The sequence below is a fragment of the Myotis daubentonii genome, chromosome 16 (genome assembly GCF_963259705.1).
Source record: "Myotis daubentonii chromosome 16, mMyoDau2.1, whole genome shotgun sequence".
Lineage (NCBI taxonomy): Eukaryota > Metazoa > Chordata > Mammalia > Chiroptera > Vespertilionidae > Myotis > Myotis daubentonii.
The window spans coordinates 2226091-2347986 of NC_081855.1; the positions used below are offsets into that span (position 1 = coordinate 2226091).

General features: G+C 52.0%; 2 protein-coding genes and 2 pseudogenes across 6 annotated transcripts; 1 reads left to right on the forward strand and 3 right to left on the reverse strand.

Moving 5' to 3' along the window:
* Nucleotides 1-22713: 22713 nt before the first annotated feature.
* LOC132217888 (poly(rC)-binding protein 2-like) lies at nucleotides 22714-24251 on the reverse strand (annotated as a pseudogene).
* A 1671-nt stretch (nucleotides 24252-25922) lies between these two features.
* LOC132217889 (ceramide synthase 3-like) lies at nucleotides 25923-27553 on the reverse strand. Its single transcript, XM_059668310.1, has one exon. It carries the CDS (start codon nucleotides 26940-26942, stop codon nucleotides 26352-26354), a length of 591 nt encoding a protein of 196 aa, XP_059524293.1. The 5' UTR covers nucleotides 26943-27553; the 3' UTR covers nucleotides 25923-26351.
* A 26828-nt stretch (nucleotides 27554-54381) lies between these two features.
* KCNJ12 (potassium inwardly rectifying channel subfamily J member 12) lies at nucleotides 54382-97512 on the reverse strand. Of its 5 annotated transcripts, none has more exons than XM_059668314.1 (4): nucleotides 96981-97512; nucleotides 74418-74577; nucleotides 65800-65919; nucleotides 54382-58751 (listed from the first exon to the last, which is right to left on the reverse strand). In XM_059668314.1, exon 4 carries the CDS (start codon nucleotides 58690-58692, stop codon nucleotides 57409-57411), a length of 1284 nt encoding a protein of 427 aa, XP_059524297.1. In that variant the 5' UTR covers nucleotides 58693-58751; nucleotides 65800-65919; nucleotides 74418-74577; nucleotides 96981-97512; the 3' UTR covers nucleotides 54382-57408. The 5 variants fall into 5 exon arrangements, with proteins under 5 accessions (XP_059524297.1, XP_059524299.1, XP_059524296.1 ...); XM_059668316.1 differs by lacking the exon at nucleotides 74418-74577 and adding an exon at nucleotides 96356-96575; XM_059668313.1 differs by lacking the exon at nucleotides 74418-74577.
* A 6908-nt stretch (nucleotides 97513-104420) lies between these two features.
* On the forward strand, nucleotides 104421-106591 carry LOC132217831 (interleukin-1 receptor-associated kinase 1-like; annotated as a pseudogene).
* The last annotated feature ends 15305 nt before the right edge of the window (nucleotides 106592-121896 follow it).

Genomic DNA, 121896 nt, shown 5'->3' on the forward strand with positions numbered 1-121896 from the left:
TTTAAAAGCACTATCTTCTGAGAACACCAAATTCCGTTGCAGAAATTGTAAACATTATCAGTATTCTCGTCATTTCACAGCTTTCTACCTGTAATCCGGGTGATTGAACATGGCCATAGAGATATTACATCTCTATTTACTTGAATTTCAAGTGATTCTCACAACTTCCTAATCATTTCTCAGGAGTATCATTTGGCATTTTAGGAGTTCTACCATAATTAGACAGTTTCTTAGCAGTATATATGTGAATCTTCAGGATTTAAACTGTTTCATTTAAAAAAATGCCACCAATTCAGCCTCAATTATAAATATAAACAGTATATTGTCATCCTTTATAAACAGTACCATCGTCCTTTAAAGGCTTTATACACAAATTCTGAGCTCTGTAAACAGGAAGCCTTAAAGTTTTAAAGCACTGTTTCCTGAAAACGCCAAATTCCGTTGCCAGATTTGTAAACATTATCAGTATTCTCAGCATTTCACAGCTTTCTACCTGTAATCCGGGTGATTGAATATGGCCATAGAGATATTGCATCTCTATTTACTTGAGCTTCAAGTGTTTCTCACACGTTCCTAATCATTTCTGAGGAGTATCGTTGTGTATTTTAAGAGTTTTATCACAATTGGACAGTTTCTTAGCAGTATATATGTGAATCTTCAGGATTTAAACTGTTTTATTAAAAAATGCCACCAATTCAGCCTCAATTGTAAATATAAACCATATTCTCATCCTTTAAAGGCTTTATACACAAAATCTGACCTCTGTAAACAGGAATTCTTAATGTTTGAAAGCACTTTCTTCTGAAAACGCCAAATTCAGTTGCTGGAATTGTAAACATTATCAGTATTCTCGTCATTTCACAGCTTTCTACCTGTAATCCAGGTGATTGAACATGGCCATAGAGATATTACATCTCTATTTATTTGAATTTCAAATGTTTCTCACACGTTCCTAATCACTTCTAGGGAGTATGATTGTGTATTTTAAGAGTTTTACAAAGATTAGACAGATTCTTAGCAATATATACGTGAATCTTCAGGATTTAAACTCTTTTACTCAAAAAACGCCACCAAGCCCTAACCGGTTTGGCTCAGTGGATAGAGCATCGGCTTGCGGGCTGAAGGGTCCCAGGTTCGATTCCAGTCAAGGGCATGTACCTTGGTTGCGGGCACATCCCCAGTGGGGAGTGTGCAGGAGGTGGCTAATTGATGTTTCTCTCTCACTGATGTTTCTAACTCTCTATCCCTCTCTCTTCCTCTCTGTAAAAAATCAATAAAATATATTTTTAAAAAAACGCCACCAATTCAGCCTCAATTATAAATGTAAACAGTATTGTCATCCTTTAAAGGCTTTATTAACAAATTCTGAACACTGTAAACAGGAATTGCTAAGGTTTGAAGGCACTGTCTTCTGAAAAGGCCAAATTCCTTTGCCGGAATTGTAAACATTATCAGTATTCTCATCATTTCACACATTTCTCCCTGTAATCCAGGTGATTGAACATGGCCATAGCGATATTACATCTCTATTTACTTGAATTTCAAGTGTTTCTCACACTTTCCTAATCATTTCTCGGGAGTATCATTGTGTATTTTAAGAGTTTTACCCCAAATTGACAGTTTTCTTAGCCGTATATTCAAGACTCTTCAGTATTTTAACAGTTTTATTCAATGACTGCCACCAATTCTGCTGCAATTGTAAATATAAACAGTATTCTCGTCATTTAAAGGCTTTGTACACAAATTCTGAGCTCTGTAAACAGGAATTCTTAATGTTTGAAAGCACTTTCTTAGAAACTGCAAAATTCCATTGCCGGAATTATAAACATTATCAGTATTCTCATCATTTCAAAGCTTTCTACCTGTAATCCAGGTGATTGAACACAGCCATAGAGATATTACATGTCTATTTACTTGAATTTCAAGCGTTTATCACACGTTCCTAATCATTTCTCGGGAGTATCATTGTGTATTTTAAGAGTTTTACCCCAAATAGACACTTTTCTTAGCTGTATGTACAAGAATCTTCAGTATTTTAAGAGGTTTATTCAATGAACACCACCAATTCTGCCAAAATTGTAAATAAAAACAGTACTGTGATCCTTAAAGTCTTTATACACAAATTCTGAGCTCTGTAAACAGGAATTATTAATGTTTGAAAGCACTTTCTTCTGAAAACGCCAAATTCCGTTGTAGAAATTGTAAACATCATCAGTATTCTCATCATTTCACAGCTTTCTACCTGTAATCCGGGTGATTGAACAAGGCCATAGAGATATTACATCTCTATATACTTGAATGAAAAAGTGTTTCTCACGTTCCTGATAATTTCTCCGGATTATCATTGTGTATTTTAAGAGTTTTACACCAAATTGACAGTTTTCTTAGCCTTATATTCAATAATCTTCAGTATTTTAACAGTTTTATTCAATGATTGCCACCAATTCTGTCGCAATTGTAAATATAAACAGTATTCTCGTCATTTAAAGGCTTTGTACACAAATTCTGAGCTCTGTAAACAGGAATTCTTAATGTTTGAAAGCACTTTCTTCTGAAAATGCCAAATTCCGTTGCCAGAATTGCAAACATTATCAGTATTCTCATCATTTCACAGCTTTCTACCTGTAATCTGGTGATTGAACACGGCCATAGAGATATTACATCTCTATGTATTTGAATTTCAAGTGTTTCTCACACTTTCCTAATCATTTCTTGGGAGTATCATTGTGTATTTTAAGAGTTTTACCACAATTAGACAGTTTCTTAGCAGTATACACGTGAATCCACAGGATTTAAACTGTGTTATTCAAGAAACGCCACCAAGTCTGCCTCAATTGTAAATATAAACAGTATTCTTGTCATTTAAGGCTTTAATCACTAATTCTGAGCTCTGTAAACAAGAATTATTAATGTTTGGAAGCACTTTCTTCTGAAATGCCAAATTCAGTTGCCGGAATTGTAAACATTATCAGTATTCTCGTCATTTCACAGCTTTCCTCATGTACTCTGGGTGATTGAAGACGGCCATAGAGATATCTCATCTCAATTTACTTGAATTTCAAGTGTTTCTCACAAGTTCCTAATCATTTCTCTTGGGTATCATTGGGCATTTTAGGAGTTTTACCACAATTAGACAGTTTCTTAGCAGTATATACGTGAATCTTCAGTATTTAAACTGTTTTATTCAAGAAATGCCACCAAGTCTGCCTCAATTGTAAATATGAACAGTTTTCTCGTCATTTAAAGGCTTTAATCACTAATTCTGAGATCTGTAAACAGGAAGTCTTAAAGTTTGAAAGCACTTTCTCTGAAAATGCCAAATTCCTTTGCCAGAATTGTAAACATTATCAGTATTCTCATCATTTCACAGCTTTCCTCATGTACTCTGGGTGATTGAAGATGGCCATAGAGATATCTCATCTCAATTTACTTGAATTTCAAGTGTTTCTCACATGTTCAGGGGTTCCCAAAAGTGTGGACAGGGTTGGCGGAGAATGAATGACACGGAGGCAGTGTTCAGGTGATCATCATAGCCAGGTTCCTCCTTTTATTGTCATCTAACATCTGTATTCATACTATTTGGTCCCTATCCTATCCATTCTATACAATAGGCCAGGGGGCTTCCCATGTTCATTCAAAGGTTACTCTATTGTTCCACTAAGCTACAAGGAAGTAACTGAAGGAGGTCACTCTAAGCAAAGATCAAAGGGACCAACCACCCCTCTGGGGAAACAACCTTTCTCAGGGAGGTCATCCTGTTTAAAACACATAGCTGTTAAGAAGGGAGCAAACATATTAAGATCAATATGGCATATATGCCAGGTCCCTTGAAACATCCCTGCAGGGACTGCCTCAAGCAGCCATGGTGGATCGGCTTCCAGCATGTTCCTAATCATTTCTCGGGAGTATCATTGTGTATTATAAGAGTTTTACCACAATTAGATAGTTTTCTTAGCAATATATATGTGAATCTTCAGTATTTAAACTGTTTTATTCAAAAAACGCCACCAATTCAACCTAATTGTAAATATAAACAGTACTGTCATCATTTAAAGGCTTTATACACAAATTCTGAGCACTGTAAACAGGAATCCTTAATGTTTGAAAGCACTTTCTTCTGAAAACGCCAAATTCTGTTGCCAGAATTGTAAACGTTATCAGTATTCTCGTCATTTCACAATTTCTACTTTTAATCCTGTGATTGAACACGGCCATAGAGATATTACATTTCATTTTACTTGTATCTCAAGTGTTCCTTACATGTTCCTAATCATTTCCTGGGACTATCACTGTGTATTTTAATAGATTTACCAAAATTTGACAGGTTTCTTAGCTGTATATACATGAATCTTCTGGATTTAATCTATTTTATTTTTAAAAAAGCAAACCAATTAAGCCTCAATTGCAAATATAAACAGTATTCTCCTCATGAAATCAGAGTTCTATAAATAGGAAATCTTAATGTTTGAAAGCACGTTCTTCTGAAAACGCCAACTAATGTATCTGGAATTGTATATCTTATCTGTATTCTCATCATTTCACAGCTTTCTACCTGTCATCTCGGTGATTGAACTTGGCCATAGAGATATTACCGCTCTATTTACTGTTATTTCAAGTGTTTCTTACATGTCCATAATCATTTCCTGGGACTATCATTGTGTATTTTAAGACTTTTACCACTAATGGACAGATCTCTTAGCTGTATATACATGAATCTTCAGGATTTAACTATTTTATCAAAAAACGCCAAATAGGGGAGAACCAAGATGGCGGCGATATAGGCAGACGCGTCCCAGGTCGTGTCCCGGAGCAAATGGAATGAACAGCTGAAACTAGTAACACCCACACCGAATTGGCGAAATTGCTCAGCTGGTGAGAGGGTTTGCAGCTGGAAAGAGCAGAACTCCCCTGGAAAGGTAAAAAAAAAAACAGGGATTTGGGCAGGAAAGTTTGCCAGACCTCTGAGCCCAGAGAGTCGGAGGGAGACCGAGTGGCAGACAGCCGCGTCCCCTGGGACAGGCACAGCCCCTGACGGGGGAAAGGAGAACCGCGGGATTCCTGGCGCCGCCAGGGAAATTGAGAGCTCGGTTCTGTGACCGCGGAGGACTGAGCCTAAAGGGGGCAGCCTGAAGAGCTGACCTGACCATACAGTCCCGGTAAGAGAAGAAGCTTACAGAAACCAAGCCTTCCCCGTTTCCGAGGCCGGCTTTTGTTTGTCTGTTTTCACTGAATCCTGTTCATGGGACATTTCGGATACAGACACTCACCTGTGCTGAAGAGAGGGAGAGTGTGCGGAGGAGTGGAATCTGGGGAGAGACTGGGGAGAGAGGGGGAGCCGGGAGAGGTGGCAGCGAATTGAGTGCTGAGACACCCCTGAGCCCAAGACTGGGACAGCCATTCTCTCCAGAGAGTGAGGCTCCTCCCCCAGGCCCCCAGGCAAGGAGCACAGCCACACCCAGATTCCACCCTGTACGAGATCAAGGATTAAAATAACCTTATCAGTCCCTGGGAGTTAACAGGGTCTGGCCTATAGAGGGATTTTCAATCCCAGCAACAACATAGCGCCGGTAAACGCAGTCAGCTCTGGGCAGTGAACTTCCACTGGAAAGAGAGGCCCTATAGCCCCAGAGGCCAACCCCAGAACACTGCCACCCAGAGGCTGACCCACAAACTGACTCTTTGCTAAACACAAAATAAGGCAGTCTGGGAAATAAATGCGACCTGCTTTAAAATAAGGACTGTGGTTCACAACACAGAGGAACAGTATATGGCAGGGAAACTCAACACTCTCCTGAATACCTGGAAGGTCTAAGGCGAGCCACACTGAAGAATAGAAGACCCGAAGGACCTTCACTACTGCATTTTTTTTTCCTTTTTTCACTTTTTAACTAAGAAATCAATTTTTTTTTTCTGTTCTTTTTTTTTTTTCTTTTTCCATCACCTGATTTTACCCTTTTAATTACTACCTTCTTATTTTTTAACCAGTATTATTACTGCTACCATTTTACCATTTTTTAAAGTGCCATTTTATTTTCTCTTTATTTTATTTTGGGATTAGTGTTCTCCATTCTATTTTCATTGTTATATTATTGGTTGTTTCTAGTTTGCATTCATATCCAGGGAGCTGTTGCTGGAATTTGTTGGGATTAATGGCTGTTCTATAGGAGTATTCTCCTCATATAAAAAGTCTCTTCCCCTCTTCCACTTCATTCTCTCTTTTCGCTCTTTTTTTTTTCTTTTTTTTCTTTTCTTTTCTCGCTTTTATTTTCCCCCCTCCTTTTTCCCGATTTCATTTTTGCACTCCTTTTTTTGGTCCCTACTTTTCTTTTCTTTTTTTCTTTTATCTTTTTCTCTTCCTTCTTCCTTATCCCCTAATTCTCTTAATTCAGGTGGTCACCTTTATTTGGAGTTATTAATATCGTGAATATATTTGTGTATAGTGCCTGGTACGTGGTGCCTTGTTGTGTTGTATTTTGTGCCTTTAAATCAATGCAGCAGATCCAAGCAACAGCAACCTCCTGAGCACCACATCCTCTGCTGAGGAACAGCAGCTGTACGTGAAACCTTGCCCCACCAGCCAGAAGAGCCACCACAGCTGTGAACAGCACCCACCAGAGGAGCTGCTGCCAACTGAAGAGCAGCAGCTACCGCAACCGCCCGAAGAGCAACCACAGACCAAGGAGTCACTGCCACCCAGGGAGCAACCACTGAACGACTCAACATCTAGATATGTCAGTGAGATCAAACATGGGTAGACAAAGAAACCCCCAAAGGAAAGAGAAGGAGGACTCTCCAGAAAAGCAGCTAAGTAATACAGAGGCATGCAACATGACAGATAAAGAATTCAGAATAAGGGTCCTAGAGTGCATAAACCGGAAGGAGGAAAAAATCGACAACCTCTTCAAGAAGCAAGAAGAAACAGATGAAAAAATCGATAACATATGGAAGAAGCTAGAAGAAACAGATGAAAAAATCAACAACTTAAGTAAGACCCAAGAAGAAATGAAGAGTGATATAGCTGCAATGAAAAACTCCATTGAAAGTATCAACAGTAGACTAGGAGAAGCGGAGGACCGAATTAGTGAATTAGAAGACAAGGAAGCAAAACACACCCAAAATGTACTGCAATTGGAGAAAAAAATTAAAAGACAGGAGGAGAGCCTAAGGGAGCTTTGGGACAACATGAAACGAAACAACATACGAATAATAGGAGTACCAGAACAACAGAAGGATGAACAAGGATTAGAAAACCTACTTGAAGAAATAATATCGGAAAACTTTCCTGAGGTGGGGAAGAAAAAAGTCACACAAGCCCAGAGAGTCCCAAACAAGGTGAACCCGAAAAGACCCACACCAAGACACATCATAATCACCATGGCAAATGTTCAGGACAAAGAGAGAATCTTACAGGCTGCAAGAGAGAGACGGAAAGTTACATACAAGGGATCTCCCATTAGACTGTCAAATGATTTCTCAACAGAAACACATCAGGCCAGAAAAGAATGGACTGAAATTTACAAAGTGATGCAAAGCAAAGGACTGAATCCAAGAATACTCTATCCAGCAAGGCTATCATTCAAACTTGAAGGGGAAATAAGAAGCTTCACAGACAAAAAAAGGCTAAGGGAGTTTGTCACCACCAAGCCAGCAATGCAAGGAATGCTAAAGGGACTGGTATAAAAAGAAGAAATAAAAAGCTCAGAAAGAAAACATCCACACACACACACAAAAAGAAATGGCTACAAACAAGTACCTTTCAATAATAACTTTAAACGTAAACGGACTAAATGCTCCAACCAAAAGACATCGAGTGGCTGAATGGATAAAAAAACATGACCCATACATCTGCTGTCTACAAGAAACCCACCTCATTAGAAGGGACTCACACAGACTGAAAGTGAAAGGATGGAAAAATATCTTTCAGGCAAATGGAAAGGAAAAGAAAGCTGGGGTAGCAATACTTATATCGGACAAAATAGACCTCAAAGTGAAGGCCTTAACAAGAGATAAGGAAGGCCACTTCATAATACTAAAGGGATCAATACAACAAGAAGATATAACCCTGGTAAACATATATGCACCCAATGTAGGAGCACCCAAATTCATAAAAAAAACTCCTGGAAGATATCAAAGGAGAGATCGACAAAAATACAATCATAGTAAGGGACTTTAATACACCATTGACAGCACTGGATAAGTCCTATAGACAAACAATCCGCAAAGATACAGCAATCCTAAATGACTCACTAGATCAGATGGACTTAATAGACATCTTCAGAACACTTCACCCCAAGGCCAGGGAATATATGTTCTTCTCAGGTGCTCATGGTACATCTTCAAAAATAGACCACATATTTGGTCACAAGCAAAGTATCCCCAAATTCAAGAAGATTGAAATCATAAAAAGCATCTTCGCAGACCACGATGGCATAATATTAGAAATAAACTACAATAAAAACAACCCAAAATACTCAAACACCTGGAAGCTGAATAGCATGTTATTAAATATTGATTGGGTTAACAATGAGATCAAAGAAGAAATTAAAAACATCCTGGAAACTAATGACAATGAAAACACAACAATCCAAAACCTATGGGACACAATGAAAGCAGTCCTGAGAGGGAAGTTTATAGCTCTACAGGCCTATCTCAAAAAACAAGAAAAAATGGTAGTAAATCATCTAACTCTACAACTCAAAGAATTAGAAAGAGAGCAACAGGAAAACCCCAGAGTGAGCAGAAGGAAGGAGATAATAAAGATTAGAGCAGAAATAAATGACATAGAGACCAAAAAAACAATACAGAAAATCAATGAAACCAAGAGCTGGTTCTTTGAAAGGATAAACAAGATTGATAAACCTCTAGCCAGACTCACCAAGAAGCAGAGAGAGAGGACCCAAATAAATAAAATCAGAAACGATAGAGGCGAAATAACAACAGACCCCACAGAAATACAAATGATTGTTAAAAATTACTATGGACAGCTCTACTCCAACAAACTAGACAACCTGGAGGAAATGGACAAATTCCTAGAAAAATACATTCCAAAACTCAATCAGGAAGAATCTAAAAATCTCAACAGGCCAATAACTATGGAAGAAATTGAAGCAGTCATCAAAAAGCTTCCATCAAACAAAAGCCCAGGACCAGACGGCTTCACAGGGGAGTTTTACCAAACAGTCAAGGAAGAACTAAAACCTGTCCTCCTCAGACTACTACAAAAGATTCAAGAGGAAGGAACACTTCCAAGCTCATTCTATGAAGCCAGCATCACCCTAATACCAAAACCAGGTAAAGACAACACAATGAAAGAGAATTACAGGCCAATATCCCTCATGAACATAGATGCCAAAATCCTCAACAAAATCTTAGCAAATCGGATCCAGCAGTACATCAGAAAGATCATACACCATGACCAAGTAGGATTTATCCCAGGGATGCAAGGATGGTACAATATCCGCAAATCAATAAACGTGATACATCACATAAACAAATTGAAAGAAAAAAACCACATGGTCATATCAATTGATGCAGAAAAAGCATTTGACAAAATTCAACACCCATTTTTGATAAAAACTCTCAGCAAGGTGGGAGTAGAAGGATCATACCTCAACATAATAAAAGCCATATATGACAGGCCCACAGCCAACATCATACTCAATGGACAAAAACTAACACCATTTCCCCTAAGAACAGGAACAAGACAAGGATGCCCCCTCTCACCACTCCTGTTCAACATAGTACTGGAAGTGTTAGCCATTGCAATTCGGCAAGAAGAAGAAATAAAAGGCATCCAAATTGGAAAAGAGGAAGTAAAACTGTCCTTATTTGCAGACGACATGATATTATACATACAAAACCCTAGAGATTCCATCAAAAAGCTACTAGACTTAATACATGAATTTGGCAATGTAGCAGGATACAAAATTAACCCCAAGAAATCTGAGGCATTTCTATACACCAATAGTGAACTTTCAGAAAGAGAGATTATAAAAACAATCCCGTTTACCATTGCACCAAAAAAATTAAGCTACCTAGGAATAAACTTAACTAAAGAGGTAAAAGACCTCTACTCAGAAAACTAAAGGACGTTGAAAAAAGATATAGAGGAAGACATAAACAGATGGAAGAACATACCGTGTTCATGGATTGGGAGAATCAACATCATTAAAATGTCCATACTACCCAAAGCAATCTATAAATTCAATGCACTTCCCATTAAAATACCAACGGCATACTTCAGAGATCTAGAACGAACTCTCCAAAAATTCATCTGGAATAAAAAAAGACCCCGAATAGCTGCAGCAATCCTGAAAAAGAACAAAGTAGGTGGGATCTCAATACCAGATATCAAGTTGTATTACAAAGCCACTGTTCTCAAAACTGCCTGGTACTGGCACAAGAATAGGCATATAGATCAATGGAATAGAATAGAGACCCCAGAAATCGGCCCGAACCAATATGATCAATTAATATTTGACAAAGGAGGCAAGAACATACAATGGAGCCAAGATAGTCTCTTCAATAAATGGTGCTGGGAAAATTGGACAGATATATGCAAGAAAATGAAACTAGACCACCAACTTACACCATACACAAAAATAAACTCAAAATGGATAAAGGACTTAAATGTACGACGGGAAACCATAAAAATTCTAGAAGAATCCAAAGGCAACAAAATCTCAGACATATGCCGAAGCAATTTCTTCACTGATACAGCTCCTAGGGCACTTGAAACTAAAGAAAAAATGAACAAATGGGACTACTTCAAAATAAAAAGCTTCTGCACAGCAAAAGAAACCATCAACAAAACAACGAGAAAACCCACTGTGTGGGAAAACATATTTGCCAATGACATATCTGATAAGGGCCTAATCTCCAAAATTTATAGGGAACTCATACAACTTAACAAAAGGAAGATAAACAATCCAATCAAAAAATGGGCAAAGGACCTAAATAGACACCTTTCAAAAGAGGACATCCAGAAAGCCAAGAGACATATGAAAACATGCTCAAAGTCACTAATCATCCGAGAGATGCAAATCAAAACAGCAATGAGGTACCATCTCACACCTGTCAGACTGGCTATCATCAACAAATCAACAAACGACAAGTGCTGGAGAGGATGTGGAGAAAAAGGAACACTTGTGCACTGCTGGTGGGAATGCAGACTGGTGCAGCCACTATGGAAGACAGTATGGAGTTTCCTTAAAAAACTGAAAATGGAACTCCCATTTGACCCTGTGATCCCACTTCTAGGAATATATCCCAAGAAACCAGAAACACCAATCAGAAAGGATATATGCACCCCTATGTTCATAGCAGCACAATTCACCATAGCTAAGATCTGGAAACAGCCTAAGTGCCCATCAGTAGATGAATGGATTAGAAAACTGTGGTACATCTACACGATGGAATACTATGCTGCTGTAAAAAGGAAGGAACTCTTACCATTTGCAACGGCATGGATGGAACTGGAGAGCATTATGCTAAGTGAAATAAGCCAGTCAATAAAGGAAAAATTCCACATGATCTCACTCATTCATGGACAATAGAGACCATTATAAACTTTTGAACAATAATAGATACAGAGGCAGAGCTGCCTCAAACAGATTGTCAAACTGCAGCGGGAAGGCCGGGGAGGGTTGGTGGGCAGGAGGTAGGGGGGTAAGAGATCAACTAAAGGACTTGTATGCATGCATACAAGCATAACCAATGGACATAAGACACTGGGTGATAGGGGAGGCTAGGGGACTGTCTAGGGCGAGGGGATAAAATGGATACATATGTAATACCCCTTGTAATACTTTAAGCAATAAAAAAAATAAATAAATAAATAAATAAATAAAAGAAAAAAAATAAAAAAATAAAATACTAAAAAAAAAAAAAAAACGCCAAATAATTAAGTCTCAAGTGTAAACAGTATTATCGTCATTTAAATGCTTAATACATGAATCCTGAGCTCTATAAACAGGAATTCTTAATGTTTGTAGGCACGTTCTTCTGAAACGCCAACTAATGTAGCCAGAATTGTAAATATTATCTGTATTATTGTCATTTCACAGCTTTCTACCTGTAATCTCAGTGATTGAACACGGCCATAGAAATATTACCGCTCTATTTACTGGTATTTCCAGTGTTTCTTACACATTCCTAATCATGTCCCAGGACTATCATTGTGTATTTTAAGAGTTTTACCGCAATTAGATAGTTTTTTTAGCTGTATATATATGAATCTTTAGGATTTAAACTATTTTATTCAAAAAATGCCAACCACTTAAGCCTCAATTGTAAATATAAAAAGTATTCTCGTCATGTAAAGGTTTTGTACATGAATTCTGAGCTCTATAAACAGTAATTCTTAATGTTTGAAAGCACTTTCTTCTGAATACGCCAACTAATGTAGCTGGAATTATAAATATTATCTATAGGGGCCCGGTGCACGAAATTCGTGCACTGGGTGTGTGTGGGGGGGGGTGTCCCTCAGCCTAGCCTGCCCCCTCTCACATACTGGGAGCCCTCAGGCGTTGACCCCCATCACCCTCCAATCACAGGATCGGCCCCTTGCCCAGGCCGGACGCCTCTGGCCTAGGCGTCCGGCCCGGGCAGCGGGGACCTGCAGTGGCAGCGGGGGCAGGGGGGCCGCGATCGCGTGGGCTCCACCCCTGCCTCTGCAGGATGCCTCTGGCTAAGGCGTCCGGCCCAGGCAGCGGGGACCCGCAGCTGCAGTGGCCCCGGGATCGTGGGCTTCGCTTTAGGCCCAGGCAAGGGGCCCCTAGCTCCTGGGACTGCAAGCTTCGACCGTGCCCAGCTCCCATCGCTGGCTCCACCCCTACTTCCTGCTATCACTGGCCAGGGCGGAAAAGGCACCTGATTCTCCGATCATGGCTGGGGGGCAGGGCAAAGGCAGCCCCAGGGCCACCTTTGCCCTGCCCCCCAGCTCTTAGCTCCCCCCTGGGTTTCCGATCACTGTCAGTGGCAGGGGGCTTCTTCCTGCTTTCCCTTTCGCCTCCCGGCATTGTACCTACATATGCAAATTAACCGCCATCTTGTTGGCAGTTAACTGCCAATCTTAGTTGGCAGTTAACTGCCAATCTTAGTTGGCAGTTAATTTGCATATAGCCCTGATTAGCCAATGAAAAGGGTATCCTCGTACGCCAATTACCATTTTTCTCTTTTATTAGTGTAGATGTTATTTTCATTTCACAGTTTTCTACCTGTAATCTCAGTTATTGAGCACAGGGATAGAGATATTACTGCTCTATTTACTGGTATTTCAAGTGTTTTTTACACGTTCATAATCATTTCCCGGGACTATCATTCTGTATTTTAAGAGTTTTACCGAGAGAGAAAAAATGGAGGAGGTATAGACGGGCATGTCCTGTGCATTGTCCCAGGGCTGTTAGGGTGAGCAGCTGAAGTGGGTAATATACAGCCCGAATAAGCAGAGGATATTCAGCTGAGAGAGTTTCCAGCCGGGAACTGTGGAGGAATCCTTGAAAAAGTGGATTGAAAGTTGGAGACTGTGGCTGAAATCTCTCTGGGAGCACCGGCTCAGCTGTGGAGACCATGCCATCTTGAGTGGCTGTTTTTTTTGGAAATGTATCCTGTACACCCAAAGACCCGGCATCCAGAGATCGGCTGTGAACCTAGAGACTCCGGATCTGGGACAGCACGACTATGTGGAGTCCTGCTCCTCACGGAAATCAGATCCAAGCAACAGCAGACTCCTGATCACCACACCCTCTTTCTGAGGAACAGAAGTTGTACGTGAAGCCTCCCCCAACCAGCCAGAAGAGCAACCACAGGTGTGAACAGCACCCACCAGAGGACCAGCTGCTACCACAACCGCCTGAGGAGCAACCACAGCCAGAGGAGCCACTGCTACCCAAGGAGCAGCCACTGAATGACTCAACATCTAGATATGACAGTGAGATCAAACATGTATAGACAAAGAAACCCCCAAAGGAAAGAATAGGAGGACTCACCAGAAAAGCAGCTAAGTGCTACAGATGCATGCAACATGACAGAAAAAGAATTCAGAATAAGGGTCCTAGAGTGCATAAACCGGATGGAGGAAAAAATCAACAACTTATGCAAGAAGCAAGAAGAAACAGATGAAAAAATCAATAAATTATGTAAGACCCAAGAAGAAATGAAGAGCAATATAGCTGCAATAAGAAACACCATTGAAAGTCTCAACAGTAGACTAGGAGAAGCGGAGGACCCAATTAATGAATTAGAAGACAAGGAAGCAAAACACACCCAAACTGTACTGTAATTGGAGAAAAAAATTAAAAGACAGGAGGAGAGCCTAAGGGATCTTTGGGACAACATGAACTGAAACAACATACAAATAATAGGGGTGCCAGAACAACAGAAAGAGGTACAAGAATTAGAAAACCTAGTCGAAGAAATAATATCAGAAAACTTCCCTGAGGTGGGGAAGAAAAAAGTCACACAAGCACAGAGAGTCCCAAACAAGGTGAACCCAAAAGACCAACAACAAGACACATCTTAATTAACATGTCAAATGTTCAGGACAAAGAGAGAATCTTACAGGATGCAAGAGAGAGATGGAAAGTTACATACAAGGGTTCTCCGATTAGATTATCAATTGATTTCTCAACAGAAACACATCAGGCCAGAAAAGAATGGACGGAAATTTACAAAGTGATACAAAGCAAAGGACTGAATCCAAGAATACTCTGTCCAGCAAGGCTACCATTCAAAATTAAGGGGAAATAAGAAGCTTCACAGACAAATAAAGGCTAAGAGAGTTTATCACCACCAAGCCAGCAATGCAAGAAATGCTAAAGGGACTGGTGTAAAAAGAAGAAATAAAAAGCTCAGAAAGAAAACAGCCACACAAAAAAAGAAATGGCTACAAACGAGTACCTTTCAATAATAACTTAAAAGGTAAATGGACCAAATGCTGTAACCGAAAGACATCGAGTGGCTGAATGGATAAAAAACATGACCCATACATTTGCTGTCTACAAGAGGCCCACCTCATTAGAAGGGACTCACACAGACTGAAAGTGAAGGGATGGAAAAATATCTTTCAGGCAAATGGAAAGGAAAAGAAAGCTGGGGTAGCAATACTTATATCGGACAAAATAGACCTCAAAGTGAAGGCCATAACAAGAGATAAGGAAGGCCACTTCATAATACTAAAGGGATCAATACAAGAAGAAGATATAACCCTGATAAACATATATGCACCCAATGCAGGAGCACCCAAATACATAAAAAAAACTCCCGGAAGATATCAAAGGAGAGATCAACAACAATACAATCATAGTAGGGGACTTTAATACACCACTGACATCACTGGATAAATCCTCTAGACAAACAATCAGCAAAGAAACAGCAATCCTAAATGACTCACTAGATGAAATGGACTTAATGGACATCTTCAGAACACTTCACCCTAAAGCCACGGAATATACATTCTACTCAAGTGCTCATAAGACACATTCAAAAATAGACCACATATTGGGTCACAAACAAAGTCTCCCCAAATTCAAGAAGATTGAATTCATACCAAGCATCTTCTCAGACCATGATGGCTAATATTAGAAATAAACTACAATAAAAACAACCCAAAATACTCAAACACTTGGAAGCTGAATAGCATGTTATTAAATATTGATTGGGTTAACAATGAGATCAAAGAAGAAATTAAAAACATCCTGGAAACTAATGTCAATGAAAACACAACAATCCAAAACCTATGGGACGCAATGAAAGCAGTCCTGAGAGGGAAGTTTATAGCTCTATAGGCCTATCTCAACAAATAAGAAAAAATGGTAGTAAGTCATCTAACTCTACATCTCAAAGAAATAGAAAGGGAGCAACAAGAAAACCCCAGGGTGAGCAGAAGGAAGGAGATAATAAAGATTCGAGCAGAAATAAATGACATAGAGACCAAAAACACAATACAGAAAATCAATGAAACCAAGAGCTGGTTCTTTGAAAGGATAAATAAGATTGATAAACCTCTAGCCAGACTCACCAAGAAGCAAAGAGAGAGGACCCAAATAAACAAAATCAGAAATGATAGAGGCGAAATAACAACAGACCCCACAGAAATACAAATGATTGTTAAAAAATACTATGGACAACTCTACACCAACAAACTAGACAACCTGGAAGAAATGGACAAATTCCTAGAAAAATACAACATTCCAAAACTCAATCAGGAAGAAACTAAAAATCTTAATAGGCGAATAACTATGGAAGAAATTGAAACAGTCATCAAAAAGCTTCCATCAAACAAAAGCCCAGGACCAGACGGCTTCACAGGGGAGTTTTACCAAACAGTCAAGGAAGAACTAAAACCTATCCTCCTCAGACTACTACAAAAGATTCAAGAGGAAGGAACACTTCCAAGCTCATTCTATGAAGCCAGCATCACCCTAATACCAAAACCAGGTAAAGACAACACAATGAAAGAGAATTACAGGCCAATATCCCTCATGAACATAGATGCCCAAATCCTCAACAAAATCTTAGCAAATCGGATCCAGCAGTACATCAGAAAGATCATACATCATGACCAAGTAGGATTTATCCCAGGGATGCAAGGATGGTACAATATCCGCAAATCAATAAACGTGATACATCACATAAACAAATTGAAAGAAAAAAACCACATGGTCATATCAATTGATGCAGAAAAAGCATTTGACAAAATTCAACACCCATTTTTGATAAAAACTCTCAGCAAGGTGGGAGTAGAAGGATCATACCTCAACATAATGAAAGCCATATATGACAAGCCCACAGCCAACATCATACTCAATGGACAAAAACTAACACCATATCCCCTAAGAACAGGAACAAGACAGGGATGCCCCCTCTCACCACTCCTGTTCAACATAGTACTGGAAGTATTAGCCATTGCAATTAGACAAGAAGAAGAAATAAAAGGCATCCATATTGGAAGAGAGGAAGTAAAACTGTCCTTTTTCACAAATGACATGATATTATACATAAAAAACCCTAAAGACTCAATCAAAAAACTACTAGACTTAATACATGAATTTGGCAATGTAGCAGGATACAAAATTAACCTCAAGAAATCTATGGCGTTTCTATACACCAATAGTGAACGTTCAGAAAGAGAGACTAAAAAAAAAATCCCATTTACCATCGCACCAAAAAAATTAAGCTACCTAGAAATAAACTTAACTAAAGAGGTAAAAGACCTCTACTCAGAAAACTAAAGGACGTTGAAAAAAGATATAGAGGAAGACATAAACAGATGGAAGAACATACCGTGTTCATGGATTGGGAGAATCAACATCATTAAAATGTCCATACTACCCAAAGCAATCTATAAATTTAACGCACTTCCCATTAAAATACCAACGGCATATTTCACAGATCTAGAATGAACTCTCCAAAAATTCATCTGGAATAAAAAAAGACCTCGAATAGCTTCAGCAATCTTGAGAAAGAATAAATTCGGTGGGATCTCAATACCAGATATCAAGCTGTATTACAAAGCCACTGTTCTCAAAACTGCCTGGTACTGGCACAAGAACAGACATATACAGTAATGGAATACAATGGAGAGCCCAGAAATCTGCCCGAACCAATATGCTCAATTAATATTTGACAAAGGAGACAAGAACATACCATGGAGTCAAGTCTCTTCAATAAATGGTGTTGGGAAAATTGGACAGATATATGCAAGAAAATGAAACTAGACCGCCAACTTACCCCATACACAAAAATAAACTCAAAATGGATAAAGGACTTAAATGTACGATGAGAAACCATAAAAATTCTAGAAGAATCCAAAGGCAACAAAATCTCAGACATATGCCGAAGCAATTTCTTCACTGATACAGCTCCTAGGGCACTTGAAACTAAAGAGAAAATGAACAAATGGGACTACATCAAAATAAAAAGCTTCTGCACAGCAAAAGAAACCATCAACAAAACAACAAGAAAACCCACTCCATGGGAAAACATATTTGCCAATGTCATATCTGATAAGGGCCTAATCTCCAAAATTTATAGGGAACTCATACAACTTAACAAAAGGAAGATAAACAAACCAATCAAAAAATGGGCAAAGGATCTAAATAGACACCTTTCAAAAGAGAACATTCAGAAAGCCAAGAGACATATGAAAACATGCTCAAAGTCACTAATCATCCGAGAGATGCAAATCAAAACAACAATGAGGTACCATCAAACACCTGTAAGAATGGCTATCATCAACAAATCAACAAACGACAAGTGCTGGAGAGGATGTGGAGAAAAAGGAACCCTCCTGCACTGCTGGTGGGAATGCAGACTGGTGCAGCCACTATGGAAGACAGTATGGAGCTTCCTCAAAAAACTAAAAATGGAACTCCCATTTGACCCTGTGATCCCACTTCTAGGAATATATCCCAAGAAACCAGAAACATCAATCAGAAAGGATATATCCACCCATATGTTCATAGCAGCACAATTCACCATAGCTAAGATCTGGAAACGGCCTAAGTGCCCATCAATAGATGCATGGATTAGAAAACCATGGTACATCTACACAATGGAATACTATGTTGCTGTAAAAAATATGGAACTCTTACCATTTGCAATGGCATGGATGGAACTGGAGAGCCTTATGCTAAGTGAAATAAGCCAGTCAATGAATGAAAAATACCACATGATCTCACTCATTTATGGATAATAAAGACCATTATAAACTTATGAACAAAAATAGATACAGAGGCAGAGCTGCCTCAAACAGACTGTCAAACTGCAGCATGAAGGCCAGGGAGGGCAGGGGGTCAGAAGAGGGGGGGGGGTAAGAGATCAACTGAAGAACTTATATGCATGCATATAAGCATAACCAATGGACATAAGACACTGGGAGGTATGGGAGGCCAGGGGATTGTCAAGGGTGAGGGAAAAAAGGAGACATATGTAATACCCTTTGTAATACTTTAAAAAATAAAAAAATAAAAAAGAGTTTTACCACAATTAGACAGATTTCTTAGCTATATATACATGAATCTTCAGGACTTAAACTATTTTATTCAAAAAATGCCAACCACTTAAGCCTCAATTGTAAATATAAAAAGTATTCTCATCATGTAAAGGTTTTGTACACGAATTTTGAGCTCTATAAACAGGAATTCTTAATGTTTGAAAGCACGTTCTTCTGAAATCGCCAACTAATATAGCAGGAATTGTAAATATTATCTGTATTCTCATCATTTCAGAGCTTTCTACCTGTAATCTCGGTGACTGAGCATGGCCATAGAGATATCACCACTCTATTTACTGGTATTTCAAGTGTTTCTTACACGTTCTTAATCATTTCCCGGGGCTATCATTCTGTATTTTAAGAGTTATACCACACTTAGACAGATTTCTTAGCTGTGTATACATGAATCTTTAGGATTTAAACTATTCTATCAAAAAACGCCAACCAATTAAATCTCAAGTGTGTAAACAGTATTCTCGTCATTTAAAGGCGTAATACACGAAATTGGAGCTCTATAAACAGGAATTCTTAATGTTTGAATGCACATTCTTCTGAAAATGCCAACTAATGTATCTGGGATTGTATATCTTATCTGTATTCTTGTCATTTCACAGCTTTCTACTTGAAATCTTGGTGATTGAACATGGCCTTAGAGATATTACCACTCTATTTACTTGTATTTCATGTGTTTCTTACACATTCCTAATTATGTCCTGGGACTTTCATTGTGTATTGTAAGAGTTTTACCAAATTAGACATGTGTCTTATCTGTATATATATGAATCTTCAGGATTTAAACTATTTTATTCAAAAAACGCCAACCAATTAAGCCTAAATTGTAAATATAAAAAGTATTCTTGTCATGTAAAGGCTTTGTACATGAATTCTGAGCTCTATAAACAGTTATTCTTAATATTTGAAAGCATGTTCTTTTGAAATTGCCAACTAATATAGCTGGAATTGTAAATATTATCTGTATTCTCGTCATTTCACAGCTTCCTACTTGTAATCTCAGAGAATGAACACAGCCATAGAGGTATTACAGCTCTAGTTACTTGTATCTCAAGTGTTTCTTACACGTTCCTAATCATTTCCCAGGACCAGCATTGTGTATTTTTAGAGTTTTACCACAATTAGACAGCTTTCTTAGCTGTATATACATGAATTTTCAGGATTTTATTCAAAAAACGTCAACCTATTAAGCCTCAATTGTAAATATAAACTGTATTCTTGTCATTATAGGCTTTATACACAAATTCTGAGCTCTATAAAAAAAGCATTCTTAATGTTTGAAAGCACTTTCTTCAGACAACGTCAAATATAGTAGCCAGAATTGTAATTATCAGTGTTCTCTTCATTTCACAAATTTCTACCTGTAGTCTCGGTGATTGAACACAGCCATAGAGATATTACCGCTCAATTTACTTGTATTTCAAGTGTTTCTTACACGTTTGTTATAATTTCCCAGGGCCAGCATTATGTATTTTTATAGTTTTCCCACAATTAGACAGTTTTCTTAGCTGTATATACATGAATTTTCAGGATTTGAACTATTTTATTCAAAAAATGCCAACCAATTAAGCCTCAATTTTAAATATATACAGAGGGGCCTTTACTTATGAGATTAATTCGTTCCGAGACCGAGCTCGTTAAGGAGCTCGGTAACTCAAATTATTCTGTCAACTCAATGCAAAAAATTGACCGAGAGACAGCTGGTATCTCAAAAAACTCTTTTGTCAGGACACTCATAAGTCAATGCCCCACTGTACAGTATTCTCATCATTTAAAGGCTTTATACACAAATTCTGAGCTCTATAAACAGGAATTCTTAATGTTTGAAAGCATGTTCTTCTGAAAACGCCAACTAATGTAGCCGGAATTGTAAATATTATCAGTATTCTCATTATTTCACAGCTTTCTAACTGTAATCTAGGTGTTTGAACACAGCCATAGATATATTATGGCTCTATTTACTTGTATTTCAAGCGTTTTTTACACGTTCCTAGTCATTTCCAGGGACTATCATTGTGTATTTTAAGAGTTTTACCACAATTAGACAATTTTCTTTGCAGTATATACTTGAATCTTCAGAATTTAAACTATTTTTTTCAAAAAACGACAACCAATTAAGCCTCAATTTTACATATAAAAAGTATTCTCATCATTTAAAGCCTTTATAGGAGAAACCAAGTTGGTGGCATAGGTAAACACCAGAAATTGCTGCCTCCCACAACTACTTCAGAAATACAACTAAAATACAATGCGGACATGATCCAGAACTACAGGAAGGTGGCTGAGTGTAAATTCTACATCTAGAAGGAAAGACAACTAATACATTCCTATACAATTTCAGGTTCTATCTTTTTGACTTCTAGTTAACATAGTGTTCTGAGCTCTATAGACTTGATTTCTTACAGCTTTTATGGGGGGTCCTTTAAAAATGCCAACTCATTGGACCAAAATAGAAATGTACTCAGTGTCCTCATCACTTCAAAGCAGTTTCAACGTGAGTTTTGAGTGTTTGAACACAGATCCACAGACAGTAAGGCTCTAATTACATGTATTCCTAGCGTTTCTGATACGTTCCTATACAATTACAGGTTCTATCATTTTGACTTCTAAGAGTTTCAATGTAACTAACATAGTGTTCTCAGGTCTATAGACTTGAATTATTAAGGGTATTAAGTAGGTTCATTTTAAAAAGCCAACTGATAGAACCGGAATTATATATGTAAACAATACTCGTCATTTCCCAGCTGTTTGAATGTCAGTTGTCAGTGTTTGAACATGGCCCCACAAAGATTAAGCCTCTACTTACATATATTCCTAGCTTTTCAGATACATACAATTCCCATACAATTCCAGGTTTTATCATTTTGACTTCTAAGAGTTTTAATCTAACTAACATAGTGTTCTGAGCTCTATGGACTGGAATTCTTATGGCTTTTATGCAGGGTTTTTTAAAAACGCCAACTCCTTGAACCAGAAAAAGAAATGTATTCAGTATCCTCATCACTTCACATCTGTTTCAACCTGAGTTTTCCGTGTTTGAACACGGCCTCCTCATACAGTAACGCTCTATATACATGTATTCCTAGCGTTTCTGATACGTTCCTCTACAATTCCAGGTTCTATCATTTTGACTTGGAGAAGTTTTAATCTAACTGTTATAGTGTTATGAGCTCTATAGACTTGAATTTTTATGTGTTTTAAGTAGGTTCCTTTAATAAAGCCAACTGATTGAACCAGAATTATACATCTAAACAGTATACTCACCATTTCACAGCTGTTTGAAAGTCAGTTTTCAGTGTTTGAACACGGCCCCACAGAGAGTAAGCCACTATTTACATGTATTCCTACCGTTTCAGATACGTTCCTTTATAATTCCAGGTTCTATCATTTTGACTTCAAAGAGTTTTAATCTAACTAACATAGTGTTCTGAATTCTATACACTTGAATTCTTAAGGCTTTTATGCAGGGTTTTTTAAAAAATGCCAACTCCTTGAACCGGAAATAGAAATGTATTCAGTATCCTCATCACTTCACAGCTGTTTCAACCTGAGTTTTCAGTGTTTGAACACAGCCCACAGACAGTAAGGCTCTATATACATGTATTCCTAGCGTTTCTGATACATTCCCATACAATTCCAGGTTCTATCATTTAGTTCTAAGAGTTTTAATCTAACTAACGTAGTGTTCTCAGCTCTATAGACTTGAATTCTTTTTTTTTTTTCTATTCACAAAGGAAAAGCTCCAGTCCATCTTTTAATTTTTTTTTGAAAAATTCCTGACAGTACAGAAGTAAACTGAAATGTATTAATATTCCACTATTACATTTCCATGACAAACAAACAAAAATTCATGAGCCAAAGAAAACACACAAAAAAACAGGGAGAAGCTTATAAAACTAAATATGGATCTCAGCATTAACACCTGAACAGAGAAAGGAATTAAAACGCTTTAATTAAAAAATCACAAGTGGATGATAAAGTGTGTAGAAACTGAAAATTTTTCAAACTATTTAAAACCTGGAATCGCTGATTGTTCAGAAACTACACAGATGGATCATGGGTGGTGGTGAACAGCAGAAAGGGATTATGGATGAATCTGCATTGTTCTAGCTGCTCCCCATGCCACCCGTCTCCAAAGAAAGCTGACATTGATTAGATATTGAGCCAGGCTAATGCTGGCAGCAGATCCTGTGATGGTAACCTGCCTATCAGTAGATCCTTCCACTGGGTTCGCAATTTTGATGTGCGCCCCAGACATCTGTCAGATCTCATTGATTTTGGCGCCTTGACGCCAGATTATGATTCCAATCAAATCATTTGGAATGGTGAGTTCATGAGAAGTAGTCTGAGCAGATGCATCCAAACCTGCACTGAATCCGGTGTTGCCATGCATCATGGGAAAATGAGACTGTTGCATTGCCAACTGGTGCAGCTTGATCAAATCTGGCTGTGGAATGGCATACTGTCCTTGAATGGTATAGGCCTCCAGAGGTGGTCTCTCCAGGTCAGGGTTGAGGCACATGGACAGGGTGGTGTGGGGAAAGCTCGCACTGTCGCTGCCTGTGCTGTACCTGTCCTGACCACCTGCAAAGATGACTGGTGAACTGGATGGCTTGGGCCGGTATGGGATGGTCACGCCCTTTGGGGGGACTCCAACATGAACACGCAGATCTGTTTCACACACTCAATGAGGGATTGCGGAATGCCAGCAATAGTGATGGCCCGCTCAGTTGAGTTTGGGGAGCATATCCCCTGCCACCTGGACTTGAGCTCCTGTACTCTCTCTTATTTCCTTGATCTTGCAACCACCTTTCCCAATGAGAAAGCCACACTGACTAGCAGGTGCCACCAGCTGCAGGGTGATTGAGGGTATACTGGCAGCTGTGCTATTGGTCATAGAGCTGCTGATGTCCTCTTCCAGTTTGTCAATGATCATAGCACAAGCTTTGAAGATGGCATTAGTAGGTCCAACCAAAGTGATAATTCGCTCAGGACAATTCCCTTCTGAGATGTTGATATGTGCACCACTCTCCTCATGCATCTTCTTAACTGATTCTCCTTTATTTCCGATGATACTGCCAACTTCCTTTCCATGCATAAGTAGCCTGATGGTGAGAGTGACGTTTAATCCACCTTCAATCACACCGGTGTCCATGTCGAGCAGTATTCTGGGGAGCTGTACTTTGAGTGGTCAAGTCTTTGGTCACTGAAGGCTCCAGGCGACTGAGGGGGAAAGGGGAGCAGGCGGGAAGGGGAAGGCGAAGGGCGGGAGGCCGGGGTCGGAACAATAGGGGCGGGCAGGAAGGCAAGTGTGGGTGGAGGAGGAAGGGGGAAAGAGACCCCGGAGCAGGTGGAGGGCAGCAGAGGGCAGGCAGGCAGGTGGGCGGGAGAGGGCGCAGGCTGCAGCTGCTCCAGCTGCTGCCTCTGCTGGTCTTTTTTTTTTTTTTTTGAGGGCGGCCAGTAAACAATTTTTTACCATAAGCAAGGAGATACTTGGTATAGAGACAACACCAAAATAAAACAAAGAAAAAGTACTCTGCCAGCTAGAAACATTAAAAAACAATATCTCAGCAAGCTCTTCTTCCACCAAAACAATAATAATATAATAGTAATAATAGTTCCCCAGCTGTGCCTGTAAGGGAGTGTGGGCACTTTGGATTATAATATAACATTATACAGACAATACATGGTACTCATAGTGGCAAACATGACTGTGCAGAGAACACGTGCCCCATGCTTTTCTATTGTCCTAATGAGTTCTCAAAAGGAGATTCCATTGGGGGAAGAATTCTGAATGGTTTTGGTTTTGGTTTAACCTGAAGGTTTTTAAAACATCTTTTTAGTTAAAAAGAACTAAATTTTTTTAAAAAGACAACAACAAAAACATCTTTTAAGTAAAACACAATTCAGGTACCTGTCCTGCGCACAGAGCCGTCCTGTTCCCGGGGCCACGGCCCGGTCGGTGGGGCCTATGTGGACGCGTGAACAATGCCCACAGTCCTAGCTGTCCCTTGGCTTAAATACGGGCCCTGAGTGAAATGAGACCTAAGGTGCACAGTGTGACCAAAACTGTTCGAGAGACAGGGGCTGGAAGGGGGTGCACATGGTGCCCGGTTTTCCTTCTGCTGGGAGTGGTCTCTCCTCAGCCAGCAATCATCTAAGACACCCCGGGCCTTCCCTGCATGCTGGGCTCACGAGACATGACCCTGTGGGGACCGAGAGAAGCCCCTGAGCCCCCAGCCCCCTCCATCCTCCCAGAGACGCAGTTGGTCCGGGAGCTGTTGCTGAGCTAGCACCTGTGCTTGGACCACCTGGGGTGTTTGCCAGGCTGCCTTTGGTTCTGTTTGGCTATTTGGCAGTCTGACTGGTTACAGGGGAGATGAATGGGTAGCACCCTCCTCAGGTCTTCTCTGGGTCAGGAGCTCACACGCATATCATGCCCAGAGGCCCGGTTTCCCAGGTGATAGTGGCTCAGGGAGCAGCCTGACCGGTCCCACTCCCCCAGGGCCTGCTGGGTAGCTATGCTGGCCTTTCAGAGAAGAAAAGGAGGACAGACCAGCACAGCAAGATGGAAGGGGACCCAAACTCCCTCCCTGTGGCCATTGGGCCTGAGGGAGGAGAATTCCCAGGGAATTCAGAAATTACCCTTGGGAAACTAATAAATAAATAGTTTCAGGGTAAATGGAAAGGGCCTACTGGGTATTTGCATTTCCAGCTATCTCCAGGCAGGCTGAATGGGGAAGTTTTTAGGTGAGTGTCTCTCCTTCAGGCCCATGCAATGCCCAGCTTAGCCAGGTTCTCTCTCCCAAACGGAGCTGGAATCGCAGGGGATGAGGCTCGGGGACAATAACACCAGAGTTGCCTTCTCTTGCTGGATCCTTCCTTCGAGCCTGTGAGGTAGGAACAAGGCTGGACAGACAGAGCAACAAGGCTTGGGAGGTTTTAAACAAGCCCCTGTCCCATCGCTGCCTCTCAGTCGTTCTAGGGCAGGAGCTCTCTCTGTGGCCAAGCCCAGCGGAGGAAGTGGTTTAACAGCATTGCTGGCACTCGCTAGGGATGGGCAAGGCAGGCGGTGTAATGACGATGAAAACCAACATGGTTCCCTGGAGAAATCTTTGAAATCTCTGACTAGTCTCAGTCCTAACTGCAGTAAATCCATGGGAACGCTTATATTTAACATTTTAACACATTCCAACAACGTTTTTGTTAGATACATCTGGAGGGGGCACTGGGGAGAGGGAGGGCGGGTCTGGGGTCCCTGTGGGTCCTGGGTTGCAGTGATGGAGGGCAGCCTGACTTCTGTAGCCCTGGTCACACTGGCCCGAGGACCCACATGGGCTTCCCACTAACGGCCATGCTGACCATTGGGAAGGAGGCTCCTGTCGGGCCCGAGTCCGTTCTTCAAATAGTCTCTCTCTTTGTCTTCGGTGGCCTCTTCCTTCTCTTCCTCTTCCTCTTCCTCGTACTCCTTCTCGTCATCACTCCTCACATCCTGGATGTGCTTTGTGAATATACATCTTTTGAGCATCTTCAGGACGAAGTAACCCCAGTAAAGGTGAAGGATTTGCAGGACCATGAGCTGCAGGTTGAGGAAGATGTAGGCAAAGAAGGGCTCGAGGTAGAGCATCGGGATCACCAGTGTGCAATACAAAATCCAGAAGGGAAAAATGATGAGGCAGCTGATGAAAAATATGGCGGAAAAGATGAAGAACAGGGTATTGCAAGTTTGCTTCCATCCAGCATAAGAAAACATCTCCAGCCCAATGTCGGCCACATTGTGCACAATCATCACCAAGGTCCCACTGCGTATGTAGTTAGCACACCAGGAGAAGCTCATCACGCTGAGAGCAGCCAGGTGGTGGATAACATGAGCAAAAAAATCCTTCCTCTTCACATGAGAGCCTAGGCTAAGTAAGAGAGAACAATAAAAACTCATCTCCAGGATGTAGTACCAGTACTGGGATGGCAGCAAGGGCTGTCTGGGATAGCCATTCCACACCTCCCCGAGGTCATATACCCAAGGTTTATCATAAAGAAACACGATCCCAGCCACAGTAATCACTAAGTAAAATGCAAATCACCAGCAAGCCTCCTGGAATTTCTTCATCCTGCAAGGCCTGTCCTGATTCCGCTGACTCTGAAACCATCTTTCAACCTGGCGCTCTGTCAGGTTGCACTTCTTTGCCAGGCCATAACATCTTCAGATGGTTTGCTCGTAGAGTGTTTGTAAAAACTCTCTAAGACAGTGTTTGGTATAATCTTCTGAACTTCCTCTTTAATACCAAAAGTCTTTGCTAGAGGTGTGGTGATAAATTTTTCAAAGAAATGCTGGATAATCAGCAATCCAAAGGCATGTGGGATGGTCATGTACAGATGAGAGGGTTTTACAAAGACGAGTCCATTGTGATCTTCGAAGGTCTGACCACTTTATTGCTGGAGGGAGCCAGAATCTTTTCAACCAAAACCAGTCTTGAAAAATTCTTGAGTGTATATGATAGCTCACTTCCAACGAACTCGGGTACAGTATAAATATGTGTGTGTGTGTGTGTGTGTGTGTGTGTGTGTGTGTGTGTGTGTGTATAGATATATATATCAAAGTGTCACAGCATCCCTATCTGGAGCTTCAGTCCACAGAAGGCGCCCCCAGCCTCAGCCGCCCAGCCGACTGCCTGAGTTCCGGCCCAGCACTTCCTACCACAGGGCGGTGCTCCTCATCGCTGCATCCACTGGTATTCCTGCAGGGACCCACCCTCCAAAGTTGCAAGTCAAGATTTCTGATTGGGGGCAATCCGTGACTTGAGGCAGAGTGACTGGATGGCACCTGCAGGTTCTTCCAGATGGGATGTCCTTTCCTGTCTCACCACTTGTGCAGCTGCTCTTCCTCCTTCCATGGGATGTTCATTCCTTCAACTAATGAAGGGTTTTTTAAAATGCCAACTTCTTAAATCGGATATAGAAATGTAATCAGTATCCTTGTCACATCACAGCTGTTTCAACGTGAGTTTTCAGTGTTTGAACACGGCCCTCATACATTAAGGCTCTATTTACATGTATTCCTAGCATTTCTGATATGTTCCTATATGATTCAAGGTTCTATTATTTTGACTTCTAAGAGTTTTAATCTAAATAACAGGTGTTCTGAGCTCTATAAATTTGAATTTTTAAGGGTTTTAAGTAGGTTCCTTTAAAAAAGCCAACTGATTGAACCGGAATTATAAATGTAAACAGCATACTCGTCATTTCACAGCTGTTTCAAAGTCAGTTTTCAGTGTTTGAACACAGCCCAACAAAGAGTAAGCCACTATTTACATGTATTCCTAGCGTTTCTGATATGTTCCTATACAATTCCAGGTTTTATCATTTTGACTTCTGAGAATGTTAATCTAACTAACTTAGTGTTCTGAGATCTATAGAGTTGAATTTTTAAGGCTTTTATAACGGGTTTTTTTTAAATGCCAACTTCTTGAACCCAAAATAGTAATGTAATCAGTGTCCTCCTCACTTCAAAGCAGTTTCAATGTGAGTTTTCAGTGTTTGAACACGGCCCACAGACAGTAAGGCTCTATTTACATGCATTGCTAGTGTTTCTGATATGTTCCCATACAAATCCAGGTTCTATCATTTTGACTTCTAAGAGTTTTAGTCTAACTAACATAGTGTTCTGAGCTCTATAGACTTGAATTTTTAAGGGTTTTAAGTAGGTTCCTTTAAAAAAGCCAACTGATTGAACCAGAATTATAAATTCAAACAATATACTCGTCACTTCACAGCTGTTTGAAAGTCAGTTTTCAGTGTTTGAACATGGCCCCACATAGAGTAAGTCACTATTTACAGGTATTCCTAGCATTTCTGATATGTTTCTATACAATTCCAGGTTTTATCATTTTGACTTCTAAGAGTTTTAATCTAACTAACGTAGTGTTCTGAGCTCTATAGACTGGAATTCTTATGGCTTTTATTCAGGTTTTTTTAAAAACGCCAACTCCTTGAACCAGAAAAAGAAATGTATTCAGTATCCTCATCACTTCACATCTATTTCAACATGAGTGTATACTGTTTGAACATGGCCCCTCAGACAGTAACGCTCTATATACATGTATTCCTAGCGTTTCTGATACGTTCCTCTACAATTCCAGGTTCTATCATTTTGATTTGGAAAAGTTTTAATCAAACTAACATAGTGTTATGAGCTCTATAGACTTGAATTTTTATGTGTTTTAAGTAGGTTCCTTTAATAAAGCCAACTGATTGAACCAGAATTATACATCTAAACAGTATACTCACCATTTCACAGCTGTTTGAAAGTCAGTTTTCAGTGTTTGAACACGGCCCCACAGAGAGTAAGCCACTATTTACATGTATTCCTAGCGTTTCAGATACGTTCCTTTATAATTCCAGGTTCTATCATTTTGACTTCAAAGAGTTTTAATCTAACTAACATAGTGTTCTGAGTTCTATACACTTGAATTCTTAAGGCTTTTATGCAGGATTTTTTAAAAACGCCAACTCCTTGAACCGGAAATAGAAATGTCTTCAGTATCCTCGTCACTTCACTGCTGTTTCAACGTGAGTATTCAGTGTTTGAACACAGCCCACAGACAGTAAGGCTCTATATACATGTATTCCTAGCGTTTCTGATACGTTCCTATGCAATTCCAGGTTCTATCATTTTGACTTGCAAGAGTTTCAATCTAACTACATAGTGTTCTGAGTTCTATACACTTGAATTATTAAGGCTTTTATGCAGGGTCCTTAAAAAACACCAACTCTTTAAACCAGAAATAGAAATGTAATAAGTATCCTCATCACTTCACAGCTGTTTGGACGTCAGTTTTCAGTGTTTGAACACAGCCCCATAAACATTAAGGCTCCATTTACATGTATTCTCATCATTTCTCAGCTGTTTGAAAGTCAGTTTTCAGTGTTTGAACACGGCCCTAAAGACAGTAAGGCTCTACTTACATGTATTCCTAGCATTTCAGATACATTTCTATACAATTCTAGGTTCTATCATTTTGACTTCTGAGAGTTTTAATCTAACTAACATAGCGTTCTGAGCTCTATAGACTTTAATTCTTAAGGCTTTTATGCAGGGTCCTTAAAAAACGCCAACTCTTTAAACCAGAAATAGAAATGTAATCTGTATCCTCATCACTTCACAGCTGTTTCAATGTGAGATTTCAGTGTTTGAACACGACCCTACAGACAGTACGGCTCTATTTACATGTATTCCTAGCATTTCAGATACATTCCTATACAATTCCAGGTTCTATCATTTTGACTTCTAAGAGTTTCAATCTAACTAACATTGTGTTCTGAGCTCCATAGACTTGAATTCTTAATGATTTTAAGCAGATTCCTTAAAAAACGCCAACTCATTGAAATGGAATTATGAATGTAAACAGTATACTCGTCATTTTCAGCTGTTTGGACATCAGTTTTCAGTGTTTGAACACAGCCCCACAGACATTAAGGCTCTATTTACAAGTGTTCCTAGTGTTTCAGATACATTCCTATTCAATTCCAGGTTCTATTATTTTGACATCTAAGAGTTTCAATCTAACTAACATAGCGTTCTGAGCTCTATAGACTTGAATTCTTTAGGCTTTTATGCAGGGTCCTTTAAAAATGCCAACTCATTAAACCAGAAATAGAAATGTAATCTGTATCCTCGTCACTTCACATCTGTTTCAACGTGAGTTTTCAGTGTTTGAACACGGCCCACAGAGAGTAAGGCTCTATTTACATGTATTCCTAGCATTTCATATACATTCCTATACAATTCCAGGTTCTATCATTTTGACTTCTAAAAGTTTTAATCTAACTTACATAGTGTTCTGAGCTCTATAGGCTTGAATTCTTAAGGGTTTTAAGCAGATTCCTTAAAAAACGCCAACTCCTTTAACCGGAATTATAAATGTAAGCTGTATACTCGTCATTTCACAGGTGTTTGAATGTCAGTTGTCAGTGTTTGAACATGGCCCCTTAGACATTAAGGCTCTATTTACATGTATTCCTAGCATTTCAGATACATTACTATACAATTCCAGATTCTATCATTTTGACTTCTATCAGTTTTAATCTAACTAACAGTGTTCTGAGCTCTAAATGCTTGCATTCTTAAGGCTTTTATGCAGGGTGCTTAAAAAACTCCAGGGTCTATCATTTTGTATTCTAAAGTTTTACCCTCATCATGAGCCTGTCATAGAGCAGCAGCTGCCATGGACTGGCTTATTTGAGTGTACACCAACATCACATGAAATTATCAATCATCATGAGAACCAAGATGGCGGCAGAGGTTAACGCCAGAGTTTGCTGCTTTGAACAACTACTTCAAAAGTGAAACCAAAAAACGGAAGGGACATCACCCAGAACCACAGGAACGCTGGCTGAGTGGAAGTCCTACAACTAGGAGGAAAGAGAAACGCACACGGACACTCAGGGGAGGCGCAGTGCTGAAGTCAAATTCTGAGGTGCGGAGTGCGGGGAGCGGGCTGGCGGCGGAGGGCGAGGTTGGCGTTTTCAATCGGGAGGGAGTCGCAGACTCTGAGCACCAGATCCGGGCAAGTCTTTAGGGACCCAGACTCAAACGGGAGAAGCGGGACTGTCTGGCTTCGGTCAGAGCGAGTGCAGCTTTCTCTCTGAGCTTTGCAGTGGGTGCTGGGACTCAGAGAGGCAGAGCCCCTTGGGACAGGACTGAGAGCTGCCATAACTGCTCTCTCCGGCCCACCCTGTTGATCCTGTGCGACCCGCCCCGCCCAAGCCCTGCACAGAGGCATTTGCCGGATAGCCTCAGGCAAAGGCTAGATTAGCACCTCCCTAGAGGACAGAAGTTCTCTCACTGCTGACACAGCTGATTCTCATAGCCACTTGGCCTGGAGGTCAAACCCTCCCTGGAATTAGCTACAACAATCAAGATTTATCTATAAGACTGCGAACAAAGACCACTAGGGGGTGCACCAAGGAAGCATAACAAAATGCGGAGACAAAGAAACAGGACAAAATTGTCAATGGAAGAAATAGAGTTCAGAACCACACTTTTAAGGTCTCTCAAGAACTGTTTAGAAGCTGCCGATAAACTTAATGAGATCTACACGAAAACTAATAAGACCCTCGATCTTATATTGGGGAACCAACTAGAAATTAAGCACACACGGACTGAAATAACGAATATTATACAGACGCCCGACAGCAGACCAGAGGAGCGCAAGAATCAAGTCAATGATTTGAAATGCGAGGAAGCAAAAAACATCCAACCGGAAAAGCAAATTGAAAAAAGAATCCAAAAATGCGAGGATAGTGTAAGGAGCCTCTGGGACAGCTTCAAGCGTACCAACATCAGAATTATAGGGGTACCAGAAGATGAGAGAGAGCAAGATATTGAAAACCTATTTGAAGAAATAATGACAGAAAACTTCCCCCACCTGGTGAAAGAAATGGACTTACAGGTCCAAGAAGCGCGGAGAACCCCAAACAAAAGGAATCCAAAGAGGACCACACCAAGACACATCATAATTAAAATGCCAAGAGCAAAAGATAAAGAGAGAATCTTAAAAACAGCAAGAGAAAGAAACTCAGTTACCTACAAGGGAATACCCATACGACTGTCAGCTGATTTCTCAACAGAAACTTTGCAGGCCAGAAGGGAGTGGCAAGAAATATTCAAAGTGATGAATAGCAAGAACCTACAACCAAGATTACTTTATACAGCAAAGCTATCATTCAGAATTGAAGGTCAGATAAAGAGCTTCACAGATAAGGAAAAGCTAAAGGAGTTCATCACCACCAAACCAGGATTATATGAAATGCTGAAAGGTATCCTTTAAGAAGAGGAAGAGGAAGAAAAAGGTAAAGATACAAATTATGAACAACAAATATGCATCTATCAACAAGTGAATCTAAGAATCAAGTGAATAAATAATCTGATGAACAGAATGAACTGTTGATTATAATAGAATCAGGGACATAGAAAGGGAATGGACTGACTATTCTTGGGGGGGAAAGGGGTGTGGGAGATGTGGGAAGAGACTAGACAAAAATCGTGCACCTATGGATGAGGACAGTGGGTGGGGAGTGAGGGCGGAGAGTGGGGCGGGAACTGGGAGGAGGGGAGTTATGGGGGGGGGGGAAAGGAACAAATGTAATAATCTGAACAATAAAGATTTAATTTAAAAAAAAAAGAAATTATCAATCATATTTACAGATGATCCAGAGTGTTCCTATAATCAATAAAGGGGAAAGAATGGCTAATTAGCATGGACAAGATGGCCTTTGGTGAAACAGACCTCTCCAGAGTTCTCCTGCAGGTCTGCAAAGATTAGAAAGGGCATCAGAGATCCCACAGCAGAGGTCAGCAACCTTTTCTGTAGCAGCCAGAGAGTCAATGGCTTAAGGTCTCTGTTGAAACTTCAAGTGTCTCCTCATAGTTTGACAGCATCCAAAGTCAATACATGAGCAATAGGTAGAGCTCTATTCAAATAAAACTGCATTTGTGGACACCCGAGCTTAAATGTCACATAATTGACATGAACTATGCTCAAGGCATCTACTGGACTCAGGGCCCTGGGCCTCACTTGGACTCTCCCAGGCAGAGGCTCGGCTCTTTGTGGCGAGACTCAACTTTCCCGGGTAGGCTCAGCTCTCTAGAGCTCCCAGACTCAGCTCACAAGCTCCGAGTCTGGGCTAAATTCTGAGTCTTCAGTGATGTCACACTGCACACAGATAAGTCACAGGCTTTTTAATATATATATATTATTTTTTAAACAGTGGTAGGGAGAGGGATAGAGAGTTGGAAACATCGATGAGAGAGAAACATCAATCAGCTGCCTCCTGCACATCTACTACTGGGGACGTGCCTGCAACTAAGGTACATGCCCTTGACCGGAATCGAACCTGGGACCTTTCAGTCCACAGGCCAATGCTCTATCCACTGAGCAAAACTGGTGAGGCCCCTAACCGTTAGGGCAAGTCACAGGCTTTTTGCGTGTTGGCAGAGGCACCTACAATGTGTCTAATGGGTCTGAGCACCAGACCAACCTGCAGGAACACACTCTCTCCAACCCTTCTCCGCGTCATTCCTTTTGAGCAGCAGCTGCCGTGGACTGGTTTCGTCGTGAGGTTGTATGTTTCACACCGAAACATACAACATGTTTAGACATTCCATCGTGTTCCCATAATCAGGAATGTCTGAAGAATGCTGATTAGCATAGTGAAACAGACCTCTCAAAAGCTCTTAAACAGTGATGCAAAGATGATGAAATGTATTCAAGATGCTAGATCACAGGTCAGCGGCCTTTTCTGAAACAGTCAGAGAGTAAATGGCTTACAGTCTCTGTTGAAACTCCAATTTCTAATCAGTTTGACAGCGTCATAGACAATATGCACACACAGCTGCGGGTGCATTTGAATAAACCTATTTTGTGGACCCAACATGTAAATTTCCTATAATTGACATATGTTGGCTGCAAGACATTTTGGACTCTGACCTAGAAGCCCAGGCCCAGGCTGCCTGTATCTCAGGCCTCAGGTGGACTCTCTGAGCAATGGGAACAGGGCCTGGGCCAACAGAGCTTTGGGCCTCACTAGGAGTCTCAGAGAGAGGCCAGGCTCTTCAAGGCAAGGCTGCAATGTTTGGGGCGGAATTCAGCACTTCATGGCCAGGCCCAGCTCTTTAGGTCTAGGCTAGGATTTCCAAGTCTCTGAGGCTTTGAGGCTAGGCTAGATTCTGAGACTAGCATCGGTCTTTTTAAAATATATATATTTTTATTGATTTCAGAGAGGAAGGGGGAGAGAAAGAGAGGGAGAGAGAGAGACATCAATAATGAGAATCATTGATCAGCTGCCTCCTGCATGCCCCACACTGGGAATTAGGCCCGCAACCCAGGCACATGCCCTGACCAGGAATCGAATTGTGATCTCCTGGTTCATAGGTCTATGCTCAACCACTGAGCCACACCGGCCTGGCACTAGCATCAGTCTTTAATGATGTCATGCTGCACATTGACAATTCCCAGGCTTTGTTCATGCGTTGGCAGTGGCAACTTACAATTAGTCTAAAGTGTCTGAACACTAGACTGGCCTGCAGGGAATAGACACTCATTCCACCCCCACTACTCAATGCTGCTGAATTCCGTCATGGCCTTTACAGAGCACAACTGCCACGGACTAGTTCCATTTGAGTGAACACCAACTTCACACAGAAGTATAAAAACATATTTTGGGACATTCCATAGTGTTTCTATAACAAGAATGTAAAAATAATGGCTACCTATCATGGAAAAGATCGTCTTTACTGAAACAGACTTCTCCAAATGTCTTAAACAGCCCTGAATAGATTATAAAGGTATCCAAGATCCTGGGTTAGAGGTCAGAAAGCTTTTTAGTAAAAGTCAGAGAGCCAGTGGCTTACGGTCTTGTTGAAACTCCATTCTCTCCTCATAGTTTGACAGCATAGAGTATATGCAAACAAATAGAGGTGGCTCTATTGGAATCAATACCTATCTGTGGACAATAGAGTGTGAATTTCATATAATTGGCCTGTGTTAGGAAGCCAACCCTCCCTCTGACTCTTGGAGAGATAGCCGCTGGCCTAGGCTGCTAAGGCCATGGCACCGCTTGGACAGTTTTGCTTCAGGAGATGGAAGAAGTAGGTAGTGGGCTTTCTCTCTTCACTTCTAGGAACAGCATGATGGATTAGCCAACACTCTAGTCAGTGCCAGACAGACTCACTAGATTCCACTTGGACTTTCTGTCTTTTGGGTGATTAGATCTATCATGTGCATAGTGAGAGGACAAGGCCCATTGGCCCTGCCACCTGGGGATAAATGTCTCCAACCACATTGAGAATTCCCCATTGAGATCTTCACTTCCTAAGGTTTGGCCTTCAGAGAAGAGTCATCAAGCAGCTCAACAGATATGCTATCTCCCATCAATATATTTCTGCATGTAATTGATCAAGGTATGCCATGTGGACACTCCCAGAGTGGGGAATGGGACTCACATGAACCAATCTACTCCAACATTCTTACCTCCCTTTTTAACTGCTTCTTCTTTATTAAAACAAGAAAAAGCAGGCATTTCCAGGTAGCACTTATTGGGCCACTGTTGGATGCACTTGTCAGGAAACCATCCCAATAACCTTTTAGAGCCTTTCTAATGACCCATGCTGCAGATATGAATGCAGAAGAATCTCTGTCTGGTGGTCAAAATTAATAAATTCCCTGTCATCCAAATGTATTTTTCTTTGAACATTGTCCCCCGCCATTAATTATTTACACACATATTTTATGTTTTTCTGCTTGTGGATATTACAGAACTCACATAGTTCTTCTAAAGAGCAGCACACATTTTCAAGGGTCACACTTTGTCCCTCATCTTTTGTGTCGTGCTGTGATTTGCATCTAGTCATGGTAGCATCTAGTCATGTGTGTCTCTTCTTTGTCAGCGCTTTTTTCCAGTCCGTGACAAACCCTGAAGTATTCAAATTTCCTCCCATGTCATTCACAACTCTACCGGGAAACTTTCCAATTTTTTTCACATCTGGCTAGCATGGGGAAAGAATCTGCTCATGTCCTGAAGCTCCTCCAGCTGCATCTGGAGCCTGGACATGAGCTCAGCAGGTGATCTCAAGTGATGATAAGATGCATGTCCATGTGTGCTGAAGGGAACACTCAGAATTATTTCAGATTGCGTGCCATCACCAGATACATGGGAATTGGATGCAGGAACTCCACTGGGTTCCCACAGCAGTCCTCACACCTCCATCTAGTGATGCTGCAGCCCCATGTCTAGAAACTGCCTTGCATGGCCGGGGCCTGGAATCAAAACTGGGTTTTATAACTTAACCCTTGACTTTCTTTCCATTTCAAAGACACCATTCCTCACTCACTGGCTGATGGCTAATGCCCTCCAGCACCATGTCTACTGCCCAGTCTCAACAGATTATTCACCTGATTTTTATTGACTAACTTATAGGTAAACAAAAATGTGTTCATATTATTCAAACATAGAAAAATATCTCTTCATTTCTTGAACAAGCACGGGGCTGACAAAATTTATCTGCAAAATTATTTCATTATTAAATTTTCAGGGGTAACCAGGTTATTCCTATATAATAAAAGCCTAATATGCAAATTATCCCCTCTACCGGAGTTCAGCTGGGAGTTCGACTGCTCAACCAGTCGCTATGATGCTCACTGACCACCAGGGGGCAGATGCTCCAACCTGTAGGTTAGCTTGCTGCAGTCGCTGGTGGGCTGGACTAGAGAGTGAGGTGTGAAGTGAGAGCCCTCAGGAAGCTCCCAAGGTTTGGTGGGGCCCCAGGTGGAGGCAGCAGTGGTGGGAGCCTGGAGGGACCTGGTGGTGCAGGAGGCTAATACATTTCCTAGGACAAAGGAAACTAAGAAGAAAATAAATAAATGGGACTACATCAAAATAAAAAGGGAATCCACCATATGAGAGAACATATTTGGCAATGATATATCTGATAAGGGGTTAATATCCAAAATATATAAGAAACTAATACAACTCAACAGAAGGAAGACTACCAATCCAATTAAAAAATGGGCAGAAGATCTGACTAGACACTTCTCCAAAGTGGACATACAGATGGCCAAGGGACAATGAAAAAATGCTCAATCCCTGATCATCAGAGAGATGCAAATTAAAACAATGAGGCATCACCTCACACTGGTCAGAATGGCTACCATCAACAAATCAACAACTGACAAGTGCTGGTGAGGATGTGGAGAAAAGGGACTCTCTTGCACTGCTGGTGGGAATGCAGACTGGTGCAGCCACTGTGAAAAATAGTATGGAGTTTCCTCAAAAAATTAAATATAGAGCTGCCATTTGACCCAGTGACCCCAATTCTGGGACTATATCCTAAAAATCCTGAAACATTAATCAGAAAGAATATATGCACTCCTATGTTCATAGCAGTGCTACTTACAATTGCTAATATTTGGAAACAACCCAAGTGCCCATTAGTAGACAAGTGGATAAAAAAGCTGTGGGACATTTATACTATGGAATATCTACACTAATAAAAGAGAAAAATGGTAATTGGCGTACGATGCTACCCTTTTCATTGGCTAATCAGGGCTATATGCAAATTAACTGCCAACTAAGATTGGCAGTTAACTGCCAACTAAGATTGGCAGTTAACTGCCAACAAGATGGCGGTTAATTTGCATATGTAGGCACAATGCAGGGAGGCGAAAGGGAAAGCAGGAAGAAGCCCCCTGCCACTGACATGATCGGAAACCCAGGGGGGAGCTAAGAGCTGGGGGGCAGGGCAAAGGTGGCCCTGGGGCTGCCTTTGCCCTGCCCCCCAGCCATGATCGGAGAATCAGGTGCCTTTTCCGCCCTGGCCAGTGATAGCAGGAAGTAGGGGTGGAGCCAGTGATGGGAGCTGGGCACGGTCGAAGCTGGCAGTCCCAGGAGCTAGGGGTCCCTTGTCTGGGCCTAAAGCGAAGCCCAGGATCGCGGGGCCGCTGCAGCTGTGGGTCCCCGCTGCCCGGGCCGGACGCCTAGGCCAGAGGCTTTAGGCCTGGGCAGGGGTGGAGCCTGCAACTGCGGGGAGCTAGGGGTCCCCTGCCCAGGCCTGACACCTCTGCCGGAGGCCTCAGGCCTGGTCAAGGGGCCGATCCAGTGATTGGTGATCAGAGGGTGATGAGGGTCAACTCCTCTGGCCGAGGCATCAGGCCTGGGCAGGGGGCTGGGGGTCCCCTGCCCAGGCCTGATGCCTGGGCCAGAGGCATCAGGCCTGGGTGGGGGGCGGAGCGGGGGGTTGGGGGGATATGATGGTCCCCTTGCCCAGGCCTGAAGCCTGGGTCAGAGGCGTCAGGCTTGGGCGGGGGGTGGAGCAAGCGATCAGAGGGAGATGGGGGTCCCCTGCCCAGGCATGATTCCTGGGCCAGAGGCCTCAGGCCTGGGCGGGGGTCAGAGCCAGTGATCGGGGGGAGATGGGGGTTCCCTGTCCAAGCCGGACACCTCTGGCGGAGGCGTCAGGCCTGGGCAAGGGGCCGATCAGGTGATCAGAGGGTGACGGGGGTCTACGCCTCTGGCTGAGGCATCAGGCCTGGGCAAGGGGCAGAGCCAGCAATCGGAGGGGTCTGGGGGTCAACGCCTGAGGGCTCCCAGTATGTGAGAGGGGGCAGGCTGGGCTGAGGGACACTCCCCCCCACACACACCCAGTGCACGAATTTCGTGCACCGGGCCCCTAGTATGCAGCTATAAAAAGGAGGGATCTCTTAACCTTTGGGACAGCATGGATGGACTGGGAGACTATTATGCTCAGTGAAATAACCCAATCTGAGAAAGATAAATATCACCTGATTCACTTATTTGTGAGCTCTAATGAACAAAATGATTTGACCAATACAGTAAGACCCGAAGCATGGAGGCATGGAACAGACTGCACACCTCCATGTGGGGGTAGGGGGATGAGAAGAATTAAACCAAAGAACTTATATACTTACTAGTGGCCTGGTGCATGGAATTCATACACGAGGGGGGAGGTTCCCTCAGCCCAGCCTGTACCCTCTCCAATTGGGAACATCCCTCTCGCAATATGGGACTGCTGGCTCCTAACCACTCACCTGCCTACCTGCCTGGTTGCCCCTAACTGCCCTCCCCTGCTGACCTGATCACCCCTAACTGCCTCTGCTTGCCTGATCACCCCTAACTGCCCTCCCCTGCAGACCTGATCTCACCCCCAATGGCCCTCCCCTGACAGCCTGATTTTGTCCCCAACTGCCCTCTCTGCCTCAGCGCCCACCACCATGATTTTGTCCAGAAGGAAGTCAGACATCCAGAAGGAATTCGGATGTCTGGAAGATGGCCGGTCGACCCAGTCTAATTATCATATTACCCTTTTATTAGTATAGATATGCATAGCCCATGGACATGGGCAATAGGGTGGTGCAGATCTTGGGGTGGGGTGGGTAGGGGCTGGGAGGAGGGGGGTAAAGGGGAGTAAATGGAAGACATCTGCAATACTATCAACAATAAAAATATACAAAAATTAACCTACAAAATAAAATGTAACTGGTGATGGCAGTTTCATCCCAGCAATTTCTATTCTGAAAATATAATAAAAAATTACTCAAAAAAAAACCACATAATGTAATCTACACTAATAAGAGACAAACATGCAAATTGACCATAGCTTCGCTATGCCTTAAGCCATGCCCACCAGCCAATCAGAGCGACTATATGCAAATTAACCCTACCAGACTGCTGTACCAATTTTTTGGTAATTTCTGAATCTGCCGCTATACCACTGTACCTAATTTTCGGTACTTTGCCTAGTACGTGAAAAAAATGCGTCGCAAACTAAAAATAACCAACCAATCGTGGTCAAACCTCATGGTTAGCCATTGCAAATGTCTGCCCCCATGTGTTTGAATTGACTTTGAGTGGTTTGACGTGAAAAAATTCTGAAAATTCACAATGAAACGAGCAGCTGATGAACCAAGCACTTCAACAGGAAAGCGAAGTAGGTCTAAGCTTATCACAGTCCAACAAGTGATTGCTACTTTGGTTGATTCAGACTCTGAGGAGTCAGAATTTCATCAAGAATACGTTTCCAGTTCAATTGACACAGACAGTGAGAGCTCTAGTGATGAGGAGAATCTTGAACCTTATAGATCTAGAGCTAGATCGATAGTAAGAGAAGGGGGGTGTGTCCCTCAAACAGCTGATGGGGGAGATCTAGGTGGTGATGAAGGTTGGACAAGGAATTTTGTATCACCAAATACAGATCTGAATTTCACTGAGGATGGAAAAGGCCCAGTGAACATTCCTGGATCTATCACAGAGGAGAGTGAACCGAGTGACTTTTTATCCTTGTTTTTGGATACTTTCTGGCAAAATTTGACAGAGAAAACCAACCTCCTAGCTCACCAATTGCATATAGCAAAGCCCAACTCCTACAATGCCAAAAATTTCAAGGATGCCACAGTGGAAGAAATGAAGGCTTTTCTTGGACTGAGGAACTATATGGAATACTTATGTATAAAGCCCAGCTATCGGGATTATTGGACAAATGAGGGCTCTGGCTTTGTTGGGTTTACTCCCGGATTTCGAAATGTTATGACTTGAGGCAGATTCTTGGCCCTTTGGAGTTTTTTACACATAATTGATGAGGAAGACACAGACATCGATAAGACAGATAGAATATATAAAGTTAGGCCTTTCTTGGAAAGTCTGCTCCCCAAGTTTCTCCCCTTGTATCTGACAAAGCAACATTTGAGCCTAGATGAGGGGATGATCCCGACAAAAAACCGCTTGGCCATCAAGCAGTATATCAAGGATAAGCCCACAAAGTGGTGCATCAAGCCTTTCCTTTTCTGTGAAGGTGAGACTGGCTACATTTTGAATGCAGAAATCTACACTGGTGCTGCACCAATGCCTATAAAAGACTTGGGCGCAGTAGGAAATACAGTCTTTCGTCTCCTGACCTCATGTGCAAAAGAAAATAAATCTCATGTGCTTGTCATGGACCGGTTCTACAACTCTGTAACCCTTGCTAAATATGCACTGTCAGAATTACACACAGGAATTGTGGGAACCCTACAGCAAAACAGGAAGCAGTTTCCTAAGTTGCTGAAAAGTGTAAAAAAAACTTGCTAAGGGTGACAGTCGCTATCTATGTCAAGAAAGTGTAACATGCTTAGTTTGGCAGGATAGAAAGCCCATCACATTTATTTTGAACTACCACGATCCAGCCCAAAATGTAGTAATAAATAGAAGAAATAAAGATGACAGTGTGCAAGAAATACAGATGCCACAGCTGGTAAAGGACTATAATAAATATATGGGGGGCTGTGACAAAAATTACCAGATGACCCGCCTTCACTGGTCTCGTTGTCATTACCGCTGGCCCTGGCAGCTTTTCATAAAATTTTTTATGTGGGCCAGTTATAATTCTTATATCTTGTATGCTTCAAAGCAGCAAGCTGCTTCAAAAAAGCCAGTTTATTTCACTGGCTTTTCAGTTTATTCAGAAACCGTGCCTGCAACTTATTGGTGGATACAGGACATCAGCCCACCGCCACCCACAAAAGGAACCCTGCCCTCAAAGGATGACCCCAGGCAATCATTTTCCAGAGATTCCCCCTGGGACATCATCTAATCATATCTGTGTTGTGTGCATGGAAAAGCACTCCAGGTACAACAAGCAAAATCCTGGAGTGTCTTACAAAGACAATCCATGCAAGAAGGTGAAGAGCAACATCTGGTGCTCACTTTGCAAGAAGTACCTCTGTGTGAAACAAGGCTCATCCTGCTGGGTGGATTGGCACACAAAGGTGGAATATTGGCAGTAGATGAAAGGTAGACCTATTTTCTACAATGTCTCCAAGTTCCATCTTATTCTAACCACTTGTTTGCATGTAACTAACATTTTTCTATATCATGTTGGTTTTTTTCTCTTTAATGCTCAGGAGCCCAGGTATAGGGGACAGTTAGGTTCAGGGCCTCAGGTCTGGTAGACTTAACCCAACCAAGATGGCAGCCGGCAGCCACGGAGCTGGAGCAAGCAGGAGGCTTGGTTGCTCCAGTGGTGGAGGATGCCAAGCTTCTTGCCTGCTGTGGCTGGCTCTGAGCTCCACTCAAGGCAACAAAGTTTCAATTATAGAAGGAAAATAAATCCCAGAATAAAAAAAGAAAGAAAAAAAGGAGAGGCTGGGAGCTTCCGTTGCCGGGTGGCTTGGCCAGCCTGAAAACAGCCCTCAGCCCCTCACCCAGGCTGGCCAAACCTCCATGGGGTGAGGGTCCCCACTTGGGGGGGAGGGGTTTGACCAGCCTGCAAACAGCCATCAGCCCCTCACCCAGGCTAGCCAGGCATCCTAGGGGGGACCCCACCCTGAAGGGGGTGTGACCAGCTACAAATAGCCATCAGCCCCTCACCCAGGCTGGCCAGGCACCCCAGTGGGGATCCCCACCCTGAAGAGGGTGTGACCAGCCTGCAAACACCCATCAGTCCCTCACCCAGGCTGGCCAGGCACCCCAGGGCACCCCCACCCTGATCTGGGACACCCTTCAGGGCAAACCAGCCAGCCCCCACCTGTGCACCAGGCCTCTATCCTATATAATAAAATGGTAATATGCAAATTGACCCTAACAGCAGAACAATTAGGAATGACTGGTCACTATGACTCACACTGACCACCAGGGGGCAGATGCTCAATGCAGGAGCTGTCAGTGAGCTCCCACAGAGGGAACTCTGCTCAGCCACAAGCCAGGCTGATGGCTTCGAGCACGGCGGTGGTGGCAGGAGCCTCTCCCACCTCCTCAGCAGCACTAAGGATGTCCGACTGCAGCTTAGGTCTGCTCCCTGCTGGTAAGTGGACATCCCCCAAAGGCTGCCAGGCTGCCAGAGGGATGTTTGACTGCCAGCTTGGGCCCAATCCCCCAGGGTGCAGGCCTAAGCCAGCAGGTGGACATCCTCCAAGGGGTCCCACACTGCAAGAGGGCATAGAGCAGGTTGAGGGACCCCCTCGAGTGCACAAATTTTTTTGCACCAGGCATCTAGTGTTTAAATAAAGCTAAACATGTAAAAGTTATATGAAAAAATTACAGTTCTTTATTAACAAACTAGAGGCCCAGTACATGAAAATTCACGCACTTGGGTGTGGGGGTCCTTCAGCCTTGCCTGCGCCCTCTTGCAGACCAGGATCCCTTGGGGGATGTCCAACTGACAGCTTAGACCTGCTCCCCTCATGGGAGGCCCGGAGTTCTCAACTCCTGATTCTGCCTAAGTCCCTTTCAGAAACAGACTTTTGAGTGATTAAAATTGACAGCTGGGTGGCAGGCAAAGGCACCCTGGGACCTTGCGAGCCTGGGAAGTTAGCTGGCCCAGCCCTAGGGCCAGGCTGCTAACAAACCTGCTTTAGAGGTCAGGTTGTGTCCTCCTGAGTAGAGCCTGGTCCTGTGGAGGCAGACACAAACTGTGGGTCGTGTGAAGCTTCAGACAAGTTTCTGAAAGACAAAGGAGGATGGGTCTTAGCACCTGGAACCTCCTGGGAAGCTCAGAATTGGCAGACAGAACACTCAGCCACAGTCATGAAAAGAGCAAGATTTCAGGGACGCTCCCAGGAGGCATTAAACTCTCGGAAATGAACGCCACTTTACTTTTTGTCTTCTTTTTTCTTTTCTTCTCTTCCCTTTCTATTTCCTTAATTTCTTTATTTTCTTTAGCTTTCTGCTTCATTGATTTGTTATTATTTTAGTCTCTATTGTTTCATTCATATATCTTATTTGACTTTTCCATTTTCCTCTTCAAATTTTTTTCTTCTCTTTTTCTACTGCTTATTCATCTTTATTCCTTTTATTTTTGGGGTCTCTCTGCTTTCTCCTCTATTTTATTTTCTTTATTTCATCTCTGCCCACCCATTTTTTGTTTTATTTGTTTGTTTTGTTTTCCTTTCTTCTTGTATTTTTCCAATCATCCTTTTCTTCTATCATTCTTGCTTTCTTTAATCTTCCCTAGTTCATTCTTCTCTTTTGGTTGAGTTTGTTGCTGCAGGGGTCTTTGTATGCCTTCTTTTTGTTTCATATTTTATTGTGTTTAATTTTGTCCTGCTCTATCAGCAACTCCACAACGGCTCACATGATGTGGTTGGGGCTGAGCCACATCGTCAGACATCCTCACAGATTCAGTTCATGGACTGGACAACAACATTATTCAAGACCCAATTAAAACAGGAGAAACCAAAGAACACACAAAAAGGGAGCATTTGTAGAGCACACAGCTCAGGAGATCTAAAAGACTGCATCCCATAAAACACCTACAACTTAAGAACATGCCACAAAGTCTGGGCGGCATAGGATTGTTATCTAATACATAGAAACAAATACAAAGTAGCAGCAAAAATATGGAGACAAACAACCCCCAAATGAAAGAAAATGAGGAATTGCCAGAAAAGAAACTAAATGAAATTTAGGCAAGCAACTTGTCAGATAAATAAGTCCAAGCCATGGTAATGAGTGGTCAAATAACTCAGTGAGAACTACAAGCAACCCAATGAGAATTATAGGGGTTTTAATGAGAACTACACCAGCATAAAAAGTATGATTGAAACCGTAAATAAGAACAAATCAGAAATGAAGAATGACATAGCTGAAGTAAAGAGCACCCTGGAATGATTCAACAGTAGAGTAGAAGAAGCTGAGGACCGAATCAACGAATTGGAAGGCAAGATAGAAAAACAAAACATCCATTCAGAGCAGCAAATGGGGAGAAAAAAAAACTAAAAAGCAAGGGGAGAGTCTAAGGGAACTTTGGGACAACATGAAATGTAATAACATTCATATCAGTATTAAACAAACTAGGTTCACTTATGTATTTCTTCAGAATATGAAACATATTCCCCATAGGCCATGCAGGATTTCATCTATGACATAAGACATAATCCAATTACTGTCAATGCTACTAGCAAACTCTCTGAAAGAGTCTGGTGCTCATGTTTTCAGGATCTGTGCATGGTGGAAAAACTGTGATTCTCCTCAGAATTAATTCCTCCCCAGTTGGATTTCAGCAAACTGCTCCTAATAACCACAGATTATCATTATTAAGTGATACATCTACTAATTGTGTCATGAATGTTCCAACATGCTCCCCAAGTGAATGGCATTGTAGTATAATAGTATCGCATGGAGGTTAACATGGGTCCACACTCTGGTTTCACCTGTGTATTCCTTCAAAGTGTGAACCATATTGACCAATAGATAAAGCATGTATTTCTCTCTGACAACATATAATCAATACTGTATTTGTGAACATTACTAGCACGCTGTGTCTAGAGTTGCCTATTATTAGTATCTCAATGAGCTGTCATTGTGTAAATGCTGTAGGGAAGGGTTTGGTCCCTTAGATTTAAGTCATACAACACTGCATTTTGACCAACCGTGTTCAGCACAGGGTATCATTCCTAAAGGAAAACCCTGCCTCTTATGTAATACATTTTCCAACATGCTCCTCAAGGAAATGGTATTACATGGCAATATTCCAAAGAGGTTACCAGCATGCCACACACTTGATTTACGTGTGTATTCCTTCAAAGAATGAAACATATTCCCAAATCGGTTGCATATTTTGGGCTGTGACATCACTTCTAAACGTCCACTTGCAGAACTTGCTAACACCGTCCAGAGGGACTATTTCAGTGACCTGTGTGTGTTCTGTAAGACTTTAGCAAAGTGTTTGAAAACTCTCGGAATTAAATCATAGCAAGTAGGATTTTATTCAACTATTTTCCACACTTACCACCTTTACTAAAAGTAACTCCTGCTAATTGTGCATGAATGTTCGAACATGTTCCCCAGTAGGTGGCATTATAACATTGGACAGGAGACATCAATGAATTCCCCTGTGTATTCCTTTAAAGAATGAAACCTGGTCTCAAACTTTAATGCACACTAGTTTTGACTTATGGTATAATCAGTGTATTTATAAATCCTACCAGCAAACTGTCTGCTCCTAGCGTCTCCATTCTCTGCGCACTGTGTGACCGCAGGGCAGTGTGTGATCACTGCCGTGCGTGAATTCACACTGAGCAGGGTTTTGGCAAACTGCTTCTATCACAGACTATTACTGCCAAGGCAACTCCTACTAATGACAAAAACTTGCACACCCTGTGCGGCTCCTTGAAACAGTAAAAGGGGCTCTTCTGGACAGTTTCCTAGTAGCATTTACACCTTTGCTTTCCATGTTCTGCTACAGACTCATTGGGAAAGGTTTCACCCTTTCCAAACTACTCTAGGGACTCTCATGTGCTTCAGCTGGTATCTTCTGCGCGATGGTGTAACCCCTTTTCTGTACAATCTGAATGACAGTTTACTTGGAATGGTTCTATAGTATGAATGATTAGCTCACAATCCAAGACAGCTTTATACATCTTGTTCTTCAAAATGGTGTTAGTGTGGTAGGGAAAGTAATTACATTTAATTTAACAAAATCCAGAACGTGCTGGTACCAGGCAGATTCCACAGTGGCTCCAAGAAGGCCACGTCCACCTCTCCCAGCAAAGGGGGTCAAGAGCTAAAAATGCCCAGAACCTTCCATGGCGCCTGACACGCTTTTATGTAAAGGTCAGGCTTGTAGATTATTCATCCATGATGCTCAAAAGTGAGAGACTGAGTAGAAGGCTAAGATCTGGAGAATACTCATTTTCTCTTCTCTATGGAACACAGTTTTTCTTCAAGTGGGACCGGGCCAATCCCTTCACACTCCTTTGCTTCCTGGGTCAGAGGGTGTTTTACAACACTAGGTCTGATGACTTCGATGTCCCCAGGCAAGGGCTCCCTCGCTTTCAGCAGTTGTTATTAGGACATCAAAACCTACCAGAAACGCTCCTCTGTGGTGCCGCTGGCTGCGGGCAGAGTTCCAGTAGGAAGCGCTCGCTCCCCCAGGGTCTCCATGTTCCTCAGATTGCTCCCCTGTCCGTCAGGGCTTCTACCCTCTGCTGCATGACTTTCAGGATCAAGGCCAGCTCCTAGAGGGGCAGGTCCACACACACCTAGGGGCTCTGGACCTTAGAGGGCTTTTTATTTGCAGAGGATTCATCATTTCCTTAGTAGGAGTTCCATTTAAGAATTATAATCCGTGGTCAAAAACCACCACAGTGTCCTAAGCCACCGGGCACTCGCTGGAAGAGTGTGTGCACACTTCTCTGCAGCTTGGACATAAGCCCCTTATTGAAACACTAACCGCAGGCTTCTCTAAACAGACTTCCCCAGCAACGTTACACATGTGTTTCTTATACCATTTCATAGACTGATCCAGGCACCCCCATCAGGGACTGTCACTGCTCCAAGAAATGAACAGGTCAGCCTATTGTGTGTGCTGCCGTTTGTTTTTGCCTATGAAATGTTATAATATAATGTCTTTTACTGGAGGAGCTTGGAGCAATCATTTTATAGTTAGTTGGAGTTTCATTTATGAAATGGATTGCCAAACTCACCTTTGGTGCGTATTCATTCTAGGAGTTTTCAGACACTTCATTACAGGTTTTACACAATGCACAGCTTATGGAAACCATAAAAGTCCACTGTACGGGACCAAGTCCGCTCTGAGCATTGGCAAATGCATTGATGTTGTACATTAGGCCCCAGCTTCACACTTACATTACCTAGTGGGACTATGTCTCAGTCTCAGGTCAATTACAAAGGCGAACCTCGCGTGTGGAATGCTGGTATCCTTTGTGGAATCTTATCATTCCATTTCCGGGGGGAGCATTTTGGAACATTCATTACATATTAGAAGAAATTTCTTGTAGTCATGATATTGTGCTAAGGCTAGTTTGCCAAAATTGCATTTGGTACATATACATTCTAGGAGGAGTAAAACACTTTTCTACGGGTTTTCCAAAATCCGCAGCTTATTGGAAAACTACAGGGTGACTATTCTGGGCAGAGTGTGCTTGTAACATTTACAACTTTATTGATTATACATGATGTCATAGACAAAGGTATGCATTAAATATTTAAAACTAGAGGCTTGGTGCACGAAATTCATGCACTGGATTGGGGGGGGTCGCTCAGCCCTGCCTCCACCCTCTCGCAGTCCAGGAGCCCTCGAGGGATGTCTGACTGAGGGCTTAGGCCCACTCCCCACTAAAGCCATCAGTCGGACATCCTTAGCGCTGCCGTGGAGGCAGGAGAGGCTCCCACCACCACCACTGCACTCACTAGCCATGAGCCTGGCTTCTGGCTGAGCAGCACTCCTCCTGTGGAGCACACTGACCACCAGGGGAGAGCTCCTGCATTGAGCGTCTGCCCCCTGGTGGTCGGTGCGTGTCACAGTGACCAGTCATCCCACTGTGCAGTTGATTTGCATATTAGCCTTTTATTATATAGGATTTGTTCCACTCTTTGAAAAGAATACACACTGCTGCTTTCTGTAAAATATTATAATGTCATGCCATTTGCATGGGTCATGTTGGAACATTCAGTACATAGTGAGCAGGAACTCATTTAGCAATGAAAGCCTGAGCTGAAAACAGTTTGCCAAAATCATTGGTGAAATATTATTATATGATGCCCAATGGAAGGCAACAGCATTCCACACACCCGTTCACCTTTGTCTCCTCCAAGGGGTGAGACATGCTTCTGCAGGTAACGCATGTATTCTTCTGTGACAGACTATACAACCAACGCACGTGCAAGCGTTACTAGCCAACTCCCCCGGAACAGTCAGTCTTAGCGTTCAGAGGGCTGAACACTGTGTAGAACAGCCGTGGGCAAACTACGGCCCGCGGGCCGGATCCGGCCCGTTCGGCTGTTCTATCCGGCCCGCGGAGCCGAGAGAGCGGAGGGTTCTCTTGCTCTCCCCTCCGCTCCCTCACCAGCAGCAGTGTCAACATGGCAACGTCGGGAAACACGGCCGCAGCTCCTTCTTCTGAGTCCAGTTTAAGAACCCATGTGGCCCTCGAGTCAAAAAGTTTGCCCACCCCTGGTGTAGAACCTGCGATGGAGGAGGGATCACTCTCAGAATTCATTCATACCACGTGGGACTTGGCAAACAGTTTTAGCAGAGACTCTATTAAAGGAAGCTCCTCCTAGGAGTGGAAAGAGTGTGCTAACATGCTCCCTCCATAAATGCTGTCTGTAAATGCCGCCAGCAGAATCTGTAGAGAGAGGTTTGCTGTAACTTTTCAATGAGCTGTGCAGGGCGTGGAAGCAGTGTGAGGTCTGAGCCTCTAAGGAAAGCTCACGGGAGGCAGGCTCAGGACACTGTCCCCCTTGTGATCATGGGATGTCTTCTGCAAGGCAAGTGACATACTCTCCTGATGATGGGTGGTGGTTGCCAGGCAGCCCACAGGGGCTGGGTTCCCAGAGCAGCCTTTGGGTTCCCTCCACACCTCCCAGGGGAGGAGGGGAGAGATGGGGCACTCACTGGGAACGGGGGGGTTAGGGGGCAGGAGTGTCACAGGAAGGGGCAGGAAGGGGCAGGCAGGTGGTGGGCAACAGTGCACCAGAGTGTTCTTGGAAGTGGCCCACAGCCGGTGGGGCGGTGGGAGGCACGGAAAACTTCCGAGGGAAGGATGTTTGATCCAGCCACCAGGTGTGCGGGCTTATGTGCTCCTGGCGGGCTGCAGGCGGCCATCTCTGGGGCACAAAGCCTACAGCACCCAGTGTTCCCAGGCGGTCTCTTATTTAAGTGCTAGCCAAGCCCGACCCTGCTTAGCCTCCCAAATCAGCGCAGTTCTGGCGTGTTCAGGGTGGTGTGGCCCACTGCCCTGGCCTCTTGCTGAGCTCATGCTCCCCCCTCCTCCCACCCTGCCTCCTCTGGTCCCTCCGCAGCACCAAGGTTTCTTCAATTCCCCCTATTTGGGGGTATTGGGTCCCCAGAGGCACGCTGGGGGCTTCCACCTGGATGAGAAACACTTCTCTAATCGAGGGGTGCCCTCTGTAAGATGGCAACAGTTTCCTGATTGGGGGCCATTTTCGGGAGTGGCTCACCTGTTGCAAGAGTCGTTCCTGGGGTTCACTCCACACCTCCACGCAGAGGAGAGTACAGGCAGGACGCTCACCGGCATTGGTGGTAAGGGTGGGGTGGGGGAGTATCAGAGGACAGGAAGGGGCAGCAAGGTGGCCTGCAGCAGCACCCCAGGACCCAGGACTGCCCGTCTCTGGGGCACAAAGCCTACAGCACCCGGTGTGCCCAGGTGGTCTCCATCCGACCACTAGCCAGGCTGGCCCTGCTCAGCTACAGGAATCAGACGAGAGGGGTGTGTTCAGGGCGGTGGCGAGAGCCTCACTCCCACCGGGCGGCCTCTCACGGGATCCCGCTGGCCTGCCAGGGCCCCTGTACCCCATTTCCCATGGAGTTAGTATTAACCCTGCTCCTTCCGCTGCACAGGGGACTGGGCTGGAAATCACAGGCCACCCTTGTCTTTAAGCCACTTTCCAGGGTCCCGGGGACTCCGCGGTGGGCGGGCCAGAGCGGGGCCTCCTTCAGCCTCTCCCCCAGAAGCCGGGGGGCCTGGAGGGCCCTGGCCGGGCCTGAGGTTGCTGGACCGATTTCCCCTGAAATGTTGCCTCCAGATGGGGAGGCAGCCCGGGAGCCTGCTGCTTGGTGGTCACCTGGCGCCTCGGTGCGCCCTCTGTCTGCAGAAGCCCATCGTGCGTGAGACCATCGGCTCCCTCCCACGTTCTGCCCATTGGCCCCAGCGACTCAGAGCCTTGGCCTTCGGACCTGGCGCTTCCCCAAACCTGGACCCCTGGACCCTGCACGTGCACGGTGATGGCAACACCCCTCCCGCCATGGTAAAAGGTAAGGGACGGTGGCCTGTTTATCTGTGGCGGAGTCCCGGGAGCCTCTACCAGGGCACCATCTGGGCGACAGTCCTCATGGGCAGGACGCTGTGTTACCCTCCCCAACGGGCCCTGATGATGCCCCACCCGCGCGCAGGCCTTTCGGAGCCGGGCAATGCGAGCCTTCCCAGCCGGCGACCTTGCTCGGTGCCATGTCTGTGGGATCCACGGTCAGTCCACCAGCTCCAGCCCTGCCCGCTGCTCACACTCCCTCGCGGGCAGGCCGCCCACGGACAGTGAGGAATACGGGGCCTCCTCCGGTTTGGAGCAAAGGCACCTAAAGCTGCTGCAAATACCCACCTCTGGGGTCCTGTGTGAAACAGGAGTTTTCGTTTCTCTTGAGCAGCATGTAGGCGTGGACTGGCCTGAGCCTATGGGGAGCGTTTTAACGTCACAAGAAACTGCCACACTGACTTCCATAGGGGAGTGTCCCTTGTTGGCCTCTGACCCAGGCTACACTGCCCGCCCTTTGGCTGCCCTTTGGGACTCAGCTCCCTGCAGGCAGAGCCCCCTGAGGCAGGCACAGAGGGCAGGCTCTGGTCCCCCACCCACCCGGCTGTCACGGCACCCCTCGGCCCAGCTGTGTACTCAGCCTCCCGCCTGGCCCAAGGTGGGCCAGACAGGCAAATGGGGGGCGTAGGGGGGCATGTGGGGCCTGAGTCTGAGGGGCTCAGGTGGGGGGCCCAGAGCCTGCAGCCAGCAGCCTCATAGTGTCCAAACAGCGAGGGACTTGACATCTCTCACGTGCCCCTTGCCTGCCACCGTCCTCAGTGAGGGCCCCACCACCCTCCAGTGCCTCCCATCTCCCCTCCTGTCACCAGTTCACCGTCCTCCTTCCCAGCTACCCGGCCTCTCTGCCCTCTATGCTGCCCCCCGAGGGTTCTGCCTGCAGGCGATGGATCTCAGGGTGGCCAGCTACAAGGGCAGGGTGTTGTGGCCTTGGGCAAGTCACTCCCCTCTGACCTTCAGCTGTGAAACCCACTCTTGCCTGGACAGGGCTCAACCCCCTACTTGACTGTCAGGCCCAAGTCCCCCCTCTCCTCCTGGTCACCACCCAGGCCTCACCGTGCCCATCCTCACAGCAGCCGGAGTGACCATCAGAAGCCCACCATTTCCCCAGGTCTTTCTTGCTCCCACACACCTGGAGTCAGTCTGCCCAGGCCCAGCCCAGCCTGGACTCTCTTGTGGAGACTGTCCTCAGGCCCTCCCCTCGTCAGGCCTCCCTCCCGGGCCAAGAGCTGCCTGTTCTCTGAGCCCACACCCAGCTCCCTGCTAGAACTGGACAGTCTGTCCTGGGACATCCAGCCTCGGGCCAACCTGCTCCCCCAGGCAGCCTGTCCTCAACAGGGCGTCTGCTCTGGACTCCCCATGGGGCATGAACTCCAGGCAACTCTTCAAAGCTGACCGGCAGGGCCCTCGGTATCGGGACCCTCTCATTCAACATTGTGGCTGTGAGATTCTCCCAGTGTTGCCTGCATTCTTTCTCGTGGCCGAACAGTGTTCTATACAATGTTGTGTGTGTGCACTTGAGGTGCATATGTGTTTGTGTGCATGCTGTGTGTCTATTAGTATGAGGCACACAGCCCTTTCGTTGTCCTGGCCCAGTGGTCGGCAAACTGAGGCCCCTTGAATGTGGCTCTTCCACAAAATACCACGTGTGGGCGCGCACGTACAGTGCAATTGAAACTTCGTGGCCACACTCAAGGGGCCAAAGAGCCACATTTGGCTCGCGAGCTGCAGTTTGCCGACCACTGTCCTGGCCCATCAGTGGGTTCACAAGAAGTTATGGGTGTCTGTTGACACGGCCCCATCTGCGCCTCCTACACCTGCATGGGAGCCCCTTCCCACTGAGCCTGGGCAGCTCTTCTCCAGAGGCCTGAGCTGTGAGGTCACCATTGCTGTCATAATGGGGTGGATGTGAGGGCCCCCTGGTGGTACAGTACACAGTCAGGGCCCCTGCACTGCCCAGAGCCTTGCCTGGGCCCTGAGTGGGCTCACCCTGTCCCAGGCTTCCTCGGGGGTAAGCACCACCTCAGCCAGGAAGAGGAAGGGAGGGGAGAGGAGGGGAGGGGAGGGGAGGGGAGGGGAGGGGAGGGGAGGGGAGGGGAGGGGAGGGGAGGGGAGGGGAGGGGAGGGGAGGCTCTCTAACGCCTGGACCCGCAAACCTGCCCAGCACTCGGCCCTCGAAGAGTATCCCTTCTCATGCCAGGCTGCACATGGGGAACTGAGCCCCGGGCAGGGCTGCGGCTGACAGTCAGGAAGGATGGACTAGGTGCCCCGTCATTCACTTGCTCCTTTTTGTCCAGCCGAACTGTTTGCCAGAGCAGCCTCCAGGGACCCACCCTGGGGTAAGGGCCGAGGTACAACCCAAGGCAACACCCCAGGCTCTTTGCTGACACAGCTCTCCAGCTGTGGAGACAGTGTGAGTGAGGGTTCTCTCCCCGTGGCCTTGAGAGCTGGAGGCTGAGCCCTGGTGTAGATGAGTCTCTCCCACCACTGGGCCTCCATGTCTCCCTCCCGCTCCTGGGGGCCCTGCCAGCAGCCTCGTCTGTCCTCACTCCCACTCGGCTGCTGCAGGGGCATCCAGTCCCCGTCGGTCCCAGCTTCCTCTCTTGTCACAGCGGCAAAATCAAGACTGTAGTCTCACTGGGGCCTCCCAGGGCTGTGGGTTCGAGTGAGCCTCTGCTCTCTGCAGGAGGTGCACATCACATCTTTGCAGAAGGAAGGAGAGGTGGCAGGCCCAGGCCCAGAGGGGACAAGGGCATGGCAAGGTCGCCCAGCGGGGGAGGGTGGCATAGTCTGGGGTGGATGGTCTGGCTCCTAGGCCCACATGGGAGAGGGTCTGGGGGAGAGGAGGGGCTGTTGGAAGGACGCACCAGGCTCTGCGAGGAGGCTGTCTATCCTCTGTCCCCAAGCTGCTGCCTTGTCCACTCACCTCCTCCTGGACGGCCCCGGGAGCCCCACTGCTGCAGACACAGGGCTGAAGGAGCACAGAACAGCGCACGTGGGGAGCCGAGCAGGTCCTTCAAACACACGTCTCCACAGGGAGGCACTCAAGGAGGCCAAAACGCATTTAGTGAGGGCTAGTCCCCAGGCCCATGTCTTCAGACACCGCTCGGTATTGAAAATCACATGGAAATTTGCCACTTAAAATATATTTGACATTTTGTTATCTTACAAAGGGTAGACACCCCTACACAGGGGGCTCCTTCCTACCAGGCCCCAACCCCCCGGGACCCCGTGCAGGCAGGAACTGGGTGGCACGGCACCGCGGGGCAGAGAACTGCATGCAAGGCACACGCATGGACGCATCATTCCTGACACATGCACACACATACATACCACCCCAGCAGGCAGGCCCCAGCCCTGCTCAGAGCCTGGCACAGCTGCCACACAAACGTACCACATGCATGTACATGTTCAGAGGGACAAATACACACGTGGCCTCCCACACACAATCACTCACTGCTGGAGGTCAAGGACTCACATACATGTGTAGACATCATTTCACACCCAGGCACCCGGAAGCCTCACCCACACACACTCCACGTGGACACGCTCTGAGCTGAGGGTCCATGGGACTCCTGAGCCAGCTTGCTGACGTTGCTGGCTGGTGTCCATCTTGAGCACTGTGCCCAGCCATACAGCCTGGTGAACATTCAAACCAACGCCCTCATATAAAACACACGAATACTCCCCTACAGGTAAGCACACACATAACTATGCACGTGTGTGTATATGCCTGCACACATACCTACCATGTATCTATGTTATCATCCCAGATCCACACACAGATTGTCCTATGCACACATCTGTACAACAGCGCCGTGTATGATGCACCCACACGTTCATGCACTTACCGGCAAAGCAATCGCTGCGTGTCTCATTTGAACACAGATGAGACATCCCACATGAACCCACACACTTGACACCCACTCTCTCAGCCACACACACTCCTGCCGGTGTGGCCTTCCCACGGGAGGCCCGAGGCCAAGTCTTCAGCCACCCCCAACTCTGGGCCTCCTGGTCCAGGCTACTGAGAAAATTCTTGGAAATCCCACTACCTGGGAGGGCGAGGGTAGGAGCAGTTTGGAACACACACCTGCTCAGCACAGACCACACACCAAGTACACACATATGCATGCACGCACACACACTTGCCACACGCCACATGCACTCACATGTGCACAAACACCCCCACTCACCTGTGTGCGGAACGTTCAGTGGGTTCAACATGCTCTCCACACACCAAGAGTGAGCACACCCCCTCGCACTCTCCCAGGAGCCATGTGAACCGTGCTCTGCACACACCATAGCCCCACCCAGCCACCCTCCATCCTCAAGTGCATTAGAGGGAGACTATTTTGGTCTTCAGCACAAGCAATAAATAAATAAATACAGGGCAGGGAGGAGAGGGCAGACGAGTAAAAACACAGCCTCTGCCTTTGGCAAGAGACGACAGGCTGCGAGGGGCTGCTCCCTGCAGGGTCTTGAGCTAAGCTGCCTGCCATGGGCCCCTGAGGGCACAGCTGAGCAGAGTGCACCTGGTCACCCCAAACCACCAGCACCTGGATTCCAGGGCCTCTGGGCTCGGCGCTGGATGGAGTGAATGCAAGGCTGGCCTACCCAGGCCCCGGCTTCTCCCTGTCTCCAGAGCCCCACTCCCTACTTGCATGACCTTGCACGCTGCCTCAGTTTCCCACTTGGGCCCGAGTCCCTGGTGCCTTCAGGCTGAGCTGTCGTGGGGGCACAGGTTGGAGCAGCCAGGGCAGGCAAGCCCAAGAGCCACTGGCTCTCTAATACTGACTTCCTCATGGGCCCGGTCACTTGGAGGGCAGCGCACTGAGCTGTCCTGGGAAGGCACCTGGCTGCCCCGGGGTCCAGGCTGCTCTGCCCTCCCCACCACCCCCCTAGCCCAGCTGGCTTCTCCGCCAAGAAGCAGCCTGCGCTGGGCAGCTGCTGGTCTTGGTGCTGCTTCTGGGCCAGCAGAGCCCACAGCCCAAACCCCTTCATGGGTGTGTGTGCCGCTCCTGACTCTCAGCGAGAGGTCCCATCTCTCTGAACACTGGTCCTCTCTGTTCAGGCAGGGCGCAGCCTAGCTGCCACTCATGGGCCCCACCCTGCTGCCCAAAGTCAGGGGGAGCACCATCAGCCTGGCCTCTGCAGACAGAGGGGCCGTGGGGACTGCATGGTGGCGTCGGGGAGGGGTACAGGGGAGTCCTAGACCATGAGGAACCGAGCCAGACCCACAGTGTCTATAAGGCACCACTCCTCTGGGCCTCACAGGGTGGGGCTGCCAGGTGCCCTCCCCAGGAGCACCCACTCCTGCATGTTTGCAGCGGCCCCTCTCTGTGGAGGGTGGGAGCCACGGGCAGCAAAGGAGAGAGCAGCAAACAGGGGACCCGGGGCGCTGGGGGAGGGGACCCTCCATGGCAGGCGGGGCTCACATCCGACCCTGAGGGGCGCCTCTAAGTGCAAAGTCAAACTCCAGAAACCAGTTGTTCTGTCCCAGCGCCGCCTCCATGACCCAGGGGCCTCGTGAGCATTAACACGGCCCAGGTTTTTCCACCACAAAAGGGACCTAACCCAGCCGTGCGCACAGGGGCCACAGCGAGGGCTGCACTGGCCCTCCAGCCCCGGGGAGCCTGGCGGAGCCTCCACCCACTACCTGCATCCTGGCAAACAGTGGAATTCTGTGTGTCCTTTTTTGTAGCCCATGAATTTAAAAAAGGTTTAATCCCATGTTAATTCTTTTGTAAAGAGTCTTCCTCAAACTGAGACTGAGAAAGCGGAGACCCCTGATTTCTCCCCGAGCTAAGACAAGTGGGTGCCTGCAGCCAGCGGCCTGCACCAAGCGGGGCGGCTGTGGAGCCGGTGGGGGCGGCCCGCAGCCCTTCCCTCAGGCAGACGCACCAGCCCCTGCGGCGTGGCCCGGAGCCTGCGTGGGCTTCTGAGGCCAGGGGCATCCGCTCCTGCCACCCACGCTCCTGCCAGCCTCCCAAGACCACTGTGAAGCCTGAAGCGTCTAACATGCGGCTGCGTTGGCCACCTTTCAGAGGCTGCCCGCGGCCCGCGGCCACTCATATCTCCGACTCCCGCCGGTAGGGCCGCGGCCCCAGAGCACCGCTGCTGGCCGGGGGCCTGGCGAGGCCGAGCCTGGCCTGAGGGCCGCCAGCCGGGTCGTCCTCGGCCGCGTCCTCCTCGTCAGGGCTCAGGAAGGCCAGCTCGTTCTCGTAGCAGAAGGAGCTGGTGCCGGGCAGCAGGAACGTGTTCTCCGCCAGGTCCCTGGCGCTGCAGCGGGGCGTGGCGGGCACCTCGTAGGTCTTGTGGAAGCGCGAGTAGTCGATCTTGTACTGGTTCTTCTCCTCGAAGAGGACGGGCTCGAAGCGGTGGCCCCAGAGGATCTCGCTGGCCAGGTAGGAGCTGCGGGCCTGCGTGGTCATGGCCGTGGCCTCCACCATGCCCTCCAGGATCACCACGATCTCGAAGTCGTCCGCCTCCAGGTCCTGCCGGCTGATGCCGAACAACGGGCTGGCCTCGTCGATCTCGTGCAGGATGGTGATGGGCGACACCAGGAAGATGCGGTCCAGGCCCTTGTCGAAGCCCACGTCCATGTCCAGCTGGTCCAGCGGGATGTACTCGCCCTCCCGCGTGACCCGGGGCTTGAGGAGCTGGGCCCGCACGTGGGCCTCCACGATGTGGCTCTTGCGCAGGTTGCCCACGCGCCACATGAGGCAGAGCCGGCCGTCCCGCAGCGCCACCACCGCGTGGTGGCTGAACAGCAGCGTCTGCGCCCGCTTCTTGGGCCGGGCCATCTTGGCCATGATGGCGCCGATCATGAAGGAGTCGATGACGCAGCCCACGATGGACTGCGCCACCACCGTGAAGACGGCCACGGGGCACTCCTCTGTCACACAGCGCAGCCCGTAGCCGATGGTGGTCTGTGTCTCGATGGAGAAGAGGAAGGCGGCCAGGAAGCCGTGGACTTGCAGCACGCAGGGCGGGCGGCCGCGGGCCTCCGCCGGCTCCAGGTCGCCGTGCGCCGCGGCGATGACCCAGAAGATGACGCCAAAGAGCAGCCAGGAGGCGAGGAAGGCCAGCGAGAAGAGCAGCAGCATGTAGCGCCAGCGGATGTCCACGCAGGTGGTGAACATGTCAGCCAGGTAGCGCTGCGACTTCTCGTCCATGTTGGCGAACTCGATGTTGCACTGGCCGTTCTTCTTGACGAAGCGGTTCCGGCACCTGCGCCGCGTGTGCACCTTGCCGTTGCCGAAGCCATTGGCGCCCGACATTGTGACCAGGTGCAGCCCGTCCTCCCACAACGACACGATGCTGTAAGGGGTGGCCCGGCCAGCTGCGGTCATCCCGGGCGGGGGGAGGTCCCGGCTCCTCGGCCCCACGCCGGCTCCCAGAGGGACGGCTCCTGCAACAGAGAGGACAGAGGGCGTTCCACATGGGCCCAGGAACCTACCACCTCCCCCGCCCCATCTCGGTCCCCAGGTGTTGCTGGACCCCGCCTGAGCTGGCACATGCAAGGCGCTCACGGTGCTCACTGCCTGCGCGAGCCACTCCTCACACACAGGGAGGGCAGGCCACACGCTCAGCAGATGCTCCCAGTCATCCAGTCAACAGCCCCAGGAGCAGCTGCTCCCTCTGATGGAGATTCAGAGGCCGCCTGGCCTCCCCTAAGCCACGCAGCCAATAAGCAGGAGAGCTGAGGTTCAAATCACTCTTGTCTAACGCAGGGCCGCCCGTCACGGGCCCAGGTTCTGCTGGGGCCTCATCTCCTCTCCCCCACCCCACACCCAGGTGCTCCACCCGCCACCTCGCCATGGGTCTGAGGAGCTGCGGCCAGAGGCCACAAGGGTAGGTGCTGCTTCTGTCTGGGCCAGGAGGCAGGAAGCCGGGGGTGGGGACGCCAGGGGGAGTGCCAGGGTCAGGGTACACAGATTCCAGCAGGAGGCTACCAGATCGCTGGGGGGTGTTTTTGTGGCCCAGAGACTTTGAAGGACGTGCAGCGGGTCGTGGCGACTCCACCTGGGGCTCTGAGGTGGGACGGAATCACAAGAACAAAGGCCAGAGAGCCCAGCCTGGAGCTGCTCCTGGCTACTGAGCGGCCTCACACCTGGCCTGCGCCCAAGCAGGTGGGCACCTGGGACCCACCTCAGCCATGCCACACAGGCCTGGTAACCCTCACCTGCTGACGCTCCTCCTAAAACCATACAGAGAAAACCTGTTCACACCCACCCCCCTTTCAGAGCTGTCCAAAGTCACCCTGACACTAAGGAACAGAGACAGCGTGGAATCCCGGAGTCCAGTCCAGTCCTCAGGCTCCCTGCCCTCTTGGTGCCGTGTGTGTGCACAGGAGCACACGTGTGTGAGATGCTCAGGGGGGGCCCCTCACAGGCTCTCAGTAAACAAGCACACAAAGCCCCAGAAGAGGACCTAGGAAGAGAACCCAGCACCACACACTTGCCCAACGGCCCAAGGGCACTCCTCATACACAAACACTGGCTTGGCAAGAAGGCTGGGCCATGCTGTGGTCGTTAGGGACTCCATTCAAGACATGTGGAAGGTGGCTCCTTTGAAATCAGCTTTCCAGGAGAACCAAGATGGCGGCATAGGTTAACGCCGGAGTTTGCTGCTTTGAACAACTACTTCAAAAGTGAAACCAAAAAATGGAAGGGACATCACCCAGAACCACAGGAACGCTGGCTGAGTGGAAGTCCTACAACTAGGAGGAAAGAGAAACGCACACGGACACTCAGAGGAGGCGCAGTGCTGAAGTCAAATTCTGAGGTGCGGAGTGCGCGGAGCGGGCTGGCGGCGGAGGGCGAGGTTGTTGTTTTCAATCGGGAGGGAGTCGCAGACTCTGAGCACCAGATCCGGGCGAGCCTTTAGGGACCCAGACTCAAACGGGAGAAGTGGGACTGTCTGGCTTCGGTCAGAGCGAGTGCAGCTTTCTCTCCCAGCTTTGCAGCGGGTGCTGGGACTCAGAGAGGCAGAGCCCCTGGGGACAGGACTGAGAGCCGCCATAACTGCTCTCTCCGGCCCACCCTGTTGATCCTGTGCGACCCGCCCCGCCCAAGCCCTGCACAGAGGCATTTGCCGGATAGCCTCAGGCAAAGGCTAGATTAGCACCTCCCTAGAGGACAGAAGTTCTCTCACCGCTGACACAGCTGATTCTCATAGCCACTTGGCCTGGAGGTCAAACCCTCCCTGGAATTAGCTACAACAATCAAGATTTAACTGTAAGACTGCGAACAAAGACCACTAGGGGGTGCACCAAGGAAGCATAACAAAATGCGGAGACAAAGAAACAGGACAAAATTGTCAAAGGAAGATATAGAGTTCAGAACCACACTTTTAAGGTCTCTCAAGAACTGTTTAGAAGCTGCTGATAAACTTAATGAGATCTACACGAAAACTAATAAGACCCTCGATCTTATATTGGGGAACCAACTAGAAATTAAGCATACACGGACTGAAATAACGAATATTATACAGATGCCCGACAGCAGACCAGAGGAGCGCAAGAATCAAGTCAATGATTTGAAATGCGAGGAAGCAAAAAACATCCAACCGGAAAAGCAAAATGAAAAAAGAATCCAAAAATGCGAGGATAGTGTAAGGAGCCTCTGGGACAGCTTCAAGCGTACCAACATCAGAATTATAGGGGTGCCAGAAGATGAGAGAGAGCAAGATATTGAAAACCTATTTGAAGAAATAATGACAGAAAACTTCCCCCACCTGGTGAAAGAAATGGACTTACAGGTCCAAGAAGCGTGGAGAACCCCAAACAAAAGGAATCCAAAGAGGACCACACCAAGACACATCATAATTAAAATGCCAAGAGCAAAAGATAAAGAGAGAATCTTAAAAACAGCAAGAGAAAGAAACTCAGTTACCTACAAGGGAATACCCATACGACTGTCAGCTGATTTCTCAACAGAAACTTTGCAGGCCAGAAGGGAGTGGCAAGAAATATTCAAAGTGATGAATACCAAGAACCTACGACCAAGATTACTTTATCCAGCAAAGCTATCATTCAGAACTGAAGGTCAGATAAAGAGCTTCACAGATAAGGAAAAGCTAAAGGAGTTCATCACCACCAAACCAGGATTATATGAAATGCTGAAAGGTATCCTTTAAGAAGAGGAAGAGGAAGAAAAAGGTAAAGATACAAATTATGAACAACAAATATGCATCTATCAACAAGTGAATCTAAGAATCAAGTGAATAAATAATCTGATGAACAGAATGAACTGTTGATTATAATAGAATCAGGGACATAGAAAGGGAATGGACTGACTATTCTTGGGGGGGAAAGGGGTGTGGGAGATGTGGGAAGAGACTGGACAAAAATCGTGCACCTATGGATGAGGACAGTGGGTGGGGAGTGAGGGCGGAGGGTGGGGCGGGAACTGGGAGGTGGGGAGTTATGGGGGGGAAAAAAAGAGGAACAAATGTAATAATCTGAACAATAAAGATTTAATTAAAAAAAAAAAAAAGACATGTGGGATTGCCCTGACTGGTTTGGCTCAGTAGATAGAGCATCAGCCTGCGGACTCAAGGGTCCCAGGTTCGATTCCAGTCAAGGGCATGTACCCTGAATGCGGGCACATCCCCAGTAGGGGGTGCGCAGGAGGCAGCTGATCAATGTTTCTCTCTCATTGATGTTTTTAAATATATTTTTTTTAAAAAAAAGACATGTGGGATGATCCCCTGGCCAGCTGAGCAGTGGTTAGAGCATCAGCCCTCGGCTGAAAGGTCCCAGGTTCGATTCCAGTCAAGGGCACGTACTGCAGTTGCAGGCTCCATCCCTGGCCCCCACTGGGCTGTGTGTGGGAGGCAACCAATCAATGTGTCTTTCTCACATCGATGTTTCTCTCTGTCTCTCACCATCCCTGCCACTCTCTAAAAAAAATCAATGGAAAAATTATCCTGGGTGAGAATTAACCAAAACAAAAAGAAATGTGGGAGGCTGTCCTCACCCAGGGCTATGCAGGCCTGTGTGGCACTTGCTCAGTGGGGGCACCTACTTAAACCAGATAAGAAATGGAATTATATGTGTTTTGTTGAAAAAGGCCTTAGCAAACAAGGAAGCCAGCTTCCCATTTTACAGATGGGGAAACTGAGGCTGAGACTCATCCCAAGTCACAAAGCAACTTACAGTCTGGGATGAGATGGTAAAGAGAACAGGACCAGAGCCATTGTCGGCAGATGCCCAGGTTGGTCAATGAGGGTCAGGGCATTGCTGGGAGAAAATGGGGGCGAGACACTGGGGTGTGATACCTGGACCAGAAAAGGTGGGGTGACTTCCACACCAGAGACAGCAGTGAAGCGAGCTTAGCCGGCAGAGAGTGGGCAGTGCAGGACACGAACCCAGAGCCCTGAGGAGGTGAGGCCCCAGCAGGGTCAGCATCAGAACACAGCCTCTGAGCACCCAGCACACTCAACCTACTGCTCTGGCCTGAGCTGGGGTTTTAGAGAGTCACTGGGAGGGGCCTCTGGACAGAGCAGATCAGGCCACGTCTCATCCCCTGAGGCTCCAGACACCTCCCTCAGGTTAGATGGCAGCCAGGAGGAGACCAGGACAAGGCCTGGGCCCACACTCTCAGATGCCAAGAAAGCAGTGACTGTAAGGACCAATGGAGGAGGCCCCCAGGGGGCAGGCTCAAGGTCCCCACCCTCAGGGCCCCTTCAGAGGTGCAGGCATAGTCATCAATGCTTACCCAGTGTTTACTACCCACCAGGCACTGCTCTGAGAGGGCTAATCCCTACAGCAACATTATGACGATCACCCCATTTCCCAGGTGAGGATACCGAAACTCAGAAAGATGAATCCACTTGCCCAGGGTTACAGCCTTCGCACAGAGTGCTCCCTTGAAATCCCATGTAGATGAGACACACAGACAGCCCAAAGCTCAGCACTGACCAGCAGGGAGGCCCACACCAGCCCCCCCACAGCCATGCAGCCCTGAGAGTGTCTGGGGATGGGGCACTCACAGCCTCAAGTCCTACAACTGGAGGAACCCTTAGAGGCCACTGAGTTCAGGGAAAGCCAGAGTGTGGCTCACACACACCTCTCCAGCCTGTACATCACCAATCCGTCGCGGACCTGACTCTCAGTGTCCCGGAGCAACTTCAGACTCTGCTGGTCCATTCACTGGGTATCAGAGTTGGCCCAAGAGCTTAAAAAATCCAACCTTCCATTTGAAGACGGAGAGACTGAGGCTCTAAGAGAGGCTCCCTTTCCCAGTCACACAGGAAGTGAGGCCAGCAGGTGCGCCACAGGCACTGGGAGCTGGGGGTGCAGAGGTAGGGAGGGCATTCCAGGTGGGAGAAGGGGCAGGCAGGGACATGCTGGCCACTCAGGGGGCCATGAGGAGGCTGGGGGTGGCCAGGAGTGGGCCTGGAGGGGACAGGCTGGAGGGGGCATTCCCATCCTCACATCTGGGAGACGATGAGCCCTTGCACAGAAGCACCTCTGCAGCCACATGCCCGCCCGCCGTGCGCCCCCACGTCCTGCAGATGTGCAGGTGAGCATAGTGCAGGCTTCCTGGGCCGAGGCCTGGTGCCCAAGGAGAGAAGGAGCAACGTGGAGCTGCATACTTGGAGGCTGGGGAGCCAGGCTCTCCCCACTTCCTGGGCCTCACCATTCCAGGGCCACTGCCCAACAGCCAACCTCCACCAGTCTTTCTGCCCAACAGCTCTCAGCAGGTGGGAAGGAATGCCCCAGAACAGCCTTCCATCAACTGGCAGGCAGCTCCCTGCCTCCACGCACACTCTGGCTCCTCAGCCAGGCTGAGCTCCCACTGCACCAGCCATGACTTTGTCAAAAATACATCCCAAAAGGCTCCTGCCCTTCCCGACCTCACTTCCTTACTCCCCTCTGGTGCTTCTTAGGGTCCCCAGCCACTAAACCACCTGCAGGGACCTGGTCCCTGGGCTCTCCCTCGCAGGCTTCAGGCAGTGTCCCCTCCAGGAGGTCCCACACCACCAATGGCCCACGCCGCTCCTTCCTCTCCCACTTCTCTTCCCCTCCTCACCTCTTCTTCACTCCCCTCCTCTCTTCACCCTCTCCTTTCCCCTCCTCCTCCCACTCCACATGGGGGTCCGTTGGCACCCTGACCCATTCTCCAATTGCCCAGCCAGAAGCCTGCCTCCTCCCTCTCCTTCAGTCCCCAGATCTACTCCCTCGCCCAGTCGGTCCTCTGTATTTTACCTCCTGAATTCCCAAAGGCACCCACCATCTCCTGGCCCACGGCCACCCTCCTGCCCAAGCCACTCCTGCCAGGACACAGCAACAGGCTCCTGATGGATTTCCTTGTGGCCACCCTCTGCCCCATGTCATCGAACCCCCAAACCACAGCTAAAGGGGATGTTTAGAATCTTCCCATCCACCAGTGCTCGGCTGAAAGCTACTAGTTCCATGAAGCCCTCTGAGTGCTCTGGCCCTGGCTCTCCTGTTAGGGTCCGAAGGTCCCATCTCTGGCCAATCTCAGAGGCCCAGAGGGGCTGATGCAGGCCCGGCACAGAGAGAGAATCCAAGAAATTCTCACTGACTAGACCAGTGGTCGGCAAACCACGGCTCGCAAGCCACATGCGGCTCTTTGGCCCCTTGAGTGTGGGTCTTCCACAAAATACCGACTTGTGCGCACGGGCCATGAAGTTTCAATCGCACTGTACATGCGCGCCTGCATGTGGTATTTTGTGGAAGACCCACACTCAAGGGGCCAAAGAGCCGCATGTGGCTCGCAAGCCACGGTTTGCTGACCACGGGACTAGACAAAGGAATGAGGGGGTAAGCAGCTGAATAGAGAAACAGATGAGGAGATGGATGGATCAATGAATGAGGAGACAGGTATATGTACAGACAGGTGGCCGGGCATATGGATGGATAAACGGGACTGACAGATGAGTGGATGGGCGGGTGAGTGGGAACCAGAGAGATGGAGGAGTTAGGTGGGTGGAAAATTATTGAATGGGTTGGGTGGATAGATTAAGTGAGTGGAGAAATAGGTGGAAGAGTCAATGGATGAAAGGATACATGGGTGGTTGGGCGAGTTGAGGAGTGGCTGGGGGATGGTGGGGAATGAATAGTTGGGAGATGGGTGAACACATGGATAAAAAGATGGCCGGATGGGCTGGGTGGATAGATGGGTAGATGGCAGATGGAGGGAGGACATGTGGAACTAGTGGATGGATGATGGAGGAATGAGAGGTTGAGTAGGCACATAGAAGGATGAATAGGGAGATGGATGTATGGATGGGCTGGGGGGGGTGGGTAGATGACAGATGGAGAGAGGACATGTGGAACTAGTGGATGGGTACTGGAGGAATGAGAGGCTGAGCAGGTATGTGGAGGGATGAGGAGGGAGATGGATGGATAAATGGGTGGGTGCACAGATGAGTGTTGGGCTGGGAGGACTAGGTGGACAGGGGCACATCAGTGACCTTAATCTTACCTCTTGATTCTATCTTCTAAGTAACAGTGCTGAGTGGGCACGTGCTATCTCCAAGGCCACATTAGCAGCAGCTGCCATTTCCCCAGCATCAGCCAGAGATGAGTCAGTGGCTAGAAGACCCTAAAGGTAACAAAGCAAAGCCAAGTTACTATAGATGGTGCTACTCTTCCCAGAGAGGCTCCAAAGTCAGGAATTTCCACATGCACCCACATTCCTGCTTGCTTCACCCAGGGCCCATGGGAGGAGGAGGGGCCTCCCATACCTCTGGTGCCCCACACCTTCCCAGAAGGTCAGCCTGTCCATGACAAACTGTCAGAACCAGAGAAGGCAGAACAGGTCCCACCACAATGACAGCCGATAACTGTTGAGCATCTATGGCATCCAACACTGTGGTAGGTGATTTGCAGACATCAATTCATGCCATCCTCACAACAACCCCACAAGGTGGACACTATTGCTGTTCCCATACTTGAGAGGTAGTTAATGTGGGAACACTCCTAAAGTCACAGAGGAGCTCAGGTCCCTAGCCTGCGCCCCTAGCCACCACCTGAAGGGTCTTCCCAAAGTCAGTCACAGGGCTGACCTACCAATAGATGGCTGGATATATTATGTATGTATGTATCTATGTATGTATGTATGTATGTATTGATGGATGGATGAATAGACAGATGGCTGAATGGCTGGATGGATGGGTGATGAGTGGATGGATGCATTATGAATGGATGGATGATGGAGCACTACATGTGTAAATGAATAAATGAGAGGGTGAGTGGATGAATAGTTGGATGAATGGATGGATTAGATGGATGGATGATGGGTGGATGAGGGAGTGGATTATAAATGGGTAGGTGGGTGTATAAATGGATGGATGGGTGATTATAGGTCAGCCGTGGGCAAACTACGGCCCTCAGGCCAGATCCGGCCCATTTGAAATGAATAAAACTAAAAAAAAAAAAAAAAAAAAAAAAAGACCGTACCCTTTTATGTAATGATGTTTACTTTGAATTTATATTAGTTCACACAAACACTCCATCCATGCTTTTGTTCCGGCCCTCCCGTCCAGTTTAAGAACCCGTTGTGGCCCTCGAGTCAAAAAGTTTGCCCACCCCTGTTATAGATGGATGAATTATGGATGGCTAGGTGGGTATGTGGATAGGTAAATGAATGGAAGGATGGATGGATGAATGGATGGCTGGATGGATGATGAATGATGGATGAAGATGAATGGATAATGGATGGATGAATTATAAATGGATGGGAAGATAATGGATGGATGGATTATGGGTGGGCATGTGGGTGTGTGGATGGATAAGTGAATGGATGGGTAGATGGATGAATGGGTACATGGATGGATAAATTATGGATGGGTATGTAAGTGTGTGAATGGATAAATAAGTGGGTGGGTGGATAGGTAAGTTGGTAATGGTGGATGAGTAGGCAAATATAAATAGGTGAGTAGGTAAATATATTTTTAGGTGAATGAATGGATGGATGAATGAGGTGGTTGGGATAGATAAATAACCTTACCCCCCGCCCCCCAGTGGGCCCACACTGTGCCGGGAGCCGGTCCATGCTTGCTGTTTCAAAGGGACCTGGCATATATGGCATACGGTTCTTAATATGTTTGCTCACCTTCTTGGTGCTGTGTTTTAACCAAGGTCACCTCTCGGAGAAAGGTTGTTTCCCCAGGTAGGGATTTTCCCCTGAAGTTAGGGAGGGAATAAAACCTCTCAACTAAGTGCCAGGCGGGTAATTAATCACTTTAACTACGAACAATCATGCTTAAGCTACATAATCTTTACTCCCTGGAATGGAGATAAGAAACGCCCTAACCTTTGGAATAGAGATTGATAGGATTGAATCAACTGGTATAAATACAGATGTAACAAGACAGCAAGAGACAGAATTCAGAACACAGAATTTAGAAGTCAGAACCCAGAAGACAGGACCAAGAGAGACAGAACCTACAGGGAACCAGGAGATGGAGGAGCTTCGCTGGAGAGAACATGGCAAAAGATCCTGGACTGAACCTGACTATAGAACATGGCAAGAGAACCTGACTAGAACCTGGTGACTGAACCTGACTAGAGAACCCGGACAGAACCTGGCTGGAGAACCTAGCGAGGGAACATGGCGACCAAACCTGGCTGGAGAAGTCCCCGTGTCATTCCTTTTTCGCCGACTCCATCCACGCCTTTGGGGACCCCTGGACCCGCTGGGGTTGGACCCCAGCAACACTGTGCCCCACCCTGGGAGCTCAGCTCCTGGCTTTAGTTATTCCAACCTTCGTGGCCCCGCCCTGCAGGAGAGGTGAGTCTCCCTACTGAGCAGAGGGAGACACTGAGGCTGAGAGGGTGCCACTTGCCCCAGGTCACCTGGAGCGGGGACTCTGAGCAGAGGAAGTGTCCCTCACAGGGTAATGGGAGAGAAAGAGGGGGGCCCAGGGGCCAGAGAGTCCTTGCTCCAAATTCAAGACCTGTCCCCTCCCCCTCCCCACCACCCACCCACCCCCACCCCGCCAGCGGCTCTCTGTGGGCCTCTCCCTGTGTCTCAGCCTCCTCGTCTGCAGAATGGAGAGACGCCACCCACCTCGGGAGGCTGTCAAGGAGGTAAACCGAGGCCCTGCCCCAGTGGGTGCCACACAGAGGACCCAGAGTGAGTGCCTGAACTTTGTGCAGGATTGTCTGTCCAGGTCAGGGAGAAGGGACAAGGGTGGAGGTATGGACAGCCTGCCTCTCCCCACTTCAGACTGGTTACCTGCCCCTCAAACCCATTCCTGACTCCATTTCCTCAAGTTTCCAGACATACAAACCCCGTCCGTCAGGTCTGCCCTTACCGTGAAACTGAGGTGCAGGGAAGTGACTTGCCGAGATCACAAAGCAAATGAATGAGTGGCGGCTTGGAGACAGAATACAGGCCTCTGGACACCCTGCCTGGTGCCTTCCCTGCCCACTGCGTGTGTGCACTCAGCTCCTGGCACCTCTGGGTCATGGCCACCATCCTGCACAGGGTGTCTGGGTGTGGGACCGGGCTTGCAGACAATAGAGAGGCAGCCTGAGCCTCAGCAGTGAGGGCAGGGCCTGGTGGGCCCTGGAGCCCCTGTGCCTCCCTGCCAGCACCAACCTGTCAGCAAGGCTGGGCTGACACCCCAGGGGGCAGGGCAAGGCACTTCCCCTTCCGGAGGCCCAGCTTCCTCCACCACAAAATGGGCTGATGACTGGCCTCCCAGGGGACGCCCGTGCCATTCACTGCGATGGGGGAGGGCGGTACTCTGGGCATAGGGCCTGGCACAGCATAGCTCCGGGGACAGGCAGCTGTCATCATAGCATCACGACACCAACCTTTCTTGGAGGGCGGGGCCCAAGGGGCCAGAGAGTCCTTGTCCCAAATCCAAGACCTGTCACCTTTCTCTCAGCCCCCCCCCCCCCGCCCCGGCTCCTATAGGCATTTCCCTGTGCCCCAGCCTCATCTACAGAATGTAGAGACCCCACCCACCTCAGGAGACTCTCAAGGAGGCAAACCGAGGCCCGGTCCTAGGGGGTGCCACGCAGCAGACCCAGAGTGAGTGCCAGGGCCTCCCTGTGCCCCCTGAGAGGGGTTTCCGCTCTAACACTGGCACAGGCAGCTCCGAGCAGAAATAGGATTCCCAACGGAATTGAAGCGGGCACATGCCTGGCTCCCACCAGCCCCAGTGATGCTCTCCAAACGCCACGGCAGCAGCTAAGCCAGAGCTGGAATTCCATCTGCTCCCGGGCCCTGCACCGTCTGGGGTCTGGGGACTGAGGTTGGACATATGAACCCAGGGACAGGCTGTGCCACGTGGCCAGGAGGGTGGACATCTACCCTGAGTCCTGCGGGGAAGCCAGGTCTGGCCCCAGGGCAGGCGGCAGGTCGGGCCAGGCACCAGGGAATGTTTCCGGGAGTATTTTTATCTTGAGAACATCCTACTCTGAGGGCGGGGCAGGGGGAGGCAGGGTGCCCTGGCCCCAGGCCTCTGGGAGCAGCAGAGGACAGAGCCCCTGGGTGCTCTCCACTGAGTGGCTGTGGCAGTGTCTCCCGCCTCTGGGCCGTCCTGTTCCTATTTGCCAACAAGGGGATGGTCCTTCCAAGTCCAACATTTCAGGACTTAAAGGGACTGGGGGACGAGAGGGGCTAGAGACACAGAGGGGCGCCCTTGCCATCCTGATAACGGAAGGAGGAGGTGTACTGAGTGCATGCACAGGCCCTGGGGCCGAGGCTTCCAGACAGGGAAAGGACCTGAGGCTCCAAGAGGCCCTGGATGCGTGTTCATGAGCTTGAACTTAATCTCAGGGGAAGTCTGAAAGTGTGAGCTCTGGGGCAATATGGCTGGGGGTCCCCTCTTGTCTCTGTCTCTTCCTTGTGTGACCCTGGTGAGGTCACACAGTCTCTCCGAGTGCCAGTTTTCTTACCTGTAAAATGGGATCAATCATGGTACATATCTCAGAGGTGACGATGGAGTTGCAGCAATTAATACAGGAAGCTGACCAGCTGGGAACCTCCTGGCCCCCACCCCCTCGCATCATCTCATCTCTAAGCCTGGCTCATGCCCTGGAGGCCTCAGCTGACCCTCCCTCCAGGAAGGAAGGGATGAGCAGATGGACAGAGAACTCCAGGGGAGGAACCCAGTGAGCAAAGGCAGTGAGGCTCCTATTTCCCTTACAGTAGCAATTTTTCAAGCTTCAACCTAATATGAGTCTCACACATTTCCTAAGCACCCAGCAGGTGCTTGGGAGAGCAAAAACATGAGATTAAGTAACTAGAAACATCCTGAACCAAAGACCATGAGTACATAGGCTAGAAAAGTTGCCAGCATAAAAATACGTATGATGTTGAAGCATCCATCTTATATAAAAACTGCTGTTTGAAACTTTAACCCTGATATTTTGACTTCTGTAAATGCTTGTTTGCTTAAATAATACAGAAAATAAGACTACTCCCATTCCAGAGAGGCCGTAAACTCTACCCCAGACAGAGTTGCCAGTGCTGGCACCAGGCCAGCCCTTGAGATATGGTCTTACGGCCCCTTCCCAGCTCACAGGCCTTCTTTCTCAGAAGGCCTGGAAGTCTCATTCCAAATTTGGGAGACAAAGGACTGGAATAAAGTATAAATACAGAGAGTTTCCTCCATGTTGGGGGGCCCAGAATTTGAAAGACACATTTTTCTCTGGGCCTGCACAGACTCATAATTAAAATGTAACTCCCGTTCTCTAAGCGTGGCTTGGTTTTTCTCCGGTCTTCTGTAACAATGATCATTATCAAAACCCACCATAAACAAAATAAAAGGTATCAATGTTTTGTTTGTTTGATGTGTTATAAAAAGAAAAGATTGATGAACTTAATAGACAAAGGGTTCTTATAAATCAATGAGAGAAAAGGACACACAGAAATGAACAGAGGGCTAGGGTTGGGCTCCCCACTGAGGGTCATGTTCCTCAGGCAGCAAAGTCTCAGGAACATCCACACTTTAGGGCAGGGGTCCTCACACTACGGCCCGCGGGCCACATGCAAATACAAATATTGTGTTTGTTCCCGTTTTGTTTTTTTACTTCAAAATAAGATCTGTGCAGTGTGCATAGGACTTTGTTCATAGTTTTTTTTAAACTATAGTACGGCCCTCCAATGGTCTGAGGGACAGGACAGTGAACTGGCCCCCTGTTTAAAAAGTTTGAGGACCCCTGCTTTAGAGCCTCGGTGTAAGCTAGTTCATCGGAAATGCCTTGTTCTGCCTTCTGAAACTCCATGCATCCTTCAAGCGTGAAGGATGCCTCCTCTATGAAGCCTTCTAGGATTTCCTTGGTTCCCCAGTACTCTTTGCTAAGTCCCCACAATACGTTTCTTGGGCCTCTGGAACCAGTGCTTGGCTTCGGTGAGTACCTGGCACTGCATCAGAGATTATCCCAGGTTTCGGGGAGGGGGGGGGCGTGCCTAAACACCTTGAACAGAGGAGAAAATCAGGTACAGAGATGGAATGGTGCCCCCAAGGCCTCCAGTCTGTGAGCCACCCCTGAGGGCCTCCCCCTGCCCAGGTGTCCCACCTCTGGTCCCTCCACACTCCAGCTGCCTCCTCCCTAAGGAGACTGCCAGGCCTGCCTTGTCCCTGATAGGCAAGGCCCCTGCCCTTCGGGCTGCATCTTATGTAATAAAAACCTATTATGCTAATTAGGCTAATATGCTAATTGGTCTCTGGTCAGCCGTTCAACCAATCAAAGCATGATATGCTAAGGTCACTCAACCACTCGCTATGACATGCACTGACCACCAGGGGGCAGACACTATGACCAGTCACTTAGCTTGCTGCTGGGGTCCGCTGATCAGGACTGAGTGAGACTGGCTGGAAATGCCCTGGAGCCCTCCTGTGGTCCCTCCCCAGCTGGCCAACCTCCCTTGTCCCTCCCCGGCCCCGATCGTGCACAGGTGGGGTCCCTAGGCCTGGCCTGTTCTTTCTTACAATCTGGGGCCCCTCCAGGGATGTCGGAGAGCCGGTTTCCACCCGATCCCACAGGCCAGGCTGATGAACCCCCTGGTGCACGAATTCGTGCACTGGGTCTCTAGTGTCTTTATAATGGGCCTGACCCACTGGGAGACCCGTCCAGGCCAAGGTCAGGCAGGACCAGGCCTGAGTCCCAGCCTCTGCCCCCCAGTGACCCAGAAGCTCAGCTGAGGGAACACAGGGACTGTTGTTTCAAGTTCCCTGTTCCTTTCCTTCTCATTTTGTAAACTTGGCTTCATTTGGGGACCAGGAAATCCAGTAGGAGAGCTGACAAGCCTCCGAGGGCCCTGGGCCCACCTGCTTGGGCAGGAGGCTGAGTTCTGCCATCACTCAGGAGTCCAAGGAAATAGAGTGACCCGTCGCTCCCCAGGGCTCCCGGGAGAACGGCCAAGGCCTCCACCTGCTCACCAGAGCCACACTCACAGCCACGCGCTCAGCAGATGCCCAACAGCCTCGGCTCTATGGGAACACGGTGTCGGGCCCATATTCGATGGGGCCAGACGGACAGAAGCATGGTGAGGAGGAAAGAACCAAAGGGACGCTGGGGGCAGGAGACCTCCCGAGGGGATGTGGGAAGTGCCTCTGGAACAGCAGGGACGGCGGCGCTGAGGGTGCGATGCCGCTGTGTTCAAGGAGCTGAAGAAAGAGCAATGGCTGGAGCTGAGGGTGCCCGGGAGGGGAGAGCAGGTGAGGGAGCAGCGCCAGCCCAGAGGACGGTGGGACGCACAGCCAGCAGGTGCTGGGGAGCCTGCTGTGCACCAGGAACCACACTCAGAAGAGACGCCGCCCCTTCCTGCTTTGCCCGATGCCAGCCCCTGCCCAACGCCCTCTCTTCCTCTCTTCCCTCAGGTTCCTACGCTCCCTCCACCCCACCTCCAAGCCCCATCCTGTGCTCCCCCCGGTCTTAGGCCAGGTCATTCTGGGGAGCAATCACCTATCCCTGCGAGTCTCCCCCAGGGCCCAGGGCCCAGGGCCGGGTCTGAAACCCTCAGGATCCTGCCCCTCTGACCCGAGAGCCCCGAGGCCTGGCTGCGAGGCGGTGGAGGGGCTGTAGGCCGGCCCAGGCGGCTTCAGGCTCACCCTGTCGTGGGGCCTCGTGCTGCACAGGCCGTCTCCCTTGTCTGACAAGAGTCGCCTCTGGACCCTGTTCCACTTGCACCGGGAAAAGGCCGTGGCTGGGGGACTGGATGTCCACCACCTTGTTCCCTTCGTCACTGCTCATCACCTCAGAGCCCCCTGGAGTCCTGGGGAGCCCAGGCTGCAGGACAGGTCGAAGGGGCTCCTGGCCACACCTCAGGGCGGACGTTCAGAAGAAAATGAGAAGATGAAGATGCGGGCTGAAGGGGCACTGTGGGCCACGGGGGAGTGGGGTCCTGCTGGCGGGAAGGGCCCGGGCTGGAGCAGGAAGCGGCTCCAGCAAAAGCTGTCGGGGAGGAGCTGTGTCCAAGGGGAGAGAGTGAACAGGAAACAGGGGAGATGAGGTCTGAGAGGGGCAGGATGGGGTCTCGCCTGTGACCCTTCTAAATGTCCCAGGTCAGGCCCTAGCCAGTTTGACTCGGTGCATAGAGTGTCGGCCTGCGGACTGAAGGGTCCCAGGTTTGATTCTGGTCAAGGGCCTCCCAGTGGACCCAACGCCCTCTCTTCCTCGCCTTCCCTCAGGTTCCTCCGCTCCTTCAACCCCACCTCGAACATGCCCAAGTTGTGGGCTCGATCCCCAGTAGGGGGCAAGCAGGAGGCAGCTGATCAATGGTTCTCTCTCAACATTGATATTTCTCTCCCTCCCTCTCCCTTTTCTCTCTGAAATCAAATATATATATTGTGGGGAGCCGATATAGGGTTAAGCCTCGGACTGACCTGTTGGCAAAGTCACAAACAAGTCCCAGCTTAGAGGGCACAGTCCTCTTAGCGTAGTTAGGCTTGACCTATAACACTCCCTAGATCTTATCTAATGGGCTGAGGGAAGTGCAGGAAGTGTAACTATGGTCAAAACAAGTGAAACTCACAAGAACAGTGTAACTATGGTAACCACGGCCTTGTTTGCCTCTGACTATAAAAGGTCGGTGCAGCTGAGCACCAGTGGAGGTCCTTCCTCTTGAGTTGGACTTACCAGCCTGGCTCCCCAATATTCCCAAATTATCTCTTGTCTTTTCTCTTTCATTTGTGTGCGGCTCCTCTTCCAGATCCTGAACCCTGAACCACAAGGGACGTGGAGGGAAACATTTACAACATCTGGCGCCCGACGGGAAATCTGGAAGTGAAGGCTTCGTCTAGAGCGAAAAACAAAGTTTCACCATAAAGGTGGGGAAGAATTCACCATCAGGTGGAGATGAATTCAGTGTAAAGGTGGGGAGGTACTTCACCGCACGCAAAGCCCATGATCAGCTGCAGAAGTGGGGGGACGCTTTCTTGGCCAGGCTAACGGGCAGGATTCAGCGTAAAAAGGAAGGAACTTCATTGTGGACCTCTGCTTCCCATGCTTAAGGAGTAAAGCTGCAGAAGGGAATCCCTTCCAGGTTCGGCTCGACGTTAGCGAGCATGACCCCTGGTTTCCTGAAGAAGGTACATTCGATCTTGAATGTTTGCCAAAAAGTTAGTCAGAACTTGGAAAAAGGTCAGCAGCAGGGGAAAACTTGCCTCCAAAAGCTGTTTTCCCTTGTGGAACACGGCATTTCATTTGCTAGAGCCTCTAAGAGAGGCCAAGGAGGATAAATCTCCTCCCCTTGCACCCTCCGCTCCTTAAGAGGAGCAGAAAGAAAAGAAAAATGGGAGGAATGGCCTTCATGGCTCCCTCCACCTCCATGTCCTAATCCTGAAATGTTTAACTCGTCGTTAACAGACTCACCTGTGCAAAAAGGCCAAATTATAAAGAAATTGGAATATTAAAAGGTATTCTTTTAAATCAGACTGAAAAAAGAGTGCCATGGTCATTTTAATGTGGTTTCTTGTCCAAATTAAAATCTTAATTTGTATTTGGAATCTAAAAGAGGCCAGGCTGGTGGGGCGACAGCCTGGTGTTTGGACCTTGTTTGTCTTTGCTGTGCTGTGTGACCTTGAGCCACAGGACCTCTCTGTGCCTGTGCCCCGGAGAATAAGGTAAGATTGGGGGCACTGGTCTGGAACAAGGGGTCTGAGCAGCAGGTCTCTGGCCCGGGCAGCTGGGGTCACTGCTCAAAGGCCCCGGAAACCTTTCTCAAGCCTGCAGCGCTTATTTAGCACCAACAACCCCATGAGAGGCTGCCTGGGTGCCTCCTGCCCCAAGAGGAAGAGACAGGGTCGAGAGATAACCCTCCTCAAGAAGCTGGGCAACCTGGGGGTGGGCAGGGCACCCACCACCTCCCCCTCCCGCACATGTGCATCTGCCAGTGGAGGGACAGGGAGGTGTGAGGGGGGCAAACGGGTTCCTCCTGTGCTGAGAGATAGGAGGGCAGGCGTGGGTTCCTCCTGTGCAGGGAGGTATGGGGGCAGGCATGGGTCCTGTGCAGGGAGGTATGGGGGCAGGCGTGGGTCCTGTGTGGGGAGGTATGGGGGCAGGCGTGGGTCCTGTGCGGGGAGGTATGGGGCAGGCGTGGGTCCTGTGCGGGGAGGTATGGGGGCAGGCGTGGGTCCTGTGCGGGGAGGTATGGGGCAGGCGTGGGTCCTGTGCGGGGAGGTATGGGGGCAGGCGTGGGTCCTGTGCGGGGAGGTATGGGGCAGGCGTGGGTCCTGTGCAGGGAGGTATGGGGGCAGGCGTGGGTCCTGTGTGGGGAGGTATGGGGCAGGCGTGGGTCCTCCTGGACCTGGTCCCGGCCTCCATGTGCTCCGCCTCGCCCTGCCTCCATCCAGAGGCACACAGTTGTGCTGCTAACCGAAGCCTCAGTGGCCACGCTGGTCATGGGTTTAATCCCATTGCCTCCCTGGTGCTGTTGGGAATGAATGGAGGTGGCGGATGCAAGGTGGCCAGGTCAGGTACAGCGCCCATTAGGTGCTCGCGTGTGCACCGTCCTTGCAGGAGCACGCCGCGGAGGTGCGATTCCTGCTCGGCCAGGAGGCCCGGGGGTGTGCACCTGGACCCAGTGTGCATTTCCCCAGAAACGGGCTTGGGAGTCCAAGATTTGGGAGCAGGTCGTTTGGGAGGTGACCCCAGGGAGACTGAGGCAGGGGACGGTGACAGGCGGGTCGGGGTGTGCTGGGAGTGCCTCTCCACACGGGCACGGAGCCTCCCGCCCCCTGGTGCCCGCACCTGCGCATCTTCACTACCCCCTCAGAGTGAAGCCGCCCATGGTGCTAGGGAGGGCACAGTGGCCCGGGGGCCACTGAAGGCAGAGGCAGTGCTGGCAGCTGGAGGAGGTGCCGTGCAGAGATGAGGGTGCAGGGTGAGGTGGCCACCTGGCCTCACACATGTGTGGTGTGTGGGTGTGTGTCTGCATGTGCAGCAAGTGCCAGCTGTGTGCTCCTGTAGAAACACATGGGGCATGTGCATGTGCACCTGGGCTGAGCCTGTGTCCACCAGGACAGATCTGCACCTGCCTTAGTCCTGGTGCCAGACACTCTGGGCCAGGTCTGTGTGTCTGCTTTTGCACACATGCATGTGCATGTTCAACCTGTGTGTGTATATAGCTTGGCACACGCATACACGCATGTGGTATGGCACATGAATACACGTGCCCAGGCTGTACCACAGTCCCTCACCCAACCTGGCAGTGGAGATGGTCTGGTCGCCTTGTCAATAAGGCAGGAGCTGGCTAGGCTGGGTCGGCTTTGGTTCAAACCCCAGAACCCACCGAGGCTGAGAAAGAAAAGGTGCTGGAGGGCGGGGCGGGTGGGGCAGGCTCAGCCCCTGACTATGCTCATGCTGCCCCCCCCCACCAGCCCCTGCCATTTCTGTTCAAGCTGAGGGCCGCTGGGAGCTGGGGCACAGGCCTCACTGGCTGAGTGTCCCCAGTGTAGAATCCACCTCGGAGGACAACAAGCAGGGCTGGGGTGCCCCCAACACTCCCCCAACTCCATCTCCCTGACTCTGCAGGAGGGCCTATTCCCAGACTCACTGAGCCCCAGAAAAAGGCACCCCAGACACCAGGCTCCTGGTAACCCGAAGTCACCTTCCCTGGACAATTAACGCACTAATTGCCCATGCTGCCCCCTGGCTAGTCCATTAGCCCAGACCTCGCGATGATTTATTCACGAGCTCCCATCTCCCCGACCCCGTGGCCAGCTCATCAGCCGCGCTGCCTCTGCCTGGAGGGCCAGACCCACAGACCCTCCCCCTTCATCTCACTTGAAAACACTGCGTGTTTATATTCATCAGACAGAGCGCACGAGGATGAGAGCGCTGTGCCTGCTGTGCGCCCCGCGGTTCCGGCTTTCGAGGCAGAGTCCGTGCTGGAGAGCCTGGGAGACCCTCTGCTCCTCGTTACCAGGGCTTTACCTTGACCGCCTCACTGTCCTGAGAAAGTCTTGCAGGAAAGAGTTGCTGCTATCCCCATTTGCCAGATGAGGAAACTGAGGTTCAGAAAGGTGCCGTGACTTACCCAAAGCCAAGAGCCTAAAAGAGCCTGAGGTGGGGACTGCCGCTGTGCAGGTGGCCCTGGGCCTGTGCCTTCACTGCCCAGCTGTGGCCTCCTGGCCGAGTCCCAGAGCAACCCTCTGAGGTAGCCCCATTGTGACCCGTTTCACAGATAAGGGAACTGAGGCTCAGGGAAGCGAAGTGCCTGGCCCAGGGTGACACAGCCAGGAACTGCAGCCAGACAGATGGCCTGACAATGTGCTCCCACCCAGGGCCTGGGTGACCCACGAAGTGTCCAGAGAGCAGCCCTGGGAGGACGAGAACGGTTCAGGCCGTGAGTCCTCCCTCTGCCCCCCCAACCCCCCACACGGTTACCTGCAGACACGGCACATGGGCCCCCTCACCCCACCTCTTCAATGCTTCAGAGGCCCAGATGCCAGCTCCATGGACCCAGCTGTCTGCACAGAGACAGTGTGAAGGGCCCTCAAGCCACAGAGAAGGGCCTCACCCAGCAGGACCGGGCCCAGTCACATCAACACTGGGCTGGGTATTCTGGGATCCCCCCACCAGCCCCCAGGGCATCCAATCACTCCAGCTTCTTCTCAGACTCCTGGCAACACAGCCCGCTAGAACCCCATCCTGAGGCCTCAGCGTCCTCATCTGTAGGATGGGCACTGAACGCCCCTCCAAGCACAGGCTGGGTGTGGGAGGGCCTGGTGGCGGTGACAGGGTCTGCAGGCAGCGATGGCCCGCAGTGGCTGCTGCGACTGGTGTCCATGGCATTTGCAAAGCCCGAGGCAGCACACTTGCCTGAGTACAGGCTGCAGCTGGCTCTGGGTTCAAACCCTAGTTCTGTGACACCTGGTTCTATACCTCAGGCACCCAGCCGGCCCTCGCGGAGCCTCAGCTTCCTGACCTGTGGGCTGAGCGCTGTAGGGACGAAGCCAGCCCGGGTGTGCACAGCGCTCGCCTCCCGCTCAACAAGCACTGAGAGCTGACCAGCCCTCACACCAGCCCGACTGAGGCAGGGCAGCTGACACTTCTGGCAGCTGAGGACCCAGAGTAGCTTTGTGTCAGGCCTGGCAGGGACCCAGAACCAGCAGAAATGTAGCCTGGGGGGGGGGGGTCCCGGGCCGGTGGCAGGGGCCCCGGACCGGGCAGGGCAGGGAGCAGCCCCCACTCACTCTGAATCAGAACACTCTGCCCTCTCTCCAAGCCAATCCACACTGCCTGCCGGGCACCAGCGGGTTCAAGCACAGGTCTACCACTCAGACCTGGCGAGATGCCGGGCAGGTCACCACCGCTCTGAGCCTGTTTCCCCATCTATGCATGGGGTGCTGAGCTGTGGTTCTTGTTGAGGATCAGTGGCTTCATAAACTGCGTAGAACTATACCCAACGGAGAGAAACACTACCAGCTTTATCACTGTCACTGCCATTAGCACGATTCGCATTTCTGTGCAGACGCTAGAGCTCAGCTGGAAGTGGCCAGGGCTCCCAGTCAGAGCCCAAGCCTGCCAGCTCCAGGATTCCTCATGCGCCGCCTTTTCTGTGGCCCCAGCAGAGCCTGGAAAGTGTTTCTGGAAGAAAATGAATTGGCATTTTCTCATGGCCCAGCACTGCCCTCCCGGCTGCTCCCACCCCATGCCTTTGCCCAGGCTGTGCCCCCAACCCTGCCCCACAAAGGGTGGCCAGCTGCTGGCTGTCCTCTAGTGTGCCCTTCAGTCCCCAGGCTGGGCTGGGGCCTCCCTCAGCCCCCTGCAGCCTCTGGGCTTCCCTCTGTCATGGCTGCAACCACAGCCCAGCCTCCAGGGCATCCTGACTCCTGCCTGGAGGGCCCGGCAGCAGAGCAACCATCTGTGACAAGATCCAGCTCACTGAGCGGCTGCACACTGGGCCTGTCCCAAGGGCTCCGCCTGGGCGGAGGCCGGCTGGGGAGCTGGCGGTCTCTGCCCATGGTGTGAGCTCTGTGCCTGGGGCTTTGTGGGAAGAACAGCTGGTCTTACCTCTGAGCCGTCAGAATAGAACTCCACAGCTTCCCTCCCCCTGCAAGCCTCACTGCCATGGAGAGGGGCTCTGTGAGAGGTGTGAGCTCAGAAAGTTCACTGAGGCCGAATATCCCAGGAGTATTGAAAACTAAATAAAACGAAGGCTCCCTGATTGGACTGGTGCCAGAAAAAGAAAGAAAAGTCTGCTATGATTCAAAAATAGTCTGGCCGGGCTGGTGTGGCACAGTGGTTGAGCGTCAACCTAGGAACCAGGTTCAATTCCCAGTCAGGGCACAGGCCCAGGTTGCAGGCTTGATCCCGAGTGTGGGGCTTGCAGGAGGCAGCTGATCAATGATTCTCTCATCTTTGATGTTTCTCTCTCTCCCTCTCCCTTCCTCTCTGAAATCAATAAAAACATATTTAAATTAAAATGCAGTATGAGTCACCTTCATTGGACTTGCAAAATGAAGCAGGTAGACTCAACCACACGCCTGTGTTTTGAGTAACAGAAGCCAAAAAAAGGGTGGGCTTCCCGGCCGCATGGTGTGGGAAGAAGATAGAAAGGACACAGAAAGTGAACTGCTTTTAGTCTGATGGAAATTTTGTTAAACATTTTAGAGCGAGGCCAATAAGCAAGTGGATAGAGAAAGTGAGGCAAGAACATTAAACAAGGCCCAACAGTTTGGATAGCTTGCAGCCAGCTCGTGAATTGCAAGACCTTGTCTTCTCCAACCAAGGACACTTGAGGGCGAAGGGTTAATACCTCTCCTCCCTAACCAGAGGACACACAGAGTAAATCACCCTGGAACCAAGGCGGGGGTGGGGGATGGTGGAGAAGGAAAAAGAGCAAGTTTTATCTCACCCACTACACAAAGAAGTCACCATCTTAGGACTTGCCAAACAAGATGCCATGCGTATGCACAAACATCCCAAGAAAAGTGACACCCGAGTACAAGGGGACTTTGACACCTAGTCTGCCACCCAGGGTACCTGGCAGAGGAGCCTTGAAACCTACGGGGGAGGGCACAAAGCCCCTTGGGCCCCACCGGGCACCTGCTCAGAGGAGCTGAGGGTGGCCCACTTGTGCCCTATGCCTGGTGTATTTTTAACAATGCTATTGTCTGTCTGTCCGCCACGGATTTGAAATCTTTCTTACGAGACTGACAAGAGCCAAGGAGGGGACAGCCCTCTCCCACGACACCGTCAGAGTGCCCGTGTCTGCGTGTGCGGATCATGTATAGGCAGGGAATCTGGCACCTGCAGTGACTAAAAAGTAAACTTGAACAAGGACAATTCATTGACGTTGAAACACCTTGTCCAGCTGTCCTGGGAGGATTACACAGTGACGGGCTGGCTCCCTGCTCATTCATCTGAGAGAGTGTGTATCTGCAGTGACGGTTGTGAGGTCCCTGACCCGGCCAAGTGCCCAGGAGCCTTCCCTGTGTCAGAGCCCAGGCAAGTTCAGAGACTCCATTAGCCCCGCCCCCTCCTCCAAAGCCCTGGGGTGGCTGGGGGTCAGAGGGCAGGGCAGGTGAGCGAGCTTGCTGTCTGGACCCACAGGCAGGATGAGGTGCTTCTAAGCTGTGTCTCTCCTTGGGGACTGGCCCCCGCGCGGCCTGGGCACAGCCTGTGGCTTTGGGAGTCTGCGGCCGGCTGCGGGCATGTGCCCTGCAGGGAAGCGGCAGGTGGAGCAGCCAGGGCTTCATCACAGCAGAGGCTACCGTGGAGGTTCAGGGGCAGACACTGCCCTGAGGTGGGAGCTGGAGTGCCGGGACCTGGATAGAACATGGCAAGAGAACCTGGTGACTGAACCTGGCTGGAGAACCTGGACAGAACCTGGCTAGAGAACCTAGCAAGGGAACATGGCTACAGAACCTGGCTAGAGATCCAGACCAGAACTTGGCTGGAGATCCCGGCTAGAGATCCTGCTAGGCTGCTGATCAACTGAACGCTGTCTCTGTGTCATTCCTTCTTCGCCGACTCCGTCCACACCTTTGGGGACCCCTGGACCTGCTGGGGCTGGACCCCAGCACTGGAGGAGTCAGGTGCGAGGAGGCCACACCCCCGGGCCTTCCTCTGGCAGGTGGGGTCTGCACGGTGGCAGGGGGGCCGCGGTTACACCAGGCACCTCCCGTGAGCAGCCCCTGGGGCATGGCTGACTCTCCTCACCTCCCGCTCCTTTCATCACACCCTGCGCCCTCGCCATTTCCTGTCCTCACGGTCCGTCTTGGGCTCCCAGTGTTTCCAACGTGGGCACAAGGGCTGGAGGAGCGGCGGTGAACGAGGGAGCCTGTGGGTTGTGGAGACTCGGGGAGCTGCTCAGCGCAAGGCCCGTCCCAGCGCCCCTGGCAGTGGCTGGGGGACCAAGAGGGGCCGCGCGGGTGGGCTTCCTCGCTGGGCCCCGGCTTTCCGAAGGGCTTCAGGTCTGAGCTGCAGCTGGGCAGCGGGCGAGCTGGGGCTGGTGTCCCACAGGGCGTCTGTCACAGAGGGCCTTGTGCTGTGTGGCCTGGACAGCGTGGCCTCACCTGTTTGACCTCACCCTCCTCCTAAGTGTAAGTGTACGTGTGTTCGCTCTCTCTCTCTCACACACACTCACACACACATGCTCACACACAATACACACACACATACACTCACACACACATGCTCACACACACACACACTCACACACACACACACTCACACACACACATGCTCACACACACATGCTCACACACACACACTCACACACACACACACACTCACACACACACATGCTCACACGCTCACACACACACAGCTGTGCTCCCGGGGGTGCCTCCTGCCGTCACAGGCCTTCTCTGTGGGGCACTGTCCCAGGCGAGCAGATGCGAAGGGCGGGGTCAGGACTGACTCCCGTGCTGCCCTCCCCCCAGGCCAACGTGCCATAGGAGGTGCAGCTCTCTGCTCACCACAGGGGAGCATCCCTGTGCCCGAGAAACCGCGGGACACTGGCTGGCCACTGTGCAGCACTGTCCCAGCTGGGGTCCCCTCCCCTCTGGGGCTGCTGTGCTTCGTCCAGGGCCCCCCTTTCTGCAGAGCCACTTCCGGCCCAGATCCCGCCTGTCCTCCAAAGGCCTGGAGCGCGATAGACCCGGAAGCTCGCTCTGTGCGTCCTGAACAAAAATCAGGCTGGTGTCCTGGGTCACATGGGAAGAGGCTCAACTAGGACAGCGCCTCCTCTCTCCCGTGCCGGCATCTCTGTCCTCAGGGAGGCGGTCACTCTGGCCTCCTGGCTCATGAGGTCCCACCAGTGAGAGTTTTCGAGGGCAGCGTCTCGGGCTCCCTGCTTCTTCCCTGCTTCTGCCTCCCCTCTTATGGCTCCTGGCTCCTGTCAGAGCCGTGCTCTCTCTGCACGCTCCTGTTCTCAGGAGCCCAGAACCCAGGGGACCCCAAGACTCCCAGAAGTCAGGCAGCCAGAACCTCACGCCTCTCACTCAAGGCATACCCCACCCAAGTGCAGCAGGAGCTGTTACACACGTGTGACCCTCAAAGCAGAACTAACATGGCGGCATAGGTGAACGCCTGTACTCGCCACCCCCCACAACCACATCGAAATTACAACTAAAATACAGAACAACCCTCACCCAGAACCGCCTGAACTCTGGCTGAATGGAAGGCCCACAACCAGAGAAGCAAAGAAGGAGGCACATGGAGACAGTAGGAGGGGCGGAGGCGTGGAATCTAAAGAATCAAAATAAACGAAGAAGGAATCTAATGAACAAAATAAACTGATAAATAAGATAGAACCAGAGGCATGGGAACATGGAACAGACTGACAAATCTCAGAGCAAGGAGGGAGAGGGGGTGGGAAGAGATTAACCAAAGATCTTCTATGCATATATGATCACCTATGGACACAGACAATAGGGTGGTGAGGGCCTGTGGTGGTGGGGCAGGGGTGTGAAAGAAGAGGGACATCTGTAATATACTCAACAGTACAGATTTTAAAACAAAATACTAGCCTTCACTGAAAACTGGAAAACAGAAGTGCGACCTCATCCCCTTCCCGCAAGAGTGAGGACTGTACGATCTCAGGGGGACTGTTAGACAGACGGGCCTCGAGGTCTGGGCCATTCTCACTAAACGCTATTCTTGCAGAAGGTTAACATGCAGTAGTTTGCAGACCAGCTGTGAACAGAAGCTTGACAGGAACCCAACCAACTGCAAACAAGAAATCAACGAGCTATTGACCACACAGTGCAGGTGAGCCGGCTGAGCCCCTTCCCGCAGGCAGGGCTGTGGGTGTGAATCCCTCTCCCGGAGAGGCTGGGAGTAAAGGAAGCTTCCTAAGGCAGCCAGGTCTCCTTTCCCATGGAGCCAAGCGGGACCCCTGGAGAGGCGGGTGACCATTTCCCACGTACCCTCCCCACTGCACATGCACAGCCGCCCCATTATCAACATCACTCACTAGTGCTTCTCGTGTGTTACAACCGAGGAGCCCACATGGACACGTCAGCACCACCCAAAGTCCCCAGTTCACGATGGGTTCGCTCCTGGTGTTGGATCGCCTATGGGTTTGGATGAATGCGTCCTGTAATCACCAGGACAGTATCACACAGAGCGGTGTCCCGGCCCTACACGCCCGCTGTGCTCTGCCTGTGCATGTCCTCTTCTCCACCCCTGGCAGCCACTGCCCTCACTCCCACAGCTCTGCCGGCTCCACAAGGGCCTCTGGGGGCACTCACACAGGGGCAGCTTCCCCTGGCTGCTTCCCTCGGGATCGGCAGGGCTGGACAGCTCATCTGTTCGCAGTGCTGAGCAACAGCCCACGGTCTGATATGGTCCAGTTTACTCATTCATCTTGGCTGCTTTCAAATATAAATAAAACTGCTATAAACATCCTTGTACAGGGTTTTGTGTGGACATAAGCTTTTGACCTCCTTGGATAAACACCAAGGAGTATGCTTGCCGGATGGGAAGAGTGTGTTTAGTTTTGTAAGAAACTACCAAACTGTCCTGCAAAGTGGCTGCACCTATTTGCATTCTGGTCAGCAAATATGAGAGGAGCTCCTGTTGCTTCAGATCCCAACTGCATTGGGTCACGTGGGCCATTCACATAGGCGAGTAGTGGAATCTTGTTTTAATCTGCATTTATTTCCCTGAGGGCATATGATGGGAGCGCCTTTTCATAGGCTTCCTGGCCACCCGTGTATCTTCTTTGCGGTGATATTTGTTCAGGTCTCTGGCCCATTTTTATAATCAGGTTGTTTGCTTCCTATTGTGGAGTTTTAAGAGTGCTGTGTGTATTTTGCATAACAGCCCCTTTAGCGAATGTGGTTTTTGCAAATATTGTCTTCCAGTCTGTGGCTTCTCATTCTCCTGACAATGCTCTCGCAGAGCAGACATTTTTAATTTTAAAGAAGTCCAGCTTACCAATCATTTCTTTCATGAACTGTGTCTTTGCTATTCTACCTAGAAACTCATGACTGTACTCAAGGTCATCTAGACTAACTCCACTCTCGTTTTGAGTTTTATAGTTTTGCATTTTACATTTAGGTCTGCCATCCACGGAGGTAGTTGTGTAAAGGGTAAGAACTGTGTCTGATTCCTCTTCTGCATGTGGATGTACAGATGTTCCAGCACCATTCGTTTCCAAAGCTGTCTTGGCTTCATTGTGCTGCCTTAGTTCCTTCGTCAAAGATCCACTAACTGTGTGTGGCTCTGTTTCTGCTCTCTGTTCTGTTCTACTGCTTTATTTGTCTGTTCTTTCACCAGTGCCACGCTGTCTTGACTGCTGCAGGTTCACAGTGAATCTTGAAGTCGGGTCTGTCAGTATCCAACTCGGTTCATCGCCCTCAGTACTGTGGTGGCTGTTCTGGACCTCTTGCCTCTCTATTAACTTTAGACTCAGACAATATCTACAACGTAACTCACTGGGATCGGTGGATTGGATTGAATCTATAGATCGGGTTGGGAAGAACTGACATCTTAATAATATTACCTCCCTATCCATGAACATGAAATATCCCTCCATTTAATTAGTTCTTTGATTTTCTTTATCAGACTTTTGTGGGGTTTTGTTTTCTTTTCTTTTAAATCCTCACTCGAGGAGGATATGTTTATTGATTAGAGAGAGAGGACGGGAGCCGTGGCTGGTGTGGCTCAGTTGGTGGGGCATCATCCCACACACCAACGGGCTGCTGCTTCGATTCCGGGTTGGGGCACATGCCCAGGTTGTGGGCTTGATCCCCAGTAGGGGCCGTGCAGGAGGCAGTGATCAATGTTTTGCTATAGCAGGGATGTTTCTTTTTCTCTCTCCCTCTCCCTTCTTCTCTCTCTAAAAACCAATTTTAAAATCTTTTTTTAAAAAAAAAGAAAACAATGAGATAGAGGAAGGGGGAGAGAGGGAGAGGGAGAGAGAGAGAGAGAAACATTGATGTGAGAGAGAAACATCGATAGATTGCCTCCTGGATGCTCCCAACCAGGGAATCGAACCCAAACCCTCTGGTGTATGGAACACAGCTTCAACCAACTGAGCCACCTCTGGCCAAGACCTTGATCAAACTTTTGTAGTTGTCCTCATGTAGCTCAGATGTCTAAGTTTTTCATTTTTGAGGGGCTAATGTAAATGATATTTTTATCTTTAAATGCCACCTGCTCATTGCTGGTAGATAGGAAGGCAATCGGCATTTTGACATGAACCTTGTTCCTGCAACCTTGCTATAACCGCTTATTCATCCCGGGGTGTTTCTCTTGTTAACTCTTCCAGCTGCTCTACCTAGACAGTCATGTCATCTATAAACAAACACAGTTTATGTCTTCCCCGCAGCGTGTACACTTTATTTCCTTTTCTCATCTCCCTGTATTAGCTGGCACTTCCCGCCTGGCCTGAAAGGGAGTGGTGTGCGGGCGCCTCGTTTCTGGTCCTTGTGGGCAGGCTCTGAGCGTCTCGCCGGAGTGTGATGTTCATGCAGGACTTTCGTAGATATTCTTTATCGACCTGGAAAGCCCCCTGCACCCCTGTGTACTGAGAGTTTTAGCATGAGTGGCTGTTGGTGGGGTTTTGTTCTGTCCCCTGGGGTGTCCCGTGCTTGGAGAAGTGCCACCCATGTGGGCCCTTAATGATCCCTGGGGAGAAAGGGGTGCAGGTGTGGAGAAGTGTCCTGCAGAGAGGGGGCCTTGCCCAGGGATGTGCGGGGTAGGCCAGCGGGTGAGAGCCCAGTGCACAGGCAGGGATAACCACCCACCCGCAGGAAAGCACAGGTGCCGGGACGTGGGAGCGGTGGTGTGAGCCAGAGGAGGCCACACTGCAGGCTGCGCGTCCGGGACCCTGTCGTGGAAGGAGAGCCGGACTCGGGAAGGCTCTGGAACAGGGAGGAAGGGGTGGGTCTGGGACCAGTGCCCGAGCTCAGGAGCAGGGCCGGGCAAGAGTGGCCCCTGGAGCAGCAGAGGCTGCAGCGGATCAGGCGTCATGCCCTTCAACTCTTCCTCCCTGTCTGTCCAGGAGGGCAAGGGAGGGCTCAGGAGGCAAGTGGCAGGGGACCTCTCTGCCCGGCTCCTGCTCAGACCCTGGGGTGGCTCTGAGGGCACTCACCCTGGGCGTACTGGTGCCACAGCAGCCTCCTGAGGGGCGGCGGCCAGGGCCCGGCCCTGGGGAACCGTCTGCTCCGCCACCCTGTGTCCCTGTTCTCTCGGGAGACTCCTATTAGGGCCGCAGGGCTCATCCACTTTGGATCCAACATGAAATCAACAAGCGCACGAGTCAGTGACCAGCATCTCCACTCGCCCCTCCCAGCAGCCACGCTGCGGCCACACGTCCTGGGCAGCGGATGTGCCCGCCTCCACATTCACAGGAGCTCAAAAGTCAGCCACGGGGAGGGGGGCTCGGGACTGGGGGCGATGGGGAGACCGAGCCCCATCCCTGTCTCAGTAATGGATAAAGGGGTCGCGACCCTCCACCTTGAGAGCTTTAGCAAGACCTTGGCCGAAATCTTTCCCCTGCAAGAGCCTCCCAGCACACAGCAGGCGCTCAAGCCAAGATCTGTCCTTCCAGGCTCATCCCGTGGGGGTAAGAACGAAGGCGCTGGGGCCAGAGCCACGTCCAGGCACAGGGACGAGGGGCTGCGCGTCTGGCATCAGCTGTGCCTCAGCTTCTCCACACGTGAAGGGAGGGACGCCGGAGGCCTCTGCATTTAGATTCTGAATTGGTCCTCACACCTGGCACACGATCGTGGTGTGCACAGGGCAGACGGCCCATTCCACAGAGGAGGGGAGTGAGACTAGAGAGGGAAGCTGCTGGCCGCTAGTCACACAGCAAGCAGAGGGGACCTGCCCATTGAAGTCCAGACCTGCCTGGCTCATGCCCAACGCCGCAACTCCAAGCCAGAGATGGCTCCTGAACAAGACATGGCCAGACCCTCGGCGCAGGGCACCTCTGCCCCCTCAAGGGAAGCCTCGCGGGGCCCGTGGCGTCCCTGAAGGGCCCGCGCCTTTGGAGGGACACTGAGGCCCACTCGCAGGGCTCTGGTCTGAGTTCAGATGCAGTGTGGCGCCTGCCTCTCCCGGTGGCCTCCTCGCTCAGGCGCTGCTCCCACCACCAGGCGTTCTGAGAAGTAGAGGGTGTTGGGAGCGGCCGAGCACGCACCGGCACCGGCACGGGGAGGCCGAGCACGCACCGGCACGGGGACAGGCCGAGCACGCACCGGCACGGGGACAGGCCGAGCACGCACCGGCACGGGGACAGGCCGAGCACGCACCGGCACAGGGAGGCCGAGCACGCACCGGCACCGGCACGGGGAGCCGCATGGTCACTATGACTTCTGAGCGCTGACTCTCAGCGAAACGCCACGTCACTTCCTGAGAAGCAAAGGCACCCGGTGACACCACAGGCTTCTGAGTTCACCACCAAAGATCCCAGCAGCAGCCAGCAGCCAGGGGAGGAGGCCGAGGACACCAGGCCCCCCAGGCCACACAGGACCCGGCCAGACCATGGCAGCAACTCACCAGTGCATCCCCATCTCAGGAGGGACACTCGGCAGCCCAGGGAGGAGGCTGGGGCTGGGGGGGGGGGGGGAATGGGGCTGGGGGGGTGGGGGGCTGCTGGGGCTTGCAAGGAGGCTGAGGCTAGGGGGGCTGGGGCTGGGTGGGGGAGGCTGAGGCTGGGGCTGGGGGGGCGAGGGCGGAGGGGGGGCACTGCAGGAGTGAACCCAGCCTCTCCCTCCAGCCACAGTGAGCTTTCAGGGAAACTGACATCGAGGAGCCTACCCTCGGGCCTCAGGCTCCACCTGGGCTGCGGTGCAGCCTTTCTGAGCCTCGGTTTTGGCACCTATGAAATGGGACAGCGACTTCCTGTCCTGGGACCAGCCAGGAAGACCCACTGGGATGAGAAAGGCCCACACTGGGCAGGGGCGTCCCACCCGACACCCAGAGACCTCGCCCGGGGGAGGGCGGCCAGGGAAACCGCCTCCTCCCAGGAGCCACAGCTGCCAATAAGCGAACAGGAAGGCTTTTCAAAGGAAAGGCGGCTCCGCGCTCCGAACAGGACATGTGAGCGGAGTGATGAGGTGGAGGAGCCGCTCTGCGTGGCCAGGACTGACGGGGCCGGGAGCGGGAGACCAGGCACACTTAGCTCTGCCACGGGGTGGAACTGGAGCGACTCGAGGGAGGACACGCAGTGACAACTCTCAAAGCCACAAAGGCACAGGCTGCCGGTCCAGTGGGCTCATTTCCAGAACCTTTCGCTCGGACGCCGAGGCACGACGTCCACACCGGGCGCCTGTAGCGGCACCGTGTGCACTGACAGTCAGGGCGGACGGAGCCCCAGGCAGGCGCCAACGACAGGTGTCGCCCACTGCACCCGCCGCCCGGCCACCTGAGGAGGCAGGGACCATCCACAGCTCCCCTTTGCAGGTGTGCAAACTGAGCTCAGAACCGCTGGCGAATGTGCCCAAGTTCACACAGCGGTCAGCAGCAGGGACCGCGCACAGAGCTCCCACACGACATACCCCCAGGTGTGCTGCTAACTAGGAGGTGGTTCTCAACAAAGAAAAAGCCAGGCCGCAGGGCAATACATTCAGGTTGGTCATAGGTAATGGGCTGAACAATGGCCTCCAGAAAGGAGGTGTCCACCCAGACCCCGTGAGTGTGGCCTGTGTAACTAATGCAATTACGTGGGTGAGGATGGGCCTTAACTCCAATGACAGGTGTCCCAAGAAGAGGAGGGGAGGAGAGGGGAGGGGAGGGGAGGGGAGGGGAGGGGAGGAGAGGGGAGGAGAGGGGAGGAGAGGGGAGGGGAGGGGAGGGGAGGGGAGGAGAGGGGAGGGGAGGGGAGGGGAGGGGAGGGGAGGGGAGGGGAGGAGGTGAAGGGAGCAGGGAGGGAAGGGATGGGAGGGGAGGAAGGGAGAGGGGGAAGGGGAGGGGAGGGGGGAGGACTGTGTGGGGACAGAGGCAGGGAGCAGAGGACGTGTCTAGGAGCCAAAGCCACCAGGATCCCAGCAGCCCCCGAAGCTGGGAGAGAGGAGAGCCGGTGGGAGGTGGCCCCTGCCGACACCGTGACCTTGGCCTCTGGTCTCCAGGGCTGTGTGCTTAAGCCTCCAGCTGTGGTGCTGACTTGGCGGCCACAGGAAACCAACACAGGGTCCGCCTCTGCCCGACCTCCCCCCCCTCAGCTCCCTGGGCCCGGCTGACTGCCCCGACCCCAGAATGCCGCCCGACCCCAGAATGCCGCCCGCTCCTGGCACACATCAGCCCATCTCCCGGGCGCCCATTTCCCAATGAGGAACAGGCCACGCCCGCCACTCCCCGCCTGCTGGCCCGCGACCTGGGCCCCGGTGAGTGGGGACCCTGAGGTGCCTGCCCAGAGGGCAGCTGCCTTAGGACTGGCCAAGCCTCCAGGGCGGGACACCTGGGCCAGGCCCCGGGTGCCTCAGGCTGGGCTGGCAGGGCCCCTCTGCTCCACTCGCAGCCCCCAGGAGGCCTGGCTGCCCAGGGACTGCGTGGCCTGGAGGCGCTCAGGGCCTGGGGGGGGCCTGGCTGCCCCAGCCGGGCAGGTGCTGCCGACAGCTTGAGGCCCAGCAGGCCAAGGGGATGGGCACAGCTGAGCCTCCTGCCCACGAGGCTGTGAGAGAGGAAGCTGCCGGCTGGCCTGCCCTGCCTGCAGAGCCAAAGCCAGGAAGAATGAAACATAAAAGCCCCGACTCACACATGGAAACACAGGCGCTGGGAGGAGAGCGCCAGGTGATGGAGTCCCTCGGGCTCGGGCTCTCGGGTCCCCTGCAGCAGGCAGGGCGGGGGTTGTCCTTCAGACCCAGCCCCAACCAGGCTCTGCCCCCAAACAGCCGTCTTCCCTCCTCCTGAGAATCGTGAGCGAGCAAGACACGGAGGCCAGTGCCTTCCCTGAGGTGTCCAAGCAGAGTGGCACCCTCCCACCCGGCTACACCGCACCCTCCCACCCGCACCCTCCTACCGTCTACACCGCACCCTCCCACCCGAATCCTCCTGTCTACACCGCACCCTCCTACCCGCATCCTACCGTCTACTCCGCACCCTCCCACCCGCACCCTGGCTACACCGCACGGAGTGGGAGCTGCACTGGCCTGGGTTCCCTAGGCCCCGAGGGTGGGACCTGCCCCAGGTCAGGAAGCTTGGCTGCAGGTGACGGGCCTGGGCGGGGGAGGGCTGAGCTACGGGGAGACTGAGAAATACAGATTCCCAGGCCGTGTCCCCACCAGGATTCCTGAGGATGAAGCCAGGCGCTCTGGATACGCCGGTGCTCCCAGGAGGGTCTGAGGAATGGCAGCCAGTCAGCGCCTCTCCTGGCTAAGATGAGCCGATTCTCACCTCCCGGTTCCCCGGTTCTGAGAGGCTACAGCTTCACGACCCAGAGAAGCCCTGACCGTGCGTTTCGGTGGCTCATGGCTGAGTCTGCTCAGCCTCCACCCAGGCCAGGGCGCTGGCACCACAGGGGCAGCAGGCGTGGGGGCCCTAGGGGCGGGGCGGGAGCTGCAGGTGCCTGTGTCGGGGACACACTCACACGCCTGCATGAGCCTCAGGCGATGCCGAAGGCTCTCTGCGGGCACCTCGGGAGCATGGAGCTGGGCTGCAGGGGGGAGACGGGGGTGAAAGGAGAAATGCACTCTCTGCCCTTGCAGCTGCTCGTGCTCACGGGGAGCTGCAGCACTCCTGTCGGAAATGTCATAACTGACAAAAGGGTATGACACGTCTGGACTTCCTTACATATTTGTTCCCTATTTCTTTTCTCCTCCCTCTCTGCCCAGACCTCACCCCCAGCCCTGGCACAGGGCAGGGCACTTGCTAAGAGGGGAGGGGAGGGGAGGGGAGGGGAGGGGAGGGGAGGGGAGGGGAGGGGAGGGGCCAGCAGGACTAAAGAGGCAGATGTGTTAGGGGGGTTCCAGGCCCTTCCACACCCCCCTTCCACAGGCCGACTTGGGGGCTCCCCACCGGCCCAGAGGTCCCAGCACCTCGGGAACCCCTGGAGTCCACCCGCCTCTGCCCTCCATAACCCAGGCAGGCCCGCACACGCTGAACTTGTGTGGCCTGAACTTGGCCTGAGGCCAGGACCCAGAGGCCCAGGGTCGGGGCAGCGGGCGGCACACGCTGGCCGCTGCCGTCACAATTACTTTCTGCTGTAAGGGACAGAGAAGTGCAGCCTGGAGCCACCCTCAGGGAGCAGGCTGCAGCTGGAGGGAGGGGGAGGCGGACAGGGATTGGGAACACATATCTCTCCCTGCCCTCTGTTGTCCTTGGCCTTGGGACCTCTCCATTACACACACAACACACATGCAAACACGCACACACATGCGCGCACACACATTGCTCAGCACCTCCCCGTCTTCACACACTCCCTCCTCCAGCCCAGCTTCCTAAGTAAGTCTCCACAGGGCTGCTAGGGGCTCGGGGGACAGAGAGTCTTGCTGCTAAGCAGCTGGGCCACGTCTGGCTGTGGTTGTCCCTCTCTGGGCCTCAGGCTGCCCCTCCCACCGTGGGGATGCCACGTCTCACCCCACCTCCAGGACACCCCTCACGGGGTGAGGACAGCCAGAAGCTGCCTCCGAGGCGAGCCTGCCTGGGTCGCAGCCCTGAGGGGCATGGCCAGCCCCTGGTGGCACTCAGCAGTCCGCAAGGTCCCTGCCCCTGGAGCCCGTCAGCTCAGTAAGCCTGGCGTGGCTCAGGCAAGGGCAACAGAGAGACCAGAAGGACGAAAGCATGCGGGTTCTTTTTAAAGTTGGGAGCTGGTCAAGTTGAATATGGCAAATCTTAAAAAATACACACGTTACTGCAGGAAGGCACAGAGATTCATGGCGGGAAGCAGGGGCCATGAGAGCTGAGCAGTGGGACTCCCCGAGCCTCTGTTTGCTCAGATCTGCAGTGAGAACAGCTCCTGCCCTCACAGGGGGGCGGGGCAGGGGGCAACCTAAGCTGCACGCAGGCTCAGAGCTCGAAGCAAGTAAGGTCACAGATGCAACTCAGCACAGAGGAGGGGCCTGAGCTGAATGCCAACTCCCCCCCGGCACAGACAGATGGCCGGCAAGGGCCCAGAGCAAAGGTCTGAACGCCAGCTCTGCCCCGACAAGCCCCACGACTCTGGGACACTGATGTCACCTCTCCGAGGCTCAGTTTCCTCATCTGCAGAATGGGACGTCATTCTGGCTACTGAGCACTCGCATGCCTGGTCGCTGCGCACCCACTCGCAGCGGGCACCCCTGCAGCATCTGACCAAAACCCTGCCCTCGAGAAGCATGCGCTCAGAAGGGACAGCAGGAAACAAGCTGAGCAGCAAGTGAGACGGGGCGTGGCAGGCAGTCAGGTCTCCACAGGACAGCCGGGGGGGGGGGGGGGGGGGGGGGGCGTGGTGATGGAAGGGTGGCGTACTGAGAACTGTACACCTGAAAGCTTGTAATCTTATTAACCATTATCACCCCCAATAAATCAATAACAACATTTTTAAAAAGAAAAATACAGGAGAGGGATGTAGGGAAGGGAGGCCATGGTGCTATCCAGGAGAGCCTCCCGGAGGGGGCAACATCTGGGCAAGACCTGAGAGTGGTGAGGCGGGGGCTGTGCCGAAATCTGGGGAGGAGTGTTCCAGGCAAAGAGGCAGCAAGTGCCAAGGCCCTGGGGGAGGCCCCGCAAGGGGCGGGGCAGGCAGTCCAAGGGGGAGGGGAGAGGGATGGGGGCCAGGGCTAGACTGTGCAGGGCCTGGTGGACCACGGGGAGGAGGGTGGCTGTGTTCTGAGTGAGGAGCCCTGGGTGGGTCCTGAGCCCAGGGCTGTCCCGAGACGACAGCACCCACAGCGCACGCAGTGCACCCGGAGCTGAAGTGGCCGCTCGGGTGGCCTGCAGGAGCCTCGCTCTGACGCTTTATTTGTTGGGCCCTGGCCCTCTCCAAGCCTCAGTCCTACGGAGATCCAGACCCAGGGAAGGGGAGAGGGGTCCCCAAGACCTGCTCTGAGGCCCTGAGAAAGGGCTCCCCTCCTCTCTGGCCACACAATGGACCTGCATCCAGTGCTACAGAGCAGAAGGCCGATTAAGGGGCTGGACCAGGGACCCCTGGTCTCCACAGCCTCACGCTGCCCTGCAGCCTCCATCTCAGCATCCAGGCAGGGGCCTGAGCGGGGGCGCATCGGCTGGGGCAGGTGTAGGAAGCGGGGCAGGGACAGCAGGCGACGGCCTGGCCGCAGCAATCACCGGCCCCTCTGGCCTCCGTGTCCAGGGGAAAGCTGGGATGGAGGGCAGATTCCCAAGGCCCTGGCGTCACCAAGGCTCCCCCTCCTTCACCAAGCCCCCTTTCCACTGAGACCCCTGCCCAGAGGCCACAGAGGGGCGCACAGTCCTGCTCTCCCATCCTGGGTGCTCTCAGCAGCCTCCCAGCAGGTCCTCAATCCCACCCTGCAGACGATGAACTAAGGCCCAAGAGGAGAAGTGGCTCAGCCAGTCACACCGCAGGCCTCCCTCACCTCAGCCGTTTGCCCTGAAGTCTCCTCCCAAACACCGAGGCCCGGGGGGGCAGGGCGGTCTCTGTGTGCCCAGCACCATGTATGAAGCAGACCCTGCCGGGCCATGGGCATCAGAATGCCAACCCGCCACGCACATGCCAGCACAGCAAGGCCTCACGAGGTCCCTGTGGCCAGAGAAAGCAGCCCCGACCCTGACCCCCCAACACGTCCTGAGCACCTGCTGCATGCCAGGCCTTCACGGGGCCCCGGGCCCGCAGCACCTGGGCAGCCAGGAAGGCGAGCAGACACCAGGGCCTGTGTGGGCCCAGCCCCAGGCGAGGGGTGGCAGGAAGAGATGCCACGCTGTTCTGGTGGCACACAGAGGCACCTGCGGGGTATCTGGGCAGGAGGAAGCATACAGCTCTGTCCCTGGCAGAGCGCCAGTCCCTCCCAGCGCTTCAAACCTCCTGTCTGTGCCACGGAGAGAATGCCACCCTCTGCACCAGCAGACCATTTGGAAATTAAATGAGAGTGCAGCGCCCTCAGCCAGTGGACAGAGCCCCGGGACAGGAAGCCGGGCACGGAGCAGGCGGTGGAGGCTTCTGCTCAACCCCTGACCTGCTGTGTGGCTTTCAGCGAACACCCCGCCCGCTCCGGGTCCTCTTCCGCCCAGCACAGCACAGCTCACTGGGCGGCCCTCCGCCAGGCACTCGCTGCGCAACCGGAAGCCCCATGGGGGTCTGACATGACAGCCGGGATGGGGGCAGCGTCCTGGGCACAGGCTGACAAACGGGCTCTAGCCCCTGCCCCAAGAGAAGGGCCATTCCCTCGGGCTGGGGAGGAGGCTCTGCTGTCCCCTCGCCGGGAGAAGGACAAAGAAGCTGTCAGGGGCCCGGAGTTCATGTCCGCCAGGTCTATGACAACACCCAACCCGAAGAGTGCCATGGTGGACACTCAGTGATGCACCAGGGCCCCTGCTGCCCAGCACCCGGAGCCCCCTCTTGTCCCTCAGGGGTCAGCACGCCCCTCCCCCTCTGCACCTGCTGTCCCTCAGAAGCTTGTAACACTGATGGGAGTCCTTCCAAGGTGTCCCTCCTGGAGCTGCCAACCTCTGCTGAGAAATCTCTCAGGACTCAAAATAGGGGTGGGGAGTAAGGGGTGTGGGGGGATCTTCTACTCTAAGCCACCCTGGCAGCACCCAGGGCTGGGGCCCCTACCTGACCCTCGGGGCCACATGGCACAGTCCGGGGCTGGAGCAGCCTGGCCCAGGTGAGGCTGAGCTGGGGCAGGGGGCAGCCCGGAGCCAGGCTTCCTTTGGCACCGGGGGGTGGGGTAGGGCCGGCCAGAGGCTGCAGGTCTCAGACCCAGGGTGTGCCCCGGCCTCTGGGGAGACAGACTGCCACTGGGTTTCAGGGTTTGGGTCTGGAGGGCAGGGTCCCAAGCGCTTTACCCCCGGGCTCCCACCAGAGGAGAAACGGCCACAGACAGCACAGGCTCCAGGCGAGCCTGCCCTCGGGGAGGGCCAGGTGGCCCTGGTCCCGAGAGTCCGGCTGTTGAGAGGCAGAGGCACCTCCTGGGCCGAAGACCTCCTCCAGGGAAACATGGCTCTGTGGCCCGTCCCCTGCTCCCTGGCAGGTCTGAAGTATCACGTGCCCTGAGTACCTTCCAAACCGGAGGGACAGGAGCACTTGGCGGGGAGTCTGGCCTGAAACCCAGGGGTCCGGGGCTGCGGGGCATCCTCCCCGTGGGCGAGGCCCATCGAAAAGCAAGAAGCTTTGGCTGGATCGTCGGCTCGCTCGCCAGCAGAGAACACCATTTCCAGAATGTTTCCACTCCATCAGCACGGAGAGTGAGAAGGAGAAGCGACTCCAGGACCGCAGATCTTGGGTCGGGGGAGGGGGACGCATTTTCAGGGCCGCTCATGGACTGCGACCCCATCCGCGCCCCCCCCCCGCCCCATCCCGGGGTCCGGGGAAGGTCAGGCAACACACGCAAGTGCCTCCCGAGCCCCTGGTGCACGTCTGCCAGGGGACCGAGAGCGCCTCAAAGTTTCCCGGCGCTCCCCGGAATGGAGGTGAGCAGGGAGCAAAGTTCCCGGTGGCGTAGCAGCCCGAGCCATGGCAGGAGCAGGCAAGCCTGCAGTCGGCATGGCCTCCGATGGCTCCGCAAACTCTCCCATCCCCTTCCCTGTGGCCCCACCGCCTCGCGCTCACCCCGAGCCCGAGAGGGCCTGCGCGGAGCGGACGCCAGGCCCCCGGGGGCCGCGCGCCGGTGGCCTCGCACTTACCTCGGCGAGTGTCCGGGGCGCGGCGCGCTCCGCGTCCTCCGAGCTCCGCGCGGCCGTCCCCAGCCCCGGCCGCCGCCGCCCCGGCCGCATCGCCGCCGCCGCCGCTCAGGGCAGCGCCCAGGGGCGCTCCAGGCCGAGGGGCGCGTCGGCTCCGAGCGCCGATCGCTCGGGGTCAGCCGTGGGTCGGGGGCGCGCGCCTCCACGGCGCCCCGGGGCGCAAGGCGCTCGCTCCGGCCGGCGCGGCTGGAGTCCGTCCCTCCGTTCGGCTGCGAGAACTGGCGACGCGCTTCCTCCCCCGCCCTCTGTTATCTGATCCCAGGCCGGCCGGGCGCGCTCCCCACGCCCCGCGCCCCGCCCTGCGCTACCTGAGGGCTCCCGGCCCCCAGCCCCTCGACCCTGGCGACCGAGCTGAGGGAGACCGCCGCAGCGGGGAGGCAGGGGAGGGCGGTGAGCGGGATGGAGGGCGAGAAAGAGGCGGGAGGCGGAGGCACGGCGCGCACCCAGCTCCGTGTCCTGCGGCCACCGGAGCACAGCTCTGCAACTCCTCCAACTCTCCCCCGGGAGCACCCTCCCAGCGCGCCCCACCGCCGCCCGCCCCCCTCGGGAGGAGCGGGGGCTGGCCCGGCCAGCGCGTCCCCAGCCTCGGGAGGTCCCCCGCCCCATCAACCACTTGCGCACTGGAGCGCGCGTGCGCGCGCGCGCGCGCGCGCGCGCACACACAGAGGCATGTCCTCCAGGGACAAGCACAAACAGGTGCACAGAGAGCGCACACACAGTCCAGGGAATCTTGCATGCAGCCCATACACAAGTTCACCCACACATGCAAAATGCATGCCCTGACATGTATGAGGTTGCAAGTGCACAGGGACATACACACTCATACATGTACATTCAGGGTAGTATGTGCACTTATACACCCAGATCCCGGCTTGTACACCTCTCAGAATTCTCCCTTGCATACCAGGCGTGTGCTCACACATACACCTCCCCTCTTTAACAGCCTCTCCGCTCCCATCCTGCCTTTCCCGCTGTGCTCCCCTCAGTTCTCCCTTTTTGCAGACCTGACCCCGCTGTGACCCGCTTCTCCTGCCACCTCTGCCTCTGGAGGCTGGGCTTTTCCCAGCCTGTCCCCAGGGACCCTGCCCTCCCAGCCTCCTGGGCCCATTGTCTGGGCCTCTGATCTCAGCCGCCTGCAGGGCCCAGGACTTCCCTCCTGGCAGACGACCTGACCGCTGGGCCTGGGCCTGGGCCTGGGGAGACCCCATTGTATCACCAGTCTGACCCCTGGCTCCACCTTGGAGCCCCAGCATTGGGCCAAAGAGGTGGGTCTGTGCCCAGAGCACAAGCCTGAAATGAATCCCAGGCCCTCGGCCTCCAGCTGCCCCTCGATTGGAATGTAATTATGTATCTGAGCTGCGGGAGGCTGGCTGCAGAGCGGAGGGGTGGGGGTGGGGCGGAGGGGGGAGCAGGATGCCTCCCGGCCAACGCCTAGGTTGCTGGGCGCTCAGACAGACCAGTGCAGGCCTACATGCCCGGCTCCTGCCCAGGCTCCGGGCCCCAGGAAGCTGGTAGCTGCCACCTGGCCTAGGCCACCCAGAGAGTTCCCAACCTCAGGCTGTGCTGGGTTGAATCCCACCACCTCTGCTGACCAGCTGAGGAAGCAGGTCAGGTCGGCTCTCCAGGCCACGCTTTCCCAGGATCAGGTGGGGAGTGAGGTTTCCCGCCTCCTGGGCCTGCAGTGAGGGCCCGCGAGTGCCTCCCCCAGGCACCCAGCACGGCACCCGCTGCCGAAGAGCTCGGCCTGGGCCTGGCTGGGCCCCTTGCTGCCACTGCAGCCTCAGCAGTCACTGGCCCTTATACAGGAAGGGTGGGCGCGTACCTGCAGAGCTGCTGAGGGTGAGTGGGGCTCAGAGCCGGGTCTGTCCCTGCCAGGATGGCTGTCCAGGCTGCAACGGGGAGAGGGACACCCCAGGAGGTTCCAGCCACCCCCCACCCCCTCACCCCCTCCCCCTGCCCTGACTGGCACAGCTGTCCTGGCTTCCTCCTCCCCTCGGAGACCAACCTCCCAGGGGGCCAAAGGCTCTCAGGAAACTTCTCCTTTTCCCTGGAAATGACCCAGGAGGGAAGTGACTCAGCTCCCCACTGTCCCCTCCTGTTTCCCAGAACAGGGAGGCTCAGGTCATCACAGAAAGAATGGCTCCCACCCACCCCCCCGGGGGGCTCGTCGTGCGCCCCAGGGGAGCCAGCGCATCCCCTCAGCGGGCGGTGGTCTCAGCTGGAAAGGACAGAAGCCTCTGGGCACCTCTGTCTCTAGGTTCTAACAGCTCCCAGGACAGGGGTGAGCCCAGGGCACTCTCCACCCTAAACCCACCTGCAGCAGCTCCCAGCCTGCCGCTCACCAGGGAGCCAGGGAAGGCAAGCAGCGCTCCCCGGCCTCCGAGACGCCCCAGGGCCGCTCTCCTGCCAGTCACAGACCACACCAAGCGTCCTGCCCAGGTCCCTGAGCAGAGACTGTCCTGGCAGAGGCCAGCCCTTCAGGCTCCACATCCCACCCTCCTGGCCCACCTCTGGCGCCAGAATTCAGTTCTCAACCCCCATCACATCACATAAGCAGCTGCTAAGGGCCCAGGTGCATGGCCCTTCGCTGGGCCCCATGGGTGCCAGCCTCCCTCCAGGGAGCGCGTCCATGTTCCAGATGCAGAGACTGAGGCACAGAGGGCAGGATGTGTGCCGGGGTCTCTCTAAACAGCCCCCATGCCTGCCCCCTGGCTTCCTGTCTGTGAACAAAGGGGCTCACAACCCACCCACCCACCCCCCCCCCCACACCCCCGCCAGGGCAAGGTGCACAGCCACTGCTCCCTCTGGTGTTGAAGGGATGCCCCCAAGCAAGGCCAGGTGTGCGGGACCCAGACAAGTCCCTTGCTGAGGCCCTGAGAAGCCAATGACAGGGAAGGGAGTTGTTGTCCCACACACAGTAGGAGTTCTAGCAACAAACACCTGTCCAGCCGGCCGGCGTGGCTCAGTGGTTGAGTGTCAACCTGTAAACCAGGAAGTCACGGTTCGCTTCCCGGTCAGGGCACATGCCTGGGCTGAGGCTAGATCCCTGGTGGGATGCTTCTATCTCTCTCTCCCTCTCCCTTACTCTCTGAAATCAATAAAAATATATTTTAAAAACAAAACATACCTTGCAAACCCCTCTGATTCTGCCCAGTGCCCAGCTTCCCCTTAATCTGAAATTCTCTCTCTTCCCCTGGGCCTGGCACATAGTGGCCATTTCAGAGACCCTTGCTGCCACGGTGCCCTCGAGCGCAGGCAGGAAGGCCCACGGGGACCGCGCCTTCTGCTGAAGACATCGAGGCCCAGGCAGGGAAGGTGGCTCCCAAGGCCACCAAGCCACCCGGGCATGGGAGCAGCCTGCTGCTGGGCTGGCTGGGCTGAGAGAGCAGCAGGCTGTCTGCTGGCTTCTGTAATATTTATGTCTTAATATGACGATGCCAGTGCATTTGTTTCAGTCATAAATTAATCATGGGCTGAGATGTGAAGACCAGACGGTCCCTCGCTGGTGTCTGTCTGGTACCACGGCAGCTCCTCGGAGCGCTCGAGGGCACCTCCTCCCAGGAGCCCATTGGGTTTCTCACCCCCCCCCCGCCCCCGCCCCCTCTCCAGGATTTCAGCCCAGCCCCAGCCCCAGAGTCAGGAGACCCTTGAAACGTACAATGGGCTATGCGTGCCCAGCTCACTCTCGCAGGACAGCTGTGAGAGCCAAAGTCCCCAGGCCCGGCCCTACGCCCCTCAACTGGCCCAGTCCCTCAGCCTGCCTGTTCCAGATGCACTGTCCAGTCATTCAGCCCTCGATGCCACCAGCTCAATTCTGTCACTAGACTTTATCCCCAAACTGCTCTTCCTTCCGGGACGGCCCACCAGGGCCTCCCCGTCCCGTCCCACTCCTTCCCACACCAGCCACTCTCCGAGGCGCCTCATTTCCTGTGGGTCTCCAGCGAGGCATGTCCGTCTGTACAGACAGGGACAGGTCTGTCCGGAGTGTTCACAGCCCAGGCTCAGCACACAGGCACAAAGGGACACGGGATGAGAGACACCAGGGCCACAGGGCAGCTCCTGGCAGAAGCCTGGCTCCTCCCCGCTCCCCCCGAAAGTGTCCAGGGCCTGGGCTCACCCTCCTTTCACCTCCACCCACAGGCCGCTCATGAGAGCCACACCCGGCTGCTCAGGACCTGCCTTTCCCGGGTGCACAGCCCGTGGCCAGGAATCAGGGGGCGCAGGATTACGTCCCACGGGGCCAGGGGAAAGGAGGCCCAGTGCGCAGAGCCCAGGCCCAGTCCCTTCCCTCAACGCCATGTTCCCTACGACAACAGCCGTGGCTGTGACAATGGCAGGATGTGTGCATTTGCCTGTGCCAGGCTCCGTGGGCGCATCAGGGAGGATGACGGGGCAATCGCTCCGGTTGAAGGTATAGAAACGCCACCCCAGTGGGTAAGTGAAGAAATGAGACCTGGACGGGTCTGAGCTCGCAGTGAGAGGGGTGCCTGGGAGGATGGCCGCCCACCCTTGCCAGGCACTACGAAGGAGTCAAGAAAGTGACTGTCTGGCTCCCTCGAGGCCACACTCCCCTGCCTGTCCCCGGGCACCCGCAGGCCCAGGCCGACCCTGGGGCATTGATTTGAGGGGAGTAGACATGAGGCATGGCTGCGGCCTGGGAAACAGGACACTGGGCCCCTCCCGCTCAGCAGGAAGCAGCATTGATTAGCTCCGCTGGAGCCGCCACCTGACTGTTTCCCTCAGGAGCAGGCTCTGCCCTCCCCCACTGCCTCCCCTCCTCCCTGCCTCCTGGGGAGCTTCAGCCGGCAGCGGTGGGCCCAGGAACCAGGAGGGCAGCCCCGGGTAACCTGGCCTCTCCTGGGTGCGAGGAGGGCACTGTCCTGGCTGCACAACCTCACAGGCACCTGGTCCATGTCCTCCAGGATTTCGGCCCTTCTTTGGGAGCTATGCTCCCTGGGGACTCACCGCCTGGATCTAATCTATCCTACACCTGGTGTCTGGGGACAGGGACCATTCCCAGGGCCCGGGGGTAGTCAAGTGGCCCTGACCTGCCTGTGATTGGTTGAGATATGGGCATGTGATTGAAGCCAAGCAATGAGGACTGGCCCCAGACTGGCCGAATCAGCTGGAAAAGAAGGAGCTCTATCTTGCAGGGGCTGCTGGGGACCCCTTGGCTGCTACATGGGCTGAGCCCCCCTAAAATAAGACCCACCCCATGAGCGGAAAAGCTGAGAGAAGCAGGAGTCCAGACAGGCTCCTGGGGGCCTTCTGACCGCGCCCTGGACCTTTGAGTTTTGCGGCCTAAATCACCCTTTTCTAACTGGAGGCTTTTGAGATGGGTTCTGCCCTCTCCAGGTCCCCGAGAGGCTGCTGGGGGAGTGGTAGGTGTAACACGACCAGCAAGGACTCAAAAATGTCCTCAAGCCTCTCAACCCTCTCCCTCCTGCCTGCCGGGTGCGTGAGGGCTGCCTGGCAGACCTGGAGGACAAACAGGGTCTCCCCTTCCTTCCGTCTCACTGTCTCCCTCCCTGCACAGGGACAGAGCTTCCAGGAAGGCGGGCAAGGCCTGCTGGTCCCAGGATGACAAGAATAAAGGGCAACAAAGGGAGGGAGGGAGGGAGGGAGTCACTCCAGCCTCTCACAGTTAGAAATAGCTTCCCTCCAGGAGGCCTGCTGCTGAAATAACGCAGCCTCCACCTGCCACCCCGTGGGCACTGCCTGCCTCCTCCCTCCCGTCAGAGGTCCCCAGGAGGGCCCTCACTCTCGGGGTGAGGACTCTGCCCCCAACACCTGCCCCATGACCAGCCCCTCACCCTTCCTTCCTCACAAGGAGGCAGGCTGAAGCTGGGCCTCAGTGAGCTCGTCTCTGCAGTGGGCCTGACTCTGGCACAGGAGGTGGGCCCGAGGCCTGCCCGTGGGGCGGGGACGGACCAGGACACACGGCTGCCCCGCCCTCCCCAAAAGGACTGCAGAGGCAGACAGGGCCTAATGCGTGGCCCTGTTTATGCGGAGAAAAACTGCCGATCTATTTGCATGAGCAAAGGAAGCCTGAGAAAGTTTGGGAGTGAAACTGTCAGAGGTGTGTCCTCCTGAGAGGGGACCCCTCCTTGCTTCGCTTTTGTGTGCAGCCCACACCTTACTGCTCCCCGAGTGCTTGGGGCCCCGCTGCTGGCCTGGCCTCGCCAGCCAGGGACCCTGCAGCCGCTCAGGCCTCCAGCCTGGCTGTGGGCCGTGAGGAGTGAGAGGCGTTTGGGCGCGTGTGACCCACGGGCACATCCGACAGCATCTGGGCTCTGAAGTCCGTACAGAAAGAACTTTACGTGACTTTATGTTTTATTTTTTAATTTTATTTTTTAATATATCTTTATTGATCTCAGAGAGGAAGGGAGAGGGAGAAGGAGAGGGAGAGAGAGAGAGAAACATCAATGATGAGAGAGAATCATTGATCGGCTGCCTCCTGCACGCCTCCCACTGGGGATCGAGCCCGCAACCTGGGCATGTGCCCTTGACCAGAATCAAACCCAGGACCCTTCAGTTCGCAGGCTCTATCCACTGAGCCACACCAACCAGGGCACTTTATGTTTTAAAGTCGGGTTGTGGTGTCCGTGCGAGGAAGCCCAACGGCTCTCTGGTTCCGCAGGTCATTCCAGGAGTCGTGGCCGATGCTCCTCTCCACAGGGACTCCCCGGCCGGGCGCTCAGGGCCAGCCCTGGGAGAGGCGAGTGGCTTTCTGGGTCCTTGCTCTCTGCCTCCAAGCCTTGGCCTCAGAAGCTGAAACAGGCACCTGCTCTCCACCCCAGTGCCAGCACCTGGGGGCTCTCGCCCACCCCAGTGCCAGTGCCCAGGAAGGGTCTGGGGTAATCACTGTCCAGTGGGTGGGTGGGTGATGTAGGTCTCCTGAGGGATATGGGGAGGGCCCAGGGCAGCCCCAGACCCATTGTGGGGGCTCAGGAAAGGGGCCCCCCTTGCAGCCTCACCGATGCTTTCCTTCCCAGGCTGGGCCACACCCTCCTCCAGGCACCCACCGCCTCCTGGGCTGCCTTAGCACAGCTCGCCCCGTCACCCACCCCCTCTAACTCCGACTTTCCTCAAGCAGAGGGCTGTCTCTGCTCTCCCTCCTCAAGCCCATCCCAGCACTGGCGCCACCTGACTCAGCGCCACCTCCAGCCAGGTCACTCCCTGCCTCGAACCCAACCCTGACGTGTCAATCACAGCCTGGAGCAGCCAGCCAAGCTCAAAGAACACCACTCTCTATCCCAGGAGCTCCGTGTCTAGGAGTGTATCCCACCAGCTGCTTGCACCCCGGCAGCAGGATGTACGTCCCAAGTGTCTCCCTTCAGAGTAGCAACAGCTGCAAAGCCTGCCACACGCCAGAGGGTGAGGATGGAGAGTCAGTGTCCACGGGCCTGGCCAGCCCGAGGCCCCAAGAGGCTCTGGCCTGGAGACAGAGGCCCATGGCTGGGAGACCCCGGCTCGGGGGGCCGCACAGGTCCTACTGCCCAACAATTCTTGTACGAGGTGCCACCCTGGGTCATGTGCCACTTCTACAGAATGATGGACGCCCTGGAGCCGCCCTGATGGGGCGAGATCAGACCGCGCTCCTGTGGCCCCAGATCAACTGAAACGCCCGTGTGACCAACCTTATGCACATCCTTACGCACTTGCAGCTGCTCCGTGTGAGGGACATCGAACCAGCCTGGCACCCTCCCGTCCCCCTCCCACCCTCCAGCACCACAGCCCCGAGGACCCGCTCCGTCTCTGCACCCTCTGAGGCCAAGGCCGCCAGCAGCCCCCCCAGGAGTTGCAATCGTCAGCGTCCCCCCACCTCCTCCCAGCTTTTCCAGGCTCCCAGAACCATTCTGGGCCTGAGTGCTGGCCTGTCCGAAGCCCTGCTGCCCTCGGCCACCGCCACCATCTCTAGAATCCTCCTCCACCAAGCAGAGCCCAGAGAACCCAGGCTCCTTCCTGCCCGGGACCCCCTCTCTATTCTGCCGGCCCTCCATGAGGCTCCCAGCGCACCACAGCTTCTCGGAGGAGCTGAAGGTCAGGAGGGCGGCTTCGGACGTGTGCACGGGCATCCTGAGGAGCACGGGGAACGCCATGGAGACGATGGATGAGGAGGCAGACCTGGGGTGGCCACTGTGGGGCAGAACTTCCTGGCCGCGTGGAGCAGCAGTCAGTCTTGTCATCAAACATCGTGGACTTTGCCGGCTGCTGTGCTCAGAGCGGCGACCACTGCCTTGTCTGCGGCTTCCTGCCTGGCGGCTCCCTGGAAGGCCCTCCACTTCCAGGCCCAGGCCTGGTCCCCTCTCCGGGGCCAGCGCTGGGCACCCTTCTGAGCACAGCCCGGCGAGTCAGTTTTACCTCAGGACGGCCCCAACCTCGCCCACGGAGATGTCCGGAGCTCCAGCGTCCTTCTGGATGACAGGCTGATGCCCAAACTGGGAGACTTTGGCCTGGCCCGTCTCGGCCATTTGCAGTGGCCAGCCCTGGTCAGAGCAGCACCGTGGCCCGGACTCGACCTGAGCGGCACCTGGCCTGCCTGCCCGGGGAACACGTCACGACCGGAGGCTGGCGGTGGACACCGATACCTTCAGCTTCGGCAGGTGGTTCTGGAAACCCTGGCTGGCCACAGGGCTCTGAGGACGCATGGCGCGAAGGCCAACTACCTGAAAGACCTGGTGACAGAGGACGCAGAGGATGGTGGGTGCCCCGAAAAGCACCCAGACCGCACACCAAGCGGGTCTGGCCTCAGAGCCTGGGCCGCCCCAGTCGCCTCCCAGATCTGCACGAAGCACCTGGGCCCCAGGCCCGGGCCCTGTCCCCTGAGCTAGGCCTGGCCCTGGGCCAGCTGGTCCTCTGCTGCCTGCACCACCGGGCTGAGGAGACCCCATGACCCAGGTGGACGAGAGGCTGGAGGAGCCTCAGGCCGCGGTGGCAGGGCCGCCCCTGGAGGCAGAGGCTTCTGGCCGCAAGCCCCTGCTCCACAGGAAAACTCCTGCATGTCCACCAGCAACGCCAGTCCCTGGCAGCCCCTGGCAGTGCCCTCAGAAGCCTCGGCCCCGGCAACGGAGCAGCCCCAGAAAGGCCCCACACAGCCCCTGGAGAGTGACAAGAGTGTGTCTGGCATGTCTGCCACCCTCCATTCCTGGCACCTGTGGACTGCCCCCAGGCCCAGCCCTGCCAGACAGCCCTGCAAGGGGGCTATCACATGGGCCCCTGCACCCCCCGGGCAGGCTGGCTGTACTCAAGGGGGTGCCACCGGAGAGTTATGGGGGAGCGGCCCAGAGCCCCAGCCCACAGCCGTGGAAGGATCACACCTGGGCTGTTGTGCGTCATCGCGGCCACCACAGATGGTCATCGACTCAGCCTGACAGAAGACAGTGCAGAAGCTGGCCTTGTACAGCTCCCTTCCAGACTTGGGCCTGGACCACCGAAACAGGCGGGGCCTGGAGACAGTGATGACTTTCAGAGCTGATCTCTTCACCCGGGCAGACCCCCAAACCCAGATGTCCTAGTCCTCATGGTGGGACGTCCTCAGAGCACACGCACCCTCAGCAGCCTGTGGGTGGTAGGGGTGGCCCAGCCTCACAAGGCAGAGCAGGTGGTGGCCCCCGTGCTGCAGGGGTGTGGGCACAGGCCGCGCTCAGAGCCACCGGGCCGGCTGCCGGAAGCCGTCCGTAGGGCAGGACATCTCAAAGGCCTGCCTTCAGCCCAGCACTTGCGGGAGAGGAAAGCCTCGGTCACGGGAGGGGTGTGTGGGGGAGGAATGCATGTCTGAAGGCTGCTGGCTGCCCGGCCAGAGGAGCGTGGGTGGGACCCGTAGGGAGGCAGCGGGGAGCTGGCGCCCCTGAGGGCGGGGCAAGGCATGTGCAGCCCGGCCCACAGCGCGGCCGTAGCCCTTCCCTTCGTCCTTGGCCAAAGCCCTGCGGGAAGGCGGCCACTCTGTGCAATGGTGCAGGGGAGGCCCGGGGCCCTCCCAGCTGCTTGCGACGTGGAAAAGTGAGGTGTGGTTGCCCGTTGGTTCTGTCCACCAGCTAGAAGTGAGGGCTCTGAGATACCCCAGAGAGTCCAGCCGCGCCCCACATCAGGCCAGTGTCTGTGGGCTTCTCCCAGGAGCTGGGAGCCAGCCTAACGTGTCTGCTCGCGACCCAGGCCACCCCTGGGTGCTACAGACAGGCTCCCAACCAAGTCACCTCCAGAGGCTGAGGGCTCAGCACCAGGCCCAGGCAGTGGTGTCACAAAGGGGCCACTTCCCGAGGTTGGCCTAGGCCGGGGCCTGTGTTACCCCGACGGTGAGAAGCCCCCAGGCGAGAAGTCGGGATCGAGGCAGAGGAAGAGGGGGAAACGGGACTTGCAGTTTTAGAAGCAGGTGAGGTCTCATGAAGCCCAGGGCTGTAGCGCAGGCCTACGGTGACTCTGTGTCCACAGTCGTGACGCGCTGCATGCCCCACAAAGCTAGGCGTTGGTGAAGTCCCAGTTGCACTAGAGCAATAAAATCTTATGTTTCATCCAAGAAAAAAACAAAAGAAAGTGAAGATAGAGATTCTGTGAGAACAGGGGGCTGGGCAGTCCGACTGCGGGGGAAGGCTTGTAGGGGCTCAGTAAATATTTGTTGAGTGAATCTAGCAGGGAACATTTTCTGAGACAGTGAAAACAACACAGGGCAGGAGAGAAAGTGCTGGGTGCCGTCAGGTTTATTCTGAAGCAAGATATGCACATACATGCACCCATGCATGTTTGGTAGAATGTTCTGGAAACATATACCAGAAACTGGCTGCCTGGATGACTGGGAGGTTAGGGAGCAGGAGGGAGGAGACCTGTTTCTGTGAGTCTTCTGCATCTTTATCCCATGTGTCCCCAACATGAACTAATGTTTAAAATAACTCAGAGATCAGGGAAGAGGGAGCCTGGGAGGTTGGTCCAGAGAGCCCGGCTGTCATGCCCGTCCTGACTCCCCCACTTTTCTCCTTTCCATGTCAGCTTCCTGCCTGCTCCCCCTCCCTGCAGAATTGCCCAGCCCATCTGTGACTGAGAAACACTCTACAGCAAGCATGTCAAACTAGTGGCCCACAACGAGTATTTTTGTGGCCCAGCCAATATAATGGTATGTCAGAAACATTTTAATAAAAATTTTGTAACTTAGTTTTTATAATATCCTGTTAGACATAATTATCAATAACGAACTACAACATTCTCTAATGACTGATTACTATAATTGTGTTGCATTCATTTTCTTTACACGCCTTACAACCAGGCACACCATTTCTCTCCATTAATACTAGCAGCAAATATTTAAGCAGCCGATGGCCACGTCATTTGTCTTGGATTAACTTGTTTGGTGCATGCAACAGAAAATATTTCACTTTCGGAGAACAAGAAAAATAGGTTTATTTGCATTATGCTTATTAATTTGTGCAGTTATTCAGTGTCTGGTAAGTTAATGTTCAAAAAAAATATTAATTTTTATTAAAATGTTCTATCCTATCTAATAAAGCAGGAATATGCAAATTGACCATCACACCATCACAAAGGTGGCGGCGCCCACAGCAGAGGTGGGATTTCCACAACACAAGATGGCTGCACCCACAGTGGAGACCAAGTTCCCGTAAGGAGCTTTAACGAGCAGTCAGCAGGGACCTGAGGCTGCTCCCCCCAACCCAGTGAGGTTTGACGGGGACCTCAAGCCGCGCCCCCCACCCGGCGGGGCTTGACGCGGGACCTCAGGCTGCTCCTCCCGCCCCGGCGGGGCTTGACGCGGGTGGGGCCGGCTGGGTCTGGTCTTGCATGATTTTGAGGTGGGGACTTGACTCTGTGTCCTGTGATGGGCCCCAGACTCTGACAGGAGGAAGATTTTCATATACATTTTACTAATTTTCTTTCATCTCTGACACTTCTATTATAGAGAAATCTGGGCAAATAGCAATATTAAAATATTTCCTCTACTTAATCCCCTTTTAATGTGCATGAATTTCATGCACCAGGCCACTAGTTATTTTATGTTAATGATTACTCACTTATTTCCGCCCTTTGTATTCAGCATGTTTCTATCGAAATAAACCTACGTTTCTATGAAAATTGAAGCTTTTGTTTGTTTGCAGCCACACACACTTAAACTTTGTTTATTTGGCCCATGCTAGCCTTTGAGTTTGACACACTTGCTCTACAGTGACCCAAATCTCCCAGAAGCCCCTGAGGGACACCTCGCTCTGAGCCAGGACCAGGCAGACTTGCTGGCAGGAGGGCATGCATGGCTCTTTCAGCAGGGCCACAGGGTCCCCCCGCCATGCCTTTGCCTGCCCTGTTCCCTCAGCCGAGTGCCCTGCTTGTATCTCTGCCTAGTTACATCCTCAGCACAGCTTTGGTGCTGGCCTGTGTTAAGAATTTGGTGGTAGAGTTGGAGTAAACTCTCTCCCAGTGTGGCCCACCCACAGCACAGGGGCAATCAGTATCCACGCCATTAAAATCCATAGCCTGCCGGGGAGAGGGCATGATGGATACAGAATCAATTGTATTAACAGTAAATCCCCAGGGCGAGCCCAGACCCCTGTGAACAGAGAGGACTCAGCGGTGACCCTTCAAATGAGCCAAACACCTATTAAACACCACTGTGTGCCAGGCATTCTAGTGGAGGGTGGGTATCAGCACAGGATCTGGGATCAGAAAGACTTGGGTTCAAATCTCGGCACCAGCACTTGTGAGCTGTGTGACCTGGGGCAGGTTACTTCATCTCTCCGAGTCTCAGCTCATTCTTCTGCCCAACGGGGACCACACTCAAGTCCTCCTTGCATAGCTGCGGTGAGCTCACACAAGGGGAAAACTCACCCAGCGTCGGGCGCGAGGCCAGGCCTCCCTAACGATCAGAGGTCATCGACTGTCATTTTTAGTCACCAGACATGGTGTTATTCATGTCACTTATTTGTAAAAAACAAAACAAAACAAAAACTTTATTGTCAAGAGTATACAGATGTTCCTCTCTTTTCCCCCATTGCCCTACTCCACCCGGTTCCCTCCCCACCCCGGTCCTTCACCACTCTATGCACATATGAAAGTAAGGTCTTTGGTTAATCTCTTCCCTGCCCCCTCCCACCTTCCCTCTGACATAACTCAGTCTATTCCACATTTCCATGCCTCTGATTCTATTTTATTCATCAGTTTATTTTGTTCATTAGATTCCTTGTTCATTTATTCATTTATTTTGATTTTTAAATTCAATTGTTGATAGATATGTATTTATTGTCATCATATGTTTATCTCTTCTTCTTCTCCTTCTTCTTCATATTCTTCCTCTTCTTAAAGAAGACCCTTCAACACTTCATGTAATACTGGTTTGGTGGTGATGAACTCCTTAAGCTTTTTCTTGTCTGTGAAGCTCTATCTGATCTTCAATCTAAATGATAGCTTTGCTGGGAAGAGTAAACTTGGTTGTAGGTCCTTGCTGTTCATCACTTTGAATATTTCTTGCCACTCCCTTCTGGCCTGCAAAGTTTCTGTTGAGAAATCAGCTGACAGTCGTATGGGTACTCCCTTGTAGGTAACTGACTTTTTTTCTCTTGCTGCTTTTAAGATTCTCTCTTTGTCTTTTGCTCTTGGCATTTTAATTATGATGTGTCTTGGTGTGGGCCTCTTTGGGTTCATCTTGTTTGGGACTCTCTGCACTTCCTGGACTTGTAAGTCTATTTCTTTCACCAGGTAGGGAAAGTTTTCTATCATTATTTCTTCAAATAGGTTTTCAATATCTTGCTCTCTCTCTTCTCTTTCTGGCATGCCCACAATGTGAATGTTGGTATGCTTGAAGTTGTCCAAGACCCTCCTTACACTATCTTCATATTTATAACCATTGTTTTGAACTCTGTATCTAGCAGTTGCTTGCTTCTATTTCATTTAGTTCTTTTTCTGGAGATTTCTTCTGTTCTTTCATTTGTGACATGTTTCTTTGTCTCCGTATTTTGGCTTCTTCCCTGTATTTGTTTCTATGTATTAGGTAGAACTGCCATGTCTCCCAGAATTGGTAGAGTGGCCTTGTGTAGTAGGCGTTCTGTAGGGCCCAGTGGCTGGGCACTCTAGGTACACCTCTATATGGGCTGTGTGTACTGTCCTGTCGTAGTTGAGCTTGATTGCTATTGGCATCACTGGGAGGAAATGACATCCAAGCCAGTTGGCTGTGAGGACCAACTGTGAATACAGTGGAAGAGCTCCTATGCAGGAGACACTTCTATGGAGCAGGACTTGCTTCTGTGAGGCTTTGGCGCTCACCAAGTCTGCCCCTTGAGTGTGTCGATCGTGGATGTAGTAGAGTTGTAATCTGGCGTGGCCTGAAGCTGTCCTCTGGGTGCACTGGCTCTGGGGCCTCCCAGGTGGTGCAAAGTCAGCCACTGCCTGGGGCCACCCAGCACAAGTTACTGAGTGGTAGGCAGATGGTTGCTATTAGTGTTGGGCTTGGAGGTGCCCAGGAGAGACCAAGCTGTGAACCAGGGCAGGCTTATGCTAGTGCTGGGTCTGGGGCCATTTATTGTGAGGTATGGGACATGTTGAGTCCAGCTGCTGCTTGTCTGAGAGAGTTAAGGAAAGTCTGAAGCCTGAGCCAGGACAGGCCACTAATATGGAAAAGCCGCTGGAACAGCTTGGGTGGGGCTGCAGGTTGGACTGGGTCTCAGGGAATCTCCAGTGCCGTTGATGGCCCCTGCCAGCTGGCTCTGCGAAGGAGGAGGTCTCTGCACAGGAACCAGGACCTCTGCCAGCGCCCCTGTCAGTCTCGATGTGCTTTCTCCTTTAATTCTCACATTGTAGGACTTCCAGCCAGCCAGTTTGGTTCTTCCTCCGTTCATCTCATCAGTGTCACTTCTTTCCCTTTCCTCGGCCGGGGAGTACAGAGCAGGAAAATGCTGGGATGAGGGGAGGACAGTATCACTACTTCTCACTGACCTCTGGCTGGAATTCAGTGCTGCCTTCAATGTGAATCAGGGCAGTGAGCCTGTGTCTCAGCAGGGCCTACGCCTGCATCATCCAGGGAAGGGACAGGGGTTCAGACCCCCCTCCCTGGATGGGGGTGGGGGCTTTGCAGGCCTCCACAAATGCCATTTGCATTAATTTCTGCCCTAAAATTATGGTTGAGATTGACCGGCTGTTCAACCAGATCGTCAGTGCGCCTATGAAGAGGCAGCTAGCTGGCCCATGACCACGCGCTTCCTCGCTGCTATGGCAGCTGGGCCCTTGGAGTCTTTGGCTGCTTGATGACTAGAAGACCAGGACTCCGAGGAGGGATTGGAGGGACAGGACGGCCTGAGGGAAGGCGCCACCATGGCGCTGGGCCCACTAACCTCCAGTCCCTCCTGCAAAGACCTCACAACCCCAGGCCTGGCCTGTGTCCACAGTGCCTTCTCACTCTGAGCCCTGCATGTCCGTTGGCACCAGCTCCAGGATGTCTGTGACCCTTACGAGGGGTCAGACCAAGATGGGGGTGTCTGAGCCCCGGCCAGGGGCCAGACAGGGTGTCGTGCTTGGGGGTGCTCTGGCCCCCTCAGGCCCTGGGGAAGCCTCATGCTATCACCCCTGGAGCCTTGATTGCCAGGTCTGCAAAAAGAGCCCTCACACCGGCTGCATGTCTCAGTCCTTCCCAGCGTCCTGGCCAGTCTCCTGCCGCCTCTGGTCCCCTGGCACTGGCTCTCAGGAGATGAGGACGGAGCAGTGACAGGAAGAGCAGGAGGAGGAGAGGGGGCAGGACTGCCCTCAATCAAGGGCTCTTAAGTGGGGGAGGTGGTCACATGGAAAAAGTAGCCCCTCCTTGAACCCCCAAAGCCGGTAGCCTGGCTGAGCACTGGGTCCCAACCCGCTGCTTCTCGAGGGGAGGGCAAAGCCCTCTGAATGCACCAGCTCATCCCCAGGACCAGTGCACAGAACTCCCAGGCGCCTCTCCACTCAGATCTTCATTCTCCAGGGAGAGCGTTTCGCCATTTTACAGATGAGGGAAACCGAGTCACGGAGCCATGAAGGAGCTGCCCTCAGAGCCGTGCTCCTCTCACTGCTCCCTTCCCAGAGGAGTGGCCTCAGGGTTCCGCTCCCCAGCGCTCTGGTGCCTGAAGGACGAGCACTGCAGGAGCACTGTGGGAACAGGAGCAGAGGGAGCAGCAGGCAACAGCCTGGGGTGGGAATGGGGCGGGGGGTGGGGAGGGGTGTCTAGTAGAACCAGGGTTTCTTAGAACCCAAAGTGCAGCCTGTCTGCTTTATTGCAGAAGAAAGAACAACCTTGATAAAGATCAGAGCAGAGCAGCTCAAAGCCAAACCCGGCGCCCTGTGAGGGAGCAAGCCTGCGTCCTAGAGGCTTGCGAGCAGCCCAGCCCCACCTGCTCTGAGCGGCAGGCTGGGCGTGGGGCGGGGCACCTGGTCATGTGTCCCCTGTGTGTGCGGATGGAGGGGTGCAGGGAGCAGACCTGTCCAGGCACAGCTGCAAGGTCAGCGCTGGAGCCAGGGCCATCGTCCCGGGATCCCTCCTGGCCTGCAGCCGAGCCGGGGCCTAGGCGCACAAGGGGTGCAGCAAGGGAGGCATGATGGGGAATCCGGGGCTGTCAGCACAGCTCGCAGGCCAGGCCAGCGCCGACCCTGTGCCCCTCTCCCAGGGAGGTCCCACCCCTCCAACACCCCCACACCCCCCCATACCCCATCTCCCCACCCCTCCCCCTGTCAGCCCCACTGGTCTCGGGGATTTGAGTCTGGGTAAGCCCTCCCCCAGCCTCATTTGGGGAGGGCGGTGGGAGCTTGAGAGAGGATGTTTATCATTTTGTTTTTGAAACAATTTCCATTACGCCCGGCTGTGCGTGTGCATCCTAGGGTTTCCGCCACGGGACACTGGGACAAGAAACTCTCCAAATGAAAGATGCAGTTCCAGGGGACATTGCAGCGACAGCGGGTGCTGCTCCCCGGCACAGCCCTCCTTCCCTGCGCAGTCTCTCGGGTTTGGAGCAGGGAGCCCAGGTGTGGGTCTGGGACCCCAGGCTGTCTTCCAGGCTGGGCCCCAGGAGCCCTTGCCTGGGGCCTGGTCTAGGCAGCCCCTGCTCCCTGCAGCCTCCACGGGGCAGCCAGATGGGACAAGCCGAGGGCGAGGAAGGACGAGGCGGCCCTCAGAGACAGTGGAGAGGCTGCCCTAGGGAGAGAAACAAGCCCTTCCTCTCACATCACAGCCTCCGGAGCTCGGAGCTCGTGCAAACCCTCTGCTGACACCCGCCTGACCCCAGCTCAGCCGCAGCCACAGGGCTCCCGGTCCCTCTCCCAGGCCACCTGCTGTCCCCCTCCTTCGGACATGGCTGGCTGTCTCCCTTCAGGGCCTGCCATCCCTCTGCCATGATGCTCTTACTCCAGATCTCTGCATGCGCCACTTTTATTAAAACTATTTTTTAAAATATGTTTCCATTGATTTTAGAGAGAGGGAGAGAGAGATAGAAACATCAATGAGAGAGAGACTTCGACCAGCTGCTTTCCGCAGGCCCCTGCAGGGACCTCTTGGTGCAAGGTCGATGCTCAACCCCTGAGCCGCGCCCACTGGGCTGCGGGTGCCACTTTTACACCAGCCGCGGGTCTCTGTCAAATGTCTCTTCTCAGGGCCATGCCTCCTGGAGCCATACCCCCTCCCTCTCTGCCCAGCTTCGTTCTCTGTGTCACCCCCCCCACACACACAATGCGGTGTGTACATCACTTGTTTGTGTTAAGGGTTCCCCCGAGGAGGCGTGTCTCTCTTTTATTCATTGCTGTGTCCCTGGCACCTAGAACGTGCCGGGCGGGGAGGCAGGGGGGAACAAAGCTTCGTTTAAAGAATAGAATCTTGCGGCCAGCTGGCTCAGTGGTTGAGCATCAACCTATGAACCAGGGGGTCAGGGTTCAACTCCCAGTCAGGGCACATGCCCGGGTTTCAGACTCAATCCCCAGTGGGGGACGTGCAGGAGGCAGCTGATCAGTGAGTCTCTCTCCTCATGGATGTTTCTCTCTCTCTCCCCTTCATCCTTCTCTGAAATCGGTAAAAATATGTTTTTTAAAAAAAGACCAGCACCTTCACACAGCTGCAGGGAGGGCGATGAGGGTGCCCTTTGTCCCCTCAGGGCGCCGAGGCTCAGAGCATGAGGCTGGGGTCCGAGAAGCCTCTGGAGCACATGCCTGGGAATCAGGGGGCTGGCTGGCCTGGGTCTCTCTGTCTGAACAATGTCAGCTCCTTTCCACGCACACCCGTCCCCACAGGCGGGCCCCCTGGTGCCCGTGCAGTGTGGAGGATTGTGGGGGAGCCACTCTCACAGTCTCACTTTTCTGGAGCCAGATGTCTCCATAAGCATCAGAGTGGAGCCAGCAAATCATCACAGAGACCTCCTCTCCCCAGGCCACTGGTGGGAGCCTCGGAGATGCCCAGATAGGGTGCCTTCCGCCGAAGGGTGGCCACTCCTCGGGCTGGGGACCCCATTCTGAAGAGCAAGGCAACATCAAAAGCTAAGCCAGCTTGGGTACAAATCTGGTCTCGGCCTCCCCTCAGCTGTAGGCCTTAGTAAGCCAATCCACATCTCTGAGACTCAGCTTTCTATCTGTGAAATGGGAACATGATCCCTCTCTCGTTATATTGTCATGAGCATTAAGTGAGGTTGGATGTGTGAAGGGCAGGCATGGCACCTGGAATGCATCAATAAATAACGGGTGTGTTTATCATCATCATCAGCGGCAGCAGAAGTGTCCTAGCCATCGGTACACCCAGTTGACCACTCATCAATTGATCCACCCATCCATTCATTTGCCCACCCACCCACCTATTCATCAATCCATTTGTCCATCTATCCATCTACTACCTACTCATCCATCCATCCATCCACCCACTCACTCACCCGTCCATCTGTCCCCCATCCACCCGTCAGACCTCTGTCCATCTGCCCACGCATTCATCTACCCATCCATCTGTTTCCTTTTTTCATCGTTTATAGCATCAACTTTTGCACGTCTCTCTCACACCTAGAGATTTTCCTAGCATCTGCCCCCACCTTCCCAGTAGAAACCCTCTCTCTGACTTCAACAAATGTCAGACTTCGCCCGGCCTTCGCCCTCTACCCAGGGCCCTTAAAGGCTTGGGGCTCACGTGGTGCAAGCCGAGGGCAGAGGGGGAAGGAGGACCGCTGCTCGTCCTCAGCCCTTCCCGCTCCTCTCCAGCCAAGCCCAGACTGGCAACAAGCAGGGTGCCCTTGGGCCTCCAACCGACCATGCATCCGATCAGCCACTCATTCGGGTGATACCTACCTGACGCCCACTGTGGCCCAGGCACTGCGCAAGCTGCTCGGGACAGAGCAGGGAGCGGCGCCGCAGACTCTCTGCCCTTGTCAGGAGGCAGGGACACACGAGTGGAGTGAGAAATCAGAATGGCAGAGGGTGGGAGGGGGAGCTGCAATCCAGGGTTGGCCACAGAAGCTTCCCTGAGAACGGCCTGGGGTGACGGGGAGCATGAGGCACCTGGAGGAGGAGCAGCCCAGGCGGGAGCAGGGCCTGGAATGGGGCTTGCCTGGAGAGTTCCAGGAGCCGTGAGGCTGAGCAGGGGCGTGAGGGCAAGGAGTGGGCTGGGAGCCTGAGGCCTGTGAAACCTCCGCTTTCGCCTCTGGGGGAGGTGCGGGGGGAGGGGGGCGCTCAGTGGAGCTGGGACTGAGCCGACAGGTTTCACCAGGTTTCACGGGTGAGCAGGACAGGCCTCCAGCAGAGAGTGAGCCTGGCTGGTGAGGGCCTTGCCCTTCTTCCAGAACTTTAGGGCGGGTGGTGGCTGTAACTCCCCCGCCCCTGCCGGGGAGAGCAAGGGCAGGGCCTGTGTCGGGCCCCTTGTCCCCGCTCAGCTTGCAGCCACACAGGGTGGGAGCTGAGGGAGGGAGGGAGAATGTGAACAAGAGGATAAATGAACACTGAGTGAGCGAGTGAGTGAGGGGGGGGGGGATGAATGAGGACAGAGGCTCTCCCTCCGCTCCCTCTCCCTCTTCCCGGGCCCTGAGGGCCCTCTGCCCACAGGTAAATGGGTGCCTTCCGGCTGGAAGCTGCGGGCCCTGGCAGCCGGGGGCAGGCCTTACCCCGCGGGCCCAGGCTCAGGGCCGCCTCCCTCGCTCCTCGGGCCGTGCCGCTCCATTCCTGCTCCTCCACGCTGCCCCCGCACCTGCTCCCGGGCCGGGTGGGTGTTGGGAAGGGCTCCCGGGGGGCTGCTCCCAGCCCAGAGGGTGCAGCCGCTGCTGGGGCCACTCAGCCTCTGCGGTGGGACCAGACCGCGCGGCCGCAGGTCCTCTCGGGTGCAGGCAGCAAGTGGAGGCCGGGCGCTCCCGAGAGCCCCGCACAGCTCCTTTCCAGATACGCCTGTGAGAGCAAAATCCTGTTTTTAAAATCTAGTCTGAAAGTAACATTTTTAATGTAAAACAGGAATAGTAACGTCTGCTTTGTTCACTGTCCGGACCTCCTGCTAAGGCCAGGCTCTGTGGGGCAGAGCCCTGGGGGTCCCGTCCCTGCCAGGCCCTTGGGGAAACCCCTCCAGGCCTGGCTTCCCTCTGCGCCCTGCAGACCCCATCCCCCCTGTGCTGCCATTTGGAGGTTCTGAAGTGCCCGTGTGCTCCCTGTTGAAGAGCCGAGCTGGCCGGAGCCCCGGAGGGGCCGATGGAACAAGGTAGCAGGGACACAGCGAGGCCGGGAGGCCGCACGCGCCGCGCCGTTATGAGACAGCAGGCCTGTGAGCTGCGGCGGGCGGTGCGGCCTGGGGCAGCCCCTTCCAGGGCTTTTGAAAGGAGAGAGGCCGCCCCAGCTGGTTGGCTCCGTGGACGTGAACGTGGACGGAGGGCTGGCTGAAGGGCCAAGGGCACATCCCCCGGCTGCAGGCTGCATCCCGGCCCTGGTCAGGCGCGTGCAGGAGGCAACCAATCCGTGTGTGTCTCTCACATCGATGTTTCTCTCTCTGTCTCTCCCCCCATCTTCCACCCTCTTTAAAAATCAATGGAAAATAGCCTTGGGTGAGGATTAAAAAATAAAATAAAATACAATAAATAAAATGAGAGGACTCACTGTGGGGACAAGGGGAGGGGCCAGGGAAGCCAGGACCCTGCAGGATCACCTTCCCGGCACAGGCCCCAGGCCAGCTCCTCACACCCAGGAAACCTCCCTCCCACCCATCCCAACATCATCCCCACGCGCCGCCCCCAGCGCTGCAGCTCCCGCACCGTGACTGAGCGGTCGCCACGGTTTGCTCCCAGGATCCCAGTGAGACAGCCCTTCAGCTCCCCTCGCATGAAGGCTGTCTGGTGGCCCTCCCTGGCAGGCAGGGCGGGCAGCGGCTGAACATAGGCGCCCGGTGCTGCTCTTTCTGCCAGACCCTCCCCTCTTCTCAGGCCCTGCCCACCCTGAGGCTGGGTCCTGAGGGAGGCGGGATCCAGCGCCTTGCTGAGCCTCAGTGTCCTCATCTCTGAAATGGGGAGAATGATGGCATAAGTCTCAGCAGGTCCTCCTGGGAATCACGGACGGACCAGCTCCCGTGGCCACCTGGCCTCCCCACCACGGGGGAGCCTGGACCTTTAATGTGGGGAGAGGTGTTCAGCAGAGGCTGGGGTGGGGCTGGGCTGCTGGGGTCACAGGAGGTAAACAAGGTCCCCCTGCTTCCTGCCTGCTTTCCCTGCCAGGGTCCTCTGAGGCTGCTCATTCTAGGCTGACAGAGGGAGCCAGAGGCTAGGATCCATGAGAGCCCTGATTCCTGGGGACTCTGACACCAAGCCCACCTGACTCCATCTCTCCTCTCCACCCTCCTGGCCCAGTGAGGGCCTCATCTGGCTGCCCGGAGGCGGCAGCAGCCTCTCCAGCCACGGCCCTGCCCCCCTCCCCCCCCACCCCCAGCACAACCAGGGGTCCTGTGGCATCTGAGCCGGGGCTGCTGCTCCTGCCCTTTCCCAAGGCAAGAAGAGCCCAGATTCCAGGGTTCTTCCCCTTCCTCTCCCGCCTCTCTCTTCCCCTCTGGGGGCCACCCCACCGTCTGACTCCCGCACAGAACTTTCCTTCCGGAAACTGTGCCCTTTATTCCCTCACATGTTCATTTCCCATCACCCTGCAGTGTTGTGCCCAGATTTCAAGGTTCCCAGGACCCCCAGGGAGCCCGTCAGTCCGATGCAAAAGCAAAGAGTCATTCATTTCAAATCTAGGTTTGGCTCCCCTGCCACACTCACCGATGCAACAGTAAGCTCCAGTGGCCGAGAGAGAGAGGCCTGATGGGACAGGGGGTTTTAAAGGGGGGTGGAGTGAGGGCAGGAGAGGGGACTGTGGGCCCCGCTGATTGGCCAGGCGCGAGTCGGTACAGGATGTGGTCATAGTGATGGCGTGCACTTCCCTTGATCATCATTGGTTAATCCAGAGAAATCCTGGGTGTGGCTAGCAGCGGCTTCTTCCCGTGAGGAAGCACATGGCACCGTCCCAAAATGGAGGACCCAAGGCAAGATGGAGGGCACACATGGCTCTGTCCCAAGATGGAAGACCCAAGGCAAGATGGAGGGCGCAGTCCTTGCCCGGCTCCTGCTGCTGCCGCTCGAACTCGCCACAAGGCAGGATGGCCCCCCAGCACAGCACCCGCAGTTGGCCTGCGGGCAGACCGGACTCCAGCGCATCTGGGCGGCACAGGCCCAGCAAACGGGGTGCGGCCGGTGGAGCGGCCCAGCTCTGGGGGAGCGGCATCCGCTCGGAGCAGGCCCGGCCCATGGGGCCGGCGCACTGCAGCATGGCGGCCTCCCCGAGCCAGGGCACGCGCCCCACTCCGCTGCCGCCGCTGCTGCACTGGGCCCGGTCCGGGGGGCAGTGGGCGGGTGGCAGCCCGCTCCGGGCTCCCACCGTGAGCCGGGGAGCCAATGCCCCCCCATGGGGCCCGGTGGCCGGCCCACGCAGGCCCTGGCCCCCCGACCGGGCCCCGAGGGCCGCATGGACCCCCGGGCCTAGCACGGGCAAGCGGGGAGCCGACCACGGGGGAAGGGAGGAAAGAGCCAGGCGGGTGAGGCCTTCCGCTCCCATGACCTCCCCCGTGGTCGGTCGCCGCCCGGCCCCACCCCTCGGCCCGCCACCGGCCACCACGCAGCCGTCCGGACACTCAGACCCGCTCCGGGGAGGCCAGGCCCTACGGCGGGCGCGGAGGGATCTCAGAGCCGGGCAGTCAGACTCCTCCTCCCGCACCGCCCAGAGAGGCGGGCAGCACGCCTTTCATTCCCCCCTTGTCTTGGAACTTCTGGCTCAATCATGAGACTGACTGCAATTCTATTCCAACAAAACTATCAACTGAACTATCCCTATAAGGTTAACAAATGGTCCGGTGGAAGTGAAAGAAACCATTTTAGATTTAATAACTTCTATTGAAATAGGATCTTTCTTCTTAGAATTCCTCCATGGTTATCAAAAAAAAACCAAATCAAGATTTAGTATTATTTGCCTTGAAGAGGCTCAAGCATTCCTGTTTGTTAGGCTAGGTTTAAATTTAGAGTCTGTTGAACTAAGCCTCCGTTTTTCTGGGCACCATTTTCAGCTGGACCAAGTCTCTTCTGTTATTTGGTTCCTGGTCTGGGCTGAGCATGGGAAGCAAGAAGCAGCCATGGGGACAGGAGACCTTCCTCAGAAGGGGCGAGTGTTCAAGCCCCTGCACCATTGGGGGGGTGAGGATCTGTGCCCCACCTCTGTTGAACCCCAAGTTCTCTCCTACTGGCCCTCGGCTGTGTCTGTCTTAGGTCGCCCCACCTCTGTGGAGTCTTACCCGTCTCTGACTACCAACCATCTCTGGGCCAAGTAGGGTGATGTGAGGTTCAGTTCTGTCTCCTTGTTAGCCTATGCCCCCTGTGGCCTCCACGCCCAGCACCCGCCTTGGGTTCCCCTCACCTGCTGGCGGGGCCCCGGCATTGATCACATCTCTTGGGAAACCTAGGTTTCTTCTCCAGAGAGGGCCCAGCTTACGCCATTGGGCGAGAGACAGATCCATGGTACCAGCTTTTCATAAACCCAGCTTGAACGGAGAGCTCAGACAACAGCTGTAGATGATTGGGATCCTTTTGGCAATACAGAATGCTGAAGTGCCTTCCCAGGAGGGAATAAATCCCTTCACATATCGCCAGATTCCGGAGGAATTACATAAGGAGAAGAACATACTGATCTACTCTAAGATTTTCTGACTTTCCTTGCTAATTCCTTTTCATGGATTTAAAACAAAACAGTAACTGTTGGCATAAAACCTTCTACCTATGCATAACTATGCCCCAGACCTTCTATTCTAAACAGGCTTTTTCCAGCTTTACTACCCCTGACATGGGCATGGTGACTCAGGCCTGCAAGGCAGTATACAGGCTGCCAACTGTTAGCTGTTTCTCAACAGAGTCCAAAACCTGATGGGCACCCTTTCCTGCCCAGTTGGGCACCGGCCCCCTTGCCAGCTAGACACCCTTTACTTTTGGGGGTCACCCCACACAGCTCCCTCCCAGGACAGCCAACATACATTCAAAACCTGCAAAAGAATCAAAGGTTAATATATCATATCAATACAATGAAACATCATGGCCACTTTAGGCAGCCAAATCTTCTGCTACTAAACATGTGATCCTATAAATTGCCCTTGTCTCTTTGGAGCCTTGTCCATGAAGATGCAGGCATTATCTAAGTGTATTACACAGTATTGTGGGGGCTCCTGGTGACAGGAGTGATCGCGAGCCATGTTACCGGCATCAGGCAGGTCGAGCACGCTGTAGCTTAGCGGGTTGCGTTGATCTCGATTGATGCTCCATTTGGTGATGAAGTCTTTCCGGGTCATGGATGGATCCGCTGACTGGACGTGAGTGTGATGGATCCAGGTCGAGACGCCGTCGACCTTGAG

What these genes read in the sequence shown, in the direction of transcription:
- LOC132217889 (XM_059668310.1), bottom strand. Translation starts at nt 26,942, where the DNA reads ATGAGTTTTTATTGTTCTCTCTTACTTAGCCTAGGCTCTCATGTGAAG.
- KCNJ12 (XM_059668317.1), bottom strand. Translation starts at nt 58,692, where the DNA reads ATGACCGCAGCTGGCCGGGCCACCCCTTACAGCATCGTGTCGTTGTGG.